Below are 123,417 nucleotides of genomic sequence, written 5' to 3' on the forward strand. Positions count from 1 at the left end.
TATATTAATAGGATGATATAAGAATTGATTCAAGGTTAATGGAGTTTAATAATATTGTTAATATGTACTTAAAAAGAGACCCAGAAGCAAGAGATCGAAATCTTTTTATAAAAACATATGTAAGTATTTAGTTGTTTTTTACTCTCGGAAAGTCTAAATTATGGTTAAGAATAGTATATATTATTGAAGTTATACTATATAAGAAACTATAATAATTAATATGTATAGATATTTATTTAAATAAATTCTTATAATATTTTTAAAAACATATTATGAAAAAAAAAAGTTTTATAACAACTCTTAACCAGACATTTAGATACATTTCCTATATAAACAATAGTTAAATATTAAATAAAAAAAAAATGATTTTTTGTTTTAATATACAAAATCTAACCTTGAATGTAATTATGAATGTCTTTATTATTTGTATTGATAGATAACATATTTTATCTTAAATTAACTATTTACAAATTTTTTTTAATATTTAATTGTTTATAATTTACAGAGTGTGGTACCTATGATACTCGATTGTGGTTTAATTGAATTAGTACAAAACGTAGTTACTTTGCGAAGTGTAATTTTAAATTGCTATGAAGCAATTGGGATTAAAGTATCAAAAAGCACTTTACAAGGACTGGTTTGCAGTAAGCATATTTGTAACCACATTTAACTAGAAAAATTTATCATGATTAATTTTATAACTATTACTTTAGATATAAAAGATTCTTTGGAAAAAAAAAGATCGGTTTTTATAAATAAGGCAATACCAAATCATCCACCTGTTTTTAGAAATTGGTATCTTAAAGAATTTCCTAGTCCAGGAGAGTGGTTAGCAATTTTATTAAAACTTAATTTTAAGTGTTATCTATTTATAATTAATTAATGTTTTTTTTATTTTAGGTATATAGCTAGAAGTGAGTTTACTAGAACAACAGCAGTCATATCTATTGTTGGTTATATATTGGGACTTGGTGATCGCCATGGTGAAAATATTTTATTAGATTCGACTAATGGTGGTGTGGTTCATGTTGATTTCAATTGTCTATTTAATCGAGTAATTATCACAAACTATATATTTTTTTTACTAACTAGAATACAAGTAGAATATTTTATTAATTTTTATAATTTATAATTTCATTTTAATTATCACAGGGTGAAAAGTTTGAATGGCCAGAACGAGTACCATTTCGTATGACTCATAATATGGTAGATGCAATGGGAACTGGAGGACTCGAAGGAATGTTATCAAGTGCTTGTGAAATAACTAATCGCGTTATGCGATCTCATACTGAACAATTGGTCAGTGTACTTAAACCATTTTTATATGATCCTTTAGTGATGTGGACTGGTCGTGACACTATTGTTGATGAAAATTCTGAAATGGCAAATGATCAAGTAAATATTACCATTAGTTTTATATATAATAAAGTAAATATTATGACTTATAAGTAGTGTGGAGTTTTAGGTTTTTACATATCATTAGCGAACGTATTCTTTATGAAGTTTTATTAGAGTAAAAAATGTAGAAAATTTGTTCAACACAGAGACAGAGCTGTTTATTTTTTTTAGAGAATATTTTAGGCCTTAAGGGGTTTATGAAATATTTATTTTTTTGCATATCTTAGAATATTTTATTAACTGTCAGAAAAAAAATTTACTTATATGTTTTAAATTTAATTATTATTGTGATTCTAATTCTGAAACTTACTCTTCCAATAGTTTTTTTTAATTTGTTGACTAATAGAAAAAAAAAAATTGTATGTTTTGATATTCATGGTTATTTTTATATTTATTTTTATTTTTAAAAGGATATAAAGGAAATTATTTGTATTTTTTATAGATTATATGAATCATATTTTAACTTTTTTTTTTAATCTAAAAATTCAGATCCTATTTATATGTTATGATAATTCATGTTTATTTTATATTTTAATAAATATTATTTAATGATACTAAATAATTAATGTGTAATTTTTTAGGCTAAAGAACATTTGAATAATATTGAAATGCGTCTTCAGGGATATGTAAGAGCAAATTTAAAGAATTCTTCCATGCCACTTTCAGTTGCAGGACAAACGCGTAAACTTATTGAAGAAGCTATTTCTGTCGATAACTTATGTCAAATGTACATAGGTTGGAGTGCATTTCTGTGATACTAGTGATAATATTAAGTGTTATTTTATCATTTATTTTTTAATAAAATTTGTTCAATTTTAAGTTATGTATTTAAAATTAATTTTTATGTATTATCAATTTTATTTTTATATTTTATTAGAAAAGTAATTAATATGATTGTTTATGCATCTATATAAGATTTTTTGATACTTTTTTAATTTTAATATAATTTTTAAAATGTTTTTTTGTATTTTGAACAGTCAAATTGCTTACATATAACTTCAATGTTTGGCATCCAATCTTCAGAATTTGCGAGGTGATGATGTATTTTATTTATTTTTTACCGTAATCTAATTTATATAATGTATTATTATACAACGGATTTACCTAGTATGTAACATAAAGCTTACAATTTGTTACTGATTTAAGTTGGTTATTTAAATATATTGCATTCGACTGTTGTATGTTTTTTGGTTGTTGGCTTTGTATGAGACTGGTCCAAGAATCTTATAATATGTTACAATTCGCTTAGATTGCTTAAAACAGTGTACCCAACACATGGACCGCTAAAACCTTAGAAGTTGCCCACGACCTGTTTTTGTATTAAAAAAAAAAATTCAATTATTTCTAAAATTTTCATTTTCATATTTATATGTAAAAATACTTTTAAATTTATAAATAAATTTCAAAGTCATACTAAATAATAAGTTGTTAGTTCCTAATTTCCTATCAAATTAAACAAGAATCTATGTTGGTTAATTGAACGGTAGGTTTACTTATCTTTATTATAATATAATATAGAATTTTCTTTACATTATATGTGTGAATTTTAATAAAGACGATTTATTGCATTGTAAAGTGTAAACATTTAAAATGTTAAGTAAAAAATACATCATAATATTATGGACATTTGACAAACAGGTACAATATAATAATGAAATATTAAATTTATATTATTGGTGGCCTGCACAAGGGCAATATTTTTCTAATATGACCAATTGAATAATAAAGGTTGGGTATCATTTGCTTAAAATGTCGACGCATGAATTGTTTCACGTCATTCGTCACGACTGGTGAAACTTTCAAGGATCTTGTAAGCCTTGGTATCCTCATTGCATCATGGTTGTCGTAAACACACAAACAATACTTGTTCACAGGAATGTACTTATATTGCCTATACACCACTCCGTATAAAATGGATTCTGGTAGTAAAATTTTAATATTATAACATTTATAAATTATAACTTTATTCTTATTATCGCAGACTAATATATTATAATAATAATGGACGTTAAAAAATAGTGAACAGTTAACGTCACCCGCGTGCGAAGATAGCCTGAATAACCCGTACTCATTCAACAATATTCTGTTACACTCAGTGGCGTAGCCAGGGGGCTGCAGCCCTCCCCCCTCTGAAATAAAAATATATTATTAGGCTAAGCTTTTATTAATTAATAACCTTTTTTTTTTTAGTTAAACCACCGATGTGTAAAAATTGATCAGCTTCCCCCCTTTCCCGAAAAAAATCCTGGCTACGCTACTGGTTACACTTTTTTTTAGATACCTAGTGGCTAGTACCTACCTAGTCAGTTATCGGTGGTAACCTGTATGTTATATCAAATTTTTACCGTCAATAGGAAAATTAATTAATTATAGTTTGACAACTTAAAGAGTCAAAATAAAACAAAACAAAACAATCATAATAACTTTTACTCTAGGCTTTATTTTTCCTATAGACTATAACCATTTCAGATCTAAATTCAATAAAATCAAAGAATATAATATGATAAGTATTCAATAAACTTGATATCTAGATATATGTATAGTTGCTCACTTCACAATGGTGCGACAATAATCCATTATTTTATTTAGTTTTTGGTTTTGTTTGTTCCACTAAAAAAAAACAATAAATTGAAAATTTAAATACTATTAAATTGTTTGTCATAATCTTAGATTCTCAATAAAGTAGCTCATATTTTAAGTATGCGCAATAGGAAAATAATTCATTCTTTTACGAAAACAAAAACACTATTTGCAGCTATGAAATTCATAAATGATATTTCTTTAGAAATATTTATAATTTCCTAGTTTAGATGAGAATGTTTACAATAGAAATGTAATGTAGTTGATTCAATGCAAAATTCCTTGGAAAGATTAACTCACGTTAAATTGTATAATAAAAATATACCATGCATCATGTACCTATATCAAATGTTTGTTTTAAGTTTTAACATTGCTAAAAATAACTTAAACAAATGATCCAAAATGTTTCCTCTTATTACGTTATTGGCTTACACAAATTTGATTAAAGATAGATTTAATAATTATTTATAAAAAGAAATAACTAAATTATCAAAACAAGTAACTTAAACATTTTTAACTAGTTAATCATTGCCTAGTGTAACATATACATACTAAAAATTATCGGTGTATTTTTATGTATTCTTATTTATCTAACTTGTCTTTAAAAAACTACTATACAGTGATCAAATATCTATTGAGATATAATGTCAATACGTGTCTTCAGTCTTCAGTATACCTGTATACTTAGGTAATAATAGCTGATATCCAATAGGTATAGTCGTATAGAGTAACCTACTTGTATAAATAAAAGTTATTAATACCAAATTAATTTTAAAAAAACCGTTTCAAAATTCAAAGTATATTAATATTTTATAAGTAATTAAGAAAAATCATGATAGCCATGATTCGGGGGTATAGAATTAATGAGTATTGAATATTTTTGTCTTGCAATATTTCTTGAAAATTATAAATAACGGATTTAATGGTCTTGAAGACTCCAGGTTTAGGGCTTGAAAAAATAAATTGAAATTGATTAATAATTGCATTTTGTTTAGCCATTTTCATTTATTTATTTGATACATTTTTAATTCTTACGATAATTTAAAACTCAATAGTCAATAGTCAATACCTATCAGTTGGCTTTCAATTTCATCCTGATCGGCGGACCGGTCTCGGTTCATTATTTTGATTGGCTATGAGATAACGTTTTGAAATGTTTAGTTAGCAATTATGTAAAAATACCTATTCATGTATGGATATAATTGGTTTTTATTTTTATTCCGAAATAACGACGTCGTTGATAGTCAATAACAATAATATACTATAAATTTATGTATTCTGCATTATTATTGTTATTTTATATAATTAATAATTTAATAACAGAATTTCGACTAGAACAAGTTGTACGATTCTATTTTGAACCCATCTATGATAATGTTCACATCATTCATTGCAGAAATAGGTATAAAATTATTTTTTATTAGCATTTATTTGAAGATAAGTTATTTTTTATGCAATCGAACAAATTTGATTCGTAAATGAATGATACCGGTTTAGTATGATAAGTGCCTATATCTATCAATATTTTTTATTCTACGTATACAGTTTAAATATTATATTACTAATTTATTATGTTAGAAACGTGCAAAAAATGGTAAATCTAACGAATTTCTCTCCCCTATTCTTATGTTATCTACATACATGGTAGAGGGCCAGAGGGGATAAGAGCACTAAAAATAATTTTTGGCACCGGGTACTAATAATGTTAGGCACGGCACGGCGTATGTACATAATATTATAAAAATTTAAGATTTTATGTTCTGTTGTGTGCTGTATGCTTGTATACTATAGTGTGTGTGTGTATTTTTTTTTTATATTAAAGACATTTTGAAGTAAATTAAAAAAAAAAAAAAGTACTAGCAAAATATGAGCACAGAAAATATTAATTTTCTTCCAATAATAAAATAATGTGAAAAACTTTACATAGGTAGGGTTGTTTATTCGGGGGTCTAAGTTTCTGAGGTTATATTTTCGCGGTACCATTTCTTGGATAAAAGTAATAGGACCTTTTATTTTGAAAAAAGTCCCTCTGATCGGCAACATCTTATTAAAAAAAAGAAAAACAATTAACTTCAAAATACATAAATAATCGAGACGTATAACAGCACATGAGTTTATAACTTATATACGTAATAATTGTTGATAATACGCTAAAAATAATAAAATATTCATCACTATATTTCACGACACACATTTATAATTATTACATCGTACGTTGCTGTCTCAAACTAAGATACCTAATCTTAGCCATTATTCATTAATGACTAACCAGTAACCAGTAGCTAATCACTATTGTGTCCGTAAAGCGCTGATGATTGGGTTACTACTCAGTTGGAGGACTTGCTCGTCACGGCAGGATTATGCAATCTGTACAGACAAATACTAAATAGTCAATATCATAACTTCCTAGTTCCAGTAAAAACCATCCGACATTTTCAATGTTTTCATTTATTATCTTTATTCGGTTATGATAATTATTATCAAGGCTTGCAGATATTATTATCTTATATATATATATATCAAAAAAAAATAGTCCGAGTTATAAACCTTGAACTAAAAAATGCCCATTTATAAATGACATGAATACTTATATCATTCCGTATAATATAGATAACAGCGTTATGATTATTTAGTATTTACCATTGATTATAGAATCAATGCTATTATATTATGTTCGTGGTTATACATTATATAATTTTTTAACTATGTACAAGATAACAAATGTATTATTTGGACCGTTTGTGTTTTTATTGTGACAGTGTTCGATGGGAATACATTTTAGTCATAACCCATTCGTCACTCGTCAAGACTTTGATACATTTTTTATAAGTACCTGTAATAATAATACCAATACTTAAAAACACCGATATTGACCATGTGAGACGATAACGTTTACGTTTTTTTTTTTTTTTATTGTTATTAGTGTTATTACTCAATTGTTTGATTAGACTTTAAACCGAAAGTGCAATAATAGTTGTCAGTGTAGTAATACGAGTTCGTCATTGTCGTCGTTCTTCTCTTTTCCAAGTTTTAAAAGATTTTTCTTTGCGATGTGATTTAGAGAAGATACACAAATATAAATTATACATAGATTGCAATTATTGACAATTACCATTCAACAGCTAATGGTGAAACTCTATCACTTGACAATGAGTCACGACATAGAAGAAACAGAGTAAGAAAATAATATCACACCATAACAATTATTGTCGGGATTAATTTTGAGCTTATTGATAAAATTTTAAACATCTACGATCCACCTAATTCTCTTTACAACGCCCATCTAGAAGTTTACGATTGAGCAATATTTCAACTCAAATATCTTATAATATCTTTTTTTTTGTCACAAAAATTTATCATAAGTATTATAAATTATAATATTGTAATAAATAATCAGAATTATTACTGATTATCATTTCATATTTTGTTTTCAGAAGGCTTATTACAGCTAAAGATGAGCACAAAGATTCAAAATGTTGTGGCTTCTGGTGTCAACTTTTACTATCATTGTTTGGCATTCTGTTTCTATTCACAGGAATTATCATGGCTGATTTGTGGCCACAGATATTTAACAACATAATGAAAAACGTAATGCTTGATTATAATTTAATAGTATAATATGTTATGACTGTTATGAGGTATTTACTACCTTTATTTTGTAGATTGAAATTTAACTTTTTTATAACAAGTGTCTTATTACAAACAATATTAAAAAAATTTAAAATATTATACAATAATAGTTGACTGATATTTTGTTTTTCAGAAACTTGAATTAGAAAACAATACTCAAACTTATCAGTATTGGAAACAAATTCCAGCACCGTTGTATATGAGTATATATTTATTCAACTGGACAAATCCAGAAGCTACATTACAGACAGGAGATTTACCAATATTGCAACAGTTAGGACCATATGTTTTCAGGTATGAAGTATAAATATTTTATTACATTTAATTAATTTTTGAATAATATATAAAAATTAATTTGAAAACTTTATTTACACAAATGATGTAATTAGAGTTTGTTTAATTTCAGAGAAAACCGCACTAAAGTCAACATTACATTCAACAATAATGAAACAATAACATACATGCAGTTGAAAAGTTGGGAGTTTGATCAATCTCTTTCAAATGGTTCATTGTCCGATAACGTTACCACAATTAATATTGTAGTTAATGTAAGTCATATAACAAAAATGTTGAATATTTTAATATTATCAGTTAAAATCTTTGTAGATTTTGGGTGAAAAATTACAAGCCATTAATAAACACTGGATATTTGTTCTTACCAACTACTATTTAAAAATATCAAACATTAACAAGCCATATGTAACAAAGACAGCTGGTGAATTAATTTTTGATGGTTATGACGATCCTCTTTTGGACATTGCAATCAAACTCAAATCTTTTTTTCCCATTGACTTACCTTTCAAAAAAGTGGGATGGTTGTATGGAGTAATATATATATTTGTTTTAATAATATGTATTATTGATTAATTGTATGTATTTTTTAATTAATAACTAAACAACTTTACAGATGAATATGTCTACTTCTTCAGATGGCTTAATCAATATGTTTACTGGAGAAAATAACATTGAAAATGTGGGACTAGTTCATTCAGTCAATTATAACACCAAGTTGAATGTGTTCAAGAAAGATTGTAGTTATTCGAATGCTTCTGCAGGCGATCTATGGCCTGAACACACTGCTATGCAACCTAATATGTCGATTTATATCCCTGGTATTTGCAGGTAAATTAATGTATAAACTATAAATTCTAAACCAATTATTTATTCCAATTTAAAATTTAAAATTTAAAATATTACAATCATAATTTATCAGCTGAATCATTTTTGTAAGTATATTAAAAATTCTTATCTTTTATCATTTTTATCATTAGTTTAATAAATAATACTTGTAATAAAAAAAAAAAAAAATATGTTAACCAAATTATTGTTTAAAGGATCTTGTAGTCTTTTAGATTAAAATTTTTATTTTATGTGTAGTTTAAATTTATTATTCATACATATATAAAAAATAAATTTTTAATATGAAATAATTATCATTTTAAAATAATGTTAATTAATTTAAATAGTATAAAAATGTATTTACTACATTATATTTCTAGTGCAATTACTATGCTAAACAACAACTATACATATATTAATGATATGAAAGGAGTCGAATTTGTTGCGGGATCTGATGTTTTTAACAACACTTGTTATTGTCCATCATCAGGATGTCCATTGCCTGGTGTACGGTCGTTAAGTTTATGTGGAGACAATGCACTTCCTATTTATATATCATTCCCACATTTTTATTTAGCTGATAAATCATACAGAAAATCAGTAGTTGGTATGAATCCCAATCGGACTTTGCACGAATTCAAAATGATTTTGGAAAACGTAAGTAAATATTTTATTTTTACAATTAGATATTATTTTTAAGTATAAGTTTAAAAAGAAATTTATATTTGTTATAGGATTATTCGATACCTCTCAAAGTAGATGCTAGAATTCAATTTAATGTCAAAGTGAAACCAATCAAGGAGTTAAAGTAACTACATTTAAATTTTTAATTTCTTATACAATATATTTATTCCAGTTTAAATTGTTTAGAATTTTGAAAAATATGCCAGAAATCTATTTACCTGTGTTTTGGTTTTCTGAAAGTTTTGAAATTCCCCGCAACATGTCGGATCAATTGTTGATTGTTACAAATGTATTACCAATTTTTATCCCTTATGTATGGCTTATATTGGCATTAACTGGATGTGTAATGCTAATTTATAGCACTTACTTATGGGTGAGCAGAAAAAATGAATCCTTCACCATCTTGGATCCTTTGTAATAAGGACATGAGCATTTTGTCTTGTGATGATCTCAAATTCTTAAAAGAAATATATTTAAGTAAAAACATCACTTGCAGAGATATTACCATTTTTTAACATAGCCATATTAAATAATTTTATATTTTATTTTATCATTAATTATTGATAAATTATGACATAATCTAATGACTATAGATTATTTTTTACTATTTACTTAGTCACATTTTTAAATTACATAATTTGGCTATTATCTTATGAATTATTTTTAAGAAAAGTATATTATTGTTAATTTAAATATTATTTTATTTTACTGAACTATTGTTAACATCTTTTGAAGTTTTTGCTTAATGAGAAATGTGTAAAATATGTAAAATTTATATTAGACTGAAAATTATGATTAATAATAATAAGAGAAAATAACTAAGTTACACAATTAAGGTCTTGACAAAAAAATTCAAGTTTAAACCATTAAATGGTAAGAAGTATAAAAAAGTAATATTTTTAATTTTAATAATGTGTATATTAAGGTCACATTTATAAATTTCATATTGTGCAAAATTACTGCCAATCCTTAGAATTAATGTACAACTATTATTTGTTATGCTATATTAAATTTATTTTTGATTACGTCTTATTATTTATTAATTTTGATTTTAGTTTTCTACAGGTAAAACAAAATGTAATACATTTTCCAGGTTGTAAATACTATTTACTAAATAGTGAATAATAATGAAGGAAATGTCTACTATATAGTATTTAATAATAAAACACATTTTTATTCAAATTTTAATGTATACCAGGGTCTTAGATCTATTTTGATGGTGTTGTATGAACAGTATGTTCATAGTCATTTTGTCAATAATTTGATTAAACATCATAACCAAATATGAGCTTCCATCTGTTGGTTATTTTTCAAAAATAAAATAATAAAACTAGGGCAGATATTTCTGAAATTACTTTGGATAAAATGTTGATTATTTTGTCAAATAAAATTCTGAACTATCTGAACTCACTATTTGAAAAAATAATGTACTTATTAAAGAGTTAATTTTTGAACCAACAATGTCTAAATGTTTTTGGAAAAGAACAATAATTGTCTAATTGATTTATATTCAAAAGTAAAAAAAAATGTAATAAATAATTATATTATATTAGTATAATAATGTCTAAACCTTAAATAACATATCTATAACAAATAACAATATAAAATATACATAAATTAAAACATGACATGGTCAAAATAAATATGCATTCGTTAGATGACTAACTAAATACTTCGCTTGTTATTCGTTTTAACAATAATTTATTATCCTTAAAGGTTGGTATTTAAATTAAAATAACAATGTTTAAAAAATACTGTGTGTAGTGCATTTTCTGTCTCTATTTTAGTTGTTTATTGAACAGTTACTACGAAAGAACAGGAAAATTTTCTTCATATGACTGCATCATGTTGCTCTCTGTATCCATTATTTCAAAAGGATCAAATGCAGTCAGATCACGTCTGAAAATTTTTCAGATTTTGAATACAATTATACATGGAAATGTTACTTAACTTTAACAATTTAATTAAAAATTAATAGCAAACATTAGTGATAAATGCATTTACTTTAATGACAACGGAATGCGTAAGTCATCTATATTATCAATTTTCATTTCTTCCATATTCTCCCAAACATTCACCATACATATATTTTTTAGACTAGGCTCTATGAAAAATTAAAGAAATACAATGTATTATTTTTGAAGGTCAAATATGTAGTTACAAAAAAAATTAAATATTTTACTCAGATCTAAAACATGAAGGTCATCATGATCCTTGAGATCCACGTTATACATTATATCACCCATATCGTATTCTCTTAGTCTCGGAGGTATTGTTGGTCTGGGAAAAAGCGGACTAGTACCACCAGATATAAATACCCTATCATTGACTACTTGACAAATCTGTCTTCTTCTAGCGCATGGAGGTGTACCCTTTGGTAATATTTTCATCCATGTAGAAGTAACTGGATCATAACGATTTATGTCATGAAAATGTAAATCCTTATTTTTGTTAAAGCCACCAAAGATGTATAAAAAACCATTATATACAACTGTAATCAAACCAATACATGCATTAGTAATATACTCATAATTTTAATAAATTATTTTGGCATACATGCAGAATGGCTGCGTCGTGCTATAGGTTTGATGCCATGAATTTTTGGACGTATCCACTTTTTTGTAGAGGTATCTAAGTAATAAATATTGGAACAATATTTATCTTTTTCAGTTTGTCTTGGTGCGTGCCAATCACCACGGCCACCAAATATATACATTTTATTATCAATAGCAGTTGCAGTATGAAAATCTCTATATGATGGAGGATGTCCCTATGTAAAATAAACATATAAAATTAATTATTGGCTTGCCTAAGAACAAGATAACATTTGCAATCAAATAATACCGTTGTTTTGACTATGCTCCATACCATGGAGTTAAAGTTTAACATATATAAATCTGAAGCAAACAGACTTGGATGTTCTTGAAATCCACCAAATATATACATGCAGTTTTGAATGATACATGCAGAATGACCATCTCTCGGCACTGGTATATTTCCATAAACAGTTGGTTTTGTCCATTTTAGAGTTTCTAAATTTAAAAATATATTATAAAAAAATTATTTCAAACCAGTTTAGAGGGAAAAAGATAATTGAAAACCAAGAATCAGGTCTAATGTTGATTATTTATACAGCTCTGATTTAATTTTTGATATCATTATTCCAAAACAAATATCCATAAGGGAATACAAATAATACAATTTAAACATTGATAGATAATTTAAAGTCAAAAACATTATGTTATCACTAATAAAGAATTTTTGTGAAATATGCTTTTAATATTCTTAAATTTTTGAAATTTTAGATACATTATACACATTTTAATTTATTTGTACACAAAGTTTCATTTAGATAGCATTAAAAATTACAGATATTCTACAAATATATTATGACATGTATCTGTTACACTTTTATTTGCAAGTGAATTTAATTTTTTGAAAGTTTTACACTGGAAAAACTTTAAATATTTAGTTTTTTATTCAAAATGTTTGCATAAATTAAAATATCAAATAATTATTTGTTATTGAATGTAGTGAATTTTTTTTAAGTGAGTAAAAATAAAATAAATATTAAAAGTGATGAGAAAGATTGTCCAAATGTCTTGGTAAAATAGATTAGTATCTATGATGACCAGGGCTTGAAAGTTCTACCAAATGACTATTTTTTTTTTTTTGGTAGGTCATAGATTATTAAAAGTAATATAAAAATTTGTATTACACTTGCCTGAATACGTATAAGATAAATAATTTTGATAATTTATGCATATTTACAATTTCTAGAACTATTTTGCTAATTTAGAGTTTTAAGTGCTATTTATAGGCATATTTTTAAATAAATCCAATAAATTACACAAATATGTGAATAAAAACTGCATACATCAATTTTCAAATAGATACATTATAAGTTATTATCTAGTTAATATACAGAATTTTAAAATAAACTATTATTATGTTTGGTATAACTAAAATTTTAATTTGGATCTATAAAAAAATCAAAGCACTGAATAATATAAAGAAATCATTAATAATAAAAAATTAATTTAATTAAACATTTTTTATTTTTTATTTAAATATTTAGTTTTTAAGCATGTTTTTATAATTTGAAGGATTAATTTATTAGCATACACAAGATATTTTGCTTGTTTGTAGTCAATTTTAAAACCAGTTTAAAAGAACATTTTTTGTTCATTTTTATAATATTTAGATCATGAAAATATTAGAATATTCAAAATTAGAATACAATCATTTTTTTAAAACCACAGACTTAAATTTCTTTAAGCTTGAATTACATTTTTATATTGAAAAATTAACTGCATATTATTATATAATTGTTTATATTTAGTAAATATACAATTATTTATTTTTTGATAATTTACTATCTATTTTATAGACTTTTTATTTACTCTTTTAAACAAATAATTATCAATTTTATTTTTTGATTTTTCATTGAATAATATTTCAATAATTAATATTAAACTTAATTAGATTATTATAAACACTTATTTATAAATTTTATCCCAGAGAATATTTTTTTTGGTCAACAGCCTTGAGCAAGAATCTGGTATAAAAATATAACAATTTAATAAAGAATTAAAACTATTTTTTATAAAAGATAAATGTAAATATGAAAGATATTAAAATTCTGCTCAAAAATAAAATGTTTAATATTAATTTTCAAGGTTTAAACCGGTTTGTTCATGGAAACAATTATTAATAATATGAAAATTAAATTGGATTTTAGTTCTACTGACTAATTTATTATCTAATAATAAACTATGGGCAGCTATTAGTCTTAATGTATTTTTAAAGTCTTGACTTGTACATCAGTTAAATTATTAATCTATGCATATTTATTTAATGATTTTAGTAGTGAATAAATAATTTTAATAACAATACATTATGCTAAGTACTAAAATTACAATTTCAAGATGAATGCATAGTAAAAGTTGTTTAGCATTTTTAATTAATATAGCACCTTTAAATTGACCTTTCTGATTTAATTTTGATATAGATATATTGCTTCTAAAAAATGATAGAAACTATTATTTATTTGATAGGTGCATAAAATCATAGGTCTTAAGAGGATGTCACACCTGCAAATATTATCTGCCTTTCAAATGGACAACATATTAAGTTTGTGTGTTATGAACATAATTAGTATTAATATTTAATATACTTGATTAAAACTAAAACATCATAAAAACCAATGAAAATACTCAGATAATAATCTTACTTTAAGTTTAGCAATAAGTCTATTTATTCTAATTTTTAAGTTAATAACATTAAATTGGAATAGCTGAATATACATTCTGGTATTTGCTATGCATAATAAAATAAGGAAATGACACATGTGAGTATGATATTCTTTTAAAATGTTTTCAGTAATAAAGAAAAATATAAATATAACTTTATTTAGGTAGGTACCTACTTATATAGCTATAATATTTGGTCAACCAATATTTATTCCTTTTATAAAGATTTAAAACAAACAAATTACTTGTATTGAAACAGTACAAAGTGTTGCAAACTTCATTGTCATTACGTCCACCCCACAGGTAAATATTAGATCCAAGAGCAACGGCTGTGTGGCCATACCTCTGAAATGGAACACATTTGTAGTCTTGATCATCATTTAGCTCCAGTTTCCACCATTTCAACTTCTCTGAAATTACAAAAACAAGCGAAATATTAAATACATTGGATATAATCTGGGTTACAGAAACACTAGACTAGACATGTAAAATATTTTACCGGTGTCTAATACGTGTATGTCGATTGGTTTAAAACTTTTGTAGTCTACGCCGCTGCAGTAACCACCAAAAGTGAAAATGCTTGTGCCAATTGCGACGGCTGCGTGGTTGACCCGTCGAGGGCCACCATACATGTGAACGGTCCAATACATAGTGTACGTGTTATTGTGAAGCTAATGGAATCTGTTGACACACCTTGGTTTAGTTCGAGGAGACTGACAAATGCGATATACACATATACGGACAACACAGGTACAGAGTACGAACAGCCGCTAAGAAATCGTATGAATCTTTTTTTTTATTCACTTTTTTATGACACGGATATCTATATAGAAATTCAATTGCGACTGAAGAGAGTTCAAAAACAGTTTGCGACGACAGGGCCACACCAGGCAAATGAAACGGGACGTTAAACCTACGACGTGGGAGGGATTGATTAAAATTTACAGTGACTATACGAGATTACACTGATTACAGTCCATTCAGGGTACGACTTTTACTGTGCATTGTACAACACGTTAAACGATTCGTTTAGCCGTTTAGGTACCCGTCGTGGACGAGACGCAAGTACGCGACGCACGATAAGCTACGAAACAAGCAAATAATCAACAACGGCCAATGATAAAAACGGTAATAAAAGATGATGATGATGATAATAATATTAATAATAATAATAATAATAAAACAACAATAATAAAGAATGAATTACAAATGTGTCGATCCTGCGGTCTGTCGCAATCCTTTCTCGCCTATGTCCGTAACCTGTATACAATCAGTCGTCAACCAGAGTTAAGACCGCACTAGTGCATTACCAGGAATTGAAGAACCGCAGGCGCCCAAACCCAACGGGCCAGGCACCATGGGTGACAATCGTACTAATCGTAGTGAGCGGCGAACGTGAAAGTCGTCGGAACTCGAAATAATAATAATAATTAATCTCAATCATTGTACTTACAACATCAGTAAGGAAAAAATTGAAATTTATATTCCCGATAAGTGATGACGTCAACGGGTCGACGTGTAAACAAACAGCGTAGATATATTATAATATTATTTTCAACGAGTGGGGAATGCTGAATAACACAATAACTATTGGTCATGAAAGAATTAACCACTGAGTATGGACCTATAAATCAATAAAAAATTATTATACTATATTATTAATTATTCATTATATACGTATGCAGACGTGTTTTTATTTTATTTTTTCATTATTATTTATACAATCTATAAGAGTATAATTTATAAACAGAGTAAGTGTATTCTTTACAAGAAGTTTAATTAATGTATGGGTTAATAGTGACTACTGACTAGACCTGTGAGGGAAAAATTTATCTAATGATCGAACTTCACGGCATATTCAGGAACTATATAGAAAGGTCTAGATACAAATTGCACTTTGCATGTAGACACATCACAATATTTAGTGTTTAAATTGCGAAGTAGTAGGTTTTCTTCATGTAAAATATTTTAGCGTGTTAAAAGATATTCTATTTTTTAGTATTAACATTGATTATAAATTTTAATAATTTATATTCAATGGTATTAATAAATACACATTTGGCTTAATTAATTATGTCATAAGTAATTATTAATCAATAAGACATTCAAAACTTCAGATACATACAATTTTTTTTACACTTTCATCCCTCTACATGTGGCTTATTTATATGGGTGGTAGATCTCTCCTCTAATATTTTTACCATTTTGTATCCCAAAGAATTATAATTTTATTAATATAGAAAAACGTATTGTAGACTGAAGTATACTGACCTGTTTTATATGTGCTAGAAAATTATGCAAAATTAAGAAAAATTATATTTTAAATTTTAATTCCCTACTTCTTAGTTTTTAAATAACACGTTGTCAAGGCACTATATAGTATATTTTATTATAGTGCGCCCTAACGTTAATAATAATAACAAAAAAAACAAAAAAAAAACAAGAATAATTTATAATATGCGTATGATAAAAATCTATTTTTATCTACAGGAAACATATATGATATAAATAAATATTATGTATTAGTATATAGTTTTTTATTACTAAACCATTTTTTAGGCGGCGGTGTGATTAATTACGAGTAAGTAACAGCAGAATTTAAAAATAAAAAATACAATAAAAAAATAAATAACATATACATTGCCCACCAATCACTATCGTAAACTTATAAAATTAATATTTTTTTTCACGTATTTACATTTTGTTTTTATAAATATAGTTGAGTATACGCTCATGTTCATGGCTCATTACACTCCAATGCCCTTGCCTTGGACATAATGCCTATAACGGCTATAACAGTAGGTATAACAACATTTGTCATGGCCCATATTGCCATAAGATCTGTGGTAGACGGGCAGACGGCAGTATAATGTATAATCAGAATGTCAGATTGCGGCTGCATCTGCATGCAGCAGTGCACTATCAAGTATGTACTATGCATTTATTTCTTATCAGTTAAGGATTAATAAATTATATTATTTTAAATTGAGTATCTGACATCAAAACCACTAAAAATTACAAAGTGTCCAAACAATAGTTATCCAATTAAATATGTATTTATATGAGTTGTAAAAAAGTAATTATTTATTATATTTATCGCTAAAAAATATACCTACCATTATAGAGTTCATAATCATAGTATTTAGTAACATAATTTATAAGTTATGAGTGGTATGACGATACGCGTTGATTTCGTTCTTGGATAGTTTGAATTTATATATTTTGCGGTGGACATTAGGTAATACGTTTTGAATCGTTAGGTTAATCTAACGTAGATTGTTTAAACGAAAATTGTATACGGCCGTTGCATTCAAATACATGAGCGACGTTACTTCAACAATCCTCAAATTTAAGGACGACAATATGGAGTTCAAGACACGAGTGAAAAACGAAAGCGATATGGATGCGTGGGAATTATCTGAAGCATACAATGTAAGTTTAAGATCCGTGTTACAAATTTACTAGTCTATATTAACCTTAATGCAAATCTTCAACAATTTTGGGTGTTTGTCTGCATGTATGATATTGAAATTCATTTTCTATGATCGTTTACAGCGTCTATCAAGTATCAACAATGATAGATACATTTTCATACATTGAGAGTGTGGAGTTTATTTTTCCTTGGTTCTCGAAAAAAAATAATTTATAAATTGTATTGTGCCATGTACTTAAACAGAATTTGTGATATTGTAGCATAATTTTCATTAAGTAGGTAATAGGTATATTATTTTTTTAAAAACAAATTGGAAAAAATTACAAAAAAATATGTATTTTATATGCGGACTTGAAAATAAACAATTATTTTTATATACTCAAATAAATTTTAATACATAGATTATAATAAATATGAAATCATATATATATATATATATATATATGGTTTTAGTTTGCATCGATTACTTCCACTTTCTATAAGAAATTAATAATTTACAAATGATATATTTCTATAAATATTTTTTTACCTCATTATTTTGCTGCATTATTTCAAAGTAACAATTATTGGCTTATATAAATTACTAATCTTGTAAGTTCTACTATGCATCTTCTCAATGTTGGATATATTGATATTTTAAGTTCAGTTTATAAAACTAAGCATAATGTTTATTATTTACTTATTAGTTATTCATAAACTAATTTTAATAAGAGATATGCAATTATAATAATAACACGTGAATTGTCGTTTTTAGGATTATATTGGATTTATAGTAGCCATGAACAAATCTGTGTATGCCATACCATTGAACAAAACTTTGACGCTGTCTAATGCAATTTCCCAGTTATTAAATGTATTAAATACAATTGATGATTGGATTACAGAAGTAGAACCATTGAAAGAAAGCTGTAGGTTTGGAAATAAAGCGTTTTCTACATTTTACAATTTGTTAAAAACGGTTAGATAATAATTGATTTGAGAATTGTATTTAATGGCAAGTATTAATTTTAAAATTTATTTTTAGAGATTGCCCGAAGTATTGTCTAAAGAATTGTCATCAGTTGACCAACAAGACGTTATTGAACTTACCACTTATATTGTTGATAGCTTTGGTAATCCAACTCGTATCGATTATGGCACTGGACACGAAATGTCATTTTGTATGTTCTTGTGTGGTTTATATAAAGTAGACATATTGAAACAAAGTGACAGTAAAGCTACTGTCAATGTGCTATTTTCAAGGTTAATAATTAATTATATTTAAATATGTTAACAGTGTTAAGTAATCGAGATTTGTTTATACTATTTTTAGATATTTAGAAATAGTTCGTAGATGCCAACTTAGGTATCAAATGGAACCAGCTGGAAGCCATGGTGCTTGGAGTTTAGATGATTACCAGTTTGTACCTTTTATTTGGGGTAGCGCACAATTAATTGGTAATACTATATTATTTTAATGCTATTTAGGATTTTAAAAACCAAATTGAATATTATTTCTAGAAAACCCAGATTTAAATCCAAATTTGTTTGTTGACGAAAAATGTGTACAACAGTTCAAATCAAAGTATATGTTCCTTGGGTGTATTGACTTTATAATGCAAGTAAAAAAAGGATTATTTCATGAGCATTCTAATCAGCTTTGGAATATAAGCGGTGTTCAAAGTTGGAATAAAATTAATGAAGGTTTAATTAAAATGTACAAAAAAGAGGTAATTGAACTATACACATTTTTATCATTTAATTTTTTATCTTTGTACTTATTCTTTACTTTTCAGGTGCTTGGAAAATTTCCAATTATTCAACATGTACCTTTTGGAAATTTATTTAAATTTCAACAATGTATAAAGCAAAAACCCTTTGCTACACCACCAGCGATGAAAACTTCTACAATGTCGTTGTTGGAAAAACTAAAGAAAACCAACCAGTCATAGTAAATAAGTAAATTGTAAAATTTGTCAAACTTATATGAATTTAATTATATTTTATGTAAACTAATTTTCATTAGCTATTTTAAAATTGACTACATTTTATTTTGCTAGTGCATTAGTCCTATATAATCATAAACGTATTATGAAGACAACTATTATTGGTGGCCACTGATAAATATTTATTGAATTATTTACATTGATGAATAATGATCAGATTATTGACTATTTATCAATAATTAATACTGATTCTGAATTTTAAACAGTAAAAAGTCAATTAAATCTGTATTTGACCCTAGGTTTCAAAATAAGTTTAATTTGTACTATAAGATTATAATATTTATTGACTTGTTTTAGTTATATTTTGTATTAATAACTACCTTTGTCAAAATTTTTTTTTACAATTAATTTATTGTTAATGACAAATTAATTGTATAATCATATACTATTCTAATTGAATTTAAAACACACAGAACAGTTTTTAAAAAAGATCAATTTTTACAAAGCCTAATATTGAGCTGTTGCTTTTTACTTTTTTTATACTATACAAAATTAATTGATTTAAATCTATACATTACAATATCTTGTTTTTAAAAGTTTTTGATCTTATTAACCTTACATTTAATGAATTTCAGTAATTTTTATCCATATTAATCTGATTTTCTATTTTATATATATAATAATTTGTTATGATCAAATTTCAATGAAAATTAAGTCAATACATTGATTAATAACCTTGAATAGTAAAATAATTAAAAATATTACCATTTGATACTTCATCAAAGTATTATTTTTTGAAAAATAATGAATTCTTAAGAATGCATTATAAAAACAATAAGCATAGTGTATAAATACAATTAAATATATTCAATTTAATATTTTGACTACAATGAAAAATAAAAAGAATATTTGTTACAAAAATGAATAAGTTATATACACTTATATTAATATGCAAGTAAAAAATATTTGCATATTTTGATTATAAATACAGAACATAATTAGTTAAAATTAATGTTGATTAAAAATGTCAAAAAAAAAAAACCATTTTTATTATTTGTATAGTTATGATTTAAATAATTTCAAAAATAAACAAAAAATTCTTTTATTAAACTATTAAAAATAATTACAAAATCGTTGAAATTATATACATTTATAAATCAGAGACAAAAATATTATTATTTAGCACGTAATTTTGAGACTTGAAGTAGTGCCCGTGCAGGAGAAAGCACTGAATTCATGGAATTATCCTGTGATAAAAAAAAAATAAATTATTCAAACATTCATAATATTAAACAAAATATCTAGATCTTACAGACGGCATATTACTATTGTCAAGTAATGGAGGTTTATTGTCAAACAACTTGCGTTTGCGTGTACTAATTGGTATGTTAGCTATAGCTTCATCCAATTTCTTGTCACAACTATCAGGAGTTTCTTCAGAATTTAAAATATAAAAAGTTAATAAGTTTTAAAAATAGAAAAAATGCAAACACAACAATGTTATATAGGTAAAAATATATAAAAACAGGAAACATTTTTTTTTTTTTATAGATAATTTGATTTTAATAAAATTACTGAAATGCATGTTTGTATTTAATCTTAGTTACCTGTCTACATTTTGCCATGCCCATTCAATAAAATATATTTTACATTGTTGGTTTTAAAGTAAGATTGGATTGATCTATTATTTTCTTATAATGAAATCAAACAATAAATTATGACATTAATAGTTTTGTTAATTTTTTTTTTTTTTTTATGATTTTTTAATTTTTAAGCATGTTTATATTGTGTATTATACATTTATATATACTTAAAATTTGGTATTTTGTCATGAATACTTATGTATAAACATAGATTAGGTTTTTAAATTTGATTTCAATGAAAGGTCAATTCTCTAATGTTACACATGTAAAGTACATTTGAAGAATGGAAAAAATACATGCAGACATAAAATATAGTAGTAGTGTATTCTTAAATACATTAAATTGGTATTATTATATGTATGATAATAAATTAATTAATGTTTCCTGTATTTATGAACAAATAATGGTTTATCACATATTTTTCATTATTAATAATTACCTATTTTCAAATTTTTTGTTTTCCTGAAACAAACAAAAAATTAATTTTATTTTTATAAATTAACATTATGAATAGAATTTAATATAAGTGTAGATAATATTTATACTTAGAAATGTAGTAAAATCTTTTGAATTATAACAAAAAGAGGTTTTTATACTTAAGAATTAAAACTATAGAAAATCTCGAAAAAATTAATTAATAAATATAAGTTACTAGTATTACATGAAATTAAATTTAATAATTAGAAATTATTAGTTTATTAGATTTATAAAAATTGTTTAACTATTAAAAAGCTTATTTTATATTTTAGTTTCAAGGGAACCAATTCGGTTACTCCCGAAGCAAGAAATTTAAATAAAATATTCCAAATAAAGTATTGTTTAATTTAAAAAAAATGTATGTTCAATGATAGAAGTATCACCCTTTATGTAGTGACTTAAAGTTATCTAAAATATATATGAATATATAACAATTACAACAAAAAACACTTAAAAGTATCTTTTCTTTACAACAAAGCAATAGGCAAGTTTTAATTTATGAATTATAAATTAAATTAGTTATTAATATGGGGAAACTTGTTAAATAATTTTAACTATGATAAATTATGTTATTTCAATTTTTTTGTTAAATTTAGGTAATTGTATGTAAGCCATAAATTTTGTAGAGCAGATGTATTTATTTACCAATTTTGGTAGATCAAATATTAATATTGAATAAATAAATATATAATTTGTGCGGGCCAAACGATTTTACTCTTTAAAAACAGGTCATAAATCAAAAATAGATATAATGAACAATAAATAATTATAATATTAAATAAGTTTACCTAATTGTTGACAGTGGCGTCTTGTTTCTACATTTTCTTTGAGGTCTATGATCTGATTTTGCATGCTAGACAAATAAAATAAAAAATATGCATCTTATATGACTAATATAATTATTAATTTTCTTACCATATTTTCTTTGTCTTCTAATACATCAATGACTTTTAAAGGCTATTGTAAACATACAAATAAAAAATATTTCATTAATACAAGTTGACATTGGTTCACAACATTAACTTACTAATTGGACATTGTTTAAAGTTGTTAAGACCCCTATACTTTTAGTTGATGGTTTTACATTCGCTGTTTTTAAATTATCAATTGTAGTCTGTAGTTCATTAACTTTATTTTCATTATCCCTATAAAATTAAAGTAAATATTATTAGGACAAAAATAAATCAAAATTTCTTTGGTAAATGTTTTTATTACTTGAATTCATGTTCTAATTTTTGTACATATTCTTGGAGTTTGGCAATCTGTGAATCTTTATCTGTACAAAAAATAATAATTCAAATAAAATTCAAAAATTGTATATAAATATATTGTATTATATTAACCTGTTAACTTTGTAAGCAGTTGAGACTCATTTGTATCACTAGATTTTTCAGCAGCTTTTGACTAAAATTAAAAAAATACAGATTCATACTAATACAAATATCTTAAGGTCTAAATTACCATTTGTAAGTATTGCTGTTTCAATGTTTGATATTGTTTTGCCATATTAGATTTTTCTTCATTATATTTTTTATTCTTTGTTTTCAATTTCATTATAGTATTTTCCAAGCCAACTATTGTCTCCATTTTTTCATCCATGTATTTTAAAATTTTTTGCTCTGCCTACAAACATTTAAAAAGTTAAATTTTTTTTTTTTATTGTACCATAAATAATTTATTTGTTTTCATTTAATATAAACAAGAACTAGCCCAATAAATTTTTGTTATATTAAAACAAGCTATTCTGATTTGTATTTTCAAATATTTAGCAATTAGACAATGTATAAAAAAATAGCTTACCACTTCAGTTATACGTTCTTCTTGTAGCAGTTCCATTTCTGTAATATAATTGTCTTTGGCTTCTAAAGAACCACTAAGTCGTTCAATTTCTAAATTCTATAAAACAATTATTTGTAAAAATATAAATTTTTATTATGTATAATATTATGTATAACACGGGGAGTATAAAAATAAACAGTTTGAAATTAGATTTATACTTTGTTGGACTTCTTTATTATTAGAGAGTATGGTCTACTTGATTATACTGTGAGCTATATAAATATTAATTTGTGTATTATGTGAGTGATGGTGGCTCTAATTGGTTTCTTAACATAATAATTTATTTAATTTAAATATAAATAATATGTATATTTAAATTCAAGGATTAAATAAATAAAATAAACCAAAATGAATTATCACTAACATAATAATAATAATAACTTTACAAGTATTATTATAATGCAGGAAGCTGCGTGCAAAATGGCACGTGCATTTAATTAGATGTTTAAGTTTAAATTGTTAAAAAAAGGCCTATTTTTTTAATTAGAAAATATCAGTTATTAAACAAATCAACATCAGCTTTAGATTTTGTAACATAAAATTTGTTTTTAAAAACAACTTTCAAATAAATTTATTTATAAAAAATAATTAAGAAGACACATCATCTTACTTTGTCTTCAAGTTCTTGATACAGCATATCAAATTTGTTATTCATCTCATTTATAACATTTTCCATTTGTTCATATTCAGTATTTGCCTCATCTAACATGGCTTTGTAGTTCTAAATTAAATATAATAATATTTAAATAACTAATAAATATATTAATTATATTTATACAAAATTATTACTTCAATTTCACGATTTTTAACATCAATATCTTCTTTCCTTAAATCATGAACATTTTTCAATTCCTATTAAAGGTTAAAACACCAATTAAAATAATGATTACTTTAATTTAAATTTGTAAATTTTACATTAATTTCAGCAAGTAATTCTTCCTTTTGAATTTCAAGTTCTCCAATTCTAAATTCATAATTTTCCATTTCACTCTTATTTTTATTATTTTCATAAGTATTTGTGAGGTTAGGATTTGAATGAAGCTGAAATTAATAATAAGTAATAAATAGATGATTTAAATAAGAATCAAAATAACTTACTGCTAATTTCTCATCCCTCTCTCGAATTTCTTCAATATAATATGCTTTTAATCGTTTTATTTTATTTTCATACATTTCTGTTTTATTTTTTATCATAGTTTCTTTTTGTTTACTAAAAATGAACGAATATTAAAAAAGTGGTTTATTTAGTTTTAGAATATTTATAAATAAATAAAATTTTACTTGTGAAATGCATTATTGTTATTTAAAATTGAATGAAATTGTTGGAGTAATTCTTTTCGAAGTATTGATTCCCTTTCTTTGAGTTTTGCTTCAAAATCTTCATTAGAAATCTAAAAATTAATATTTATTAAACAGTTTTGATAAACTTTATTTATAATAGTATCATACCAATTTATGTTCACATTTCGATTCATTTATGCTGTTCTCATCTTCAATTATTGGACCTTTATATTTATAAATATCTATTAGTATTGATGTGTTTGATGAAATACATTTTATATTAAAAATATATAAATACTTTGTTTGGAGGTTGCCTGTTTTAAACTTTTTCTGTTATTAGCAGCCCATATGGCAAAACTTGGTCTTGGTTTTGAAATGGGTTTTGATTTTGTTTTATTAATTGCACGCACAATAGCAGACATAAATAATACTTGTTTGGTTTCTTCTAATAGATTTGGAGACATATCCACGTTAACTGCCATTGATATACCGGTTCTGTTGTTTCCAGTTAAAGCGGTTTGAAACATCTGAGTTAATTTTGACTCTCTATAAGGTACCAAATGATTTTCTCCCTTTTTTTGATTTTCACTAAAAAAAAAAAATAGACCATATTTAGTAAATAAAATGTTAAAAATACTTAATTTATTTTGATTTTTATATACCGTAATACAGAGAAGCATTTATTTAAAACTAATAGTGAAGTATTAATATTTTTAGATTCTGTAAGGCGATCACCAATATTCATAGTTTTTTTAAGGCGTTCTGAACCAGCCAAATCACAAAATGAAATACTGAAAATCAAAATTTAAAAATATTAAAATTAATATGATATTGTATTAATTTTATGAATCATAAACAAAATTAAACCTGCTAATAACAGCTGTTTTAGGATTTTCAATGTTTTCCACTCTCATTAGTTTTAATGTGAAAATACAATGTGAACGGCTTGAAGATTTATTTAAATTGTTACTTGCAATTCTTAAATTGTTTCTTCCAAAAGACATTACTTTATATGCTTCTTCAGCAGACTGAACAAACACATGAGTGAGATCTAAAAAAAAATGTATAAATTAGCAGATATATTTTTAAAATGTATACTGTTATTTGTAGTTTTGAAAAAATCTATTTGAATACAATTTTTTAGTTTTTGATAGAAATATAAATAAAATTATTTAATACGATATTAATAGTTTGAAATTTAATGAGAATAAAAGTACATCAATCATAATATCAATAACCCAAAATAAATGCCATATTTATTTTATAAATTAAACATTATGTGTACCAAATATTGACAGCTTCATATTTGAGGTTTTTACTATAAGCTCCTTAATAACACACTAGCTGATTTGCATAAATGTTAGTATGGTATTGCTATTTACTTTAAATGTACTATTTATAATGTTTTTCATGCCATTCGGCTAGGTATTTTTATTGCAATCAATCAATCATATTATGTTATCGGTTTTTAACTCGAAAATGCCCAATAATTTGATAACTCAGTGTAAATTAAAGGGTACTATAATCAGTAAAAAATAAGAAATAAAACGGATATATGATTGAAGAATCTAGAATATCAGAAAATACATTAACTACTATAATGAAAAACACTGAAGAAATTTATTTACACTTGAAAAGTGTAAATAAAAAAAAGAGGTTTCTAATTTTCAGATAAAGAATGTATAATTTTAGCAATGCAGCAAACCTAATATCCATAGGCGTAACTAGGGGAGGGACTTAGGGGGGCTTAGTCCCCCCAAATATAAATTTTAGCCCCCCCCTGTCATAATTCTTAGTCCCACACTCCTGCCAATAATAGTAACATTTTTAAACTTAAATTTAAAATATCGTTTTATTTTTTATTAATATCTTGGAAAAATATTAATTTAAACTATATTATTGTATGTAATGATCCTGTGTAATTTTTACTACACAAATACTCCCTACTAAAAAGTTGTCAATAAACTAAAAATCGTTAAATTCTTTATATCTAAAATAATACTTAATAATATGTTAATACATAAATATTTAACCTCAATACCACTTGGTTTATTATTTTTTTTATAATTAATTATTAATTTACATTTATATTACATGTATAATCAATGAATGTAAGGTGTTTGGGGGGTATGGAGGGCAGAGCCTCCCACTTAATTTACTTATAATAAAAATTCTAGGGCTGAAGCCCCCCTAACTTTAAGGTCTAGTTACGCCTATGCTAATATCATTATTGAAGATTTGATCCTGAAAGCAAAAGCAGATTTTGCAAATCAATAAGTCATGAATAATTCAATGCTGGTAATAGGGAGCTTGAAAATTTAAGAATACAACAAAATATTTACTATAAAAAAATGTCTGGTGAAAATGCAGTGTTATGTAATAAATAATAATACTCGCAAATCAGTAAATTAATTTGACTGTTACTAGAATATGAACCCTAAAAAGAAATAATTCAGTATATTAATGGCCGCAAATATTTTTATTCTATTACTTTTAATTTCAATATATATTTAGTTTTTATATATATTTTATTAATAATAATAACAACTTCTATTTTTAAATATATATATTGCTACAGAAATATATTAAATAACTATCTTACTTTTAACATATACATTCTTATTTTGATCAAGTGATAATTTTAGAGGTGCTCGTTTTTGGTTAGGTGAATAAGTTATCAACAGATCATAGATGGATTCATTGTAAATTTCAGAATATGAAACCCAAACTGTGTAGGAGACATTGCCATGATCCAAAGACGCTACTCCATCGTTTTTCAAACAATCAAACATTTTTATAATGCTTTGATTAGTAAGTTGATCAATGCTATGTATAGTTTGTCCTTCATCCAAATGAGATATACAAGACTTTAATTCATCCTTAATTAATCAGAAATTAGTAAGTAAAAAAATAATTAATTAATTAATTTTATAATTACTTGAGTTTTCTCATTACACCAATTGTTTAAAATATTATTTCTAATATCCTCTTCATATTCTATTAACTTTTCATCCAAAATATGGGCTGCAATAACTTTATCAGGTTTGTACTTACATTGTGACATTAACTTTTTATCTAATGAATTGAAGACAAGTAGTAAAGTTCTAGGTATCATACCAGGATCATTTATATTTCCTAGAAACATTATAAAATAATAAAATATATTAATATTGTTTAAAAAAAAAATAACATACAAATTAGTTATTTAATTACCATGAATTGTATATGTTTTTCCTGCATTTGTTGTTCCATATGCAAATAATAATTCATTGTTTCCATTTAGAAATCTTAATACTTTATCATATACCCAGGTATCAAAAAATTTTTTTTGATCAACATTTGGACCAAATACACTAGAAAATGTATACCTATAGAGAAAGAAAGAAAATATTAGAAAAAAATTCATTATAAACCAAGAAAAATATCTTACTCTGTAACATCGTCTCTAGCATTTCCATTGTTACAAGCAACAATATTATCACTCAATATTGTTAATGTATCAAGCTACAATAAAATAAGTTATTTAATCATGAAATTCATTAGTACTTATAAATTATCAATATTTTCATTGGCTTACTTCAGTAGGAATACTATTTATTCTCGGTTTTAAGCGTAAGCAAACATCAATTTTTGGAATTCCAGAATGGTCATTACATTTTTCCAAAGAATAATCTAGTACTTTCTTAGGTTTTCCATTAATTTTTCTTTGTCCAAAACCAGTTATACTCGGAACTCTTGGTTCAACATAAGAACCAGTAGAATGATGATCTTTTGAATCATTCATTATTTCTCCTTAAATATTATAACCTAGTAACAAATAATAATAAAATTGTTTTTATAAGTATTAGTCTATTAATATATAATCAAGTAAGCCAAATTATAGATAAATACATACATATACATGATAATAGTTTTATTTTAATATATATCTGACAAAATAATGGACATATATCATTTTTAACCTATCAAATTATTAACTAGATACACATTGCTATAAGTATTTTGACAATAAGAAGTGAATAAATTATTGATATTATTTTTTATGTGTATCAATAGTTTTAATGCATTCAGATTAGCTAATATTAGTTTCTATTTTATTACATTTAGGCAATAATATATCAATTTATTTATTATATTAAAATGTTTTCCAATTAAATAGATACAAGTGAAAAATCTATACATTTTTAATTATTGTGGACTTTATATAAGATGATGAAGTATTTTTTTAAATATTAAAGCATTAGTTTAAAAATAGTTTTTTCATTATATTATACTACCAAATTAAAATTAATAGGTAGTTTAAAACGAATACTATGTTACAATTGATAGGCATATTATTACTATTTACAATTTATCAGATACTTACAAAAAAATAATTTATTTAATGAACACAATATAATTATTAAAGGTAAGCACTAAATGGTAAACACTAAACACTAAACTTTATGTAACAAGCAATCCAATAGTGCAATAGTTTAATACACGTAAACATAACACAAATAGTCAACAATTGACTTCAGCTTCGGCATCAAAAAATATAACGGTCATTTTAAGAGAAACAGTGGGTACTAAAATTTGTCTAATTCGAATTGTCTTTATTCCAACTTCTATATTGTAGTGGACGGTTGTTATTTGTTTGGGATGTTATAACAGCCGGCAGGTAGCCAATGAAATTTTCCAAACCGATCAAGTGTTGCCAATCTCACGAGAACGTAAATTCACAGTGAGTAAAACGTACAATAATAAATACAACGGATTATATAGTATAATAAAAATGATAAATAATTGTAATAACTATTCTACCAATGATACCGTTCCTACAGAAACAAAATTTCCAAGATAGTAGGTATTGAAGAATGAATACTGAATAGGTATTTGAATTATTTAGCTTGATCAAGATCATTCACAATATAATATATGTCGTATGTGGTATACCTACCGTAAACCGATTATACTACGATGAATAAATAATATTTTTTGCTCTAAACATTGCATTTTAAAATGTCATTGTATGTATGTACTATGTAAATAAAATGTAATAGGTACGTTCAAATTTTCTGAATACCTACCCATAAAAAATATTTTTGAATTACTACAAAATAAATCAAATTGTTACTCTTCATTAATATATAATTTCGTCCTAATTCAATTTGAATTAAAATTTATAAGTTTCTGTAATTGATATTTTGATAAAATCACGAAAATTAACAAATTCATTTGCAGCTAAAGAAGTTCTTCCAATGGTAAGATTTTTCATTCTGTGATTCTTGTTTTTTTTTTTTTTTTCAGTTGCTTATAAATTAAATAATTTCTTGTTCAATGACATTTATATAAATATTGAGTCGTATAAATTTTCGGATATTTAGTGGTGTTATGAACATTTCTTGACTTTGGTATTTGGTTCTAGTTACCTAATATAATTGGCAATTCTTAAAATTTTAATCTAATAATTAAATACAGGCTTGTCATTCATAAAAAATAACTCTTAATTCTAAGTTTTAACTAGGTATTTCAGAAAACTTTGTTTTAATCAATATTATTAATAAAATAAATGAATATTTTAATTTGATAACCTATTTCTAACTATTGTAATGTAATTTTATCGTGTTTTTTTCAATATTGAACATGACAAAACGTACTTTTATTTGGTTTGCTAGAATACTACTTAGCCTGCACTTAGGCACTTAGCTTTTTTATATACATATTTATAAATAGAGCGTGGATTTATATGCATTAAAAACCAACCAAATATGCGCTAAAAAATCTTAAATATGCATAAATATATACTCTGAAATGTTAAAATATGTACAAAAGTAAAAAAATTATTTTTTGAACAATAGTGAAATAATGTTAGTGTTAAATTACTGACGAAATCAATATTTTCTTATCTTGTTAAGATTAATCTAAATATTTAATTTCTCTAATTATTGATCTAAGGTCATATTTGGAAAAACCGTTTATACCTATTAATTTATTTTGATATTAATCGAAACTACGAGTATACAAATAAAATATTTTTTTCTTATATTGTAACTAACTGAATAGTATTTATTTAAAAAATGTCTAAAAAAACATCAAAATATGCACTACAAGATGAAATATGCAATTAAAATCATAAAATAAGCCCTTAAAATAGAAAAATATCGAAACATGCAAAAATATGTACTAAATAAGTTTCATTTTTTAAATCGTTGCGTCGTGAAGCAAATTTTGTGCTCAGTTAGCATATCATATTATCAATCAGAATAAATATGCAAATGTATACAAATAGTTTTTTTGACATCGACATTTAAACTTAGGTAAAGAATAAATACTTTTTGACATTTTTAAATTTGATTACAATAAGGTATATCTGCAAGTTGAAACTATGAATTTACAATGTATGGCACTCAGCTGATCTGTTGTTAAATGCTAATGTGTAATCTATAAGAGAAAAATAAACTTGGTTATGGTTGCTTTTTGATGAAAGGTCAAAACACTTGCTTCCTCTCCGGAAAAATATTATTTAATTATAATTTAATATAAATATTGCCATAATGGTATTATAACATACCTAATGATTAAGACATCATAAAACGAAGAAATGTGCAGTTTTGTTTACCGTTACCAAATAATACATTTTATTGTATTGTATTTTATTATTTTATATTTTTTTGTCCCGTACTTATTAAAATTTATTTTAATTAAAAAAAACCTTATAGTTGTAGTGTGTAAGCTATGTAGGTATTTTATATTTTTATATGTTAAAATAATCACTTCATCTATACTTAGCTTAAACTTAAAATTTTTTTATTTAAATTCACGTTCATTATTATATATTTTAAATAAAAAGTTTGATTATATGATTAATTTTATGAAATGATTTTGCATCCATAGTATCTACTTATGCATGAGCCGCCCAACTACCTCACGTCCCTTCGGGATCGATGACCATTTATATAGAATCCTTTTGAACAATTTGAACACATAATTATACCACATACACGAGTACCAGAGACGTATATAAACGTATTTATGGTGGTGTTAAGACTTATGAGGGATGTTCGCTTTGGATGATATTTTTTATACATAGCTACTTGAACGTATTAGTGTTTATTTTTTTGTAGGTAATGAATATTGTTATTTTGTTGAAAAAGTGAAAATTGGAATACAATTTTTTTATTGACTTAGTTATTAGGTATATATCGACAAACAGAAAAGAAGGGTATAATGTGCTATGGTTTGTGTGAATCATATTGACATTTATGAGTATAGGAATGGGAGGGCACATAAAATATTGAACTACAGTGGATAGCGATAATTTTATTAATAAGTTTCTATGAAAACTTATTTAAATAGATACATAAGTATTAATATATATCTACATTTTAGATTTTGAGCGAAGTAATTAATCTATTGATTTAATAATGATGTATGTTATTTAATTGTTGTCTATGAGTAGTCTGTATAGATGATTTTGTATTAACACAAAAATAAGAGAAATAAAAATTAAAATAAAGTAGTTAAAAATATAGTTAATAGTAATGGGAAAAGTGGCCGGACTGACACAAGGGACACAAGCCTTGTATACATTTATAACAATTTATGAAGAACTTTTTGTTAAATTTTCACGTATTTCTACCCATATAATTATTATTAATCGATATTTATAGAAACAAAATATAAATTTCTCATACAATCATGCCTGATGCCAATAAATAATAGTTTAAAAAGTCAAAATATTTAAAAAAAATTATCATAAATAAAAAATGTTATTATAAACATTTGGTGAAAATTTTAAGTTTATTTAATTATTTATTTTTGATTTACACACACGCGCACAAATTAGTTTTGTCAAAAATTAGATTTCTTAAAAATTCCATTTTTCCTAATTATTAAGTAAGTCAATGACAAATGTTTACTTTTGCTACTTAAAGTACCAACTAGATCCAATTTGCTACCAGAAGTTACCGCCAAAGCTGAAAATCAAAGCAACTTTTACTTCCCTAAAAGGTGATGAATTCAAGACAGAGAGAAAAAATAAGTTCTGCTCAAAATCTAAACTAAGAAAAACCAATTTTTTACTTTATCGATATTCTTATTTTGTTATGTTATTGTAATTCAAGAACTAATAACTGTAGACACTTTAAATTTTCAATAAATATTTAGATAAGTTAGTAAAAATTAGCATCAAAATATTTTAATTATTTTTGTGATATTTATGAACATTTGAAACTTTGATTTTTTTTTCCAAAAAATGTCGATAATTAAAAACTTATTGTAAGATTATACAATATAATAATTAGTTCATATTGAAACAAAAATATTTAAAAATTGTATAAACAGTATTTGTTTTGTAGACATTATTATCATTAAAGTAGAAATGTAAAATATAATCATCATTTTAATTAACACAGTTTTAATAAAAAATATGTTTTCAGTTAATGTAGGTATTTGTAATAACATAATAATTATTAGCGTTGTAATAATAGTGGTTTATTATTTACAACCTATTTACAGTCTTTATATTCCAAAACATAGATTTTATAAATCTTGGCATTCTATAAATCGAAATTTTAAAACTTGATTTTTTAATTATGAACCCAATCACCTTGGTAAAGAAATTTGAGGATCATCAGACGGTACACTATATTTATATCTATGGTAGTTATGGTAATGATATTTTCCATTTTTTAAATAAATTTATCAGAAGCAAATTGGTTTTTGATTTATGATTTGCAGAGGATTAAGACTTTATATTTATATCCTGTCAAAAAATATTATTTATAAGAATTTATTGAAATTTTCATTTTGATAAATCAAGAAATTGTGATAAAATAAAAGACAAGTGTGGAGAATAGTCGTACAAAAATGTCAAAAATATAGGTATTATGGATAATATATATTATTTATAAAGATGTGTTTAAAAATTTAAAAATAAATAAATAAAACTAAATTAATTTTTGAATTTTTGTTTAGGGTCTTTAAATGCATTAGGATTGATCTCAAGAGATTTCAAGAACAAAAAGAGTGATAGATTCGTATATATTTTAATTATCTGTAATATTTATGTTTGGACGACGCATTATGATTGTACCCATGCATACACATTCGCTGCTCGTACGCTGATTTAAATAATCGGACGATGATGTATTTCGTTTAAACGCAGTGCCAAGCCGTAATAATTAAACAGACCACAAACTGTTTATGGAATGTTAAAACGAAAATCCGATGAAAACTTACTTGCATATTATTTTATAATATTTGTAGTCAATAGTTATTATCATTAATTAGTTATAAATATTATAAATACTGATTTTAAATTATTTATCATATAATTGACTGTGTATTAAAATTAAGTATATCTTAGAAAGGGCTTAAGATAGCTTAATGATGGCTAAACTTTCTCGAGCACCCTTCTCCGCCTATTTACGTCCATATAGTAGCAGGGGAACTATTATCATACAAGGAACTTCCCTAAAAATATCCTTAACACATTCGAGACGAAACACAATAATAGAAAAATACGTTGAGGACGAATAACGCGCTGAGCGCGTTACAGTATTTTATTCATTGAAGACGGATCACGCGTTAAGCGCGTGATGATTTTTAGACATCGATATTAAATTCAATTTTTATTCTACACTTTTCGTATTTTCATCAATCGATAGAATCGATAGTGTTAAAATTATCAACATCGAAAATTAAAATGTATAAATAGTTGGCTCCACGTGGAGCATTGTTTCTAATTTATTTTTAACTGATGACAACAATTGCATTTTGTCTACAAAAATAATTTCTATTGACTTATAATTTTGTTTCAAATATATTGGATATTTCTCGTGAATTTTATCTAATTATATATTTTTAAGTATATATCTACTAAGTATATTTTTAAATACACATATAACATTGAATTAGTTTAAACATAAACATAATATATCAATATATGAATAAACGAGTATGAATGAAACCGAACGCTAAAATTAATGTTTATAAAATAATAACGATACACGGTGTGTATAATAAATATTGACATATTTTTATCAAAAAGATTTTAAACTCAATGAATTGCATTAAATATTTATAGAAAGAAGACTATTTACGATTTTAATTCTGAAATTCATCATTTATACTAAAGAATAACCATATAATAACGAATTATTATTTATATTTCTTATTTCCATTGTGTTGATCAATGTTTTGAAACATATCATACTTTTGTATGATAAGTATTAAAGTATTGGTTGTAATTATTATATTTCATTTTTATTTGTAAAATATTAATTTTTTTTTAGTTATTTTAGCACTTTTATTATGCTGGTCAACTTTTTTTTTGTTGTTAGAAACAGTACATTTTAATAAAATAATTATATGAATAGAATAATTTACTATTATTTGTTGAGTATTTAAAAATATTTAATAATAACTGCTTAGTAAATAGGTTTTTTGTTTTTCAAAATTGGTTAAGTATCGACGAAGTAATAAATATTTGAAATAAGTTAAAAACGCTCCGTCCACTATAACTAACGTCCGCCGAAATCCGTCGTCCATAACAGTAATATTGACATCACGCGTTATGCGCGTGATCCGTCTCGAATGTGTTAACTATATCTGTGAAAAAATTTTAATGCACTCTTGTTATAAATTACAATTTTAATATATAATATACTCTATATACTATATGTATTATGATTATTATGTAGTACCTATTTATTATAATAGGCTTAGAATCATTTAAATTCAAAATCGCTGAATTAATTAATAATTTTTACGTGTAGGTATACTTTAACCAATCGATCAGTACATGAACAATTACATTACTTCATTAATAAATTATAATATTTATAATCAATGATTGAAATAATAGTACGTCTACCAAACGATTAAAATCGAACTATTAAGTTTATAATAAATAATTTATTATAAAGTGTTGAAAGTTCATTAACTTTAGACAAATGTCAAAATTACGTATTAAATGTATATTCTAAAAACAATTAATTATAACGACACTTCAAATGTGTTAAGAAGAGTAAAAAAGTATGCAAAAACATTTAAGCGACTAAATATAGTTGGTCGATGGTTTGTCGTCTTGGTGATGTATTATAAACAAAGTCATTATACCGGTAAAAACGCATGAAAATACCGTGAAAACAATATTTTCTCAAGATCAATAAATTATGAGAAGTTCATGTAAAAGACAAATCAAATACGCTTAGAAGTGTCTGTGTCATTGTCGGAGACGAATGTACGCGTCCAAGGTATCTTTATTAAAATATGTGAGTATTAAAATAAATAAATATTAAAATAACTAAATAATTTATTTTAAGCCATATACTAAAATAATTATAATTTAATTTAATTTTTTTGCCATATCACGTGTCATACATATAATTTTTGTTATATTGTGTAGTCTAGTGTTTATAATAAAAAATATACAAATATACAGTAATTAGGAAGTTTCAGTTACTAATACCCTTAACTTGTTAATAGTTTAAAATTATATTTAAATTAAGTAATATATTTTTAAAATAAATATAATTTGCTTATACAAAGTATATTTAAAAACAACAAAAGTTTTTATGTCCTTCTCATGATAAATATACTTATTTATATTTTTATTTATAAAAACATTTTTATTTTAGGTATTATTTTAGTTTGATAATATTATAATGTATAATTTATAATTATTAGCAAAAAAAAAAAAAAACGAAAAATAATAAAATAATAAAATAAAATATTATATGTATAAAAAATTCAAATGTAATTGATATTGTATTTTTTTATTTAAAATTTTTGAATTTTTAGTTTAAACTTTATTACTAACTAATTTTGACTCAATAATTGAATGAACATATCGATATACCCACATCATTTTAGTGCCGTGTTTTGGTTTTGTTTGTTTGAGCCAACATTTTATAAGCTATTCACGATCCACATTTTTAGAATAGAATTTTTAATTAATTTATTAATTTTTGTTTTTGTTATTTATTAATTATAATCCTATCCTTATTTTTGTTATTTAATTTAAATGTACTCAGATCAATTCTGCATGTTTGTTTAAGAAGGGTTCTATATGTATAATATATATTATAGCTAATAAAATGTATATTACACATTTTAGGTAGGTAAACTTAAAATTGTTTGGCATGTCTAAAGACGTACTAAATAAGTATGGAACAGATAGTCAAAAGTCTAAACATTTGTCAAATAACCGCGTAGATAGTCAAGATGATAAAAAACTATTGTCAAAAAAAGGATGGTTACAAAAAGATTCCAATTTCAATAAAACCGAAACAGATAGCAATTGCAGTACAGAAGTGATTTCTCGTTCTATTAATAAGCTTTTAAAAAATGAAAAAAAATCTAGACCCACAGCGAACCCGACTAAAGTATGTTTAAAACCAGAAGTTTTACATGAATCTAAAGAACAGTTTGCACAAAGAATAAAACAGGCATGGATCGATCGGGAACAGTCGAAATCATGTATTAATATTTATTTGGCTAGAAATGTTATCGAAGACCCTTTGATGGAATCCATAGAGCATGCACAAGAGTCTTCAATACAAGTAGAAGAAAGAGACTCTAGTAGAACCGCGTTAGAAGTGCAACTTCAGAACCATGCGGGAGAAGGTGAAAATTCACCAGAAGACTCTAGTGAGGAGGAAAAACCTCTTTCGGCTGCCGCGAGAAGAGTTAGGTTTTACAAGACTGCGAAACAACAGCAGAATGAAAGACAAACTTTGACCAGAGCAATGTCGGCGCCTTCGTCGAGGCAACAAATCGTAAACTCTTCTCAAGGAATTTATTCAGCAAGTTCACGAAGAAAATCCCAAGATATTCATAAATTTCCGACCAGGAAATTAAAGTCTTGTAGAAGTAAAGCTTTCCATAAAAGCATTGATGTGGATAATCGTTTGCCAAATGGTCAAAAGTTTGGTAAAAAGAATCAAAATGTCGAAGTAGTAACGATGATGTCACTTTTAAGCCCAGTTGGAAGCGATGTAGAGGAATCGTTAGCACCCGATGACGTATCCACAAAAACTGGTAAATAAATTGTTTTAATTACTAAAAATAATATAATATTTATAACTGATAAAAATATTATTTGATTATAATCGAGTTAGGTTAAATAAGTAGAAATTTAAAGCATTACATATCATTTGGTCCACAAAATACGTTATTATGGCTAATTTCTTTATTTGAGTTAAAATGTTTTGTAATTAAACTTACATTAATATTTCTAAATTAAATAAGTAGCAAAATTTTACTTTTACACAATTTAAAATAAATAAATAAGATACTCAAAGAATGATAAAAAAAATAACTACATTATAAACAAAAAGAAATTTACATTAAGTCAATTAATCATTAATAACGTAGTGATATTTAATATCCAATTAAGTACATGAAAATAATAATATAATAAAAATACATATTTTTTTTTATTAATATGCTTTTTGATAATAAATATTATATAAAATATTATACAAAAAATTAAGAACATTTGTAAAGAATATCAAGTATTGCTAAGTGGTTGTATTATCTTAATATATAGAAATGTATTAATATAATACAAAGAGATGTGTATCTATTAAAGGTAGGTACTTATGTAATAAGTTAAATGAAGCATTCAATTTTAATTTAAGGCCATTAATATTTTAAACCTATATTATATTTAGCTAAAGTAGCCATCTTAATCTAATTGATTGAAATTGTATATTTAAAATTGTTCAAATTATTGTTTTACTTATAAAATAATTTTTTACAATTGTCGAGTAGTTTATTATTCAAAGTTATTCCAGGAAGACCATTTTTCAAGCGCATATGATTATTGATACGAATTTAAATGGATTTTTATTTAAGTAGGTATAATTTATCGAACTTTGTTTTTACTTGTTGTAATGACGTTATCAACTGAAAAATAAAAATAAAGTTTTTATGCTCATGCTTACAAGTTATGCAAAAACTTTTTAAGCTATTTAATAGTTTTGAAAGAATTATTGTTGTATGTGTTTAATGAAATTAGTCAAAACTGCGTTAGTAATAACTAATAAACTACATTATAAACAATGGTTGGATTAATTCAATTGAAATACGTAAATAGGAAACAGTCATTTGATTTCTAATAATGATAATTTATTATTTTATAGTTACATTTCCTCAGTTCAATAACAGTATGCGTTATCATCAAAAATCATTTGATAGCGCAATGACATCGATTGGAAAACCAAAACTTCTTAACAATCGTGTTGGAAAATCATTAATTAAATCAAAAACAATGGAGATATCAAGGTATATTAAAAATATTTCTGTTAATATAGGATTGAATTTTTGTAAATTGTCATTTTTATTTTTTTAAGTATAATAATTTAGGTGCTTAAAATTAGATTAATTTAGGTTAATCGTAAAAATATGATTATTATTTTGGGGATATATTTTACTAATTTATTCAAATTCAAATTCAAATTCAAAAATAAATTATTGTAGATTAATTTTAAAATGTTTGAAATAACCAAGCTAATATTGTAGGATTTTATTGATTTGATTTTAAATTGATAATCTAATATAATTTGAGATTTTTCCAAACAAAAATGTTTCATCTAATTAGTAGATAACTAAATATAAAATGAAAATTACCCTTTTTATTTTATAAGGCATTAACATTTTTAAACATTTAACAATAAGTACTTGGTTTGTATTATATTCAATATTACATTTAACACAATATTAATTATCTACATGAAAAATCTTTTTTTTTTTTTGTTAAGCGGTGTAATGAGTAATGTATATTATAATATTGAGTCTAAGGATATAAAAATAATTGCATAATGTAATAACGAAAATCGTATTTTCAGAAAACAATTTTTCATGATATATGTACATAAATCATAAGATAATATCACGTGCATGTTTTCCTTTTAATAATATTAAACGACACGTTTTAGTATTTTATAGATGATACGTTGCTATTATATTATCAAGTGTAACACATGGATTATGAAGATATCTTTATTTTGTAATAGTTAAAATCGCATACATTTATTTAACGACATGACCTACATTATGGAACCTTACATATTGTATGGTCGGCATGCTATATATCCATCATTTCAATTTATTGAAAATTATCCAAGTTTTTGCAATAATTTTACTGCATGTTAACACGACAAACAATAATATATATATGTAGATTGTAGGTATTGATGTGCCCAATAATATATAAATGAAAAAAATGCCTGAATGTGATAGTAAAATTATACGCAAATAGGTATATTATGTATATCACGCGAATATCTTACCTTGTCGAAATTACCCCATCAAAACGTTACTAGTGTTTCGGTTGTACTAAACTATAGGCTATATCATTATTAAATAGCTATTATATCGTTAAACATATATCAAATTGTTTGACATAAGATGAAAATCGATAATATAATGTATGTCTCGTTTGAATTGGTAATAATTGTTTGAAGTAGTAATATTAAAATACGAATTTATCGTTTAATTTTAGGGATGATGAAGACGATGGGCCGATTGTAAAAGAGGTTGTAATCTCCAAAGTTAGTGACGACGGTGACGAAAATGAAACGCTGCAAAACGAAGAAATCGCCCAGATCGACGTCCGTTACGACGTACTCGATGGCCAACCAATGCTCAAATCCGACAAAGAGAAAGAATGTTGGGCTCTTTTCAAGAAAATGACGGCTAAAGGAGTGTCCGTCACTTTTGATACCGTATTGAGGTTCGGTTTGTGCCGAATATTATTCGAAAGTATATTATAATATAAATAGTATAATATAGTATATCACTCGTTGCTGTGCTGTTTTATACAATCTATACTCTGCAGCTATATAGGTACACTAAGCATTGGCACAACTATATGGAGAACAGAGTCAGAGAGTGCTCAAAATTTAGAACTTTTAAACTTTCGGTTTCATATTTTTTTATAAGTTCATAAAAAACAGAAATTTTAATGTTGAGTTAGAAAAAATTGTTTAACTCACAGTTTATAACTTTGAGTAATTAGAAGTACGATTATCTAATCATTATGTTAATTGGAATTTATAAAAATTAATTTAAGTAGTTGTCATCTAAATTATTCTTGTAGCATCCATCTGTTACGCGTGGATAATTATTTTTTGGTCATGCAAAAAGTAAAATATAGGATCATGACAATAGTATGCAATAAAATTGGTTTTCAAGTCTGTAATCTTTATTTGTGAATATACATAGAAAGACATCTTGCCAATGCAATAAATTTATGATTAAAGCATTCTTAGTACATTTGTGTTAAACAATAGAAAAATTAATATATGTTAACATTTTTTAATAAATACGAGTATGAGTAATATCGTTAATTATATTTTATTATTGATTTGATTTAGGTATATTAAGTTGGCTGTTTAATGGGAGAAGAAATATTTTTCATATTACGCTTAATGAATTATCCTTAAGATGATGTTCCTTAGTTGTGCCAGGCAGCCTGTACCATAAGGTGCACATATTGAATTATAAATCAACAAGGTCACTTAAGCCCTATAATTTTTAAACAGATACCTAACAATTTTAAAATAATTTTTCTAGAAAATTAGTATAGTTACTATTTTATTATATTAACTAATAATAAACAATATTAAATTGATTCTTTCGTTAGCCATTGAAAAATTATTTATGGCTTAATTTAATCTTTGTTTGGTGGAAAATGTTCATTCACATATACATAGTAGAATTAGTACTGTAATGTACCTATAATATATAATGACTATGTTTTTTTACAATTTTTTAATATGTACACAGCCGCAAGTCGTTTAGTAGATTAGGAAGGAGTGCCAATAGGCCTGCTTGCTTATTTTACCTACATTTATATCATAGAATCTTTGCAATAGTGTTTAATGAACTTTGTTATCGGTGTGTGTTTCAGAGGAATGTTAACACCGACTGAATATAGACTAAGAAAAAATGAACTCCTGTTATTTGGATAGAAATACGCAATATGTATACATTTTACGTATCACCTACCTAATACCTATCTATATTATATTAATATCATTAAATGGTTAAATGCCATTGCAGTCATTGCCGACTACGAAGTTCCTATGCATATTATATAATGTTATTAGCTTTGATTTACTAGATTTACCTATTTACGTCGTCGTTGTATAGGCTTATTTATACTATTATGTGGTAATAACAATATTCATGTATTACCTATAGCTAAGTTTAGGGCCTGTTGTACGGGGTAAAAAAAGAGAACGAAAAACGTCACCGTGAATATAATATTAATGTAATAATTTTTTAATCATCTCGTGAAATACATAAGATAAACTTTAATAGAAAAAAATGTAATAAGACGTATTTAAGTGATCATAAGTACGTCCACTGATCAGTATTAATAAACAAGCACTTCTGCGAAGACACTTAAATTATATTTCTATGTACTTATGCATTATCTGTTATTACATATTAAACTTATATTCGCGTATTATTGTATTTTAATATATTATATAAAATTGTACGTCAGCTACAAACATAATACATTTAAAGGTACCTAGGCTGCATCGTGATGATGATGATAATAATAATAATAATAATAATAATGGTAGCGTTTGCCTTACCTATACTACCTGTACCCATAATATTATACATTAACACTACACCGGTACACCATGCAGGTTTTCGATACATAAAACGATTGGAGTGATGGTGGGAGAGCAGTGAAAATAACGCATACGTAGACCGTTGATGGTCTGGCGGTTGCAGAACGATACCGACAGAAGTGGCAGAACCGTACGGACGGAAAGTCGAACGACTGATTGGCGAGTTCAAGCGCGCGAGTGTGTGTATTAGAAATAATAATAATATTAATAAAATATTAACACATATTTATATTATATTATATTAATTTTATCTCTGTCGTGTTTGTCGTTTAATTCATAGATACGTTTAAGTGTTATTCAATAATAATAATAATATATTTTTTGTTATCGTTAATAAAACCGAATAAAAATCCGTTAATCGATCTTCGCGTTTTGGTGATTTTTTTCTGATAAATCTATTCACACATTATTAGTTTTCACGGAACAACATAATTTGGTTACACAATAATTAAATGTTATGTGATTGTAATAGTTATAATAATAATTATAATAATATGTGACGATGAGTGTCCGAGGTGTTTAACTGATACACGATTAACGCGAGGATTTACGCTCTTTAAAATATGACCGTTTCGTACTCGCGTCTCGTAGCCAACGGAAGTAGTTTCGGATGTTTTGGCAGTATACTTTGCAAGTGAGTAGAAACTAGAAAGTCTCGTAGTATATTGAATTGAATTTTTTACCTATGAAATACATTAACACTTGGGACGTTGTTTGACATTATTATTTTAATATTGTTTCATGGAAGTTGTGCGAGTACTTTAATTTGTTTATGCCTGCAAGCGGCATAATATTTCTCACCTAAACAGATCGATCTAAACGATTTTATGGTACTTTTAATTGTATAGTATCATTAATTATTTTATGATAAATATAAATAATTTTTTTTAGGTTTCAAACGAGTCTTGTTAAATAATATTTTTAAAAAAACCTTGATTTTCTTTTTAATTATACGAGTAGTACCTATTTATATTTTTTTGAATCTATAGTCACATTGTTCCATATAATATTTAAAAATTTAAATTAGTAATCTAAAATATCTTTACAATATTTCTGTAACTATAGACATAAGGGGGTACCTATTTAATAATTGAATAATTATTTAAAAAAAAATATTTAATATTAAAATATAAAGTTATATTTAAGTACGTTTAATTTATTGTTAGAATTCAAAATAAATTTATTGACTGTTTAGCGATGCTAGGTAGTAGATATTAATTCTCAAATAGGGATGATAATAAAATTAAAAATACCCATTATCATTACCATGTATGCTAAAATGTATCTATAATGCGTCATATATTGTGAAATGTGAATTTATGATATAATATACTTATAGTTTTATTTTGTTTTGGATGATATTAATACGTAAAATATATTAAACAATAATTAATTTTCTTCGTGGATAACATTTTTTATAGAAAATATATCAAATAATTTCGAATAAATCAAATAATAGTATATAATACAAATTAATCTATTTAAATTATTTTGAAGTTTGTAATAATGAATAATGAATAAAAAATCATAATAATCAGAATTCGTGATTTTGTAAGTACCTACTATTATACAATACACTGCATTATTAATAAAATATTGGGAGAGTTGATATCTACGACGAAACTGGTTTCTTATCTTAGCCCTGCGGCGATGATTTTGCAGATCGATCAAAATTTATATAGGTTACATGAACTTCGGCGATAGGAAGTGGCTAAATTATTTTAAAATTGAATTTATTCTAGTTAAATTTTGAGGTCATGTTTTAATTTTTAAATGTTAAAATAATTATCTCTATCCAATAAGAATTGAAAATTTTACATTTTACTCGAGTAGTGTAATATAATATGCTGAAAATATTGTTTTATTCGTTTACAAGTCACAACTGTCGATGCGTTATATTTTGTAAATAATGTAATAATATAAATGATAGTGCATTCGCATATCTTTAAAAAATCATACTGTTCTTACAAACCATAAAATTATGATACATTTTAAAAATGTTCATTATAAAATTAAATATATTAACAATAAATATTTTGAACAGTATAATTATCATTAATTTTTAATTATACCGCGGCATGGTAATTACTTCCAAGGTTCTACCTCCAATAACTCTTTTTATATTTTTATTATAATAAAAGGTCATGGAATATGAAGGGGCATTTTTATTCTTGGTCACTCGGTTTTTATACCATCTTCGAACAAAACAAAAAAAAAATGTATTCTTCAGTGACTTTTTAATGCATATAATTATATATTGTTTTCATTACAAAGAATTGTTGTATTATTATTCAAGTGTAACAAATATAAAATAAAATATATCTCCGTTAATGATCTAACGATAGATCCTTATCATTATTACAGCACATTTTAGTTGAGTTTTGTTCAGATGTATTATTTGTATATCTAATGTATAGGTAATATGCTTGATGCATGCTTGTCCTCGTATATACTTTGCCATAGTGTCATTGTAATATACATAATATCGCGACGATATTTTATCGAAATGTCTGAATTATAACAGCTTTTTGCACTATGTATAAATACGTATAATTTTTAATTGTAATAATTATTATCAAGGTCAAGTTAGGAAAAACGTTTAGTTTTTATGTGTAGTGATTACAGAAGTACCTAGTGGTTTATATTTCATTGTTATTTAAATCGAATACTTATCTAAAACACGTTTACATTTATATTTCTATATCACTACTCTTTATACGATTTTATCATTTTCATATTGATTATAACTTAATAATTTTTTTTTAACAACTGATTAACGTAAATGCATACCAATTCTATACATATACGTATATACAGATATTAGATACGCATTATTGTGATCAGAAATCGACTTGGAGTTAAATTTCTAGACACGTGCGCTCAAATATATATGAACTACGCCCTTTTCGAAGCTTTTGTACGTTCTGTTTGAAAACACAATGGTGTTATTGTTGAACGTGATTTACTGTTGATTTTTTCCATTTTACGAAGAAACACGTGAGTTTGTCTTATGAGTTATGACCTACTGTAGTGGTACCTATTAGATAAATAGACAAACAAAGTATGTAATTAAAAAAAATAAAGCCTTCCAATATTACCTGTACGTTTTAGAAATATTTGAGTTGTAAAGAAATATACATATTGTCTTATAAATTATTTATTTTTTGTAAATTTAAGTACTATATTTTACCGTCAAACAAGATTAACTATGTTTATATCGTGATACGTTTTTTTGATGCAATTTTAAAATAATTAAACAATTTCACGATGAAAAAAAAGATAAACAAATTATTAACTAACTTACGAAATTCTTTGTAAGTATAGGTTTCTAAAATTCTTTGAACATGCGAGAAAATAGAGAAAATAGTGGAATTGTACAATTATAGTACTGCAGCATTTTATAGCCTGCAGAAGGTTTCAATTTTGAGAAATCGTCTATACTTCCAAAAATAATTTAATAGTAAGCAACGTTAAAATCTATTTTAAGTTATTTTATACAAAATAAATTTTTTTATGTAAAAATTGTTACAAAACGTATAATTTTTATTGCAAGCATTTAGGTATATGAGCAGCTATTGTTTATTAGTACCAGCTATCTAAGTTCCTAACATAGCAGCGTGCAGATTGCAGGGTTTGTCGTTTCAGGTTTCTTTATGGAATACAAAATAGGTAAATTAATTTGTCCGCATGTGCCAACTATGTAATCAGAGCCGTTCGCAAAATATATTGTATATTCTCATAATATTATTTTACGATTATCGTGATAACACCGTTGTTATAATGTACCAGGTAGGTGTCTAAAAGTATATTATAATATATGTTTCTGTACTTCATCACGAACATACGGTCAATGGATTGTATCATGATATTATACATACATATAAATATAAATGTGAGTGTTATATGTATATTCGATATAAGTACCACCTACTTGTACTCCTGCAGTCCTATAATACATGTTATATCATAAACAAATTTTCTAAATACTGCAGGATTGTAGTTATTTGTTTTTGGTTTTTAATTCGAATCAAACGACTGATAGTTGATTGCGTTTATGATACTAACCTGTTTGACTACACGGTGTTTATCAAACTGACTATCTGAGCGGCCAAAGCGTTAGGAATGTGCCTATTGTACCTTTTAAAATAGTAAGAAATGTTGGTAGAGTTATGTTAATAAACAGGGGTATGATTCAATCAAACAATTTTTAAAAACGCTATCACTAAAAGTGAAGAAAAAAAATTTATCTAAAAACGAGTCATAAATTAAAAATTAAAAAATGCAAAAGTTAAATTGAATCGGCTGTAGTATAATTAAAAAATTTATGTTGAGAAAGCTAAGTTTCATAATAATGTAAAAATCAATGCAATGTTGAAAATTTAAAGCCGATTGTCACACATACAATTGCCTGTAAAAATTAAATAATACTGTAAAATAAAATAGAAAAAAAAAATTACTTAAAAAGGCAAAATAATAACTTTATGAAAATCCAAATAAAAGTTTCAAACTTAAATTTGTAATTTTTTTTTTCCGTTTTGAACTGATGCGTCGCGGGGACTGCTTTCGCATTACGTCCGTGAAAATTTGTCATTAGATAGTATAATTCGAACTTTCTGCTAGGAAAAAATTATTTAATAATAATACACTTGCTTTACAAATTCACAGCCTATTATACATTCATGACTACCTACTTACGATATACATAATATGTATCAAATATATAAATATATTTATTAAATAAATATATTGTATAACATGTATTATAATTAAGATTATTGCTAAATATGTTATAACTAGTAAAAATAATGAAGATTTATCGATGATTCCCAACAACCATTACAAATTTTAGTTTTGTTTTGGTATACGTACATAATGTTTATATATTCCATACAAATAAAATAAGTAAGTACATCGAACAAATTGCATTTTAATTTATTATCACGTTTAAAAAGTATTCATATAGTTTTGTTTACATAAAAAAAATAGTCAATATTATATAAATAAATAATCATTACATTTGTATATTAAGGAATTACACATTTTATTTAGTGCACTATACGCGTTATATTTGTTATTAAAAATATTGTCTTTTTAAATGAAATATAATTGCATCACTATAGCCTATAGAAGTAAATTATGTCAGTAAGATATTACTTATTTTTTTTTTACTATTACTTATTTTATAGAATATCTAGTTTAAGGAATTCTTGGAAAGCAAAAAAAAAGAAAAAAGTTCAAAACTATATACAAATTCATTTGTTATTGCTGCAGATATTCTAACATATAAATATAAAAATAAAATCAATAACATCTTATATTATATTTTTCTCGATATCTGCAGGCATATATCAACTATCAAGTAAGAGTATAATATAAAATATCATTAGCTAAAAAAATAATATGAAATTTTATAATATTTTATGTTAGTAAATAAATATACCTTAATGTAACTTTTGCTGGTATTTAAATTTTGTCTAAAAAAAGAAAATTTAAAATAAATTATGTAGCTCTTTAATATACTCGTAAAAATGTATTCAAGTAATTTTTTTTATATTGGTAACATATTATGATAATTATCGGTGATCTATCGGTAGGTGTCCAAAATATGTCTTGAAATATGATATTTGATCTAATAAAATTAATTTCACTTTTGCGGTTTGGATATAAATATTTTGATAAGCATGAGTAAAATACTAATACATTGGGCTAATTGATTTTTAAGTCGGTGGTGTTCAGACATGGTTGTCTACTGTCCACTTACCCATAAAACACGCCACACTAGTTATATATATATTGATTTAAAATGTGCTTACAATGAAATTTGTGTAATGTATACCTATGTAGTTTGTAAAACAGTATTGTGTAATTAACGATGTGTTCAAAAATCATTGTAAGGCATCGTAAACAAATATACAATTTTAGACAAGGTAGGTATAAAATATAATTATACAATTTTAATACACTTAATTTCATTTTCATAATATTTTTAGATTACGTTATAGATTATTATTATTATTTTTATTTTATGTTAATATTTTTATTCATGAAACTTTGTTTTAAGCATAATTTAATATAATGTGTAACATATTCAGAGCGATTCACTATGCATACTATGTATTGCATACTCACTCTTATGATTTCCTTCAATAGTAGATTAATTCAAATTCTGATTTTTTTAAATATCTATATTTAAAGATCAAATATTCACATTTTTGAGATGATTTATTATTACTTAAGGCGTTCTGTGGCGCAATATACATTTCTTTTTTAAATTCGAGTACTCCTTTTTTTATTGTAAATTGTTGAGTGTATAATTTTTTTAAACTTTTGATGTTTACCTACTTATTTACCTAATTAAACCTCCGTTTTAATTTGAAAAATAGAAATTTATATTACCATAAAATACTATTAAGTATTAGTAAAAATAATCTCAAGGATTTGAAAATTTCAAAAATCAGATTTGAAACAACTGCATTATTAAAGAAAAAAAAGTTGAGCATGTTTGGTGAATTACCCTGTACATGATTTGACAGTATAATACTGTATAATATAATGTTATGATATAATCATTAATAATACCCTTCGTATGTAATATTTAGTTTTATATTTTTTTGTCCCGAGGATATTTTGTTTTCGCGTCTCATTTTTATAGTTACAGATCTGCAGGCGATCGAATATTGCTGTCGAAAAAAATCTTTTTATAATTAATGCATTATTTATCGTTACTTTAATACCACCGGAAACTAAAATTCGTATGACGTAAAATCCCCATTAGACATAAAGGCTATTACAATGATAATCACTTAAATTATTAACTATCTAATTTACTAATCAAAATGCTTATAGAAGGCAGACATATTGTGTCTTGAAGGAAGTAAAAGGATAATGTGTGTTCTAAAGAAATCTCGGTAATCTACATCATCTAGTAGCATGTGTGTATACCTACCGTATACATACGTACATTTGTATGATATAATTTACAGCGACGAAATGGTTAGGCATTAAGTAAAAATATAACATCAAGGCGTCCAGTATAAAGAAATATTATGAAATACGTTATGCGACATATTATTTTAACATGTATACTAAATTATTAACAATTTTAATCAACATTTCAATTCAACTGGTAAAGTGGTGTTATCTGAGTTTCGAATGATTCCAAAAGATGTAGGTTTTTATTTCTCCTCGTGTTATACGAGTATGTACTCGTATAATGTATATATTAATATGAGTTATTACTCATAATAAGTTATTGAATACATTCCGTTATACGAGTCAGTCGACTCGATTTTATTTTATTTTATTGATTTGGTTGTTTTATCAAAACCGTCACTATCGGTGTGTAAATTGAACAAATTGTAATCAAAACTTTTTACTGCAGACCAGGAAATTTGAATCCACAGCTGGAAGATTCGCGACCAGGTGAGATAAATAGCCTAGTTCACGTCTGAACGTACCGTAGTGCTTGCCTGCAGAGGGCGGTGTCCGATAGACCGGTTATATTGTATTATTATTTATTATATATTGTATTAGTATAGGATATTATGACCGGTTCTATTTCCAGTATTAAATCGTATCTATAAAATGCGGTTATCCTTTGTAGAATGCACTTTGTTGACCATGCACGCCCGTTCCGAGGCCGATACACCGTAAAATCATTGTGTACCTATATAATATTTGTGTGATGATAATATTATTATTTAAGTTATCGCCTAATTTATGTCTTCGATATGATATGAAAATAAGAGTATTTATGCAAATTGCTATTCCTGTAAAACGCGGAATCCGAAACGAGGTATCACGTTAACATATATTTTATTATTATACACAATACTACATTTGAAATTCAGGTTTTCGTACAGATTACACCTGTAATAAATATGATAAAAATAATTTAATAGTGAATATTTTCATGTTTTTGTGGGAATAGTGATATTGTCAGATTAAGGATATAATATCATTAATATTAGGTTTAAATGTGATGCACACCCTCGCTGTTCATAATTTGTAAATGAAGCAGTTGGCAGTGGTAATTTAATATCTACAAATACTTATAGACACTTATAGTATAAATTTATGATCCAGGATTACGTCTAAAAATATAAACATCGCCGGATATAGGTTATAAGTATTAAATAGGATAATTAATAATTATTTAGGAATATACATATAATTTATAAGTATACTAAATTGTATTATTATTCCTATAAAACAGATTCTAAATAGGTTAGATTGAAAATATATTAACTTAATTCGTATGGTGATCGACCTCAATACCTTATGAATCTAATTTTTAGAGTATTACAGTGATATTTATAGATAATTATATAGATTACAATCATTTAAAGTTACCTGTTTAGGTAATATTTAATGCTACCGAAGATTTCGTCTGTAATTAAATAGGTATAGTACACAATATAGGCAACGTTTAAGTTTCGTTGAAATTATTTTTCGATACCGCAAATCATCTAAACTGGTTAGCCTTGCTTTTATGTATTGTATTTATTTAGTTATAGTGCGTAGACCTAAAGAAAGTAAAAATAAAAATAAACAAAAAGTTCGTTGGATAAAAAAGGCCATATAATATTATTGCGCACTTGTAACATTACATATACTTTTGTAAGAGGCATTATGATAACAATCGATATACCCACTTAACGCGATGTTACATAATAATAAGTAACTTATATTATTATTTTAAGGTATCAGCTGTGTAGTTATTAGGTAACTTAACAATTTAAATTATTTATATATAACATATACTATATGTAACTTTTAAACAACTAAAATGGTTTATTATTAAACATTATACTTAATTATTTAAAAATTTCACATACATCGAGATTTTTCTAAAAATAAAAAAATATATCAATGAATATTATATAATATTGTTGTTAAATAATCGCGTAGACAGGTAATGTTAAATAATATTGATTTTAGTACTTGATATAATATAGGAAGTATGCTAAAATTTAAGTAACTATAATAACTACCTATATACTATTTTAATTTTGATGATAGTTTCTGGTATCAAATTGAATCTTCGGAAATCAGAAGTAAAATGTCAAGAGTAATTTTCCAGTACTTTTTTAATCAGGAAAAACATAAAAAAATTAAGTAAAAATGATAATTCCTATGCTTAATTAGTAATTTTGTTATAATTAAAAAAAAAATTAACTGTAGAAACTTTAAATTTTCATTTAGTATTTATTTAATCATTTACCGTAAATGATAACATTTTCAAAATAATTGACTCTATTTGAGTTATTTATAGACAATTTAAATCTTCTATTTTTTTAGATTGTCATAAATAATAATAAAAATTGAGGAATGGGTAAAAATTCTAAATTTATAGTCACAGTAAATTTTATAAATGTTTAAAATTAGAATTTTGAGAAAATTAATCAAAATTTCAGAAATGTATACATTATTTTAATAGGAAATTAATAAAAAATATTCTGTTGATACAATGACTTGAAAATTCAATACATGGTTCTTTCTGTTTTTCTACCTATGTATAACGTATAAGAATTCTTAAAAATATACAAACATAATTATTTTTTATAAATATTTGAATAAAATTATGTATTTCAACGATGAATAACTTTCATATTATTTTAACTATAATTATTTTGTTATAAATCGAAAACATTATTCGTGGAGCCTTAATCCTTTTAAGGTTATTATATTATTATGAATTTTTCTATAGGTACGGAATGACATTTTTGATTTATTTTAAGATATTATCTATTTATAGGTATTATGAATCTGTTTTTACTGTTTTATGGTATTAACAGAAAGATGTTATTAAATTTCGAGTTATATAAATTGATACAATATGCTATCATGCTATAAATATACATTGGTATAATAATTAAATAATAATAATATAATAAATGCAATACTTTCGGAAAAATATATACTAACTTACCGTAATATTAATGTAAAATAAATTACTTTAATAGCTATATTCAAAAAACATATCATGAAATATAGGTACTAAGTGACAGATCGTCTCCGCTTAAAATCGTTTTTTGTTATAATTGAATTTATACTCAACCCACCCATAGCAGTGATCTTCTCGACACTCAATGTACAGTAGTGTGGAACCCATTTGTCTATCTTTTTTCATATTAAAGTGCTATCTAGAAAAATAATCTGATCACAAATTGATCTGAATACAAATCACCAATTATTTTATTTTAATTTAAATACACTTCATAAGGCATGAAAATACTCTAATATAATATAAATATATAACTATATATATATTTTATATATTGTATAATGTTATGTACCATTTATAGCATTAAGTACGAATGCAATTTAAGTTTGTAAACAAATGTTTTCAACTTTATTAACCTTACTCATCAGTCATCACTAATCACTGTAAAATAGGTAACTCGTTCAATCAGATCCAATAAACATTTATGTACCTAGTAGATAAGTTCTAATTTCTATATATAAAATAAACAAAAAATTAAGTTATTGATTGAAACTTGAATTTTAAATTACTTACTTGTAATGATAATTAATTATTTTATCAATCGTACATTTTTATTATTTATATTTCAATACGGAAATGTAAATAATTGATATACATATTTAATAGTTTTTTTTTTATATATATTCGACGAAAAATAATAATTAAATTGTTTTCAGATGGCGAGGAAGCGTTTACAAGCTTGTATGGAGGGAATTAGCAGCCTATTTAATGGTTTATTTTGCCATAAATTTAGCATACAGGTTTGCATTCACCGAAGCCCAGCAAAAGTATGTTACAACATTAAAATAAACAGTATATTAAACGGTATTTTAAGGCAAGCGTTTGGATTATTAGTGAATTCTGTTTGATATACATAGTTAAAATCTTATATAATACGGCTATTTATAGGCAATTAGAAAATAAAGTGATTAAGTAGGTACCTATATAAAATATTGATGGTATACTATATACCTACATTAAATTATTATTATATAAAGAATGTTTTTATACGAGTATATTATTAATAATCTAATACCTAAGTTTATAATCACCAACATTCCAAACCGTTGGCACTATTCTATAAGTCAATCATTATACTTAGAATCCGTTGTAAGGCGATAGAAACATTAAATTGATGAATTTTTATTTTATTTTTAGATTGTTCATAAAAATCCGGTGTTACTTGGCCGGTCATTCTGCAAGTGTCCCGTTGACGTTTGCTATGAGCTTCTATGTCGGTTTAGTGGTAAAACGATGGTGGGAACAGTATAGGTTACTACCTTGGCCGGATACGTTGGCTCTTTTTGCAAGTGCGGCGATTCCTGGGACGACAGTAAGTACCTATTTAATATAATTAAATATAATATATACAAGAACACATATTACACATACCAACAGACTAGTATCATTATCATACGTTTAATGTTCATACGTCTTAATAGTCTATAAGATAAATTTAAGATCTGGGGATCTACGGAACGTACGGGACTTAAAATTACGGAGTTTCCAAATTGTTGAATATATTTATTTTACTCAAAGATTATATGAAGCTGCTGATGATAAAAATATAGGAATGCATACATTAACTATTTTTCATTAAAAATTCAAACGCAAACAGCGTTTATTCTAATAACTTATTACATTTTCAAAGCGCATTTGATTTATTTTTAAAAGATTCATGCAAATTTTAAGATTTTGTTTTATACGTAGGGCATCGAATCTCTAAAGCACTAGCTCATGTCACTATTGTTTATTTCAGGACGAAAGAGGGCGACTAATGAGGAGGAACATAGTAAGGTACGCGGTACTGGCATATGTTATTACTTTGAAACAAGTGAGCATAAGGGTGAAAAAACGATTTCCTACATTACAACACATCGTCGACGCCGGTGAGTACTCATTCTTGATGTGTATATATAAAACTGCAAGACGTGCCGTCTGAATATGTAATTATATTTAAGTAGGTACATAAACGGCCAGCGACAGCCTACATTATAATAAACTATATTCTAACTATGTTATCAAATGTTTTAAATGACTGAGACATTGTTTATTATCGACTCGATTAATAATTATCTATCCACACACGTGGTGCCAGAGCCTTAACCGGTTTTATTTTCACGCATAAGACCAACTAGAACCTGTTGAATATCAATTTATTCAAAGAATGTACGACTGTTACGGGTCTCGAAGTGGTTTGAGAATTGGATCATTCCGTTGATTTACATAGATCAAATTGTTTGAACAGTCTTTTAATTTCACGACGTAGGCATAACTATGTATAATACCTATGCGAGAGAAATATTATAAACTGTACGTCATTCGTCATCACTCATCTTTCGTAATAACCACTAGAGCAGATTTTAGTCCTATGTTATATTAGCATAAGGCGAGTATCTGATCGCAAATATAGTTTTATGCCTTTTGCATATTCTATGCCTGCAGCAGATTTGGAAGTCTCAGCGTAAATTTACTGTGTTAAAATGGAAATAATATAATAAATAAATATTTATATAGATAACTGGTGATTCGTTCAACTAGGTACTAGCTACGCTTATTTTCAAAGTCAATTTTTGTATATTTGAAGGAAACAAATTGTTTATATTATACTATAAACTTGATGTACCTAAGTAATAGAGAAGATGGATATTTTTGAAAACATTTAGACCATTTAGTGTTATGTTTAATGAAATTAATCCTATAATATAACATATTACGTAGGTTAGGTTTTTTTTTTTCAAAAATACAAAAATTGATGGAAAATAATTTTTATAGTTATCTAAAAATGGATAACCCTGTAGAATGCGTACAGGTTAATTTTTTAACAATGCCCAATAGTGATAGGTAGGTAGTGTTGATGCATTATGCTCGCAAGGCTACAAACAGTAATATACATATAATATGTTAGCTACACTTTATATATATATATATATACTACTGGGATGGGATCGTTACGACTGGATTGGTTTTAACAATAACAATGGTCAACTGACATAATTTTATCGTGTCATTTTTAATTCGATCACACATCATCGTCGCACCGCGAATATATTGTAATGCACTCGCGTATATTACTAATATAAAACACACAGAAAACAATACAAAGTTTATTCGATAATTGTCATCGTATGGTCATATAACTTCGTTAGTTGAACGTCGTTCTTTATTATAATACGCCTCAGTGTCTCTCCGGAAATGTACACAAACACGCGTGTTACTTCTGTATAGCCATTAATCAAATATCACGTCCAAGTTTGTGGCAAAACTTTCGTTTGATAATTTATTGATCTCAGATTAAATGGATTAGTCTTAGTCCTGCGAAAATATCTATATAACCAGCCCAATACTGCGACAGCTATAAAGCGTAAAATTAGTATACGGCGTGTTCTTTGTTTCGTCCTCGTGACCTTTGAATCGGGGTGTGACGTGTATGTGTATTTTATTATTGTTGTCCACAGAATCATTTTTAATACACAGTGGATTATAATAGATATTATAATATTATATAATATTAATAGAAACAAAGTTTCAAGGATTTTTATATCTGAATTAGTTATTTTTTAATGAATGCGAATTTTGAACTTGTGCCAATGTTATTGTTTTACAACTACTTAAATATTGAACCTTAATTTTAAATCAATTGTTTTTATTCTTCTTCTTTAAACTTGCAATATATTATTATGTACTCTTTTACACTAGGTATTATTGATTGTTCGTACAATTCATTTTATCTTATTTATTTATATATTAATAATCAAAAATATTTGAGGGTTATACGGTTAAAATATTTTATGCAAATAAAAATATAATATATTTTTATGTTTAATATATTATACATTTTCCACCAACCGACCGTTCGATAAATGATCATGTGGGTGTGGGGTTATGGTTAGGGGTTGGAGTCGGGAGGTGGGTCTATGTTGTTGAACGTGTAACGAATTTGGACATGACACAGGAATCATGTTGGAGAGCGAAAAAAAAATCGTGGAAATGATGGACGAGAGAAGCCCCATGTCCAAGTATTGGATGCCGTTGGTATGGGCGACCAACATCATAAACCGAGCTCGCAGGGAGTCGCTCATATCCAGCGACCAGGTGGTCCAGACGCTTCTCGTTGAGCTGTCGGACATCAGGCGCCGACTGGGTTCTCTGATCAGCTATGACACCGTTTGCGTGCCGCTCGTCTACACACAGGTCAGCATTTTGCCAATACCCTACCGACTATACCTATTTATATAAATCTATTCTGTTTAGTATTTTATCGTTCTTGATTCATTTGTGTTTTCATTTCATTATAAAATATACATTTTGTTTTTTCCTAGTCACCTGCTGATTTTATGTTTTCATTTTTCTTAAATAATAAATCACGTCAATTCAAAAAGCATTTAGTCGTTTGATATAATTTTTTTATTGAACACTTGTTGCTAAAATTTTCGTGAGTTTGTTATAAAATATTTATTACAGATAATAAAAAAATTATAATATTAATAATTTCAGCAGATCTCTTGGGAAAACTTGACATGATATTCATTAATAATTTAACTTATTAATAACCGTAGTTATTTCATTTGTTTAATCGTAATAGTAAAAGTGTTGATTTCTTGGTGTGACATTATTTATATTCTTTTTGTAATTTATTTTTATTAATGTTGCTTAAGCTTTGCATGCGCATGTTAACACTAACAGAAAAAAAAAAATGCACGTTTAATTTGGAAATTAAATCGTTAAGTGCATGATACCTATTAGATTATTATTATTTATTATTTACTATTTATCAACGTCGTATTATATTAAAAAGAATCCCGATGATCCTAGACTCGTCACCTACATACAAAAATGTACATCTAAGGATCTAAAACATAATAGCAGTTTTATCAAACTCGAACAAAGAAATTATGGCATATATTTATATACATATTAAATTCTTCAACTAGAATTATTATATTTTATCACTTATTACCTACCAAATTATAGTTGGTTTGGCTTCATGGAAAGTATACAATTTAAATATTTATTATATATCAGCTACCTCAGCCGTGATTTAGCGTTTGGAATTTGAATCAGTGTTACACATAATAAGCTTAGCTTTAATATTGATATTCATATATATATATATACATAACGTATGTGTGTATATTTTAATATGCACATAATAGTACCTATGTGTTATCACCTTAATTATGTACTTGTACATAATGATTTATAACAATACAAATACCACGGTATAGAATTTACGTATTTAAATATTAAATATATATATATATATTATGTACACCGCAGTACACTCAGATATATGGCGGTGTATATTATATGTGTTACAATATAAGGATAACCCCGCGTGTAACATCAGAAAGGTGAACGTTTTGCATGGCAGATAAATTTCACCTGTCACAAGATGTGTCAGGCATGCAAACGCGAAATACTTCAACAACAACGACAGTAATATAATATAATATATTATTATTTTATATTTCTTCGAGAATAATTAATAATAACGCCAAAAAATCACACCGGTCGCGTCCGAGTCGGATTTGGGTATTGTCAGAGTGTGCAGCCACAGCAGATCGTACGATGTGTTCGTTAAACTCGCGCCTCTTGTCTCACTGTTCGTCTGCAGCAGCAACAGCAGCAGCAGCAGAAGATCAATGATATTCGTCATTATAACATTACCTATTATGATTTATCACCGTATAATATAATGGCGCGTGGTGTTTGTCGATTGTTCCCTGCAATATACAAATAGTTAATTATCCCGATTTACTCGATTACGTTGTTGTGATGTGTACGAGTACATGTATACAATATTATATAGGCACACATTTCATGTACCTATATTAGCTAGTTATTGTAAGTGCACATTGCATACGTAATCTAATTGCCGGGAGAAAGTGTAGTACCTACCATGGTTATCGGAAGAGAGAGAAAGACGGTGATAGAGAGAGGGTCGTCATTTTAACGTAGAAATATTTAACTGTTGCTATTTTTATACTCCATAATTTTTTATTTTTATTCTACTTATATAGTTTCACCGAGCGAAATTATTAATTATTTTATTATTGCATACCAGTGCAATGTAAGTTTCATTCCATTAATAACTATTGCTACTGATTTCGAATAATTGTTATAAATATGCATTAATATTGAAATCATAATCGTGTTTGTTGTTTTGCGCTTTTGCCGATACACTGTATTATAATATTATGATATTATACAAACATCTCCTTTTGAAACACGATTTTAAATATATAGATATTATGTTGTTCAGTAGGTGCAAGAGCAGACAAAGCAGTATATTCTATTCAAATATATGTGCAATACCCCTATAAAATGTGTACATGTTTAAAGTGCGTATATCTGTGGGCGTGCAGTGCATTTCGCATTTTGTAATTGTAGTAAATTATTATTCTTTTCGGATCTTCCCGTTTCATAAATTCGACTTTCTTAAATGTTTGTTATGTAAGATATAAGGTACCTATAGACTTACGAAATATTACGACGTGATTGGTTTTAGAAAATTTTAACCAAAATGTTGGTTAGGTCGTTTTATCTACATAATTTTCAACGACTGTCTAAAGTTTGAATCGTCTTTTAGCGCCCTTCCCCTCCTCTAAATCTAATCGGTTATAAACATATCGCTGTTCGACAAACAATATATTATAAATTATACGGATATGAAAATATAATAACGGTTAATGTTGTATAATAATAAAAAAAAAAAACAAAAAAAAAAAAAAAACGTTATCCACGACGAAACACATTTTTTTGTTGAAATATGATGGCGGGCGTAGGTTTGATGATGGATAGCGAGAAGGAGATACTGGAAGCGGTGGAAGCGAAGACTGCAATGACCAATTACTGGATCCCGTTGACTTGGGCTACCAACATCATAAATCGGGCCAGAAGAGAGAAATTGATATCCAACGATCACATGGTACAGACAATATTGTTGGAGATGTCCGACATGAGGTACAGGCTGGGATCACTGATTGGTTACGATAATGTCAACATTCCCATTCTCTATTCACAGGTCGGTATATACTACATACAAAGCAATGTGCACAATTATACAAATTGTTATTTACAGCGATAGGTTGTACATTTTACCCGGGTGCAGGTGTTTTTGCATGCATCACTTCTGTACTGCAACTATTATCATAGTGTATATAGAGTTATCATTTGATTATGAGTATCTTATAATTTTACATTATTAATATTATAGTATTATAGTCTGCGCGCATTCATATAATAATGTAATTTATTTTAACACCGTAAACGTATACTCGTATAATACTGGCTGTAAATTACCTATTATCCATCGTTGCACTCTAAAAAATGTCTTTAACATTTTTTCATATGTTGTTGTATATGTATCTATATTTATTGATCGTTCAGCTCTGCACGTAGGTATATGTCGTATATTCTACGAGAAACCGTTTTATGTATTTATGCACATATATTACTGCTGGGTCACGATTTACCAAAAAAGAAGTTAAGACCTGGGTATGTAAGTACATATTATACCACCTATAGGTACATGTATGAGTACTTCCGACCAAAGTCATTTCATATTAGATATGATATTATATTGTAATTATTATACTCCGACCAGAGACGATCGTAACCTTGGCCGTTCTACAGTTATTGTCGATTCTGCCTTCGGCTTGTGCTAATTTTTAAGTTCCTAATACCTTGGCAAACCGACATCGTACCTTTTTTGCGCTCCCAGCAACTCATAATTACCACTTCGCTAATCACATGATATGACGTCATAATAATGTAGTACAGATTTTTTTAATTAATGCCATGTTAACCATAACAAATATAGATGCATAGGTGTTTTATATATTTTTGTACAATATCATATTATTTTTTACTATCCTTTAATACTTAATTACACGAAATGTATAAATATTAAAAAAAATAAATCGATGTATAAGTAATATATTATAAGTAAGCAGTATTTCCAAGTATTAAAATGTGATGTAACATAAACATTTAAGCACCTGATCATATATATTTTAGTTGAAATAAAATTTTGAATTTTTGAATCTGTCTGTTTTGCTAAACGTTATATACTTATATTTTAATTTTTGTCACAGTTTACGATTGGTTTAATAATAACGTATATGACAGATTTTTCGATATATATGTACTATAAAAGTTAAGAATTTATTGGTTTTACATTTTAATTTATTAAAATGTAGCTAATAGGTAAACTAAAATTTAAAAAAATAAATATTTTTGTGTTAAAAAGAATTTTAAAATTATTTATGATAATTCAAAATATTAATTTAGGTTAATGTAAAAGTACTTGAAATATCATTATAATAACATAAAATCAAAGAGTTCTACGCTTTATTGTAGGTATTTATACATTTTGATCATTTGCCGACCTCAACATTAGCATTTTATTATATTGTCATTGACACATATCTTTAAACTTATAATAGTACTAAAATAATTTATATTTTGTGTAGGTGTTTTTGGAATAACCAATGTACTTATTAAATAATATATAGTAACCTAAAAGATCAATAACACGAAATTTACGATACTGTTGAGATTTGATTAAAAATGTATTCTGGTCATGACTATAGTTTAGTACCTATGTTACAATAGTAATATTATGATGATATATGATAATCAAAACAAATCAAGCTGTTCTATGTAACAGGCAGGCAACTGGAGTTAAAGTTAAATAAAATAACAATATTTATAATGCATCGAATTTCTTACATATTAATTATATATAATAATTTTAGGACGAGTATTTTCAACGATCAATAACGTGCAATATACATAGGTATAATACGTAAAATAAAGTATAATATCATCATGTATAATCATAAATAAAAATATAAGTGAAACGTAAGTTTATAGAAATTAATATTATAATACCTTGTTATTTGGCACCTAATAGTAGATACAAATATTTGATCTAATTGAATATAATAATAATATAAATCATATTATAGATAATATGATTTTTAGAGAGATTTTCTATAAATATAATCCATACGAGTATACGAAACGTGTCAATTGTTATAAGGGTTGTTGTAATCGTTAATTATTTCCGCAAAGTTCCTGTTTCATATATCATAATTTTTTTATTATTATTATTCTAATTGTTGTTTACGATTCTCTTCGGTCTCGCCGATTTAAAAGCATCGGACCATGCAAGGCTGCAGCTCGATATCCGAACGCACTGTACGAAAAAAATACAACAAATGTTACTTACCTAGTTAGGTATATATTAATTCGAGCTGTTGAATATCGTTTGCGGAAACAATGCTGCGATATTTTTGAGGAAAAAAATTGCAAAAAATCATATATACGTACATTTTGTAGGTATACTCCACAACAAAATACAACAATAATGTGCATAATACAGGTATTCGGTCGAGTGATTATATTATATCGGTATCACTAGTGTAAAAATCACCTTGACGGTATAATTTTTCGTGCAATCATTCATAAATTATGTATATACAAAGTACATGTAATACATATGTGCAGGTACCAAGGTAGGTACTTAATGGGTATATTGGTATATAGTTGAATTAGAATCGGATCTGGTGCATTATAGTTTATATATACATTATATTATGACTTCGGTACGAGATTATATTATTATTCAGCCGTACCTTTGTAGCATGTACCTATAGTGTGCATGGGATCGACTGGAACTGATCGGAGCGATCTCGATGGCCGCGATGCAATAGATGATGATAATTATATAGTACCCGGATTCATACACATTTGCATATTATTTTTTGATGTTGATACACGTTAGAGCAACTACGTTGTTATTTATGACGTATTGTGATTTAAAATACGGTATTCAATTTTTGAGACTGTTTCCGCATATACATTTTTAGTTATTAGGGAATTTGTTACGGTTGTAATGGTATTATCATTTAAATGTTTCACAGCATGACTTAATTTTAATTAACTAACGACTGTTGAAAAATGTCATATATTAATTATACCTACTTGTTTTTATTTTTTGTAGATAAAAAACTAAACAGTCAGCAAACATCTGTGAATTAAATTCAAATTGAATATATTCGAGAAAAAATAATCCTAAATAAGTAGCAAGATTTTTTCATACAAAATCTGTTTTGTCAGCCACAATTAATTTATTTTTTTCATTAAATGTTTTATTTGTATATACATTGTTTACAATAAATAATAGTCTATATTTATAAAATATTAATGGAGGACTTTTTAGTGTATGGAGAAAAGCTATAAATGTTTGTAAAAATGTTTTATAAAAAAAAAAAAATGGAAAGTTTATTTAGAATCCAAAACATAAAACGTATACAATAACTGCCATTGTAAATTTTCACTATCATTTAGCTAAAACACAATTTACACGTACCCAACTAACTTTTGGTACACCAGGAAAAATCAAAGCAAATGTATCAAAATCTTAGATCTATAGTAATAGCAACATATACGTATTTAAGTATTTTATATTATGTATTATGATTTATGACTAATTAGTAATTATCGACAACCAATACATAGGTTTATCAAATGTTTATAATGATAATGTCGATCGATGATCTACAAACGATTGTTTAAGCAAACGTCAAACTATGTAGACATACTTAAGTGTTTCTATAATATTAAATTTACAAACATTAGCGGGTTTTTACGTTTCTTGCGGATCGCAGTTACCTGCGACGAACGATACCGTGCGTGGTTACTGGTTGTTGTGAACCCCGAGGCGACTAGTTTTCAAAGAGTCGCCGCAACCGTTCGCATATTAAACGCGTTCGACTGTCGGATAAGACGGTAGCATACGTATTGTATCGTCCAATGAACTCTAGCTATTCTACGCGTAGCCAAAAATCGGATTAAATTTTACGAAATGTGAACGAAATAATCACGTCATATGGAAATAATGATATATTTTTAATGGACACACATTTTATCGTCATTTTATATCCGACGAGATACGCGCCTATATAATTTAAATGCCTCGAGTTGTATATTAATATATTATTATGTACACATTTTGGAGAAATGGGATAATATGGTTTTGTAGAAATATTAAGACAAAGTGGGAAAATAAAATTAGATTTATATTTGACGGCCGATGTTTATTATAATTATATAGGTACACACAGCACTCTATTATTATTTTTATTATTATTTATAATTTTATTGGACCTATTTTATTTTTGATAAAAAGATTATATTTGAGCAAATATTTATAATTTATGAAATTTAGATTTTCGTTGTAGTTACAGGATCCAATATATTCTTTTTTTTGTGATGTTAAAATAAAATTATATTTATCTGAATTATAAATGTCTGAAATTTAGATTATTATTGAAGTTAGGTATAGACTGTACGTCTGTACTTATAAAAGTATAAAAGTATGAATACGGGTTACGAACAGAACATTTTCCAATCAAAATCTTATCTGAATTAAGTTTAATGAAATATATTGTTTAATAAATTATTTCAAATAAACCAGTAACTTATAAGTCATAGTATGGATATGTTTACAATAAATTTTATTATTTTAGATTCTGAGTAGAGTGATGAATATATTAATTTTACAATGTAAGTTATTTATTTAAATAATTTGTATTCTTTAATTACTTTACATAATTAAAATCATTAAACTTTTTTATGAAAAGATTTTACACTGTAAAATAAGTATCTTTGAGCAGAACGTTATTCCTTAAACTTAAAAAGTCTCCTTGAAAAAAAATGCTGTAAACATACAAATACGTATATATATATAATATATACTACTCCCACTTGCACCCACCTTTTATTATGATTAAGGTACTCGCGACGTTTTAAATAACTCAAATTCAAAATACTATGAATATTATGTATACACTTAAAAAAATTAACGATACGTATGTGGTATGATCATTTTAGAGAACTCTTATCCAATATTCTCTAAAAATATCAAAAATATAACAATTTCATGATGAGTAAACGTCCGAAAATTTCATTGAAATGTATACATTTTTACAGTAATTTCTTTCGAAATGTGGGATTGTGAAGGAATATGAAAAATACTATCTATACTATCATATTATTAAATCTATAATCTATGTCGATTTTTAATTGATAATATTTCGATGTAGGTACTATATAGAGCTTATATTGTATAGAACTTGTAGAAGTATTGAACACTTTTACCGTGCTAAAAATTTTATCTAAAGAAAACATTAAATATTTTTTTGAATGAATAATTTTCTTGTTTCACTCATAGGTCATAATTTAAAATTTTAAATGTTAATAGTAATTGCATTGTTTATTTCTTTGAGTAATAATAATAACAATAAAAGCAGTAATAATAATAATTAAATACGGCAAAAATATAATTGTGTACGATTATAATAGTAATTTTTTATGATGAACATTATAAATCTTATTTAAGAATGTCATTATATAAAATTATATATTAAATACCAGGCATTAATTATTATTTTTTAAATATAACACTTTTACTGTAATTGCGGAAAATTATTTAAAAATGTATTATTCATAAGAAATTTAAATAAATTATTAAGGAAAATATTGTATGAAATTATTCAATAATCACTTGTTTGATTATGATTATTAGTTATTACATTGAGATTTATTTATTTATTAATATTATGTGAATTATTAAATTTCATATAAATAGTAGGTACGTGTTAATTTAAATACATTAGATGCATATGATTTTTGTTGTTTAAATATGATAATAACATGTATTTTATTTTTACTGTATATAGTTTTAATTTTTAACACATTCAAATAAAAATTTAAAACAAATATTAAATTTATATATTAATATATTAAAAAAAATTATTAATTTATTATTCACACTAAAAAAAAAATGTATGATTAATTAAATAAAAATGTACATCAAACATGTTATTTACATTGTTTAAAAACAAAATAATTATAGATTGATTTATAAAACTACGATTTCTATCCAATATTTTAAAACTTGCTTTGCATAGGTTTTCTATTATCTATAGCAATAATTTGTATTCACTGACCTTGTAGGGGCTCATGTTAATTATATGGCATTACTAATAAGTTATTAATTATTAAAGTGGTGTTTTAATATCGTGCGGTATTATAATAAGGGATATTCCAGGCTGACTGATGACTAGACAATAGCTAACAATTTGTTATAGCTATAATTACTTTAAAGAATACATATTTTATTCGAGTAATAGAATCTATTCAATAAAATGTTGGAATTAAAACAGTGATTTGTTTTACAGCGTCTACCTATTTATATTATATTATGCATGACTAACGTGTGAAATTATTGAAAATACGAAATACAAAAAGTCGAAATGGCCTTGATGGCTTGACGATTGATATTGAAATAAGTTTTTATAAGCCACAACTACTTGCATCATCAATATGCATTCATGTTTCAACAGACCGTATCGCGCAATGTATTTTTTTCCAACAAAATATTTCGCACGTGTTTTGTACAGTCGTAATTGTCGGTTGAATTTAAATTTGTTGTTTTTTCAACGAAAAACTAGGAATTTACCGTAAAAATGAATTATTTTTTTTATAGAAACTATCACGAAGGAAATACTTATTCCTAGGTAATGTATTAATTGTTTAATATATTTAATTCTCTAACATAATATTAATATACAAGTTTTAATAGAAAATGCCAGATTAAACGAGTATACGATTAAAGCGCCATATATACTAACATCTTTATCGGTCATGATAATATGTATTATAAACTTATACTTGTTTTACTGTTTCATATATTTTAATAAGAGCTTCTTTTATTTTCTTGTAGATATAATATGTAGGTACCCATACTTACTTGTGGTACGTTCGTATATAGTATTTAATTTTTAATTCGTCCACAACAATACACGAATTGATTACAATACTATATACGCATTCTGCGTATAAGTATCTATGTTTTTAAATATTTGTAAACTATTAATTTTGTGCGACAGGTTGTGACGTTGTCGTTGTATGCGTATTTTGGAGCTCAGCTTATCGGAGCTCAGATGATAGAGCCTCCGCCAGAATGGGGTTTCAAGGATTTTAAAGAGTTCGACCTGTACGTACCGATCCTGACGATTATCGAGGTTTGCAGTCTTTCGTCGTAATATTAACTAAATTGTTAAACATTTTTTATAATCTTCGCAGAACGTATACAATATATATTATATATTTGACAATTTTTGAACATTGTGTTTATATATATATATATATTATTTCTATAATTATTTCAGTTTTGTTTCTTCGTCGGATGGCTGAAAGTGGCGGAAGTTCTCATTGGACCTTTCGGCGAAGACGACGACGACATTGAGCTTAACTGGTTGATCGACCGTCACATAAAGGTAAATATTAATTATGATCGTCAAAATATTATCATTTACAAAACCAAAACTGTACAACCTGCAGTAGTAATACCGGAAGTGAATAAGCTCAGAATAAATTCATTCATATCATATTATCTATTTAATTTAAATATATCATTTTTTACTACTTTTGACATCCCTAACAATATTTCATATAATTATTAGCTGTGTTTAAAAATCCTTAAGATAGGATTTGTGTGACAGAAAATTAATTCTTATGAAAATTACGAACAGTTTTTCACCATTGGTAAATCGGTTCGATAACATTAATATATCATATTCTAAAAATGCATACTTGTAGAATTTTTAAACATTTATACGTGTGCCGTGTGCGTTTATCGCCACTAAGTATAAAATATTTAAAGACATCATAGTAGATACGTATTAGTATATACATAGCTAATAAACATTTTGACAATGGCAGCAAGAACAATTGAATCCTATCGTCTCACTATGTCATACATAATAATATTATGTATGCATGTGTACATTTTTTAAAATTAAACGAGTTATTCCAGTTTTCGTTTAAAACAAAATACGCGTACCAACAAATGCAAATTTGTTTTTATTATACATTTATTTTCTATAATTTTAAAGCACAACAATGGTTGGACGACTTTCACATTCAGACTTTACCGTTTATTGAGACCAAACGTAGATACATAAATACGATGTGCGTACACAGTTGACAAATGTTTTCTTAAACTGACGAATGAATGTTATTTGTTTTTTATTCCCGTTAGTAAATAATTTAAAACATTAATTATAAACCATCGCGATTCGCTGTTCGTACAATGTACAATATCCGCGGTTTTCGTTTCTTTTTTGAGGTAAGCACATAAGCGTGACTGAATAAGAGGCCATACTATAATAATATTATAATATTCTTATTCGTTTTAATCGTTCTGTCGGTATTGTCATAATGCCAAACTTAACAAAGTTATAATTAGGGTCAAGGATATTAATATTTTATTAACAATCATAACCCTTTGATTCTTCAATCGTACAATTTAAAGATGTTTCAAAATGCTTCGTATTCCTTTATATGGTATTAACTTTATGTAATCCAATATATCGAGACGCATGATCATTGATCAAATACATAGTCGCAAATAATGTTATTGCGTAAATTTTTTTTGTTTTTTTTTTTTTCTTAGAGTTAATTTTATTAAATCATAATATTGTTTCAATTGGTTAATTTAAACAAAATGCATGCATTTATAAACTTTTAATTCGTTTTAGAAACAAGCATAAGTACAAATAAATAAGGTCTTCTATAGCTATAAAAATATTGATATATAGTTTTTTATTTTTATTTAATAAAATAATTGTAATAATACATTCTTTACATGACGCAGAATCTAAAATAGCTTATTAAATTATTGACGCTATTTATAAAACACTGTTTTACATAATATACCTTCAACTTCTTTAGAAATGTGTTTTGAATAATCGAAAGTTGTAAAAGCGGTTAGTGCTCGCTATTATATAGTAAACACATTATATTTAATTAAAAATAAATAATTGTTGTTCACTCCAAAACTAATATTTTCACAATAATTTCTAGGCCACTTAGATAAGTAACAGTTAATTTGTATTAAGTAAATTTTAGTTCAAGTTGATTTTAAAGTCATCAGTATACTTTAACATTATTTGATGATACATTTTATTTAAGTTTGTATTTATACTTAACTAGTTGCATAAACCGATTTCGCCGATTTCGAATTAGCAAATTTAAAACTAGGTGCTATTTATATCAGTTTATACCTATATCGATTTTAGTATAACTTAGTTCCACTGGCAATACGACGTCGATGTACCTAGCTCTGTAAATTAATTCAACTTAATCCACCTGGATTATATTGGATATGGAACTTAATATATTGTCAAACGTAGTTCAAATTGAAAGTCACTACAATTTATATTTTCTTGATATCTTTAAGAACAATTATTTAAACTTTAAAGTTTTTGTCAAGTCGATCAATGATTTTTGAGTGAACGTGCTATGATTAAACTTTTACTATTATGTTGAAATATTACCAATTAAAAATCACTTTTATTTTTGTGATCAAAAATTCTTTTAATTTTCTCAATAATTAAGAAAAACAAATAGAAACAGCGTGAAAAGAGAATAATTGTAATTGAGGAATTAAGTCAGTTTTCAACAATTTTGGTTTTCTTATTCTTTTTTTTTTTTTTTTTTTGATGAGGTTTAGGTGTGAATGTATGAAATCGGTATAGTCTATTATCTATTGGCATTTTAATATTTTCTATGCACGATAACATTTTTCAAAGTATTCATATAAATTATTAGCTTTTTACTTTACAGATAAATTTACATCATTCTACTACGATAAGACACCATCGATATCGACTAATAAATTACTCACATATAATGATATTGGAAAAAACCGTTTAACTTTTGAATCGAAATAATAACATTATATTGGATGAACCAATCTTATAGTTATAGATTCCGACTCATCTGCTTCCGTCATTCAGAATCATTTTTGGTATACAATGATTTATTATTAAATTAAAATTTAACACATTCATTACAGTGATCTAATATTAATAAGACCCAGGTACATTCTAAATCTAATTTACAGGAAAGGAAATTTACCAATTTGCTTTTGAAAATTAATATTTTATCAATGAAACTACCTCGTCAATTGTAATTTTCGTATAATTATTTGAAACTGTAGTTCAAAATGTAGGCACCGTTGTTATAACTCATAACATTATATTATACTAACATATCACAATTGTTAATAATTATTTTTGAAACTGATATCGTGGTGTAAAGTTTTCAGTTAAGTTATAAAATATGTAACAATAATGCTGGTGAAATAACATTATGTTAATTGTAAACATTTAAAACAGTTACCATTTATTAACAATATGTGAATATGTAAAATATGTAGAATTTCAAAAAATAACAGGTCAACAGGTGATCTAATTATAATTTATTTTTTTCAAAAAAACTTAGGCGTTACGAACAGATATTATGACGAGAATTTATAATTAAAAATATATATATTATTATCAGGCATGAATTTAATATATTATTAGCTAAGTATTAATATGGGCTCATAGTTTCGTTATTTCATAGTATAGACTACAATTATGTGTTATTTGCTATTCTCTCATACATGATTCATAAAGAAAAATTCATTGGTACAGTTTAATGTATACCTTTAATATGTATCATATATATTTAAAGTAGGTAGATATACTCAGTACAGTTAGTAAAAATTTTTAAAAATTTTTGTCATAGTGATATTTTAGGTTTTATTCGCGAAATTTATAAATATAATTTTGTGATTTTAATGTATGAATATTGTTTATATTTTAAATTAAATAAAGTTTCGACAAATTTTTGAAATCATATTTGTTTCAAATAATTATGTCGTACAGCAAAATAAAGCGGGGATACATTCTTTCCAAATCATTTCAATTATAATAAATCTAAACTCAGTATTAAAATAAACTGAAAATCGCAAAAATCAAGACTCTTGATATAAATATGGTCAGTCCAGGATGTAAAAATGTAAATATGACTTCAAGTAGTTAAGAGTATACAGTAAATCCCGTGTTCTAAGAATTTTAGTGAACTTTGTCATTAGGTAAGGTACTATAATATATGTATAAAATGATTGTATATAACGAAATGATTCTAAGCTAATGAGACAGGTGGATCAATTTATATTTCTAAGGATAGTCATATTTTAAATAGGTCATATTATAATATACAATATATATAATATTATTTTTATTTTCTAACTCAGTAGTTTGAAATAGTAACTATTATCAAAAACATTGTGTAAAATTTTTAAAATTCTCCTCAAAACGAAACTTTTTATTTAATGAAATATTTTTGAGAACAAGAATTAAAATTATTTAATTCCAAACGTATTTTTTATTTTTATTCCCTAAGACTTCGTAATATGAAAGTTTCACAATAAATGTATCTATAATCAATATTTGTCAAAAATATCTTGTCTCTGTGATTATTTTTTTCGAATTACAATAAAAAAAATAAAACCAATTTCAAAAAAATTGTGTTTTTATCTTTTTTTTTTTTTAAATAAGAACCTTTTATTTCACAAAATACTAGAAATAGGAAGAGTGTAGAAAAACAGTAAAACATCTATTACTACCAATGCCTAGAATCATTTTTAATTTTTATTCTCCATCATGTCACGGATAGGCTGTGAAAATGAATTCAGCACGCGTTAAACTGTGTATCACCCTGTATATATCTGCAATACTGTACTTTATCGACACGATAAACATAATAATACATTATTGTAATTATAATACAGCGCAGTATCTGCTTAACAATAGTAAAACATGACTAATAATGCATAGTTATCGCACGTACAAGTTAACCACAGACGTGTATTATTTACTATAAAAGTACGTGGTAGGTGTATGCGCACACCGTATATACGCGAGAATTGTGACGTATTTAACATCGTATATATAATTATCAAAACTTCTTTTCGTCCGAGGAATAAGTGTAATATACATTGGTTTTAGTTGGGACTACTTATGTACACTGTAAAGTATTTTGTACTGTAATATTGCAAAAGATAACTATTATAATGATTAATAACAATACGTCAATGATCAATACATTATTATAATTATTGTTCATTTATTTACGTCTAAGTAGACAATTTTTAACATAATTGTACATTTTTTAAGTATTAATAATAAACAAGTTTAGTTAATGTAACGTATTAACCGTTTTGTTTATAATTTAAACTGTTTAAAGATAATTTTTCATTAATTATAATAATATTAAAATTATGATAAAATTTACAAAGACTGTAGAATTGAATCAACGACAGATATTATTTAGCAACATTAAATTCCGTGTGAATTTTTTCCATCCCTTCTGTCTTACACTGTAAGGAACGCACCAAGGGAGTATTTGAGTAGGTCGAGGGGGGCGTTGATACATGATTGCGGAAAGTTCTTATCGAGATGACCTTCTTAAAAACACAATTGCGGACGGTTATAGTTAAACAATGGACTCTCAAAAATGACAAATGTTGTCAAATTTATAAATAGTACTTTGAAAGAATTAGATAGGTAAGTTTAGGACACCACTCATCTTGCAGATTATTGAGTCGATCAAGAGTAAATATTGAACATAGTATCACAATGTAGCATAGTATCTCATAAATAATAGTATAAGAAAGTAAGTATTAGTTCACCACGTCATGTTTGGAAAACATTTTTGTTATGTTAAGTAACGTATACAATAATATATTGGATGAGTACTCTGGTTAACCTGTGATTTTTAGTGATTCCTTTACTTTCATATATTTTATATGTTGTAGTTCTTGGAATTGATTTTGCCCGATAGCTATAACAATAGAATGCATATATTTATGGTCAAATCACAAAAAATATAAGGACTATCTCAATCGGTTCGACTTAGCAGGGTGCCAAATATTATAATACGATTGTAGAAAAAGACTCGGGGTCGTATAGTATAAGTACATACAAATCACAATAACGATATTATATTATTTATTACTATTTGTTTGTGTACAGGCGGCTTATATGATCGTAGACGAAATGCACGAAGAACACCCGGAACTACTGAAAGACCAGTACTGGGACGAGGTAGTGCCCAAAGATCTGCCGTACACAGTGGCATCAGAGCACTACAGGCGCGAAGAGCCCAAGGGGTCGGCTGAGTGCTATAAGGTCAAGGAGTCAGATTCGTTGTATGCGAATATGGCACCGATGCATCACATGCACAGGAAGACTGCAGTGCCCGAGGACGTGTACGCAGACTACGTGAGTACAATATAATATGGTATAATAATAACAATAATAATTTATATATTATAATATTATTGTTTATATTTTTCAATTTGTAATTTGTTGTTTTTATTATTATTATTGTCGTTTATATATAAACATTGGTTAAGAGTCGACATCGCTAGGGTTTACTCCCCCAACCATCATGCCTCACACCAATCAATCACCTTTAACCTTAATCGACTTCCCCTTCTATCTGACGTCGAACCAATGTTTCTTTTTTAAGTCTCCGGCAGCTACAACTGCTTTATAGCTACAGATGACTCGGCCGATGTCCTGTCCGATCACGATAATTGTACCTATATGCGAATCACGTACCACACCGAATCGTCGCGTGTTAATATCATCATTATTATTTTGCAAAAGTATTCGAAACAACGCACAATGTCGTTTCCTCATTCCTGCACAACGAATTAGTTTTATATTTTCAACATAACAGTAAAACTTCCTATTCTTGTGCACACACGATAACCGAAAATATATCAGAAATACACTCTTTAATCGATTTATCACTCGATCATTTATGACCAACATTCAAGACTTATAGCACTTACAATTAATGAAATACGTAGGAACTATCATTGATTATAAATACTAGGATCTAATGTATTTAAAAAAAAGAACATCAAATTATGCAATATAATGCAATATAATACATAGTAGTGTAATTCGTATCTACTGAAAACGTGTAATTAAAACTCAAAACACTTAGTTATTAGAATAAAAATATAAAAAAAAAATATGATTTACTAAGTTTCGAATGATCTTGAGTGTTTAGTTGGTTGGGATGCTATTCCATTAAAATCGTCTGACTAATTGAGAATGAACGTATTTTAATACTAACTGATGTAATAAATTATAATAAAGAGACATAGGCATTTCAAGTAGATAACTATTGAAATAATATATTGCTGTATTAATCCATACGTCATACTCTTGTATCGGTTACAATAGTTTTTAGAATAAGGAAACAAATAAGAGGCATTCGATAAGTATTTAAATACTTTAAAAAATATATATCTAAATAATATTAAAAGTACTTGAAATAATTTTATTTGAATAGTATTATTATTTATTAATATATATTCAAAATATTCTTTATAGGCTGAATTGCAATATTGCTATTGCTACAATAGTCTCGAATCCTCAATATACGAATGAGTCGATAAAGGACAGATCATATCGTATAATCTATTTGTTTTGTGAAAGAGATAGCCACTATTGTATATCTGTTTGGTAGACCAAAACATATTTTCAAAACCTGCCCATATTCTGAATAATAACAATCCCTGTGTGTGTAGAAGTAATATAATTATGTACTTACATCCTACACACTCCTGTTAGGTATATCGGCTGCTCGCAGTGTAGAGATTAATGAACCCGGACGGGTAAGTAAAATATACTAAATTATAAATTATAATTTATTGTGCCCACCGTGTTTATATTTTGGTTTTGATTTTTTTTCTGTATACACGTGTTTGGTATATGTGCGCGTACCTATATTCGATCGAAGGTCAAGCAATCGTGTAGGAATGCATATCGCGGAGTCTCAGGCGCACTATAGGCCACAGGTGGCGGTAGTATAATTGTAGTCCATACATATATATGTAATAAGTAGTAGTTATAATAATAATAATAACAATAATACGTATTATTGTTGTACTGCGATCGACTAGGTCGGTCCGGTTACTATTATTTGTGTTTGCTGTGTATGTATAGGTACCCTTTATATTACCGTCTAGCTATCTGGTTGACCACGTCTGCAATTTAAAATATCGTATAACTGTCGAAAATCCAGTTATTTATTCTTTATTCCACTGTTTATTTCTTCAAAATTAAATGTCATGGATACGAATTAGTTGTCACTTTTTGTTTTATTTTTTATTTTTATTATTATTAGTTTGACGTCGATGTGAGTTGAATTCACAAATCGACGCGTTTTCTAATGATGATTGAGCCTAATGCGCATGCGTAATCATAGTAAAATCGTTTTAAAATCCTCTACTCCTCCAATGAAATAATATATTAACCAATTATTATAATTATAATAAATAATAATATATGTACAATTGTACAGTACACATGTAACATGTACTAAGATAAAATAGATGGGTGGCTTTTGAGAAAGCAGAACATACTCGTATGTTGTATCTGAGGATACTTTCGTTTATGTTTTCAAAATGTTTATGAATATAATCAAGTGTATGACGTATTATAACGTTGCGATAGTTTGAGACGCTTATCTCATATATTTTATCTACGTGATTAATTTATAATGGAAAACAATTCATTTAAATACTATACAATAAAAAATATTTTTATCATCATTCATTATACGTTATAAGTTTATATTATAAGATTTTCTATACTTACAAAACCATTACAATGTAAGATTATGCTAAATAAACGATGTATGGTATCATATATATTATAATATCATGAAACTATGAAGCCATAAAGGCATGGGTGGACTGGGAGATATCGGCCCATACACATTTCATTCCAACTTTTTATCTACTGACAGAAATTTTTTTTCTTTGAATAAATCTACTTTTTTGATCAGTGCGTCAAATATTGAAATATGTAATATACTCGTTCGTGAACCTTTTATAGAACCTCTGAAATATATTAAATATGACTAAATACATCGGTATGATCTCAACTTGGACAAAATATCGTTAGTCGGCGAAGGTATGTTTTTATTATTACTGTATTATGTTTAATTATAACGTAAACCTGTCTGCGTTCTTCGGCAGACAATACTAACAGCAGACAGTGTGACATAGCTCACACGCACAGAACCAAGTCGAGAACATACCAATGTATTTAACTATGATACTAAAAATAACCTTATTGAGATTATAACAGTGATCAAACCATATGCTCAAGATTTTAGTTTTTGATTTGAATTGGTGGAAAAAACGTTAAGCTAGATTTACTAGCAAAATATAATTTATATTAACAGTTAAATTTTTTCTATATATTATTAATAGTTAATAAATACAATAGTAAATAATAATTACTAATATCTTTGCATAAACAAATTGTTAACTGTGACCACATAGTTAACGGTACTTCTGTAAATTCCCGGTAATACCATAAGTAAAATATGAGGATTCTTTTTGTTATTGTGGATAATTACATACTCATCTTGATTTATGTATTTTATAGAATAAAATTATTTCAAAATTCTATACTACAGATTATAGTTATTGATGATTAAATACAGTTTATATTAAATTTAAAACAGAAAAAATATACCTATAATCAATATAATACTTATATTATTCAACTGCTGAGGAAACCTTTTTTTTATTAGTTTTAAGATCCTGAGAAGAGCGAGGAAACTAAAGAAAAAAATTGAATTTAAAAAAATGTTTTGTTGATCATTTATTGTTACTGTACCTAAGTAACACCAGAAACAACAACATATTATTCATTATTTATAATATGTAGTGTTATGTTTTATTTTACATAAACCAAGACAAACAGTTTTGTATAATTGCCATGGAAAAAATCTTACAATTTTATTCCTTTATGATAAATTACCAGCTTTAACATCTTATTTTTTTGTTACTTGAATGCCACACACAATGGTCAATACTCTAGGTCTAGGGTAACAGAATACGTTTTTAGCAAAAAACTTTACTCAATGTTATAAATATGAATGACTAACTGATAAAATAATCAATTAGCGATTAGACATTAGTGATAACAAAAATTTCATGAGGGAACACAAAAAAAATGAACGTATTCATAAATAATAATTATTATTGTCTTCATAGAGTTGCAGGAAAATTATTTTAAAATAGAATTCGTCATCCAATCAAGTAATTTTAATTATTTTACCATTTAACAAAACAATATTGTTTTTCTACTAGAAATGTTTAGTAACAGACTAAATTTTTTATTCGCCAATTACCATATAGATACCGTATTACCATACGTACATTTTAGGCGGTGGCTACCAATGTGGACTTCGATATTAAAGTTTTCAGACGTCTTGATTTTTAAAATTTGTTGCAGTGCCCTATACATTTTTATTGAGGTTTTGACACGTCTTAGAGATATTTGTTATTTTAAATTGGTATTGCATCATTTTACCTTTCTGCGATGTTTTCCGTTTTTGCATCTATTTATTCTATCAAAATATTTATTTATTTATTATTATTCTTTATACTTATTATTTTTAATTGAACAGAGAATTCCTCATCCCTAGTTGCAAAAATAAGCATAATTTAAGTATACTTTTTTATTTTTAAATCTGATTTCCACACTGACCAACTGGTGCATATTTTTAATAGAAATTTTATTTATCACATTACCTACTTTTAATATTTATCACGGATTGATTAAAACATAAATATTGGATGTATTTATAATTCATTATTAATATACATTTTACAAAATGTATGGCTTGGTCATGACCTTACCTATATTAGCACATAGTCGTGGATTAAAACTATTTGATATTAAAAATAAATGTATTATAATAATACCATTAAATATTCATAAGCCTATATTATACTGAACCGGCCAGCGTCCTACAGGTTACAGCACACCACTACTCTTGGACTCTGTAGTCTGTATATAGAGTGATTAAATTATCACAGAATCCTCTATATTCCTTAACCTAACCTAGATTACACACTAGATCTCAGGAGTAAATCGCTTTTTTATTGCTAGGTTGACTTATATTAAAGAATTAGGATTAAAGTAAGGCAATTTCTCTATGATAAATAAATTAACCTCGTGTAGAAAAATTAATAGACGTGCTATCCACCCTTCGGAATTGTTAAATTTTAGTTGATTTTTCTGTAAATATCATCAAGCAGAGTGTATACTTATATTGTGTTCGGAATGTAACTAGATTATAACTTTGGTAAAACTTAAAGTTTATGAGGTTCGCTATTAATGATAGTTATGATTCATACAAAATACATGTATACTTAATATTTAAAATCATATTTAAAAAAAGTCGTTTGGTTTTGTCAGTAAGATTTAATAAACGATAAAAATTTTAATTTTTAATTAAAGACTACATTAATCGTTTGCAGCGTTTATGCATAGGTATATCTACATTCTACAGTTATACGTAACAATATGTCAACTTATATAGTAACCATCATTCATATCAAAAAAGTTTATAAATAATATTTTTTTTAATAGAAAGATGGTTTATAATTTTATTCATCATTTTTTAACAAAATATTAATTTGTGCGAATGGTTTATTTTTCTAGGAAAGCGTTGACACACCAATGGCCGAACGCCGTAAAAATTGGTTCCAAAGGCAAATACATCGGGTAGGATCGATTAGATCGTCATCGACAACTTATTCGTCTGGTGGTCTATTCAATCGAACCAGGCACAATTCGGTGTACTCGAGCCCGGAAAACGGCTTACCTGTGACAGCAGGCATAAACGGCCACGGTCACATCAACGGTATTAATGGAAGCACACCACATTTGCAAAAAATAACGCTGTACGACCGACTATGGGGTAGAAAATCTATGAAAAGTCGACGAGGTAGTACCCAAGGTATTTATGTTTCTTTTAACTTTAAAGAATACATTTTTTTAACAAATTAACTTCTTTGAATACAATTTATTTTTAATTATTTAAGTTATATCAAGATGTAGCTCAAAAACATTATATTTAGCATTTTATTATAATACGCACACAAATTACATTTAGATGGCAGTTGTATATGTACTATATACTATTATATATATACATTAATTGAAAAAATTGGAATTCTTCACTAATATTAGTTTTAAAAATAACAGTCATGTATATTAGTTTGTAGAATGAGTGTAATCAGCTGTTAAATTAATATGTAATTTTTTTCTATTACCCTACTAACAGAGGTAGTTATTTTAAAACTACTCGTTGATTATACAAATTACTTGGTATTACCTATTTCACTAAATATATGTATAATATACGTTAACGTGAAAAAATCGGAAAAACACTGATTAAGTGTTTAATATTTCACGTATTTTTAAACATCATCAACGAATAATGATTCGTTCTGAAGGTCGTCATGTTAATAACTTGTTTGTTTGTATTTGTTTTTTATTGAGCAGAAATTGACGAAATGCGCGTACAGTTTTAACAATTTAAATAGTTATTATTCGAGTGCGTCATCGTTGTATCCCATTAGCTAAGAAATCCATATCAATGTGCGCATAGAGATATTAACTAGGTATAAAAACTTTCTTGTAGTGTACTATAGTGTATACCAATCGCAAAATCTTATGTTACGAGTTTCGGAACAAAAATTACGCGGAATCATTGTCGTAATCACTATAAATCTACAGAACTGCAGGTTTTCACTTTTTTTTTGCACTACACGCGAATATTATAATATTGTGTCAGCCATTATAATATATTAGATAGATACATAACGTATAGGCGTATAATAATATATTTTGGGCATGTTCTTAAATAGCAGAACAGGAATTTTTCAAAATTTAAATATAAATCCAAAGCTGCAATCAGTAATTTCACTAAATAATACACATACGTTTTATTTGGTTTCTATATGCAACCCACTCATCTATATACTTATAAAAATATTTATTCGACGTGATTTATTAAAAGTTAAATCTTTTTTCTACACACATATTGGTAATAATATAAAAAATAATGGTTTTTGTTTTTGCTAATCAAAATAATGATTTTTTACGAATATCCATTTGTGTAGGTTTAAACTAGTGACCGACATACTGTGTAATCTGTATCTTGTACAAGTATACAGGAAAAATATCTATTATCTAAGTTTTGAATAGTTTCTAATCACGTAGACTTAAAAGCAATTTTTTCGATTATCAATTAATAATTGTTAACATATAGTGTTACAAATTTCAAGTTAAATCCATTTCAATGTTTCTTACAATTATTTATTTTACAAAAAGAAAGTCATCGGATACCTAAAAGTTTTGATAAGTTAACATTTTTGATTTAGTTTTATAATGACTTAATAACAGAGTACAAATTTTTGCTTCATTTAACAAGAATATTATTAACAATTTGTCTGGCTCGTTAAGCTCTGTGTAGATTATATAGAGTAAGTGCTACTTGTATTCGCGTATAAGCATTTCGCGTGATATGTAATTATACTAATTCCCGATTTAATTTCGCACTAAGTCAAATTTACGATAATGTAATTGAAACGGTAATTATTTCATACGAATTAATATGTACGTTAAATCGGACATCACGCAAATATTCGAGTAAATATTGTAGAGACTAAACAAATTTAACTTAGTAGGTAATTAATGGTATGAAAACTGGAGCTATCATTTTTCCACGTATTTTAATTGTACTGTACGTTTTAACGTAGGTGCTCAATACCCGCTATTTTTTATAATATAAATCGTGAATTTATAAGTTACAAATATTCAAACATCACGCGTAGAACACTGAATGGGTCAACTTCTAAAATATGAGTCCTATATACATTTATAATTATAAATTATAATAAATATGCAAATTTTTAATTATTATTGCGTAAAATACAATAAATTGAGTTCTTAAAAAAAATTGTATCTTATTATTTTTACATTTAAAAATTGTGTGTATTGTTCTTATTATAATTAAAAAACAAAATAATTATGTGATTATAATTAACAAAATAATTAATTCAACTCAGGTTAAATTTTATTCACTTATATAATACAGAATATTCAGTACATTATATGATAGTCATAAATGTGAAGTCGATATAGAAATAAGATAAATAATATTAAATTTTGTTATAATAAATTCCAATTACCTTTTAAATAAATATTATGTAATTATTAACTACTTTAGTTTATAGTCTCACTCCATATTTGCATATCCAATACGTTCATGCAACAATGCAATATTGCTGTGCAACTTTCAATTATATAATATGATGGTCAAGTCCATACTTGAATCTCTTTTATGACAAAAGTCCGTCACGATTATCATGATTTAAATGGCTATATTGAATAATATCCATTTTAAAATTTTACAAATATTTTGTAATAAAGTAGTATTGTTTTTTTTGTTTTATACATATTACATATAATTATATATTTAATACTTTTTTTTCGTAGATATCGACCTTTTATTGAAAATTAAATATTAGCCCTAATATCACACATCGATGAACTGGGCGTAAACAATAGTTTTTGAGTCTATTAATCTATTAACATTTAGCATAACAATTTTCGTACACATATTAATTTTTAAGTCGATTCTACATTTTATCAATTTTTATGATGATTTAATTTCGTGTTGTCTCCTATATTATGTACGACTTTTTGTATTACCTATTTCGTAATTATTTGTGTATATATGATAGTTTGACACGTAACGATTATATACATACATTCATAACACTTAAACTTATATGTTGTAATCTAAAAAATAAAATGAGAATAGAATATAAAAGGGGTATTTTGATGCGCGAAGGACTCTTCGGAATCGCAGTAGTTATAACACCGCTGCTATTCCCGTTATGTGTCTGCCGTTCCACATTTTAAATCAGTTAGTCGTGTATACATAAGTATGTACCTATACACTACACAGTATATATGTAATCCTAAGGACAATAAATATCGTACGTTTTACTTTTAGGTTCGAACAAGATTAATGGGCAAATGAATGCCAGAGGAAGGCCTAGAATTCCGACGCCGGATGTGCAAAAGGACAGTGCTGTCGATAAGGACAACAAACAGAGTATATCCGTCAATGGTTCTACTCAGCCAGGAACGTATTCGTCAGATTTGCCCACAGTCGTACAGGTACAATATACGATTAGTTTTTATAAGTATAGTTTTAAAAAAAATATAAGGTATATTTAAAAAGGAGCTGTTATCAATCGTTCATTATTATATTCGCTAGTAGATTCGATAAAACTGCAACGTATACATACAAGTCGGTTATTTAAAAATCCATATATTCTGAAGTCTGAAATATCTAATTTTTAAAGTAGTCCAGTGTAATAAGTGTCTAATAATTAATAACTTATAGAAATGTAATAATATAGGTATACTTTCTACTATTGGGAAAAACAAGCAAAAAATTACATAAAAACGTGAATTTTTAAACAAATTCAAAATTATTATTAAAATAGTTGTTTTTTTAACCATACTTCTAAAATGTGGACAATCTTTCATCAGAAATTTTTTTCATAATTTATTTTGGTTATTACTGATTTAACAAAATCCATTATTGTGATATATTCAAAAACAGCAAAATGATACCCACTTGTTTACTTTTTTTTTTGAATAAATGTCAATAAGAATTTATTTACTGGGTAAAGTTCTTGAAAATTAAATACGATATCCCACATAAATCGTTTTTATATGTATGTAAAAATATTAAAAATACTTAGCCACAATTTTTTTTCTTATGCATTATATGATATTATTTGTTTATATTATAAATCTATTTTTACTGTTTTATTGTATTAACAAAAATATATTATTAAATTTTGATTTATAAAATTTAATATGATATATTATGAATATAAATTATTATAATAGTTAAATACTAATAATAAAATAAATTTTTTATTATCATTTTTTTTTTTTTTTTTTTGGAAAAAAAGTGCATCAATAAAAACTAACTTTAAAATAAATAACTTAAATACCTTTATTAAAAAAAAAAATAAAACTTATGAAATAAACTTAGTGATATAGGCTGACGGACAATTTCCGCTTGCTCAGAATCGTTTTTCGTGTACAATCAAATTATAATTAATTTCAAATTTAACACATCCATAATAACACCCATTTTTCTACCTTTTTTTAAACGAATTTCTGCACTGCATGTTATTTCAGGGTCGGATTAAAGAGGGTCAGAGAAGGTACCGGCTCTAGGGCGCAAGACTTTCAAATATACGTATATTTCTGTACGTAAATAATAATTAATATTTTGCTAAACACCTGCCATGGCACATTATTTACCATTGAATTCGTATTTCTCAAAATTAGTAATGTACCATAATACATGATAATAAGTATCATATAAATTTTGTTCCATGGTTTTGATATTTTTTTTATTCTCTTGAATATGTTCGTTAAACAAAATTTTAAAACATTTTCATTACACTATGTATCAAAACTATCATAAATTTTCAACATTTTTTGCAAATTTATATAAATTATAATTAAATTTTGGATTGAAACCAACTTATTGTGTGGAAAATGTGTTTTCTAGTAAGTAAAAAGGTCTCAAATTATTATGCTATTAGTGTAGCATTTCTTAAACTATGTTCCGCGGAACTCTGGGGTTGAATCACAGACTATTAAAATGATCGAAATCGGGTTGAATCGCTGGACCTTGAAGATCGAATTGTTTTATTATGTCCAAGTTTTTATAATATTTATAATCGTTTTCAAAATATTTAAGCATTTAAGAGAAGCGCAATTTATTAATACGAGGCTATAATCGTAGAAAATAACTAGGTAATCATAGTAGCAGTTAACAGCATAATATAACTATAATTATATTCATGATATAATTAAGTACGTAGTACTAAAATTTTAATCAATCATTCAATACGTAATTATTAAAATCTGAACAATAAAAAATTTTGCAAAATGTTGAAGCAAAAATTAAATACCAATTTAGTACTGAAGGTTACCTAGACAAATATAAGTGTATACCTATATTTTATTCCTAATATATATATATGCAATAAAACTATTATTTCTTTGAATTGTTTTGGCCTATATAAATAATATAGGGACAAGGTACCTATATTACATATCTCGAAAGTTGAGATGATGTTATAAGTGTTTTGTATTATCACTGTTTAATCGATATCTGAAAAATTAAATCTATAAAGATTATTTCATGCATCTATTTTTGTTTTGTACATATTTTATATTATGATCTTTGTAAGAAGAGTTTAAACGTGTGTATCGACTTGGACAACACGAACACATTGCATTTAATTAGTTAAAGCAATAGGTAATGCAATATTTATTAATACCTACTTGTTTATTTTAATTTTGAAATTCATATTTATTGAAAACATCATATTTGAATACAAGAATTGGCAATTGGCACGTTTATTGTGTGATTATTCTCAAGTATTGCATTTATGTAAAAATTAGAATATTATAATCGTGTTGTACAAATAAATTATTCAAAGAATAGTTGAATAATATTTGAATAATTTTTACTAGACAATAAATTCATTGATTCTAATGAGCCACTAGGGTGGGTGTTTTAAAATTCTAAGTGATATAATAAATCATCACATAATAACCTAATCATTTGCAAAACAGTGTTCTGAGTGGTATAACGTTTACATACAAATTATCACCATTTATTTGTTCTAATGATACAATAAAAAAATTTTAGATACATATTATGAAATTCTAATTTTTTTTACTACACACTGTATAGTAATATGTAATTCATCATATAATGAAAAACAATCGAGTAAAGGATATAGTGTTTGTGAATTTTTGATATTTAGTTTAACGTATATTTTTGTGGAAGATTATTATGAATCGTATCTTGTGCGAAAAAAAGTTCTGAATGGAGAGCGGAACAAATAACGCTTGTTCAGATTATTTTTATATTTTTCGACTATTATCCATAATTTATTATATGCGTTGTAATCCATAATAACTATATAGGAAAAATTCTAAAATTCACTCCTTATAATCTATTTCTTTCAAGAATGCAATTATTCAAAATCTGACTTTTAGAATTGTATGATATCTATTCAAAGATTATATTTTCAAACGTTTGAGATTTTTTGTAGATACTTCTTAAGAAATTATATACAAACTTCTGTTTTTAAATGATAAGAATCTCTTTTCTATTATAAATAATTTAGCGGATATTTTTCTGAAAATAAAAATTATAGGACTATATTTGTACATTTACATATTTTTATTTTATTCATTTTGAGAACTTGTTAAACGAATTATATGATTACGTGAATGTTACGATAAAGTAAGTCACAGAATTTAGTAATTGTTTACAAATAATTCCTTTTTGATTTTTAAACATTATTTTGGTAATTTCAACAACCCACCCATGTTATGTAACTTTATTTAAATTACCTGGTTAAGTAGAATATTGAAGGTTTTTTAAATAACTCTAGAAATTCTTAAAACTTATAATAAATTAACAATAAAATTCAATGAAATAATGACTAAACATATTCAAATACTTAATGTTTCATGGTAGATTCTTTTTATTCCTATGCCGTCAAGGTTTACAAACAGTATGTTGTGAAAATATTTCAAATTTAATTTGAATTATATAACTGTACTTAGAGTTAAAGTGTTCATGAAATTCCAGTATTAATAAATACATCATACAAGTTAAGTTACATGATTTTTTTTAATACTATAATATTATTATATTTTATGTACAATATTATCATCTCATAGTATATGATTGATTATAATTTATAATTAATACTATTTACATGTTTAAAGTTAACTTTTTTCAAAATTTATCGAATATTTTTTCATATTCAACAACTTATTTTTAATAGTTATTTTAAAAACATGTATAGTTTTGAGTGGAAATTTTTATTAAAACATTTAAAGAAATCGTACTAAGAAATTCGAAAATGACCTAATCTTATACTGTCGTACTGTTGTTTAGACTCAATGTCTATTCATATGAAAGTGTTACACAAAATGATTCCAGTATTCATCGTTTCAAAAAAATATAATAATAAAGGAATAAAAACTACATCGTTGCGACCAGATGTTGTACACAGTCTTTGCTCCGTTCAGAATTTCAAATATTCCAAAAATGTTTAATAGTGAGATGTGACCCTCCCACCCTTTTCTCGCATACTATATTTCTTTCTCTCTTTATAGTATGTTTATATATATATATATATATCTTTCTCTCTTTATTCTCTACACGTATTTTATTATTTGTATTTAATATACAATAATGACCCTATGAAATAACTTGGGGTGAGTCTACAATCGGCTATACTGATGTAACTAATGTTTCTTTGTCTGCTCATTTCCTACCTATACGTTTTAAGACGTACATAATTAAATATTCAAACACTGAATTAAAATGAATATAATTCAATATTTATAAGTTCTAAAACATATACACCTATAAATTTCCAATTTCAGATCTTTAAGTAGTGAGAAATTATTTTTTTATCTTTTGTATAATATTTGTACAACCAAAAATTAGTTAACTAAACAGAGTGATCCATTTAACCTAAGACACTAGTTAAATTAATATATTTATCTTTACATAATTTTAAGTCTTTATAAACAACATTTTAGGGAAAAAAATATATGTTTACCAGTTGATTCTCATATTATTTTTAAATTTTTTACCTTTTTAAATATTCAGGATTTGGTGGATTATTTTTAATCCTTCAAAGGAGCAAATTTGGACTTGACTGCAAGTTAAAATAGCCTGCAGTAGTATTAGTATATGTAGGTCGACAAAGAATTTATTACAGTATTTAAATACCTATACATTATAATATAAAATTCATAAAATATGATACTCATTGTAAATATTTAAACTTAGTAATATCGTCTTTAACCGTAGATTCAGAAACCGATTTTGCAGTCTTTGCACGCAGCAGTCACCGAAGGGTGTGTTACTGTCAAAATATTACGGTTAAAACGAATTTACTAAACACATATTTGTCGTTACTATACCCCAACGATTTTAAACAGTAAATTTTCGCGTGATTCGTTTGTTTTTTCAATTCCCTGCCGCCGTTTTCGTACAACATATAATAATATTGTGGTCTTGAGTTTTGGCATACCTATTTATAAGTCGTATTTCAGGTTATCTGCAGCCGTATTATATCGGTCGAACACGACATCTTTAAAATTGTGTAGGTACTTACCGGCAACTAAATACTGGTTATCGACTATCGTAATATCGGAACAGTTTATGTACAACATGTTGAACAAAATAAACAATGGTTTGAGCTATTTTGAAAAATAAAAATATTTGATAGAAATAATTATAACACGTCCTATAAAATAATTGCATATACGTACACCTAAATTTATATTTCGTATTAACTTTAAGTAACAATACCCATCTACCAATTTGATATCTCTATAATCTATTAAGAACAGAGAAAATAAAAATGTTTATTTTGTATTAATTCAAGTATCTATAGAGTATATTATCAAATCAGTTTTATATTACTCTACCCGAAAATCCTCTACATCATTTAAAGTGTAATTGATCGCGCGATCGCCTTAACAAGTAACTAAACAATAAAAAGAATAAAACACACTACCTAATAAAAAATAAAACTATTCAAGTTATGGTCACTAGATGCTTTCTTTATTTAAATCGTCAAATCGTGTAATCTTTTATGATTATTGCTATTATTATTGTATACATATTGTATATAGAATTTTATTATTATATGTATAAAAATGAAGATAAACTAGAAAACATATTATTACAGTTGTAATTTTCTAAAATTATTGTATTCATTGTTTCAAAAAAAATAAATAATAGATAATAGAAAAAAAATAGTATTGATGAGGGGACAAATGTCAAACACTCTGAACAAACTGTTGTCTTAAATAAATCGTTAAAAATCATATGATAATATGTGTAGATTAGCATTTAGAAAAACCGGCATGATCGATGTAGGATATCGCTACCTTAACTGCTGTAAGTTATCACAGCCGCATACGCCGCAGTGACCTATGTTAGAATAAACGTAAATCATTCACGTTCACGATCAATGTCAAAAAAGAACACGTTCGCTTTGATTTTTTTTTTTCATATCAACACGTTTATTTTATTATTTTATTTTAATTTTTTCTATTTATCATATTATGTGAACGCTTTAATCGGGTCGTTTGTCTATAGTTTGTCGGTCGTTTTTTATTTTTTATTATTATTTCTTTTACCCCGCGTTTGTCACGGAACAACGAATTTATCATTTTTAAAGTCATTATTCGAGATGATCATAAATAATTAAATTAATCACGGTTTGTTTGATAATAGAAACACGAAAACATATATAATATAGTGTGGTCGGGTCCGGTTTCGCCCAACATGCGCTTTCGTCTGAATCATATAAAACTGATTTCGTTTTTGCTCAAACCAGATAAATAATATATCTTTTCGTTTTTTCTCAGAACACATTTCATTATTTTTTGTTTCATATCCGTTATTATCAATAACCATTTTTTAAGTTCTTATTTCAATAGCAAATGAAAATATTTTAATATTTATTATTCGGTTATATATGTATTCCATTCGGGAACATTATTGTGAATCGTATAGTAACGTATTGTAATAACTAATAAATAAAATCAAAAATTTATTTCTCAAATCCTTAGAAAATACTTGGCTAACGACTAACGAGTTTAAACATGTTTTTTTTTCAAAATTTATATTTTTGATAGTCGTGTTTAACTATGTTTTTTTCTTTGTTTATGAGTAATTTTAATAGTTGTGCCGGAAACAAGTTTCAATTATATTTAAAAAGATGTCAGTGCACTATTTGTATTATCTCTCTCTTTCTCTCAATAGATACAATTAGTGTTCATTACCAATCTTTTGTTGTTAGTCTTAATATAATAAGAGTGAATTTTTTATATTATCTAACTTAAAGTGTGTAAGAATATTATCTAAGGTAGGTATATCATACGATTTTATCGACGTTTAAATTAAAAAAAAAAAAATTATGCCTACGTAAAAATTACAATTTACTTTAAACTATTCTTGTTGTTATATATTTTTTACATTGTTTGTTCTTATTATATAATATATTATACCCTCCTAAGTATAAAATTAGGTAGGTACCCCGAATTTGCACTATTCACACTGTAATTATAATGAATATGTTTAAAAATGTTCATGAAATAAAAATTTTAATTAACAACTTTAGTTGTTTGTTTCACGAAACATTCGGGCTTTTAGTTTAAACCAGTAGTTCTTAACCTTTTTTAGTTCAGCGTCCCCTTTATCGTAATAACTAATTGTTAACGCCCCCCCCCCCCTTGTGCAAAATCAAATTTTCTTCTTATAAATAAATATATATATATTTATATTTATTTATTTATTCATCAGTATATTATAATATTATTAATTAAAGTTCAATTAATAAACGTAAAATGTGATTAGATAACATATCGTATGCCGTTGCATAGCGTACGCAATTGTCGCAATTACAACTATTCTGATTTCACGTTCAATTATTTGTAATGTTGTTATATAATAATAACAAATTATATTATTTTTCATTTCCGAGTTTGGAAAAACTCCAGAGAGACCGAAATGCCCCCAAGGGGGCGGCAGTACCGCCCCCGTTAAGAACCACTGGTTTAAACGATTGCATTACGATTATAATTGCAAGTCAATCTGGGGCTTACTAATCCGTTTCAAATAAGTTTATCAAGTTAGTAAATCTATTTTAGTCGTGTCAAATGTTTAAATACGACGCAACAACACAAATACACGCATCGTACAATAATGGTTGAAATTATTAACGGTAAAGCTTAAACTTTCACAGACTAAAACTGAATTTTTTTCTCGCGCTGTACGAAATAGAACTTGAACCTCAATCGAACTGTTATTGAAATTTCAAACTCTTAAAAATGTTACCATAATAGTGATATAGTTACTTATGTAGACGATGGCTTCTAGAATTTTTTTACACTTTTAAATCAAATGTTTAAAAAAAAAAAAAAAAAAAAACCAATTTAACTCTTTTAAATCGACCTTTTAATTCACACGATAACGACGCACAAACAATTATAACGAGTGTATGTCGTCAACATTTACGTACGTAGATACATCATTGACCAAATGTAATTGATTTTTTTGGTCGCAGGTGGTGCTGTCGCCAATCCAAGAAATGGACCCCAACCTGTCGGGCACGTTGCACAGCCAGCGCCAAGCGGCCGGCGGCGTGGGCGTCTGCCAGGGGGTGCTGAATCCGGCGTTCACCGGCACCGCCGTGTACACCACCATGTCGGTCAGCCCGATCGCCATGTCCACGGTGTCCATGAGCCGGCCGCTCCTGTCGTCGCTGGGCATCACCGCGGCCCCGTCGCCCGCGGGCGGCGCGACCACGCCACCCGTGCAGCCGTTGCTCATCACCGACGTCACCGCGGCCACGGTGGCCGCTGCGCACCACTCGGACAAGGACGACAGCGCGTGCGGCGGAAGTTCCAGCGGCAGCGTGTCCAGCACGGACGACCGGAAGACGCCGGCGGCCAACAGGCGCAAGAGGGGCGAGGTGTACGTGTAGGCCTGCAGTTCCGTTCTCGCGATTGCTCCCGTTAATAATATTATTATAACCGTGTTATATTAATAATTCATGATATCGTAATATGCACAATTATTGTAGATTTTATTTTTTTGTTACGTGCGCGGGGTTGACGGTATTTTGTTGTTGTTGTTGTTGTTTCCGAAACCGCGACGACTACGCGCACGTATAGATTGCTAATCGTTTGGTGAGTGGGTGCTGGGGGATGGACTATGGAGGTGTAAGAGATATATAATAATCTAACGAAATGACTTGCCTTAATCGCGTACGCACGGGACGTATCTAATATCCGTTGTCGCTTGTCTTAAACTCTCTTACAAATCCCTCGCGGATTATATTTTGCAGCATTTTCCAACGCTGACAGGACGGGTAAACGTCTTGTCTTGTATGTGTGTAGCGTTCGAGAACAATTCTCTCCGAAAAGGGTGGTGCCAAACTTTTATTTCCGAAATAAACAGAGCAAAATAAAATTTAGCTTAAATTGGCCATTTCTCCCCCTCTGTACGTCGTGTACAAGTTCGGATTATAACGTAGGTTTACTTGATATTACCATATCCATTAGGTATTGTAAAGCGGGCGCACTTTGTCTCTATAGGTACACCGGTGTGTGTGTGTGTTTTACGGTCACGGCGAAGGGCTGTTGGGTTTGCCGTGTGTCTACAGGTAATAATATTATGTTTTGGCCAGGTTTTTTGATATGGTTTTGAATTTTATTCCCGATTAATATAATATATAATATTTATAAATAATTAATTTGCAATGCGTCATAGGGTTAAAATGTTTTCGACAAAATCTATATTATCTGTAATACATATCGCCAACAGTAATCATTTTTTTCATTGCCCATTCGGATAAAGTACTACGTGTATTTCACGTACGGTTATATGTTATATTATGTTTTTGGTGTGCGCCATTTTCGAACGAGAAGACTGTTGACAACGTGTACATCGCGTGGTACGTATATACATATCATATACATACCGTCAGCCCCAAACTGCTACAGTATTTTCCTATACATACATTTATTTATACAATATGGTACGACACAATGTCATGATACCGCGTGCATACCGGAACTCGTATTATAAACTATGTGGGATAGTGTATTTATGTATATTATCATATTTTATTGACTTGTGCGAACGCATTGTACACTTACGTGTGCAACAAACACAGCAATACGACCATAATAAATTAATTAACGGTATATAAGTGTATTACGTATACATAATTTATTGTAAGTAGCGAGTGGCTAAACGAGATGACGCGGTATTATATATTTTTTAGCAATGAAAATATTATATATTATAATAATATGTGATGTCTAAGAGTCAAATTATCACGGATTTTGCTCAATTTGAACAATAATTATTATTGTATTATATTTTGTAGAGGTATATTATATTTTTATGTTTTACCCATATATTATATTATAAATCGCCATTGTATATAATATGTATTAAATGAGGCATAATGTATGTATTAATGCTAAAATGACTAACCCAACTCACATTTTATTATTACTATAAATAAAATAACACGTTTCTATACCGTACGTAATGTGTATACTATTCACAATAGTATGCATAAATATTTGTAAATACTATTATTATAAGCATATATTATGTTATTATTATTATTATTATTATTATATATTTACCATTGTTTTAGAAACATTATAATCTTAATAATAAATAGTATTAGCTAGACGTTAAAATTATTAGATTTTTACAATATACCTACCTATATATAATATGTAGGTATGTTATAATTTGTATGAACAAAATGTGATAACTAATCAAAACACCAAAATATGCCGTCCATTGTATGTCTATCATTATGATATTATGTCTGTGTAATATAATATACGATATTGTATAACCTATAGTTGTGTCAAGTACCTATGTATTTTACTCTATCATAATATGTGATATGAAAAAAATTTTTAATTACATTCTTTATGAGATCTGCCAGTGATAGTGTTAAGACAAAATAATATTTCAAAACCTAAGACGGGGATAAATACAAGACGTATATGGTGTTAGGACTATGTAGGTATGTAATTGCTGCAGATGTATATACTAAACGAATGCAGGAAAATTGAGCGGTATAATAAAATATATGACGTAAAATTATTAGCGATCAACCTTGAAATATTCGTCTAAAATATGAAAATATGAATTTTATGTCGGCGCACAATTTTATATTAATAGTTCGGCGGTATTTAAATTATAATATTATAATATGAGACCTGTGGACAGTTTGAAAACGGTTTTTAATTTTATTTATTTTTTTCTGCACACTTTTTTGTCGTATTAAATTTTAATACGACGTTTATGTATACGTGTATATTATGACTTATGAGCTTGTATTTTTTCATTATGTTTTTATACTCTGCTACGTTTTAAGCGAAAAATAATTGCACATAATTATATATTATTATGACGTGTGTGGTGTATTATTAAAATTTTAAAACACGACTCATTTCACTTTTTAATGAATAGTACGTACATTTTTTCAAGGTTAATGTGCAGTTTTACAAACAATAAAACCCGTTCAATTACAAGCTTCTCGGCGAATTTTTTAAATCATTTAACATTATTTAGGTATTGTTGTGAAAACCTTAGAAAATGAAAGGGGAATAAGACCTATTTGTTGATAATACTTGTTAATGCCGATAAATATCCATGTTTTAAAATTTCAGTGGTATATAATATATTGATACACCTTGTAACTGTATGCTGTAGGCTGCAGCAATAAGTATTTCAGTTGATACGATTACGCACGTTCTATATCAAACTACTCCCGCGGACTTGGCTGAAAAATGTAAACACCGAAAACCATAACATAAGTATAGGTAATCTTGTTAAAGATGTTTAAGTAAAATAATATTTAAATGTCTTTTTATGTATTTATAAACGTAAAAACTAAATAAAACCGCAAACATGCCCACATATTTTAAAGGTCTACTACTCGTATATGTTCAAAATACGTACGCTTCGTAGTTTAGAGTTTGAATATACAGCCCAAGTAAGATATATAAAGACACTTTTGTATAAATAATTGTCGCTAAAATGTATTAATATTTACTAAAGCGTATTGTAGAGTTTTTAAATGATTAATGACTTATTTTATGTAAAATTAAAATCAATATATTATCGTAAATACTATTAATATACGCGGAGTGCTGCGTTTTTTATTTTACCATGTTTTATGTCGTCACCATTCGTTTTATACTGCGGCAATGTTAAAATATTTGCTTATATTTTAATGGGTACTGATATTTTATTTATTTATTTATTATTATTATTATTATTTTTTTTTTTTTTGATGGTTTTTACTATTATTATATAATCGTAAACTCAGTATACGTACTTTGCGGTGTGAACATGAATATCATACATCTATTTAGGTACTATTGTACTCTCGGTTTTCATAGATTATTAATTATTCACATTTATATTGTCAAACTATTAAACAACGCCGTCAAACATTGACGATAAAAAAAATTACAGTGTATGTATATACTACCTAGTTAAATAACGAGTCTAACGTCAAAAATATTGCGTATTTTATCGAAGACGTGATATTTCTTTTATTTTTTTTTTTTAATATATCATAATAATATATAGACGGTATAGGTAATTGCGTAATTAACGTACATTTTTCATTTTTACTCCGTTGCAGATAAACACAACCGATCAACTCGATCAAGTATTATTGAACTCGCGTTTTTGAATAGTAGGTACCTATTACAATTTCGAATACTATATCCTTTCGTGTTTGTAAAAGTCTTGAACCACACACGTCCGTATACTGTTGACAGGAGAGACGTGTTTCTTCTTTTCTTCTAAAACATTATATAAGTTTACTCGAATTGAAAATCACCGTTTTTTGAACAACATTATAGTGTCGGTTAGCATAGTGCAAACTTTGAACGTTTTATCAATAATTTTGATGTAGAATTTATTTTAATAAGATATTGTGTGCGTTTTCATCGAAATCAAAGCGATTTAACATAATATTATATTAATTTGATAAACGTATTCTTTCATATAGCTATCTTGCAGGAGTCACAGCAAGGGCGCGGTATATTATCAATACCTATATATTTAATATTTATGTTTATACAAATAATAAGTCGACAAGCCATATTTTTCCTAAATACTCGCGTATTGTGTACGTGGAACCTAAATCTTGTTTCATGTGTCTAATAGTTTTAGTATATGCTTATAAATTTCACAACTCAACAAAATGAAATTGTAATAGTTAAACACGATCGGTTTAAAATTGATATAAAAAATACATAAATAAAAAAAAATACTTTTATATTATGTAGACAAGTATCAGTTACAACTTATGACTTATTTGAACATAAAAGTTTTGATGAATCCTATATAGGTACATCACATTTTCTTTGAACAATAATTTAATTAGATGTAAATGCTTCATTCAATTATGTATTTTTCTATTACTCGTAAGTATTAAAATACTGCTACTTGGCATTAACTTAATAAAAATAAATACACGTACGTCTACCAAAGTACATGGGCGCCCATAGGTAATATTTTAAGGGGAGTCAAAATAAAAAAATTTTCGAATGTAAGATAATAAAGATTTAATGTTATTTTTCACATATAAATGTATACACTATACATGCGTGTTATATTTTTATTTGTATATATATAGTGTATTAATAATAATTGCCATACGAATAAATAAATAAATAAATAATAATTTTAATAAGTATATAAAAAAATAGAAATTAAATAATATAATTAAGTATATTATTCGATATCAGTAAACAAGAACTGCAAATTTCTTCGTTTTATTCCAAACATATTAATGATATCCTGAATGAAAGTATCTTTGTTTGCGTTAGGTTAAAATATTTGTAGTACCTATATTATGATCTTTATAGATTTACCACGAATTATCTGCGATAAATAATTTTACGTATAGGTTATACGGACTACAGAATATGACCTATCTATGATGTTAATATACGATAACAATGAGTATATTTTTATATTTATTTCATATCTTAAAAGTGATTTCAACAAATAATTTGCCTCGGTAATAAGGTAATATTGTGGTAATATTTTTTTCCAGGGGGGGAAAGTGCCCTGTTTTGTCCCCCCAATGGGCGCCCATGCCAAAGTATAATACTGATGATAGGTTGGATTGTTTTAAAATTTTAATAAATCATTTTTTTTTTCAATGCTATACAATATTTAAGTCATAATTTTAATAGGTACCGGAAACGATGGAAACCAATTCGGATAACCATGCGTAATACGTCTCTTACGAAACACTATTCTGGGAACTAATTTGGAATTACTTACCGTTTAACAAACGTAGCAATTACAATGTCTCGTTTATAAGTAGGTATAATTCACAGGCAAGTAGGTAACATGGCTTAACTCTCTCTATACTTTATACATAATATATATTATAACATTATATATCTATTTATGCCGAAAATCTAAAATTCGATTTCGAAATCGATTACTTCTCATTTATTCTCTTATATAATACCTAATAATAATACATTAGACGCCGTCATTGAAGCTGTTCGTGAAAAGAATACCTATTAATCGTTGGTTATGTATTAATTACTTAATGGATCGTTGTTATATTTTCACCGATATAATTAAATGTTATCATTATTATCACATTTATTTTGTTCACAATTTATACTAATCAACAGTCTGTATTTCAAAAGTTTTTAAATGTCTGTTTCTTATTACACGTGTTCGTCTTCTACAATAATATTTGTGTACCGCTATATATAATGTGTTCATAACTGCTTTACAGTTATTGGCTTTTATATAAATTGAAATACAGAATGCTAATAAAATCAAATGTCAAAGACTTAACCCAAGAGAATATTTATTTATTATCTTAGATATTCTAGTGTTTACTTTTAAAATTTAAAATTTAAATTGCTTTAATTATGCGCCTTAAACCGGTTAAAATACCAATCATATCATAATATCTTAAACATTTTGATTAAAACAGAAGTAAATAACTTCTGTCACAAAATTAAAGTCATCATTATAAGCTGTTCAAAATATTAACATTTTAGAATTGATAGTCATCCAATAATTATTATACTTAGAATAATGTTTTTATAAATACTTTAAATTTATAATAATTAATAAGTAATTACTTTCTTTTATAATTATATTACAATTGCACAAATAATGTTGTACAAAACACATAATTTATAATAATAATAAATTGATACAATAACAACGCAGTAAGGTAAGTATGCCAGTCTATCGATTTACGAGAAATAAACTAATAATACACGTAGGTTGTAGGTATATAATAATATACTAGCTAGATTACCTGGCTTCGCCCTTGTGCAGTTTTGAAACTTATTTAATTTTTGAGTTAAATAATTAATTAAATATTTTATTACAAGTTGATTTTGTAATTTTAAATTTTTTTATATTCAAAAATACATTGTTTCGTTAAATAAAGGTACCTTTACGCGTAAATAATTTATATGTTACAGTATGTTTTGTTGTCTTGTATTATTAAATTAATTTATAATATAGTGATACAACAGGTAATTAATGGCAACCATTTAAATAAACAAAAACATATTCCATTTTTTTGAGCTAAAACAAAATTATAAAGCACCCTATAGCAGCAACCTATAAGAGTTGAAAAAATAATCAAAAAACATCCTATGAATCTCGAGAAATCTATCAATATAACTGTTATTGAAAATTGCCCAAAAATTATTGAGTTTATAGAGGATAAAAAAATAGACAAGCCAACTAAGAAAAAATTCATTGATATACATAATAATATAGATTATAATTTTTAATAATATTGTATACTGCAGTTATCCAGTTTAAAACAAGTGATTCGATTCGAACTAAGACCCCTGCACTTACGCATCTCAATATTAAACACCAATAAAATACATTAAAATATTAATATTGTAAAATAAGTGTTGTTAATTACTTAAATTGATCATTATGTGTTATGATATTTTACAGACAAACTGGGTAGAGTGCAAGTATTGCGGTACATCAGTGCCACTACGTAAATATAATATTACTTGATACATTATTTTTACCCAATGTGAATACAACTTAGAAATTCAAGATGGTAGTTAGCAAGGGCCAACCCTAGTAACAAACTTATATCCAGTACTATAAACGATAATACAGGACACTGGCAAATTATTTCTAATCATTGCCGCTCGAAATGTTATAATATTTGCCTATTTTACTCCTGTTATTTTCATGAACAAAATATTAATTTAATAGCCATAAATTGTATAATACGTGACAAGTACTATAAACAATATGAATATTGTATTTATACTGTACAAATAAAACGATTTTTTTGGCAACTTTATGAACATAATTCATTTTAACGACGATAATAATTACAGTATAAACTATGTTACTAAAATAGTAAAATATAATCTACGCATAAAAGGGCTCAGTCCGTACACAGTGTGTTCGCAATTAAAGGTACCATTAAATATTTCAGCCGGATTACCTTGTATTAAAGTGCATATTTTAGAAGTGCTTGGAGGTAATTAATTTTAAAAACTGATTTAAAACTTAATTAAACTACAGGTTAATTAATTCTTTGGAAAAAACAAAAACTATATGGGAATTTTATAAAATCTTTGGAAAAACATAAACTCAATGGGAATTTTATAAGATTTTTAGAAAAATAAAAACTTTATGGGAAATTTAAATATATCTGAAAAATATAAATGTTCTTTCGGAATTTTATAAGATCATTGAAAAATAAAAAATTGAATGGAAATTTTATAAACTCTTTGGAATCATAAAAAATCTCTCAAAAAATATAAGCTTTTTCGGAATTTTATAAAGTCTTTGGTAAAAACAAAAACTGTGTGAATTTTAAAAGCTCTTTGGAATAAAACAAAAAATATATGGAAATTTTATAGGATCTTTGGAAAAATAAAAATAGAAAGAAAATTTTATAAGCTCTTTGGAATTCTAAAAATAGGAATTAGGAATTTTATTAACTCTTTGGAATTATAAAAAATCTCTCAAAAAATATATTAAGCTCTTTCGGAATTTGATAAAATCATTGGAAAATATAATGGATTTTAGGAATTATATAAGATCTTTGGAAAAATAAAAAATAGAATGGAATTTTATAAACATTTGGAAAAAAATAATTTTTGATAGGGATTTTATAATATCTTTGGAATTCTAGAAAATAAGAATTAGGAATTTTAAAAGATCTTTGGAAAAATAAAAAAATATAATAGAAATTTTATAAACTCTTTGGAAAAAACAATTTTTATCGGGATTTTATAAGATCTTTGGGAAAATAAAAAATGAAATGGGAGTTTTATAAACTCTTTGGAAAAAAATAATTTTTAATGGGAATTTTATAATATCTTTGGAATTCTAAAAATAGGAATTAGAAATTTTATAGGTTCTTTGGAAAAATAAAAAATAGAATGGAAATTTTATAAGATCTTTGGAATTCTAAAAATAGGAATTAGGAATTTTATAAACTCTTTGGAATTATAAAAAAATCTCTCAAAAAATATATTAAGCACTTTCGGAATTTTATAAAATCATTGGAAAATATAAAGGATCTTAGGAACTTTATAAGATCTTTGAAAAAATAAAAAATAGAATGGAAATTTTATAAACTCCTTGGAAAAAAAACAATTTGTATGGGATTTTATAAGATCTTTGGAAAAAGAAAAAATGGAATGGGAGTTTTATAAACTCTTTGGAATTATAAAAAAATCTCTCAAAAAATATATTAAGCTCTTTCGGAATTTTATAAAATCGTTGGTAAATATAAAGGAACTTAGAAATTTTCTAAGATCTTTGTAAAAATGAAAATGGAATGGACATTTTATAAGATCTTTTGAAAAAACATAAGTTTTATGGGAATATATATATTTATATAAACTCTTTAGAAAACATATAAGCTCTTTAGAAATTAGTCAATTATATACACTCTTTGGCACATATTTTTCATTTATGGCCACAATTTGTCCTTAGTATTATTTAATCTGTATCTAAGTCAATTAATCATTGGTTAATATCTTAAACATATAAATCTGACATTATGATTATACTTTTAGGTTTTTTGATGAGCTTTAGGTTTGTTTTTATGTCACCTCTCCCTTTCTCCAAAAGGTATGTCATGATCCTCACGAAACTAATAATGTAAAATTTTTCATATTGCACGTACAAATACGTACAAATTGAGCGCAAAAAATTTACATAAAAAAATCTCATATTTCTTTAGTGTGGTGGAGGGGTGGCATGACTATAGCTTAACCCCTTTGGTCATATAAATTCTGAGCCACTGCGTACAAATTCGTACAAATGGCATAATACCTATATGATAGAATAATAAAATTTCCATATTTTTAAAAGAGGGGGCTGGCATGACGTACGTATCATGATTGTGTGCGACGACGATCGGATGACGCAACAGTTCTGCAGACTGCAGTTAACGTAATAGTAGAGGTTGTAAAGATGTATATTGTGTACAGGTACAGTAAACAACGCGCGGCAAATACACAGAACACTAAATATCTCCAAAAACAATTAACCTAACATTCTTATGTTTTTTTTTTTTTATGTTTGTTTGATGAAACTCATTAATTGTTAGACTACTGTGTATTAAGATGCTTTGAAAATTATTGAGGTCATCAAGAATGGGGCTACTATTCAGTAGCATACTATTCGGGCATAACCATTTTTCGACAAAGATTATATTCTGATTTTCAACAAAAACAATTAATAGGTACATATTATTTTGAAAACTCCTATCTCCTGAACCTAAATCTATCAAATTTTAATGATTAAAATAAACTTATTTCACTTTACTTCTTATAGTCTCTATTATACATGACAAAGATAATTTATTAAAAACATCATTAGTTTAACATGGAAATATACGTATTTAATTATTTAAAATGAAATTACGTAAAAAGTTAAAAAAATGTATACACATTGTTAATTGCAATTTTTGTCTGTTGTATGGAGAGAAAATTCTTTTTCCTAGTACGTCCACTGAGTAATGCCATTTTGAGATATCCATTAATGCAAATAAAAGTCCGGCAAGGCGCAAAAGAACATCGCCAAGTGCGACAAAAAGCACAAGCCAAAGGGGAAGGAATCGTATGCCATCTACATCTACAAAGTGTTGAAACAATTACATCCCGACACAGGCGTCTCCTCAGAGGCCACGAGCATCATGAACAGTTTCGTCAACGATCTGTTCGAGTACATCGCCAACAAATTGAGTCGTCTGGCCCATTACAACAAGCGCTCGACCATAATCAGTTGAGAAATCCAAACCGCCGTCCGCCTTTTGGTAACCGGTGAATTGGCCAAACACGCGTATCAGTAAAGGAACAAGGGCTGTTATTGAATGTACCAGTTCCAAATAAATTCTGACAATAAAACGGCCACCACTTTATTGATGTTATCCCAACACGGCGTTGATAGGTGATAATTTAAAATGTGTGTATAAGTCACAGATAATGAGATAAAAATTAGAAATGTAAGCTCGGAAATTGTTATCAATTACATGATGAACAAAACATTGTCGAAAAATACTTAAAATGCTAATAAATTATACCAAATTACTTAAAGAAAATTACACGATCGATGTAATCAAAAGACATACAAATATAATATAGCTCCTTCAATTTTTAAAGAGCAAGATGAAATAAATACTTTTCTAATGTGATCAATACCCCATTTTCACTTGCTTCGATACATTTTCAAGGATTACAACAACAATTTAATATGCAACGAGGAATTATTATTTTATAGGTTTTATTAGCTTGTATGTAAAAGTTCTATTTAATTTATTTTATTTTTGTCTTATTCTATAATACATTTTTAGATTTTTTTTTTTTTAAGTTGTAGTTTAGGATTACTCCAAGATATAGAGCGTGATGACTCTATTCTAGGTTTTTATTTTAAATATTTAATTTAATTTAATACTTATATTTTTGAGCCATTTAGTCGTAATATTTAGTTGATATTCGAGAGTAACCACTGTATGTTTGTGGTTACTGTTACTTTCGTGGTGTATAGGGATGATCAGATATTTTTATTTGAGATCTGTGGTTTTTAATGAGATATTTTTATGTTAAAAATGTAATGTTTTTTACTGCAGTTATTCATTTTTAAGTAAATCCCCAAAGTGCCAATTAGATCCAATTTCTTACCAAAAATCAACAAGCGAATTATTTTTACACTTAAGGGCATGCAAAAAATAATCACATACGTACTTTATAAAAAGAATAAAAAAATATAAAAAATAAATATATATATTTTTAAGCATCATTGGCAAGATTAAAAAATATAACGTGAAAATCTTTAAAAATATGTATTATACCTACATCATTTATATTTACTATCTACAAAACTTAAGTCTAAATTTTACAAAATATTAAATTAAAAATTAATATTTGTTTTTGAACTGTAATTAAATTTTACAACAATATTATTACATAGTACTTATATATTAAACTTTTTATAAGATGTAACCACTTATAACTTATTATACATTAGTAATACCTAAATTCGAACTTCCTTCAATTGTTGATTTTTCATTTTGTACTTTTTTCCATAAAGGCGATTTTTTTCTTTCACTAAAAATTATACAACATAATATAATTAATTAAACATCAAAAATAAAATTTGAAATGTCGGTCAGTAGGCACACTGTATTGTAGATGTTAACCGAGTTACTGAAATGAATGTGTTAAATGATACTAAACTATTGCATACAAAAGTCAATTTTAAGTGGAAACTGTCTATCAATTTAAGTATATTTAGGTGCTCGTATACTATGTCTTAAGATATTATTAAAAATACTAAGGTAGGTTGATTTAATTTTTGCTGAAATTGTTGCATTTATCATGTCATTATAATATTTTATTATAATAAAATATATTTATTAACTTTTGAGTAAACACTGCATTAACTTAGTCGAGGAACTTAATTTGTATATTAGATATCTTTGGAAAGACTGCAATTTATTTTGAAACACTCGTGCAAGAAGTTTTTTCGTCGATAAAAAAGTTAATATGTTTATTAAGTAATAAATTGTATACGCAGTAAAACAAAAAAAAAATTACTTCTTTCCCCAAATCATCCGTTTAGTCAAATCATCAAACGGCGCTTCGACGACAAAGTATAATAGTAAGCTGATCAAATAAGTTTTAAATATACCGCATATTCCAGCATCCAACTAAAAAAAAATATTCATTTGTATTATGATTACTAATAATGAGATTTTAATCGGAGATTACTCAAGTTAAATAGTCGCTTGTTCTTATTTTTCTTTCGACTTATCTTTTATCTTACCAATGATATAAATGATAGAAAATTGGGCGATCTTTGTGAACCCTGTGACATAGCCATAACGATTAGGTTTATTAATAAAACGGAGTATGATAATCTCCCAACGGGTACAATAAATCTGTTATTAAATATTTTCTCTAGAAAACCTGTAAGCAATAATAAAAATACATAAATTCATATTATAAAATTTCAATACTGTATATGTTTACAGTAACTTATAATAGTAAACTCTGATTTCCAAATTCAACATTATTGCTACAATAACAATAATAATTTATTTAGACTCTTGGGTAGTGTACAATACATTTAAAATGTATTTAATGAATGTAGCATTATACTTGTAGGTTGTCGAAGTACTGTTTGGAAATTTGAACTAACGAGTGTTTTGGGGAATGTAAGTTATTAGTTATTAGTAGAGCAAGAACTTTCATGCACTTTAAAAATATGCAGTTAAATATGCCCTCAAAAAAATTAATACACTAAAATGTATAACTCTAAAAATTATATTTTTTCTTTAAATATTTAATTTTAATAGTTTTATATTATCTCTCTATAAGTTTTTACCGAATTTTATATTACTTTATTGTAATCTAATCTACAGATTCTCAACTATGATAAAATGAGTCTCTTTCGTCTTGATGAGAATATAGAAACAGTTAAATATAATAATTTGTGTCCTTAAATCATGAAAAATATTCACTGAAAAACATAATTTCCGAAAAACCTTCAAAATATGCAATACAAACTAAAAATATGATCTTATAAACAAAAAAATATGTCCTTTAAACCCAAAAATGTCAAAATATGCAAAAATATGCACTAAAAACTTTGAGATTTTGATCACAAACATTGTGAAATATACAGTGTACTTATTCTGCATACGAAAAAGTAAATCAGAAAAAATATGCGAATGCATGAAAGTCCTTGCTCTAGTTATTAGTTACTACTCATCGTTTTCATATGTGACCTATTTATTAGGCATGGAAAAATATGTCCTTTTTTTTTTTTTTTTTGCTAAAAGTAGCACAATCTATTATTTTAGGTGATATTATATCATTTATAATGTTTATATCATCAATTTATAAATCGTTAATATTATTGTTGATAAAATGATACAAAATTAAATTTGATTCAGACATATAAATGTATTTTCAATTCGTACATCCTTTATTATTATTTCTAAACATTTTGTCATTTTGGTTTCGTTGAATTAGTAATCAATGCAAGTAAAACTGTAATTGCATTTAATATTTTAATCATAATAATAAATAGTATCTTAGCGTAACTATTGTGATTACCGTAACTGCTTGTATAATTGAAAATAGTAACCCACACACTTATTACAGTCCAAGTACAATGGCTGAAAGTCAAATATAGAGCTTGTTCTAATACATAATAAGGCCTTTGTCTATCATAAAATATTGCCCCGTAATACTGAATCCACAAACAGATCACAGTTACAATGAGTGTGCTGCTGTAGACAGTAGTCTAAAACATAAAAGTTACATTTAACCAAATAGTTTCAATTCATAAAAGAACAATATGTTTATACTTGATTTTTACCAGTGAAAATTTAATTTTCTTCTCTATCAATTTTTCGACAATAAAGTGCATTGCCAACCCGGTAAAAAAAGGCGTGGCTCGCATGTAACTTGCTCTGTAAGATTCATTAAAATCTATAGAATTTCTAGGATTTTCTAAAAATCTGAAATAAATTTTGTATTTAATACATTTTTAATTTCATAATTTAACGTATGTAATAATTAGCTACTCTATCATTTAAATATCCAAGTATAAATATTAATAACGCTAACAACAATAAAACTTTCTTGCAGAGTTTAACAAAACACTATTAATAATGTTTTTGTTCTTGAAAATAAACCCAATAAGATTTAAATCATAACAGATCTTATGAATTACGCAAAATAACAAAAGTAATATTTAAAATGTATGATTATATAAGTTAATACGAAAAATGTAAAACGCTATAGTAAGTTGCAGGGACATCTTAATCAGCGGCGTATTTACGGGGGGGGATTAGGGGGATCAATCCCCCCCCCTTGGTATTTTTTTTTCTATTATTAAAGAATTTACCTATATAATATACCTAGACACTAAATTGTGTTTAGCATTTATTATCTTATTGTATTTTTTATTTTTGTAAATAAAGTAAAAAAAAAATAAGTTAAAAGGTTATTAATAGCCTATTATTACGCCACTAAAACCGCTATGTCGTAGCTAGTGCGGCGAGTTAATGCTATTTCTGTCCGATTACTATTCTATTATGCTTGTATGCGGGCCGTTAGTCATTAGTTATTACTTATTACTGTACAGTTGTAACTTTGTAATATAAAAACAAGATATTTTTAGACTAGAACTAAAATAGCAAAATCAATTTATTATATTATTATGGAATGGTCAGATGGTCTAATATATTCCACGTAATCAGGCTATCGGCATATTTGATATTTATTTGTTTGGAAAAACAACATTCGTATTCGCAGGCTAAACACGAGCAGTTGCCAGTTTATAATAATTGCATTTTTAATTTTGATCTTCTGTGTTAAACTGTTGATTTTAATTTGAAATGAAACGAAATACACATACACTAGATTCTTTTTTTAAGCCACAACAAAAGAAGACAAATATTCATGTGGAAAATGAAGATGTAAGTAAAAGAAATATATATAATTATTAATCTCGATAATATTTAATTAATATAAATTATTTCGTTTTTAAAACGTATCTATTAATAATTATTATTGTCTTATTGATTTTTGATCACTCAATTAGGTACCAGTGAAAAAGATACTATCAAAAAAATCAGTGGCTAGCCCACAACCACTAGTAAGAACTAAAATCAATTAAATTATTTAAGTCAAATAAAATTTGAATTCAAAATCTAAGTCACATATTGTTATACTTATTATAGTATTATAGTTATACTACCTATGTCTTACATATTAGTGAAAACTGAAAACTAAATATATAAACTAACCTTAGGGGGGGCACTCGGGCACTTAATATTTGTATAATTATGTCATATATTATTGTTGATATAAATGTTTTGCAAAGTACCTAATGTATATTATGTTTTATTGTTTTAATTTGTATTAGAATGCTCCTGGTGATAATACTAGTAATATTGATAAAAGTATTAAGGATTCTGAGATTTATGTAGATGACATTTCTTTATTTACTAATACATCAAAATCATTAACAAATGAGGAAAAACTAAAGGTAACATTTAATATAAGTAGCTAAGTAATATAATATATTATTATAACAGTGAAATAACCAGACGATCACTGGGGTCTGGGACATATGCCCCCCCAAAAAAAAATGTTTGCCTACAGCACTGTATTAAGTATTATGTTTTGCAAGCATTTAGATTTTAGACTTTGAGAGTTAGAAACTGAAATTATATTTATATATATTATAAATACTACAATTAATTAAGATGAAATTATAAACAATTCCTAATTTATTGTTTTTTGAATAGGTTTTGAAACACATTTGGGTTCCTCCTAACAATTTTACTTTTCCAGTTATAGAAAATAAAAAAAGAAAATTAAAATTTCAGTCGTCGTGGATGAATTTATTTCCTTGGTTAGCATATTCAAAAATTAGACAAGGGGGTTATTGTAAATATTGTGTTGCATTTTCCAAATATGGAGGAATTGGAAATCAACCACTTGGACAGCTCGTTGTTAATCCCTTTATAAAGTATAAAGATGCTCTACAAGTAAATAATTTTACTTGTTAATAATATGAAAGTATAAAAACTAGTAAAATAATAATTAATAAGGTGTATTAAATTATTAAGGATTTCCGGGCCCATTCTAAAAAAAAGTACCATATAGAAGCTGTGTTAGATGCAGAAAATTTTTTGGATGTCTTTGAAAAAAGAAAATTGCCAATAATACAACAAATCGATAATGATAGGTAAGTTAGGCTAGTTTGGTATATTTTGTAAATGTCTATAATTATGAATTAAATTTTTAAAATTTCAATATTTAATAATTTATAGAGTTATTCAAATACAAGAAAATAGGAAACGTTTGGTACCGATTATTCAATGTATCTTACTTTGTGGTCGAGAAGATATTTCTTTAAGAGGACACCGTGATCATGGCCAAATTGATATAAGTGGTAATTGTTTACATCTATTTTGTATTAATTTAAAACAGTTAAAAAAATTCAATTTTAATCATTTAGATGATAAGTGTAATGAAGGAAACTTTAGGGCTATTTTAAAATATAGAGCTAAAGGGGATGATTATCTAAAAACAGTACTTGAAGGACCAGGTAAACGGAATAAGTACATTAGTCCAGGAATACAAAATCAAATCATTGAAGCTTGCAACAAAATAATTTTAAAAAAAATTGTTGACAAAATAAATATGTCTGAATGTTTTTCTGTGCTAGCAGATGAAACAACAGACATTTCGACAACTGAGCAATTATCTATATGTGTGAGGTATGTCGATAGTAAAAATATACTAAATGAGAGCTTTCTCCAGTTTTTCTCTATACATAGTTTAACAGGAAAAGACTTAGCAACTTCTATATTAAGAGGTAAAATATTTTATAATTTATAATAAATTATTCAATTTTAGTTTTAATTTAACCATTTTTGTTTAAGGTTTAAGTGACTGTGGATTAAACTGTGAGTTCATGTACGGTCAAGGATATGACGGGGCCAGCAATATGGCTGGTGAATTTAGAGGTGTACAGAAAATAATTAATGATCAATTTCCCAGAGCATTATATGTCCATTGTTCTGCACACTCCCTCAATTTAGCTGTGTCCTCGTCAAGCAACATTAGACCGATAAGAAATTGTCTTGGAATAGTTGAAAAACTACATGTCTTTTTTAATACACCTAAAAGAAATAATGTACTACAAAATGAAATTGAGAAAGCAGACCATACACCCAATGTTACTACACTTAAAAGACTTTGTGCCACTCGATGGATGCAAAGGTACGATGCATTGAATGATTTCTGTGAACTTTATCCTTATGTTGTCAAATCCTTAAGTTATATCGCTTCAGAATGGAAAGATACATCTGCCACTGATGCCTGTATGCTTCTGAAGAATATTCAAGACTCTGAGTTTATGGTTTCACTATATGTTACTAAGGTAAAATATAAAATTTAATAAAATCTGAAATACATAGCTATGTAGATTGTAGATATATAAATGTATTAATTTGAACATATTTAATAGTAGTTGTTTTATTTTAGGTACTATTTTCATATGGCTTGCCAATTTGCAAACAGTTGCAGAAAGAAAAAATTGATTTAAAAAAAACAATAGATTTAATTGAAAATGTTATAAGTGTATTAACAGATATGCGGGAAGCTTCAGAAAAAGAATTTAAATTAATTTTTAATGAAGTAAAGGTAATATAAAAACTTAATGTTTATTTTATATTTTTATTTAATCTAAGTACCTAATCACTTATAGAAATCAGCAGATATATTTGAGATTACTATCAATAAAAAACGTATAACAACAAAACAAACTAATAGAGCTAATCCTCAAAATATAAAATCAGATGAAGATTATTTTCGAGTGACAATATTTTTGCCTTATATAGATCATTTTATATCTCAACTCAAGGAAAGATTTATAAACCATAAAAACATTTTAATAGGTAACACCAAAATATTAGTTGTAAATTATTGTAATAATTAAAAGGTATACTTCTATTTTATTTACAAAACTCTTACTGAAATCCCTAGGTTTTGAATGCTTATTTCATTCAGAGTTTACCGATAAAGATAAAATAGAATTTCAAAAATTAGTTGATCTGTATTCGCCTATTATCGATAAACACAATGTTTTGGCTGAACTCAAAATGTGGAAACTAAAACTTGCTTCAAGCTGTGAAAGTTTAACAAAAAATGGATTAGATGCTTTACAAAACTGCGATAAAGATATTTATCCAAACATCCATTTTTTGTTTAAAATATTAGTTACTTTGCCTGTTTCTACAGCTACACCTGAACGGAGCTTTTCTACATTAAAACGTTTAAAATCCTATTGTAGAAATTCAATGAATGAGGTTTTTCTTATATTATTCCCTAATATTACTATACAATATTATAATTTATAATATTTTATTATTATCTAATATATTATTAATTATTTTTATTTTTATTGTATTAGGAACGTCTTAACGGACTAGCACTTTTATCAGTTCATCGGACAATAGACATAAATATTAATGAAGTAATTGATGAACTGGCAACTAAACAGAGAAAATTTGATTTTGTATTATAAATGTAAAGTATCAAAGTTTAAGTATATAAGTCTGAAAATATTTTTAATTTAACAAATGATTAATGAACAATACTTATTTATATTGTTAAATGTTCTAATTTATAATTATTATAATAAAAAAAATATTTATGATACTATTATTTCTTATTGTATTATTGGACATTGATGTTGAATGTTGGTAGTAAGATGGTAATTATTAATGAGTAATTTCAAAGAATTAAAAATTGAAATTTATTTCAGATTTAATTAATAATAATCATTATGTTATTGTTATTAACCAAAAAAATGAATAATTGGTACTTAGTGTAGAATATAATATATAGTGTGTAAAGTATAAACTGAAGAGTATTTAGTGATCAAGTTATGATAACCTGAAGGGGGGTGTGGGGGGCGAAGCCCCCCCACTTTTATGTGCGAAATTCAATGGCTCATCCCCTCCCTATAACAATTCCTAAATACGCCGCTGATCTTAATATGTATTATAAATTAACTCATCGGTGCTATAATCAAAATTCAAAACTCACAACGAGTGAATCATAACATACTTAGATACCTTTAAAGTATCGTTTCGATTTCATTATTATAATATCAATGAAGTTTACTTACGGAATGTGTATTTTAAGTATTCCTTCGCTTTTCGTCAAAATCGTAATTATAAATGGTATAAATATCGATAAAATAACTACAGTAGCAAGCAATCTAATTCCGTATTTATTGTTCTTTGTGTAAACATAAATTATAAATACTCCAATTATGAAAAACTGAACGTCGCACGATATGTACCAGCTCGCTATAAGGCACTGTTTATCATTAAACATAATATTAATTATTAGGTACATTTAAATACTTGTCCGAGTATCTACCAATGGTATTTTGGTTTAATTACTATAGCATAACTTTTTTACAAGAATTTTTTTTTTACTAAGCAAAATATATTTTCCATAAAAATATAAATATATATTATTTTGATCAATAAGTCTTACTTGGTACTTGGCATCAATTAAATTATTTATAAATAACAAATTAATCCACCAATATTTTTTACAAGTCTCGGCTTCGATCCAAGTTTTTTGGGGCCACAGCGGCCCGTCACCCAGGTGCGGTAAGATATTGGCTGTGATCGCTATCGTCGCGCAATAAGCCGGTAACAGTCTAAAATCAATGATTAAGATCGTGTTTATTATCGATAATAGATATTTACCTTACGCCCTCGATGGATGGCAGGATATTGTACCATAAAACTATAGGTAAATTCGATTAAAAAATGTACGACAACATAATTTTACCTTAATATTCTGTTGATAACCGTTTTTATCCACGCTAGTCCAGTTTTTGAGAGTACCCGAGAGACTGTTAAGTACATGATAAAACCACTAATGTAGAAAAATGGATCTACTAGATTCATACTAGTCAAGAAAATATCCGGTCCATTATGGTATATCTATAATTATCATGATTAATTTAATGTATGGTAAGCATAATATAGAATTGTTCTATTACTTTAATTGAACAGATTTTAACTAAAAATAGATATAATGGAATTCTATCTAACCTTCGCAATTATAATTAAAATACTCACAGTATTATTTTTGTAATCTTTAATTAATTGAGTTTTTACTAAAAAAGGTTTATGGTATTGTGTAAAAGAAATCTTATGAAAAAAAGACGGTCTGATCATTTAAACAATATTTTCTGTGTTTAAAAATAAGTATATTAATTCATAGATATATATTATATCATACACAGAGTGTTTTCACAATGAACTGACAATTTATTACGATAACTTATGTTCTATTAAACATTTTCAACTTTTTTTTTTTAATTGTGAATTGTTGTTTGCGCTACATTTAAATTATTTTTCGATTTTTTTTTTTTAACATTTTTTATACAAAATAAAAAAAAAATGTTCTATTTGATATCTAAAAAATCTAGGTAGCCATTTTATACTGAACATTTTTTTTTTTTTTTTTGTGAGCATGTTTTAAAAATCATATCAACAAAATGGCAATTTTGATTTTTTTAAATATCAAATAGAAAATTTTTTATTTTTTTAATTTTACATAGATACAAAATTTAAAAAAAAAATCGAAAACTTAACTTAAATGTAGCACAGATGACATTAAAACAATTGATAGTTAAAAAAAAAAAAGTTGAAAATATTCAATAGAACAAAAGTTATTGCAATATTGTCAGTTCACCGTGAAACACTCTGTACAGAAGAAAGTTGTATTAAACTATAAAAATTAAAAAAATAAGGGTGATAGAGTAACATTGGATGTTATATGACGATGATATAAAGGAGTAAAACGTATGAAATAATTAATTTCAACATAGCTGAATACTCGCATGCAAAAACTGAATGCATTTGTAATTGTTTATTGACAGAGTATTAATTATTATTTGTTGATTCTAAAATGCGGTATCGAAATTGGTTTTTGATAAGTGATTATTATTTATAGGTCTTATATATTTTATAATTGATACTTTCATCAACAGAAAAAACAATTATTGCAGTCTAATGTAAAAGACGTAATGATAAAATCATCCTACGAATGTAGGAATGATGAATTCATTTTATTATTTACATATATACCTAACTATATAAAAGTATTTCACACTCATAAAGAACACAAAATTTAAATTTTTTTTGCTCACCTTTTCTAGTACTTTAGGATTACTCATAGGACTTCCTATAAAATAAAAACTTCTGTGACCTAATAAAATGAATATCATGGTCAACACTTTAAAACCATTAAGTATATTCGATTTGTTGTTTTTATCATAGTACAACAATGTTTTGCCAGACTTGATAAATGAAAACGAAATGAAAAATGAATCATCTAAAAGACAAAAAAATATTTAATACAATTGATCAAAACTATCATTATCCCAGTTAAACTATTTTGATTTAAGTAAAGTATACTATAATTATAAATAGACTTTTAAATTTAAACTTAAGTCTTAATAATTTAAATATTTGTTTCTAAAAAAATTAAATTATTGATTTTCGACATGCATTGAATTAAATTAAACCATTATTAAAATATCGATTTTTGCTAATAAATAAATAAAATATTTATTAATAATAACTGTAGTACGTATACATTTTTTTTAACAAATTTATAAACTTATAATTTAAACTCTACTGTAAATTGTAACAAAATAATTATAAATGTTTAGGTTTTCTCAAACATTATTAATAGACTTCAATCTAACCTTATAGGAACATTAATAAAAAATACCTCATCATTATAATACCTATCAATAATTGCTATATATTTTCTGCTTAGTTCTTAACTTATAATTTAAAATTAAATATAACACACACATGGATGATATTTGAACATTTGATATTATATTTACAATTATTTATGATACTTACCAACAATATTTTTATTTTGATTATGCGATAGTCTTAAAAAATGAATTACGGTCATACCACAACAGATCAATATTAATACTACAAAAAATGCACTAAACAAAAAAAAAAATAAAAATATATAAACAATTATACGATTATTATATACAATATTATACATTTTTTTTTTATTGATCTTATTTAAGCCCGGCAACTAAGACCATTAGCTATGGATAGGAAGAGTAGATTTTTTATGTAAGGTTTATAAAGTCTGGTTAGTACGGTAAGAACATGTGTGCGCGCCATAGATTCGTCACCAAGAACTCGGATGGTCACCCATCTGAGAGCTAGTGACGCCGGCTGATACTTGACTTCAGAACACATTATATAGTGACTAAGGCCAACCACCGTGCAACACCAGGCCACACATATTATGTAATTATATTGAATTTAATCACAATATTTTCGTTAAAAGTTAAAACATAATTTAACTATTAGATATTCATATTGATTATTATATTTGATTTTCAGTTTTGTTAGGTAGGAAAGTCAGTATCGCTCAAACCGGATAAATCGTCACTGAGCGCTGTACAGTATAGTGGTCAAGTGTGCCTCATAATTTCAATGGCTGTATTAAATTTGAATTCAATGATAATTAATAATTAATTATTGTATACTACGAAAAACAATTCAGAGTGAATATGGCCTGTCGGCCTATAAATATACACAATAATTGTAAACTAAGACTTATCATTTATTTTTTTTACTTAGTGACAAAAGTTTCATTATACAACATTTTTTTAAATAAAATATAAACTAAAAATTTGAAAATTTAAAATGTCTATAAATACCTCAAATAAAAGATCTAAAATATTTTTAAAATTCTATAATATCTAGAAAATGTTTATCTATATAATATTTGAAGAAATTGTCAAGTATCTACAGTTATTTAATTTTAAATTACAACAAACAACAAAATAGACTTTATAAAAAAAATCCCTGTAATAAATATTTGTGTTTTGTTTTATTAATTTTTATTTTTCTCGATTATCTCGTTAGTGCTAAGGAATTTATATTTTTGAACTCTAAGAGAATTAATTAAATCTAATATTTTATAGAAACCTCTCTAGAAGTTGAAAATCGAAGTATTTTTTGTAGTTTATAAAACATTTTTGAGAAAAAAATTACACATGCACATCATTGCATAGCCAATTCATTTATCATTTTATTCTGATACTAAAACATTTGCAATGACTTTAATATTTTATATGGCTTTTTAATTTTTAACCATTAATCATTAATACGGTTTTATAAAAAATCTTACCATTCATCCATTAGGACACAATTTCAATATAGATACTTAATAAGTGTAATAATATTTTTTCAGTTTTATTGCCGTTATTATTTTTTTTTTTTTTTATCAATTTCATGGTCACTGTTTGCAGCGATAAACATTTATTTACCTTTACTCTCGATTAACTATAGTATATAATATATACTATATTATATAATATATACTATATTATATAATATATTATATTATGGAAACAAATAATACTTTCATTAGGCAGGTTTATCAATTATTGCAATATTAACGAATTATGATATAATTGTATTATATTAAAATTAATTATAATATTATATTTAAATTTTAAACTATATATGCTGATTGTCTTTATTTCGATTAATTGTATACTTTGGATTTCGAAGATATAATTAATTATTTGTAATTAAAATTCATCTGAGAAATAATTATAATTTTTATTTTATAGAAATGTTCCGTATTTCTACTACTGAAATAAAAATATTGTTTTTATTAGTTATTATCAAGTTACCTGGTTACATAATACATCGTGTTGTAAGGATACATATCTCCACTGACAGTACACATTATTGGATCCACTTTAACGATAGCTTTGAACTTTTCCGACAAAAACGATCTGTCCAATTTGTTTTGCAACGACATTTGTAGATCTGACGCCGAACAAGAATCTGGTATGCATATTCCTAAATTCAAACTGTTTCGTTTGATTTGATCTGGAGTATCGACCCACTAAAAAAAAATACCAAGTCTAATCTAAATGTTCCATTGTCAGAGTAAAACCATATCCTCAATTTTTCACCCTCGTGTTAAGCATTTTATTGTACAAATTTAATTTAGATCGAACAATAATAAATTAATACAGTTAATACCAATCAACATTTTGTACGAAACATAATATTTGTTATTCCTACAGTTCATCAACTATAATTTTTCGTAACATTTATCAATATATGTTTTTCTAAAATGGCAATCAAGCATTACAACATACCTCGAGTATTGTTTTCCATGCACTATTGTTAGTCGCATCGTTAAAGTTTTCTGTTACATTATATAAGCTGTAATTTTTCTCCTCTGACGGAATCAAATCTATTTCAGACAAACAATACTGTCCCCTAACTGGATAATGCACGTTGACGCATTCATCATAAATTCCCATATGATATTTGTTGCCTATCAATATACCAACTGGATACCGATTCCAAGACTCTTGCACTGAAAAATAATACGTTTAATCATTTAATAAATATAAATAGGTATTTCGTACACTTATAAATTATAATACACCTTTATTAAAAACACGATTCTTAAATGTATTCCTTATTATTCTTGACAAATGATGATATTATACTACATTAAACTATTATGTTCTTAACTTATTGTAAAATACAATAGTTACTATTATTTATTGAACTCGTTTTATGGCCGTAGTATATAAATCCATTGACTGAATTAATCAATTAAGTAAAAAGCTCAAAATAAAATTATATACAAATAAGTTTTAGTGAGAAAACTAAATTTGGCCATGTGCTAATAAATATTCATTGTTATTTATCTATCATTATTAATGTATTTCAAATGTGTAATGTCATTCATAAAGAAAAAAATTATAAAATTTGATAATGTTATGTAGAAAATATTTTTTTTTCAAAAGCTTTTTTTTCGTTATTTATATAAAAAAAAATAAATAAATATTTTCGTAAACTAAAATACTATGATGAGTCAAAAAAATAGTATATTAACTACTAATCATCAAAATAAATGCAATAAAATCTAAACAACACACTAACATTTTTTAAATTATGTTAAAATATGCCCTTAAAAAATATAAATATTTTAAAATGCTCATAAGTTACTTAAAAATTAAAATATCATAAAAATCAACGAGAGAACACATGTAATGTTATTAACAAAAAGTTTGATAATAAGTCAATTCACTTTAATATCAAAACTATAAGCACACTATTGAAACTGGTGAACGAAAATTTATTGTCATACGTGTGTAAGACGGAGACAACACATGAAAGATGCGACGTCCTCTTAATACATATTTTTATTTTTTAAGGGCATATTTTAACATAAGTTAAAAAAAATTTAGTTTATAATTTTTATGAATGAATGACATTACGACGTCCTCTTAACACCATCAACTAATATAGAAAATCCAATATAATATATGATTTTTCCTATATTATATTAGTATACATGTAAATCGGAATCAGCTTATTTGAATCCAATAAGTAAATTATTCCATTAATCATGAGACCAATAATTGGTGACTGTTGATTACAATAATTACATTGTATTAATTATTACGTATGTATTATATTATCGATAAAAATTTTAGAATCATAAATGACCTACATCGGCTAGATCATATACATGTGCTGTTACAAATGAAGATAGCCGATGGAAACTTAATTTTGTTAAATTTTCGTTGAGAGAAATTGTTTTGTAGTCATTTAAAAGTTTATGGAAAAACTCCTAAAAGCTTAATTCTTAATTCTACGACCAACGGAAATTGAAGAAGAACTCATTAAAATCACCTTAAAAAATTCAAATAAATCTAAAAAATCTCTTAGTCAAAAATTCTTTAAATTTTAGCTACAAAATAATTATCTGAAAACATAAAAGCTGTAAAAAATTTGAGTTTACCTTGTCATTGAGTTCAAATTATAATCATAGTGAGAATATTACTAATTATGAAACATAAAATATATTACTGCAAGCCCGTACGTTTCAAAATCATTAATCTTTTTATCTAAATCACATTTTTAAGGTAGAAAGACTTAGTTACCGAATCGTGATCATACTACTTGATCATTTGATATGAGCATGAAATAAATATAACTTGATCTAAATTAATATGTTTTTAACAATAGTCAATATTATATATTTAGGTACTCGTATCAACTAATTGTATGTATAAGTTTCCATATAACTTTCGTGCTATAACAATATGTTATAAACAATAATAATTTAATAATTTATTTGTTTAATGTAAATATTTGTTATAACTTATAACAAAATAATTAACATATTATGTTTTTATAAAATCTCAAAAATATTAACTTCTAATTTATTTTTACGCGTTTAAAAATTGAAATTTGAAATATCTTATATTAGGTTTTTTAAAACCTTTATCGTTTATTTTAAATTTAAATTAACTACATTAAATAGAGCTAGCTTATGACGAGACGAGTGCTCACTATCTGTAAAATGCCATTTTTTTGATAAAAATTTCGTATAATTTGTTATCCTGTCAATTTAATTGTAAGAGAAAATCTTACTATTATTCAATTTCTGCACACAAATTATAGAAACCTACTAAAGTAATTATTATACACTATAGTATAGTGACTACAGACAATTTTGAATTTTGACGTGGGTTCCTGTAAATACTAAATACCTTCGTACCTGTCGTCCACTCTAAATTTATCATATTTATTTTTATTTAACTGTTTCGTTTGGCCGTAAATGAAATAAATATTATGCACATTATCATAAATTGTACACATTTTTTATTTATTGTATTAGGTACATAATACATACATATAATTTTACGAATTATTGTAATCAAATGCCTTGTATAAATATAATTATATTATATTTTATTATTACCAACAAAAACTCCATAAACTTAAATTATTTAAATTTAATTTTTAGTAGAAGTTCAATACATTTTTTTCATTGACTATGGTATTCCTATTAATTATTATTGCATTCATTAAATATATTGATTAATTATCGCATTTTAATAAACATTGTTGAATAGAGCTCATTTAATATAATAATGTTCTCATAAAACTTTACACTACTGCTTATCAAGTTTTAATATTTTCATTAGTTAAAAGAGGAATTGAAAAAAATCAAAGAACTACCGACTCAAAATTTTAAAATACCATCTTTAACAGAGGTTTCCAACGAGGAAGCCACGAACCTAGATTTAAGGATACCGTGAAATTATTTAAAACAAAAATATAAAGCAATTATAATTGTTTTATGAAAAATGTAGTACCTGTCTTATATAATACTACAATGTATCATTAATCTAGATTTATATACTGGTTTAGTTTAACTTTTTCTAATAAAAAAATAGTAAAATTATAGTAAGCATTTTAAAGTAATTCGGATTTTATAATCAAACAGAGATAAAGCTCTATTAAAGCGATGATGTCAAAATATGATGGAAATATAGAATGTAGTTAGGTTAACTGAATTGGTTAACCATAAACCAGTATAGTATTGTACTCGTAGTTATGAAGTAAATTATAGGAATTTTCTGTATAAGAAATGCTCCTCATTTTTTCTTAATTTTAAATTCCTGAAAAAACTATTAGTTCTGGATATAGATATCTTTTTTAAACACATCTTTTTTTTTTACGTTTTATTATACAGTGATGGTAAAAATCTTAATACGATTCATTCACTATTCCTACAATTCTAAAACTGGACAAAAATTACAATACGAAATAATAATTTCTTTCGATTTTTATTTCTACGACTATCGTGAAATATTCAATGAAAAAACTGGAAAAATACTCAATTATAAATTTCTATAAATTCTGAATCAACTATATTTTCTTATCTCTATATTTATATATTTTAATAGTTGTTTGCATAATTTTATTTGTGATTGTTAAATTTTAATACAATTTAAATCTTATATTTAAAAAATATTTTAAATGAGCCGGAATTTGTCACCCTACTGTCCCTACTTCCCGATTTAGTAGTTATATATATTTGTGATGTTGTTAATAATATAAGTAAGGCATTTCTTCAAGGTATCTATATAGGTCGCGACTCGCAATAACAAATCACCATCAACAGCAATTTAAAATATATTGATTACAATAAATCTTAAGCCGTTACATCAATCATAGCCCATGACTATAATTTATTATACTATGTCGAACAATCACTGAGCTAAACCAATCTAACCTTTAAAACTATTAACAAAATATTATTTTATTACGTAAAAACTTCAAAAAAAATTTTTATAATTCTTTGAACTCAGTTGAAGAGTAAATAAAAAAAATGGAAATTAAAACGCATCCTAACGAAAAAACAATAAAAACGTGTTAGGTATAATAAATTATTTTACTAAAGCTACCAATGTCAAAGGTGCTAGCAATAAAAATATTTGCTTAATAAAAATATAAAAAATGTATTATTTTTTCTTAATTAACTATATTATATTACTATTATAACAACCTCCTCCATATGATTATATAAAATTACTATCTGCGGCACTGCACTATACATAATGATTAATATAAATTACGAATGCAATAATATGATAAATTATAGTTAAATTATTTTTGTACACTACAGCTATAATAGTAAAATGTGGATGACGAACGATTGCGAACGTTTTACCTTTTTTTAACACGATTGTGAACGAATTTCGCTAATTAAAAAATTTGTTTTTTTTTTTGCCGAAAAACGAACAATTTCGAACGTTTTTATAGGCTATGTCGCCAATTTTATAATTTCTGAACATGTTTAATTTTGTTCGGGAATTCAATAAATTTTTTTTTTTTTTAATAAAAACTATTCAATATTAATAATATAATGTTACATTAAAGCTACGTTACAAACTAAAATAATATGAAGTATTTTAAATGTTGAATAATTAAAATAATTTCGGATTATAAATATTAATAATATTTGTACATAATGTATAAACTGAAAAAATAAAAACAATAAAAAAATAATAGTTTTTAAAATATTTTTCTAAATTTTTTCTTTTCTTTTTAAAATTTTTTTCTTAGTTAAGAGTTTCCAATTTTTTGTAAATATAAAATTAGATCCTCGTGGATTTTATAAATTATAATCATTATAATTTTTAATGTTAATTCAATTTTAGATTTATATTTTTTGGCCATAGGGTTATATAAATTGTTTTAATAGCGTAGTAGCAGAAAATCTTTATACCTACTATTAAATTATTTTAAAAATAATTATTTAAAAAATTGTAATCGACTGACACCTAATCTGGCAACATCGCACGATTAAAGGTAACTTAAAAGTTCGCAATCGTGTTACGGAAAAACGTCCGTTCGCAATCGCATATCATCCGTTAAATGTGTAATATAAAAAAATGACTACAATTCTATAATTATTATTCATCGTTTCAATTTTTTTTTTTTGAACAAAATAAACCAAAAATATTATAAAATTCAAGACATTTAGGATATAAAACACCTATACGTTGTAGTATAAAAGTATAGTACAAAAATACAGATAATTGAAATACAAAATTTTATTTCTCAGATTTTGGAAATTTCAAAGATTGTTCAATGTTACAGTATATTAAATTATTTTTTTATTTTTTTGGCACTCAAGTAGTTTTATAAATAAATCATTAAATATTAAATAATTTAAAATTACATAGGCTAATTGAAAATATTAGATACTCATCATTAGGGCGCGAATAGTGAAGCTGTAGTAGGGTTACTCCACTCCTGAAATGTAAGATTTTTTTTTATACTAATGATACATTTTTACGATACATATATGTAACTATTTAATTTATATAAAAATTCAGGTTTGAATATTTTTCTTTAATTCATACCCCAATCCCGTAATTGGATATTCATGCATCATAAAATGCAACAGTAAAGGTTTTAAGTATTAAGTTTGGTTTAAAATAGCAAAAAATGTCTTAATTAATTTATGATAAACTCAACTTAATTTAAATTTTAAAACATTATGTAAAAATCAAATGTTAACTGTTTACAGAAAATCTCTTCTAAATTAAAAACATAATACTTTTCTACACTTAAATTTATGAACTATGATGTGATCTTATGACCTTTGTTCAAGATTCTATTTGAAGCGATGAATATTTTTATTTTATAGTGAAATGTGTTTTTTATCTGTCATCACATTTAGGGGCTGTAAAAATTATTTCATACTCTACTTTGAGGATAGTTTCAATATTAAATTAAATATAGGTAATATTCTAGAGATCAAAAATCTCTAATACTTATTCAAAACAAAAAAAAAAACAATAAAAACAAAAAAAAAAATGAAAACATTCGCGAAAAAACAATTTTTTTTTGTTTTTAGGTTATGCATAAGTACTCATGACACAATGATTATTATGGCTTAGTATTAACTTACTTCTGACCGCCCAATTCGTGTAATTCCATAAATGTTTAACGTACATATCCACTTGTCGCTGACAAGCGGTGCTGCCCACTCCCTGTATTGTAAAATTGGCTAATGCACGGTAAAACAAATCAGACACCCATGAATTGGAGAAAATATCCTTATCCTGCAGTGACTTATCATTTCGGTCACCATCGAACTCCAATCCGGAACCATTGCGTACAGAGAATTGTGTTGACTTTGTTTGAAGCAAGAGACCATCACTGTCCTGACGAACTTGACCATTGGACTCAATCAACACCAGTGTCAATAACATGGTTGCAGATATCGACCATCGCAACAGCGATTGCATAAACATCATGACTTATTATTTTTTTATCCCCTGATTTTTAATGTAAAATTGCTTAAAGAAATATTATATTATATATTATGTGCAGTGAAAAAAAAATTAAAAACACATGCCAACCATGCGTGTGAAACAATATAATTGTTTATTATCTCGCATAATTGTATTACTTTTTAATAAAATCGTAATGTAATGATGAAAATATTATTTAATTTTTTACAACCGTCCAAAACTCCACGCACAAAATATATAATCGTCACCAGCCCTTCAAATAGGTTTGAATAACCGTCAGCGTATGGCATAAGACTAACACTGTAGCTAGACGCCTGTATACATTTATACTGATATTATGTACCTAGCTAATAAATTATTTTAATATATTCTTGGCTAATTACATAAATACATTATCTATGTGCGGTAGACACATATTGTGCACAATCATGGGCGCCCATTGGGAGGGGGGGGCAAGACAGGGCACTTGCCCCCCCCCCACCCCTGGAAAAAATATTACCACAATATTACCTTATTACCGAGGCAAATTATTTGTTGAAATCACTTTTAAGATATGAAATAAATATAAAAATATACTCATTGTTATCGTATATTAACATCATAGATAGGTCGTATTCTGTAGTCTGTATAACCTATACGTAAAATAATTTATCGCAGATAATTTATCTTTCATTTTGGATGTTATTAATATGTTTGGAATAAAACGAAGAAATTTACAGTTCTTATTTACTGATACCGAATAATATACTTAATTATATTATTTAATTTCTATTTTTTTATATACTTATTAAAATTATTATTTATTTATTTATTCGTATGGCAATTATTATATTAATACACTATAATATATATGTATATATATACAAATAAAAATATAACATGCATGTATAGTGTATACATTTATACGTGAAAAATAACATTAAATCTTTATTATCTTACATTCGAAAATTTTTTTATTTTGACCCCCCCTAAAATATTACCTATGGGCGCCCACGTGCACAATTAAATTTCATTTTATATGCTTGTAATGTATACTATCACTTTTAACACCATGCAAGAAATCACTGTTAACATGAAAAAAAACAACTCAAAAATATTTGACAAAATCAGTATACCCGCGATACCCAATAATAAAATTTCTCAACTAAAACCCAGTCACAACGATTTAATAAGAAAAATATTCACTATAAAAAAAAGACGAACATTTTAGTTTTTTTTTTTACTTTAATAAATAAAGGTATAAAAAAATGATGTTTTTCGTTTCATGGTTCTTTATGTTATAAATTATGATAAATTAGATCATTGTCACTACGGCCGCTACGGTCACCAATTATACATACCAATCGCTTATCTGAAATCTAAAAAAGTAACACTCACAGAATCGTTAATAATTGATTACACCTATCATGGAGAAACGTAGTTCATAATATTTTACCAGCATTTACAAAAACGGCACTACCGTCAGACGTTAGTGTAACATTTCGATTATAGAGTAAAAAACACCGGGATTGGTAAATTGGGTCCCAAATGACCTTATCTCGGTAAATTGGATGTGGTTTTTATAATATGATGTTCTCAATAAATAATATATGGTATAAATGATTAAAAAATTGTGTACCAGGAAAAAAATCTCAATACGCTAAATAATATAGTACGTCAAATTTTAAGTTATATAATATAAATAATTATAACGTTGTATACCGGAAAAAATGTTAATACCCTAAATAATATAGTACGTCAAATTTTACAATATACCTGTTTATACACACAATTACATTATGCGTAGAATAATTAATTGGTGTCCTGACGATGTACCACACTGTATGCAATATGACGTCAAATTTTACAATATACCTGTTTATACACACAATTACATTATGCGTAGAATAAATAATTGGTGTCCTGACGATGTACCACACTGTATGCAATATGACGTATTATTGTAACAATTATTCAAAAGTAAATTATATAAATATGAAATATTAAAGTTTTAAGTTTTTAATATTTTAGACCTAATTGCGCCAATGATTTATAGCCGGGATCCAACTTACCTACTACCATTTTATACCCGGGACTCAACTTACCGCTTTCAAAACGAACCCAAATTATCGTGGACCCAATTCACCTAGTTCCAAAAACACTACACCGGTTAATCCAGTTTTGGTCAAATTAAATACGTCATTAGTGTTATTACTAATTGATTGCACTCGATACGAACTGAGTACTGATAATGCGACAAATTGAAAACGATTTGATTA

At 26.1% G+C, this 123,417-nt stretch overlaps 9 protein-coding genes and 1 pseudogene across 22 annotated transcripts in view; 7 read left to right on the forward strand and 3 right to left on the reverse strand.

Annotated features, from left to right (window-relative positions):
* LOC112602052 (serine/threonine-protein kinase ATR-like) overlaps nt 1-2,219 on the forward strand; it is a 14,371-nt gene extending 12,152 nt beyond the window's left edge. For 2 of the 3 annotated variants that reach the window (XM_025349965.1, XM_025349966.1), the window contains exons 32-37: nt 12-119; nt 506-644; nt 714-828; nt 901-1,054; nt 1,153-1,395; nt 1,980-2,153. In XM_025349965.1, coding sequence (XP_025205750.1) covers nt 12-119; nt 506-644; nt 714-828; nt 901-1,054; nt 1,153-1,395; nt 1,980-2,153 — 933 coding nt within the window. Of the gene's footprint in view, nt 1-11; nt 120-505; nt 645-713; nt 829-900; nt 1,055-1,152; nt 1,396-1,979 lie in introns of all 3 variants that reach the window. The other variant, XM_025349967.1, reaches the window with a different exon arrangement.
* Nucleotides 2,220-7,103: 4,884 nt separating this feature from the next.
* LOC112602065 (protein croquemort-like) lies at nt 7,104-9,934 on the forward strand. The gene is made up of 9 exons (XM_025349985.1): nt 7,104-7,153; nt 7,413-7,566; nt 7,742-7,902; nt 8,015-8,156; nt 8,215-8,433; nt 8,516-8,730; nt 9,108-9,384; nt 9,462-9,535; nt 9,598-9,934. Exons 1-9 carry the CDS (start codon nt 7,104-7,106, stop codon nt 9,827-9,829), a joined length of 1,524 nt encoding a protein of 507 aa, XP_025205770.1. The 3' UTR covers nt 9,830-9,934.
* Nucleotides 9,935-11,008: 1,074 nt separating this feature from the next.
* Nucleotides 11,009-16,288, reverse strand: LOC112602060 (kelch domain-containing protein 3). 4 transcript variants are annotated; one of them, XM_025349980.1, is made up of 8 exons: nt 16,117-16,288; nt 15,163-15,344; nt 14,909-15,073; nt 12,256-12,443; nt 11,968-12,181; nt 11,594-11,902; nt 11,416-11,515; nt 11,217-11,310 (listed from the first exon to the last, which is right to left on the reverse strand). In XM_025349980.1, exons 2-8 carry the CDS (start codon nt 15,311-15,313, stop codon nt 11,217-11,219), a joined length of 1,221 nt encoding a protein of 406 aa, XP_025205765.1. In that variant the 5' UTR covers nt 15,314-15,344; nt 16,117-16,288. The 4 variants fall into 4 exon arrangements, with proteins under 4 accessions (XP_025205766.1, XP_025205765.1, XP_025205764.1 ...); XM_025349979.1 differs by lacking the exon at nt 16,117-16,288 and adding an exon at nt 15,974-16,110; XM_025349978.1 differs by lacking the exon at nt 16,117-16,288 and adding an exon at nt 15,871-16,110.
* A 1,346-nt stretch (nt 16,289-17,634) lies between these two features.
* On the forward strand, nt 17,635-20,092 carry LOC112602062 (serine/threonine-protein phosphatase 2A activator-like). The gene is made up of 6 exons (XM_025349982.1): nt 17,635-18,095; nt 18,851-19,054; nt 19,121-19,338; nt 19,409-19,533; nt 19,597-19,805; nt 19,872-20,092. Exons 1-6 carry the CDS (start codon nt 17,982-17,984, stop codon nt 20,025-20,027), a joined length of 1,026 nt encoding a protein of 341 aa, XP_025205767.1. The 5' UTR covers nt 17,635-17,981; the 3' UTR covers nt 20,028-20,092.
* A 1,039-nt stretch (nt 20,093-21,131) lies between these two features.
* On the reverse strand, nt 21,132-29,816 carry LOC112602091 (kinesin-like protein KIF20A). Its single transcript, XM_025350017.1, has 25 exons — nt 29,628-29,816; nt 28,839-29,068; nt 28,692-28,765; nt 28,475-28,629; nt 28,200-28,396; nt 27,864-28,140; nt 26,129-26,312; nt 25,924-26,052; nt 25,560-25,849; nt 25,430-25,485; nt 25,262-25,371; nt 25,079-25,190; nt 24,896-25,021; nt 24,770-24,832; nt 24,591-24,701; nt 23,942-24,037; nt 23,603-23,764; nt 23,485-23,545; nt 23,357-23,417; nt 23,169-23,286; nt 23,057-23,098; nt 22,930-22,994; nt 22,104-22,126; nt 21,334-21,455; nt 21,132-21,268 (listed from the first exon to the last, which is right to left on the reverse strand). The coding sequence occupies exons 2-25, from the start codon at nt 29,043-29,045 to the stop codon at nt 21,197-21,199; spliced, it is 2,913 nt and encodes a 970-aa protein (XP_025205802.1). The 5' UTR covers nt 29,046-29,068; nt 29,628-29,816; the 3' UTR covers nt 21,132-21,196.
* A 6,581-nt stretch (nt 29,817-36,397) lies between these two features.
* On the forward strand, nt 36,398-42,717 carry LOC112602086. Of its 3 annotated transcripts, none has more exons than XM_025350010.1 (5): nt 36,398-36,519; nt 37,365-38,287; nt 39,394-39,535; nt 40,755-40,985; nt 42,165-42,717. In XM_025350010.1, the coding sequence occupies exons 2-5, from the start codon at nt 37,390-37,392 to the stop codon at nt 42,223-42,225; spliced, it is 1,332 nt and encodes a 443-aa protein (XP_025205795.1). In that variant the 5' UTR covers nt 36,398-36,519; nt 37,365-37,389; the 3' UTR covers nt 42,226-42,717. The 3 variants fall into 3 exon arrangements, with proteins under 3 accessions (XP_025205795.1, XP_025205796.1, XP_025205797.1); XM_025350011.1 differs by having other exon boundaries at nt 40,755-41,014; nt 42,165-42,249; XM_025350012.1 differs by having other exon boundaries at nt 40,755-40,990; nt 42,165-42,227.
* A 79-nt stretch (nt 42,718-42,796) lies between these two features.
* On the forward strand, nt 42,797-91,914 carry LOC112602095 (bestrophin-4). Of its 2 annotated transcripts, none has more exons than XM_025350023.1 (11): nt 42,797-43,534; nt 53,563-53,673; nt 54,044-54,218; nt 54,645-54,774; nt 59,674-59,912; nt 66,850-66,984; nt 67,132-67,239; nt 72,829-73,077; nt 78,343-78,640; nt 81,710-81,876; nt 89,913-91,914. In XM_025350023.1, the coding sequence occupies exons 1-11, from the start codon at nt 43,464-43,466 to the stop codon at nt 90,330-90,332; spliced, it is 2,103 nt and encodes a 700-aa protein (XP_025205808.1). In that variant the 5' UTR covers nt 42,797-43,463; the 3' UTR covers nt 90,333-91,914. The 2 variants fall into 2 exon arrangements, with proteins under 2 accessions (XP_025205808.1, XP_025205807.1); XM_025350022.1 differs by lacking the exon at nt 59,674-59,912 and adding an exon at nt 56,841-57,079 and having other exon boundaries at nt 42,798-43,534; nt 89,913-91,913.
* Nucleotides 91,915-100,279: 8,365 nt separating this feature from the next.
* On the forward strand, nt 100,280-100,785 carry LOC112602077 (annotated as a pseudogene).
* A 1,071-nt stretch (nt 100,786-101,856) lies between these two features.
* LOC112602084 (nose resistant to fluoxetine protein 6-like) lies at nt 101,857-121,223 on the reverse strand. Of its 2 annotated transcripts, XM_025350007.1 has the most exons (13): nt 120,814-121,223; nt 114,677-114,900; nt 114,200-114,417; nt 112,389-112,480; nt 111,662-111,846; nt 110,293-110,447; nt 109,990-110,158; nt 109,613-109,806; nt 104,279-104,420; nt 104,014-104,203; nt 102,719-102,861; nt 102,490-102,602; nt 101,857-102,000 (listed from the first exon to the last, which is right to left on the reverse strand). In XM_025350007.1, exons 1-13 carry the CDS (start codon nt 121,160-121,162, stop codon nt 101,910-101,912), a joined length of 2,265 nt encoding a protein of 754 aa, XP_025205792.1. In that variant the 5' UTR covers nt 121,163-121,223; the 3' UTR covers nt 101,857-101,909. The 2 variants fall into 2 exon arrangements, with proteins under 2 accessions (XP_025205792.1, XP_025205793.1); XM_025350008.1 differs by lacking the exons at nt 102,490-102,602; nt 102,719-102,861.
* Nucleotides 104,734-109,030, forward strand: LOC112602082 (zinc finger MYM-type protein 1-like). Of its 5 annotated transcripts, XM_025350004.1 has the most exons (13): nt 104,734-105,383; nt 105,509-105,562; nt 105,833-105,955; nt 106,218-106,460; nt 106,542-106,660; nt 106,746-106,867; nt 106,934-107,023; nt 107,147-107,293; nt 107,361-107,860; nt 107,965-108,123; nt 108,188-108,377; nt 108,466-108,788; nt 108,893-109,030. In XM_025350004.1, the coding sequence occupies exons 1-13, from the start codon at nt 105,303-105,305 to the stop codon at nt 109,004-109,006; spliced, it is 2,265 nt and encodes a 754-aa protein (XP_025205789.1). In that variant the 5' UTR covers nt 104,734-105,302; the 3' UTR covers nt 109,007-109,030. The 5 variants fall into 5 exon arrangements, with proteins under 5 accessions (XP_025205789.1, XP_025205787.1, XP_025205788.1 ...); XM_025350002.1 differs by having other exon boundaries at nt 106,934-107,293; XM_025350003.1 differs by lacking the exon at nt 105,833-105,955 and having other exon boundaries at nt 106,934-107,293.
* Nucleotides 121,224-123,417: the final 2,194 nt, after the last annotated feature.

This window comes from Melanaphis sacchari, unplaced genomic scaffold, assembly GCF_002803265.2.
Source record: "Melanaphis sacchari strain LSU unplaced genomic scaffold, SCAv2.0 Contig81_pilon_pilon, whole genome shotgun sequence".
Classification (NCBI taxonomy): Eukaryota; Metazoa; Arthropoda; class Insecta; order Hemiptera; family Aphididae; genus Melanaphis; species Melanaphis sacchari.

Bases quoted from the DNA above. Each gene is read 5' to 3' on its own strand.
- LOC112602065 (XM_025349985.1), top strand. From the start codon at position 7,104: ATGGTGAAACTCTATCACTTGACAATGAGTCACGACATAGAAGAAACA. The intron at 8,157-8,214 runs GTAAGTCATATA...AAATCTTTGTAG, and splicing joins CAATTAATATTGTAGTTAAT to ATTTTGGGTGAAAAATTACA. The intron at 9,536-9,597 runs GTAACTACATTT...TAAATTGTTTAG, and splicing joins AAACCAATCAAGGAGTTAAA to AATTTTGAAAAATATGCCAG.
- LOC112602060 (XM_025349981.1), bottom strand. From the start codon at position 15,313: ATGTATTGGACCGTTCACATGTATGGTGGCCCTCGACGGGTCAACCAC. The intron at 15,074-15,162 runs GTAAAATATTTT...TTGTAATTTCAG, and splicing joins CATACACGTATTAGACACCG to AGAAGTTGAAATGGTGGAAA. The intron at 11,516-11,593 runs GTAAAATATTTA...AATTTTTCATAG, and splicing joins CCTTCATGTTTTAGATCTGA to AGCCTAGTCTAAAAAATATA.
- LOC112602062 (XM_025349982.1), top strand. From the start codon at position 17,982: ATGAGCGACGTTACTTCAACAATCCTCAAATTTAAGGACGACAATATG. The intron at 18,096-18,850 runs GTAAGTTTAAGA...TGTCGTTTTTAG, and splicing joins AATTATCTGAAGCATACAAT to GATTATATTGGATTTATAGT. The intron at 19,339-19,408 runs GTTAATAATTAA...TACTATTTTTAG, and splicing joins GTCAATGTGCTATTTTCAAG to ATATTTAGAAATAGTTCGTA.
- LOC112602091 (XM_025350017.1), bottom strand. From the start codon at position 29,045: ATGAATGATTCAAAAGATCATCATTCTACTGGTTCTTATGTTGAACCA. The intron at 26,313-27,863 runs GTAAGATAGTTA...ATTTTTTTTTAG, and splicing joins TAAGAATGTATATGTTAAAA to ATCTCACTCATGTGTTTGTT. The intron at 23,287-23,356 runs GTAATAAAAACA...TTAATTTTATAG, and splicing joins AAATTAGAACATGAATTCAA to GGATAATGAAAATAAAGTTA.
- LOC112602086 (XM_025350010.1), top strand. From the start codon at position 37,390: ATGTCTAAAGACGTACTAAATAAGTATGGAACAGATAGTCAAAAGTCT. The intron at 39,536-40,754 runs GTATATTAAAAA...GTTTAATTTTAG, and splicing joins AAAACAATGGAGATATCAAG to GGATGATGAAGACGATGGGC. The intron at 40,986-42,164 runs GTTCGGTTTGTG...TGTGTGTTTCAG, and splicing joins ACTTTTGATACCGTATTGAG to AGGAATGTTAACACCGACTG.
- LOC112602095 (XM_025350023.1), top strand. From the start codon at position 43,464: ATGACCGTTTCGTACTCGCGTCTCGTAGCCAACGGAAGTAGTTTCGGA. The intron at 43,535-53,562 runs GTGAGTAGAAAC...AATTGTTTTCAG, and splicing joins TTTGGCAGTATACTTTGCAA to ATGGCGAGGAAGCGTTTACA. The intron at 54,219-54,644 runs GTAAGTACCTAT...TGTTTATTTCAG, and splicing joins CGGCGATTCCTGGGACGACA to GACGAAAGAGGGCGACTAAT.
- LOC112602082 (XM_025350002.1), top strand. From the start codon at position 105,303: ATGAAACGAAATACACATACACTAGATTCTTTTTTTAAGCCACAACAA. The intron at 108,124-108,187 runs GTAATATAAAAA...AATCACTTATAG, and splicing joins TAATTTTTAATGAAGTAAAG to AAATCAGCAGATATATTTGA. The intron at 108,378-108,465 runs GTAACACCAAAA...TGAAATCCCTAG, and splicing joins CCATAAAAACATTTTAATAG to GTTTTGAATGCTTATTTCAT.
- LOC112602084 (XM_025350007.1), bottom strand. From the start codon at position 121,162: ATGATGTTTATGCAATCGCTGTTGCGATGGTCGATATCTGCAACCATG. The intron at 114,901-120,813 runs GTAAGTTAATAC...ATTATTTTTCAG, and splicing joins CACGAATTGGGCGGTCAGAA to TGCAAGAGTCTTGGAATCGG. The intron at 111,847-112,388 runs GTAAGTATCATA...TTTGTCTTTTAG, and splicing joins TCAAAATAAAAATATTGTTG to ATGATTCATTTTTCATTTCG.